This window comes from Psittacula echo (assembly GCF_963264785.1).
Source record: "Psittacula echo genome assembly, chromosome: 25".
Lineage (NCBI taxonomy): Eukaryota > Metazoa > Chordata > Aves > Psittaciformes > Psittacidae > Psittacula > Psittacula echo.
In genome coordinates this window covers 4,469,690-4,591,585 of record NC_137760.1, presented here as the reverse complement: position 1 = coordinate 4,591,585, position 121,896 = coordinate 4,469,690, and the positions used below count along the sequence as shown (strand labels likewise).

General features: G+C 56.1%; 7 protein-coding genes and 1 pseudogene across 21 annotated transcripts; 4 read left to right on the top strand and 4 right to left on the bottom strand.

Annotated features, from left to right (window-relative positions):
• Positions 1-10,362: 10,362 nt before the first annotated feature.
• LOC308230071 (ankyrin-1-like) lies at positions 10,363-44,492 on the top strand. 4 transcript variants are annotated; one of them, XM_080634532.1, is made up of 44 exons: positions 10,363-10,506; positions 18,471-18,572; positions 22,754-22,852; positions 23,707-23,805; positions 24,141-24,239; positions 24,321-24,506; positions 24,642-24,740; positions 25,245-25,343; positions 25,660-25,758; positions 25,954-26,151; positions 26,238-26,336; positions 26,682-26,780; positions 27,000-27,098; positions 27,225-27,422; positions 27,541-27,639; positions 27,718-27,816; positions 28,756-28,953; positions 29,159-29,257; positions 29,626-29,724; positions 30,032-30,130; positions 30,217-30,309; positions 30,407-30,479; positions 30,815-30,838; positions 31,580-31,679; positions 31,943-32,021; positions 32,301-32,398; positions 32,491-32,715; positions 33,073-33,227; positions 33,346-33,557; positions 33,661-33,865; positions 33,976-34,072; positions 34,365-34,593; positions 34,717-34,842; positions 34,977-35,096; positions 35,243-35,327; positions 35,525-35,599; positions 36,165-36,296; positions 36,426-36,572; positions 37,719-38,271; positions 38,761-39,025; positions 40,190-40,273; positions 40,533-40,682; positions 40,931-41,053; positions 42,537-44,492. In XM_080634532.1, the coding sequence occupies exons 1-43, from the start codon at positions 10,483-10,485 to the stop codon at positions 41,027-41,029; spliced, it is 5,718 nt and encodes a 1,905-aa protein (XP_080490658.1). In that variant the 5' UTR covers positions 10,363-10,482; the 3' UTR covers positions 41,030-41,053; positions 42,537-44,492. The 4 variants fall into 4 exon arrangements, with proteins under 4 accessions (XP_080490658.1, XP_080490659.1, XP_080490660.1 ...); XM_080634533.1 differs by lacking the exon at positions 30,815-30,838; XM_080634534.1 differs by lacking the exon at positions 40,931-41,053.
• On the top strand, positions 39,032-40,179 carry LOC308230073 (uncharacterized protein; the record flags this gene model as incomplete). Its single annotated transcript, XM_080634537.1, has 1 exon — positions 39,032-40,179. A coding segment is annotated over exon 1 (357 nt), but the record flags the coding sequence as incomplete, so codon positions are not given.
• Positions 44,493-45,029: 537 nt separating the features above from the next.
• Positions 45,030-47,163, top strand: NKX6-3 (NK6 homeobox 3). Its single transcript, XM_080634722.1, has 3 exons — positions 45,030-45,523; positions 46,433-46,602; positions 46,682-47,163. Exons 1-3 carry the CDS (start codon positions 45,163-45,165, stop codon positions 46,910-46,912), a joined length of 762 nt encoding a protein of 253 aa, XP_080490848.1. The 5' UTR covers positions 45,030-45,162; the 3' UTR covers positions 46,913-47,163.
• Positions 47,164-50,339: 3,176 nt separating this feature from the next.
• GPAT4 (glycerol-3-phosphate acyltransferase 4) lies at positions 50,340-58,290 on the bottom strand. 5 transcript variants are annotated; one of them, XM_080634645.1, is made up of 14 exons: positions 58,259-58,290; positions 56,161-56,803; positions 55,932-56,070; positions 54,017-54,086; positions 53,488-53,785; positions 53,242-53,316; positions 52,979-53,068; positions 52,787-52,880; positions 52,285-52,400; positions 52,057-52,112; positions 51,699-51,784; positions 51,426-51,554; positions 51,265-51,344; positions 50,340-50,710 (listed from the first exon to the last, which is right to left on the bottom strand). In XM_080634645.1, the coding sequence occupies exons 3-14, from the start codon at positions 55,956-55,958 to the stop codon at positions 50,602-50,604; spliced, it is 1,230 nt and encodes a 409-aa protein (XP_080490771.1). In that variant the 5' UTR covers positions 55,959-56,070; positions 56,161-56,803; positions 58,259-58,290; the 3' UTR covers positions 50,340-50,601. The 5 variants fall into 5 exon arrangements, 4 of the variants coding, with proteins under 4 accessions (XP_080490771.1, XP_080490770.1, XP_080490768.1 ...); XR_013958521.1 differs by having other exon boundaries at positions 51,190-51,344; positions 55,932-56,803; XM_080634644.1 differs by having other exon boundaries at positions 55,932-56,803.
• Positions 58,291-58,475: 185 nt separating this feature from the next.
• LOC308229979 (protein phosphatase 1 regulatory subunit 3C-B pseudogene) lies at positions 58,476-64,254 on the bottom strand (annotated as a pseudogene). Its single transcript, XR_013958975.1, has 3 exons — positions 64,236-64,254; positions 60,280-60,399; positions 58,476-59,790 (listed from the first exon to the last, which is right to left on the bottom strand). The product of XR_013958975.1 is annotated as a protein phosphatase 1 regulatory subunit 3C-B pseudogene (transcript).
• On the bottom strand, positions 59,652-66,566 carry GINS4 (GINS complex subunit 4). 3 transcript variants are annotated; one of them, XM_080634405.1, is made up of 8 exons: positions 65,857-66,566; positions 65,657-65,743; positions 65,314-65,427; positions 65,047-65,144; positions 64,647-64,735; positions 64,438-64,528; positions 64,236-64,358; positions 59,652-59,790 (listed from the first exon to the last, which is right to left on the bottom strand). In XM_080634405.1, exons 1-7 carry the CDS (start codon positions 65,953-65,955, stop codon positions 64,262-64,264), a joined length of 675 nt encoding a protein of 224 aa, XP_080490531.1. In that variant the 5' UTR covers positions 65,956-66,566; the 3' UTR covers positions 59,652-59,790; positions 64,236-64,261. The 3 variants fall into 3 exon arrangements, with proteins under 3 accessions (XP_080490531.1, XP_080490530.1, XP_080490532.1); XM_080634404.1 differs by having other exon boundaries at positions 59,666-59,790; positions 64,260-64,358; XM_080634406.1 differs by lacking the exon at positions 59,652-59,790 and adding an exon at positions 59,802-60,399 and having other exon boundaries at positions 64,260-64,358.
• On the bottom strand, positions 65,678-71,647 carry GOLGA7 (golgin A7). Of its 5 annotated transcripts, none has more exons than XM_080634411.1 (5): positions 71,481-71,647; positions 70,320-70,472; positions 69,921-70,022; positions 68,762-68,825; positions 65,678-65,743 (listed from the first exon to the last, which is right to left on the bottom strand). In XM_080634411.1, exons 1-4 carry the CDS (start codon positions 71,589-71,591, stop codon positions 68,778-68,780), a joined length of 414 nt encoding a protein of 137 aa, XP_080490537.1. In that variant the 5' UTR covers positions 71,592-71,647; the 3' UTR covers positions 65,678-65,743; positions 68,762-68,777. The 5 variants fall into 5 exon arrangements, with proteins under 5 accessions (XP_080490537.1, XP_080490535.1, XP_080490536.1 ...); XM_080634409.1 differs by lacking the exon at positions 65,678-65,743 and adding an exon at positions 66,712-68,139; XM_080634410.1 differs by lacking the exon at positions 65,678-65,743 and adding an exon at positions 66,712-68,003.
• Positions 71,648-84,863: 13,216 nt separating this feature from the next.
• SFRP1 (secreted frizzled related protein 1) lies at positions 84,864-95,438 on the top strand (the record flags this gene model as incomplete). Its single annotated transcript, XM_080634617.1, has 3 exons — positions 84,864-85,389; positions 89,189-89,266; positions 95,116-95,438. 3 exons carry the CDS (start codon positions 84,864-84,866, stop codon positions 95,436-95,438), a joined length of 927 nt encoding a protein of 308 aa, XP_080490743.1.
• Positions 95,439-121,896: the final 26,458 nt, after the last annotated feature.

Here is a 121,896-nt window from a genome sequence, read left to right as displayed (position 1 = left end):
TGTGTGTTTGCGTGTGTGTGTCCAGGTCACTGAGAAGGCTCCTGTTTAAGCACAAAGTACTGCAGCAAGGCAACAAGCAGAAATGAAGGCTCTGGTTCTTCACTGTGCTGTGGTGACAGCGCTTTTTAGGGCTTGTAGGGTGCGTTCATGTGCATATGTTGGACCTTTTAAACAGGGAATGCAGAGAACAGTACAGAAACCCTTTGCAGGGTATAAACTGTGTTAGGTTTTTAACTGATGTGATGGTCTCTGCAAAGGAATTGTAAATATTTCCACCTTTGTACATTGTCATCTCTCCAGAAAACTTCCAGATACTCAGCAGGAAATGCATAGTGCATTCAGAGTCCATTTAGTCCTGTCAGGATGCCATGTCTGGAATGGGGAGCACTGTGTTTTCCCCAGGACTTGCTGATTGCAGCACAAAGCAAAGAGTAAGATAAATGCAATGAGAATGTGCTGGTTTGGTGGGCGAGACAGGCAGGTGTGGGGTGAGCTGAGGACATGGCAGCTTTAACAGTGTCATTCCCAGCTTGCACAGAGCATCTCTGAGCACAGGGAAGATGCTGCCCCTTGGTGCGGGTATCCCATGAGCACTGCACAGGTATCGGATGCGGGCCATGGGCAGCCAAGGCACTGACTGCTCCATCTAGGTCTTGTTCCAACGCTACCCTCATGGCATCTGGTGCTTTCATGCACCTCGAGGCAGTGCAGATGCCTGGCACCCTAATGCACTGCTGCAGGAGGGCCTATCCTGGTGTCTCTGACTTAAGAGTTTGCTAAGAAAGAGATGCTTTGGATGGGCATTGAGCATGAATGGCTTTGCCATTAGAGCCATAGAGTCCGTTTCACCTCATTGACCTCTATAATCATTTAAACCCAAAGTTAAGCTGGTGTTGTCAGCATGTGGAAGCATCCAGAACCCACCAACCTCTTTAACACCTCGTATGAGTTGGCTGGGAGAGGCAAAACCTTAACATGCAACATATCAAACCTGTGAAAGCATCGCAACACAAGGCAAATTCTTACCCTTCTGAAGTTGTCCCTCTGTTTGCAAGTGTCACACAAGCTGTAGTGATGGAGCAGAGAGAGGGCTGCTTTGGGCTGTACCTTGCTTCTGCTGCATAACATCTGTCAGAGCTTTAGGCAGGGATGAGATGCAAACCAAGCTCTTCTTTCCATTCATCTAAATGGGGAGGGGAGAGAGTAAAAGGGAGATAGCTTTGGTTTACCCGGGGCTCAGCTGTACTCTGTTGATGACTGAAGTGTGAGCTTTCCTTGAGTGCTGTAATCATACGCACACCTTTGCTAGGCTCTTACTCTGCTATTTGAATCAATAATGTTTGACTGTAATATTTTCCCATGGATTTGCTTATAGGAGTAAATGGTATGTTCTCAAGTAAGATGCTAACTTCAACAATCTGGTGTCCTTGACTTGTGTATCTCTGCATGGAGTTTCTCTTGGCTTGGGGTGTTGGGGCTCCTTTTCTTCCTTTCCTTCCTTCCTTTCTTTCCTTTCCTTCCTTTACTTCCTTCCTTCCTTCCTTTTCCCCCTCCATTCATCTTGTGATGGATGAACGCTCACAAGCTGGCAGTGGGCATGGGGAGCACAGCGTGGGGTGGTGCTGCACTAGAGAGCTCTCAGAAAGGGAAAACTTACCTACTTGGCTTTTGATGTTGGACTTGCTTTCCCTGCGGTGGGGAGTGCTACGGTGCTGCTTCCCATCTGTAATGCTGAAACAGAAGTTTTATCTGTGGGCCATTCTCTTTGGCACGGGGCTGTTTCAGCTCGAGGAGATGCCTGCAGGCTGTAATTTCCTGAGCTTTTTCATTCTTCAGCTCTTTTCCTGGCAGCATCATCTCAGCTCACAGTGACAGGAGCTTTGGTCCAGCACAGATTGCTCAGTGGAGCATGCACAGCAGCTCCGCTGCTTGGACGCGCCACCGCACTGATGCGTAACAACACGCTCCTGTTAAAGAGCAAGAGGCTGGTCCATGAGCTGACCCCTTTCCGTGAGCACTGGCGAGATGCTTCCTCCCAAGCCCCACTGTCAGATGGCTGCGGAGCTGAGGTTGCAGTAAGAGGAGCTGCAGTATCACAGGACACGAGTATAAGATATCTGCTGCCCATCAGTCCTGTATCAGCAAAACTCCTTCTCAGAACTTGTGAGCTCAGCCCTTGCCAATGGTGAGCTGTGCCTCTCAGATGTGCCAAAGGAGTTGTCTAAGGCCAAGCAGCAGCTCACTGAGGCATGGACAACATCACTCGATATCCATCCAAAATGTCGAGGCGGTAGCATTTCCTGTGTCCTGACACTGTTTCAGCGGGGATCAGCAGCACAGCCTATGAGGCACCACCAGCAGCAGCAGAGAGGCCACATGAGGGATGTTTATTCTATGGGTTTTGTCCTGCCACAGCCACTTTGGGTAAATTGCAGATATTTGGGCGTCTTTCACCCATTCGCTCTGCTTTAAAGTCATGCTTCTTGATGCTGCGTGTTACTTGGCTTTTCTGTGGCCTTCCTCATTCCCCACTCACTGCCCTATGGCCAGCGCTCTCGTGGTGCTCAGCTCCCAGTACTTGCTGCTGGCACTGCTAACTTGGAGTAACAGCATCTTATTTTTGAATCACTGGGAGGTTCAGGGGGAGGATTTCTTATTAATAACCCAAATTACCCCTTGAAACAGCAACTTGCCTGATGTTAAATATTAAACTCCACTAAGTGGGTGAACCGGAGCTCGGAAACAACAGCGTGCTGGTAATGACTTGCTATGGCAGGAGGTGGTAGCGTTGCCTGCCAGCACGCATTAATCCTTGCTCCTTGGAGAGATCTTCCAGGGCAGTCAGGTGCTCCTCTGCCGCTCCCCAGCTCCGGAATGGCATTTTGCATGCTTTGAACGGATCAGCACATCAAAGGCTGGCGCATCCTCACTCTGGCGTTGCCATGGCAGCGCCAGCGGAGAGGATTTGGATGCTTCTGGGATGGGATTGTGCTGCTGGGTGTGCTGGGACAGAGCAGGGCTGCTCCCCCTCCGTGCCATGACGGACGTGAGCGCGCCCGGTGGGTCTCCTGCTCTGTAACAGGGTGGTCTGCCCCAGTTTGGGGGTGCTGTGATGCAGACCTGTGCATCTGAACTGCTCACCTCAGCTCTCTCTAGTCTGGAAGAGAAGGAAGGGAGTCCTTCCCATGCTGCACCGCATGTGGAAGTAGGTCAGCTGAATTGTACCCTTAGAAATGCCTGTTTCTCTCCTCTGCTTCTCAAGGGAGCCGAGGCAGCAAGCCCTGCTTCAAGCGTTGACTCTGTAGGTGCCTAACGCTGTTAGGATGTCTGCCTCCGGTGCCTCTGCTGTGCCCTGCACATGCTGGATACAGCGGATTTCCAGGGGTGAGCACAGAGCTCTAAACCCTGTGAAAACCTGACTGTATTTAAGCGGTCGCAGCTCTGACCTGTGCCTGCAGGTACAAGACAGAGGCGCTGGGGTGCACAGGAAGGCAGGCAGGAGCATTGCTGCTGACAGGAGCGGAGCAAAGGCCATGAACGTGATCATAATCAATTCAATTTTCTCTTTCTGCGTTTACCCTGAAGTAACTGGGAGCTGATTTCTCTGCCAGGCTGCAGGAGACCTGTGGGAGCACAAAACCTGATTTGTTCGGTAGCATGGATTCATAGGAGCACATCGGGGTTCTCCACTGCTCCTTGGGTGCTGACTTGCCAGTGCCTGCTCCCTAAACTCTGCCTGGTCCTGCTCTGCAATGCAGAATTGGATGCTGGATTGAGAGCAAGAGCTGTCATCCACTGCTGACATACACAAGTTTTCCAGCTTTTAGCTCAGGGTAAGCTGGTCCAGGAACCATTATTCACTGGTCCTGTTTTTGCTTCCTCTCACTTCCACCTGGGCTTTAGTTCCCTGTCTCTAAAATCTCAGAGCCGTGGAATCACAGAATGGTTGGGGTTGGAAGGAACCTTTAACAATCACCCAGGGATTGCTGGGACCTCTTCCACTAGATCGGGTTGCTCTAAGCCCCATCCAACTTGACTTTGAACTCTTCCAGTGATGTGGCATCCACAGCTTCTCCGGGCAAAACGGGGCAGCTGAATATGTTCAGTCTGTGCTACTCTACTAGCTCAGGAGCAGATTAAAACGTGGCAGTGTGTGATGTCCTCCCTCACCACCCTCCTGTCTTCATTTACAGCTTGATTTACGTGCCTTATGTTATCCCAAAAAGCATTTCAACGAGCCATTGTGAAGCCGCTGCCAATATATCAGGGCTGGTTCATGGCTGCCACATTGCACAGTTGCTGCCTGTGCCTGTGCTGGAGTGATGGTGACTCCTGGCAGCTTTGTCCTGCTGGGACACTGCACCCCATTGCAGAGCTGGAGAATGATTTGCTCAGATCCCATTCGCCAGAGGAGGAGTCCTCAGGCTGTGAAGAGCAGGATGCAGTGAAAACGGATTAGTTTCTTATATACAGAGACATAAAGTAGCTGATCTCCTTCCATTCTAGAACAATAGTGAGGCTGCCGTTAGCTCTGCTGGGTCAGTGGAGCTCTACCCTGACTCCTACTCTGCAGAATTTCTCACTTCCCAAAGTAGTGGATGAGTATTTCTGGGACTCTGCTTCTCTCATCCAGAGGCATCTTATGTAACTGAATCAGACCTTAGGGGAAGCGATGAAATCATCCCGAACGCTGATGGGTGCGAGCAGGGCTGTGGGCACGCAGCGATGTGCACGTCTTCGGTGAATCAGTCATTAATTACCCTTAAATGGAACTCCTGGGTTTCAAGTGGCTTTTCTGCAGCCAAGCATCTTCAGAGCATTGCAGGGTGTGGAGAAGGGTGCAGGCTGTTGTGCTGTAAGCAGGATGCAGAGGCTTGGGCTGCTGTTCTTGCTGTGATCAGGTTGTCCAGGAAGGCCAAGGGTGCTCAATAAGGGAATCAATGGTACCTGGAAAAGCTAACCATGAGGAAAAGTTGCCTGGAGTCATCAGAACATGGATGGATATGCATCCGATAAAGCCTTTGGCTCCTTTGCTTGCTCAGCAAGGGGATGAACAAAGGCACAGGCTGCCAAGCTCTTAGATGCCTGTACAGAATTGAGCCCTGGGAATGAAGTAGGGATGTGCAGTTGCACTCCAGACCTCAGGGCATTAACTTTTAGTTCAGAAGGCTTGGATTAAGCTCTTCAGGAAGAGCAAGGACAGCAGGATTGAGAGGCTGGTGCCTTGCCCACTGAGGCAGCGCTGACACTGCAAGGTGTGCAGTCAGGGGGTGCATGGGCTGAGCATGGGCAATTCTCTGCTGCTTTCATTTGCAACCTCCTGTGGTGGTTTAAAACGTGGCCTCGAGCTCGGAGAGTTCCATATAAAGGGTTTCAATTACAGTAAAAGCCCAATGTTTTTCCACCTTCATCCCTCTCAAAAGTCTCATTAAGTTGGACTTCATTCTGTGCAAGTATTAATTGCCTCCGGGCAAAAGCAACCACACACACAGCACATGCTTCTGCTAAATAGTAAAGCATCGGCAGAGTACTGGAAGGAATGTCATGGGAAATGGGGATCCTGCCCCCATTGCAGGGGCCAAGACAACATCTGCAGCCTTTATTTGCTGTGGCTGTGGCTGTGAAGGGCCTGTCCTTGGGGCTCTCTCTTCCACAGGTAGTATCCAGCTCTTATTGCTGCTCAGGGCCCAATTTCCACTCCTGGAAACTCTTTTCCCTGACACCACCCCAGAGCAATGAGAGAGATGCACAGAATGGAGACTTCCCATGACTTGTTTTCCTTTGGTTTTGCCTTGACCCTGTGCCCACAGATCCCTGCTGAGCTGCAGCACTGCCACTGATGTTGCTTACAAATGGCTGGGCTTAGAATTCCACCAAGTTCCTTGGGGATGCTCCTCATCCTGTTCATCCTGCTGAGCTGCGCACCAGCTTGGTCCAGGGGGAAAAGCCGAACGAATCCCAGCCAAGTGTGGTGTGAGCAGTGACTGGGATTCCTTTCCTTTTGGTGCAAACCCTCCTGCCCTGTTATTGATACTGAGCCCCTCAGCAAACTCCAAGAAAACATCAAATCACAGGCGTGCAGCTCATTTCTTGCTGTGAATATTAAACTGGAGCCTGCCTCCTCTCCTCTCTGAGCTCCATGCAGAGCGCTGGGTATCTGGCAGGTGCAGGGTTGCATACCTGGAAGGTGAAGCCTTTTCTTGCTGGTTTAAGCCCAGAAGATGAAAATATTTAGACAGATCTGAAGAGAAGAGGTTTACACAAATGTTTCCTAAGCTCTCCAACACACCTGAGCAAGAAGATCTTGGTGCAGACCGTAGCATCCAGGTCTGCTGCAGACCTCAGGGACCAGGTGACTGCTGAGAATAAAGGTACAATGAAAGTGTGGGGTGAGATCTGAGTTCCTGGCTCTCCTGCTCGATGCTCAGCAGCAGAGCAGAAGATTCCTTTCCAAGAGGAGCAGTGCATCCTGCCAGTGGGGACTGTGCATTCATCTGCTCTCGCAGGCGGTCAGTCTGCACTGCCTCCAGGCATGCACTGTAGCCAAGTGCTGGGTATCTCTCCATCCTGAGATCCCCAAATAGACATAGCATTCAGGCATCTCAGTATAGCTGTAGTCTTGTGATTACAGCAGGACCAGTGGATCCAATAGGATCAATAGCTGGGGTGCATTAGCTGCAGCCTGATAAGGGTCTTATTACGTCTTTGAGATCGGTATGTACCTGAGTGAAAGCAGAAATCTGCATCAGAAGCAGTAATTAAGAAGTGATTTGCCCTTGGCCCATATTGTGGGCATAACGCCAAAGCCTGAGTTCCCAGAACTGGGATTGTTCAGATCCAGGCTGAGCTAGGTGATGTTTTTTGCTCTCAGATCTCTAACAGGGAGGAAAATCAGTGCATGTTAATCCTGTGGGTGAGATGTCTTCTGGTCGACTGGATGTGAGAGCTGGATTGCTGAACGCTACCTTGGCAGAAATCTTCTTTGCAGCCAGGATAACACAGGACTAGGCCATAGCATGAACAATGGGCCATGAATATCCCTTTCCTTTGGGAGTTTTGCAACTCTTTCATGTCTTCACCCTGTGAATGTGACTTCCTGAGGTTTTGTGCCTGAATGAGTATAAATAAGATAAATCAGTGTGATGAAACTTCAGTTGCATTGCCTGGCTTATCCGAGTGATGAGCAAACACCTAGAGACTCACGTATAAGACACCAGAGAGGCTTGTGCTATGAAGCTGTGTGCTCAGTGTGCGTGCAGGGACGGGCAAAGGCTGGGAACTCTATGCATGGCAAACCTTTGTTCCCTTCCCATCACAGACCTTGGCACAGCTCCTCCGCTATAGGAAGCTGACGAGCAGGTGTCCGTGCGGACCTTTCACATGCTTCCTGTGCTGCTCGTGGCTGATGATTCCAGCTCTTTGGATTTGCCATCTGAGAGGTGAGGCACCGGCAGCTCCAATGGACTTCCTGTGGAATGATGGAGCCCTGTGCCAGGAGCCACGAGTGCCACAGGAAAGCAGGGCTCAGCCTCGCTGTGCTCGGAGGAGCAGCAGTGTCTGAGCACTGCAGAGCATCGCTATCTGTTATGTATGCCCACATCACTGCTGCTCTCTCCGAGCAGCAGGAAGCAGCCTGCCAGCACCAGCAGCGCTGTTTCTCTGAGCACCTTCTGTTATCCATGGCTGGGCAGCAGTGGCACAATCACCAAGGGTTTAAATTATTCAGTTCTGTTGCTGACACAGCTTTAAACCTGCATTCGCGTTCCTAAGAGAACAGCTTGGTGAGCAGAACCAGGGAGCCCGGCGGCCCCTTGGGGCCTCAGGAGGTGACAGGAACACAGGGAGAGAGTTGTCCTCTGTAAGCAGAAAGGGGACAGGCTGGAGCGATGTGAAGCCATCACATACCCTTCAGGGTACAGCGAGTGCCCAATGGAGCTGCTCTCCTTCAGTGGCATCAGCCCCGTGCCCATCCTGGCATCACATCTCAAACTGCACATCGTTCCCTGAGCAAAATGCATTGAAGCCCACTGGTGAAGTTATTTACTCTTCTCCAAGTTAACGTGTTTGAGGTCCTCTGCTGCACACACTGCCCATTCCCTTAAATGAAAGGAAAAGAACAGCTGAGGATAGACCAGCAGAAGCCAGCAAAGAGGGAGATCACTTCTCCAGTTACATGGAAGATAACAACGCAGAGGAAGGAGCCTTTCATTCCTCCACAGCTACATCATAGGGCAGTCGAGCTCCTCCAAAGGTCAGAGGCAAACTCTGTATCCTGAACAACCAAACCTCTGTAGCTGAAGGAGAAGTTTCCTTTAGAGACTTCTTCCTTTGAAATCAGCTGAAATCAGCTGCTCTCCTCCCCATTGACTTCGCCTGCAGTTGCTGCTGGGATTCAATGTCTTTATCTCAGGTGTAAACCTGGGATGCACCAAGGGACGCCGAGTCTCATCCCAGGAACCATCTCAGGACAGCAGAGGGAGAAATTACTGTTCCTGTGGGTATCATAGATATTACAGCATCCAGGGAACAGCACTTAATACTGGAACCCTGGCTTGCAAAATGCCCTGAAGCCCACAGGGAGCACAAGGGCCTTCGTGCGAGCTGACAGCCATTATTTGCTGTAACTCTCAGCTGCTGTTTCTTACAGAGCATTCCTATTGTGTCTGTTGTGAATCAGTTCCCTTTGCAGAGCTCCAGTTTAACTCTGTGTTAGCTTTTGTGGATGCAACACAGTCCTGAAGGCCTTTAAGGGGACATCAGTGTGGATGTCTCTAAGGAGAGGACACGGTATGAGATCTTAGGGAATGAGCAACCCAACCCGTATCAGTTCAGGGTCTGGAAGCACGTAAGTGTTAAGGAACTGCCTGAGACCGTTTGAGGTGTTCTCCTGGAAATGGAGAGATTGAGAGCTGTTCGTTTATTTGAGCTGTATTTGTGTCTGCCAGGCTCTGATGTCTCAGACAGGGTTGTTCCCATACTGCTGGTTTCCCCAGAGCGGCGGGCTGTGTCCGAGGTGTTCCTGTTGGGTGTAACAGGCAAGACAAAGGTGGCAAAGCACCAGTAAAGCAAGCTGCTGAAGGAAGGGTTCAGATGCATCTGATTAGCAGGGGACAGCGATCAACCTGGCAAAGAGACTCCTGAAGTCAGGCACTCATCTCATTCCTTACGGCTGCAGAAAGGCTCTGCCTTAGGGGCAATGAAGACTCGAGGGACCTGGGGCAGCTCCTTATCGCTGCCCACCGCGAGGCCTGGAGACACGTGCCAGAACACCCTGTTTGCCATTATGGTGCCCGCAGTGACCACAGCTATTTCCTGCTCTCTCCCTCAGCCAGGCTGTGAGGGAATCCCAAGCGCCGTGTCCCCTCCTGCACCGCTCACGGGGAGCCTTCCAGCGGGACACTGCTCTATAGGAGTTCCCTAGGGACACACAGCTGGCAGAGCTGTTTTCCCTCCCTCTGGAGTGCCGCAAGCTGTGTTTATGCTGCCCAGCCCTTTCCCAAACCTTACTGGTTTGCCCTGGGATGAAGTGCCTTGTCCCTCCTGCACCTGCAGTCCCAAAGGGGCCGGGTGGACGGTAGCCGGCAATAGGAACCAAGCCACACTCCCAGCACCCCCAGTGCTCCCATTGCCAGGGTGTCCCCAGTGCAGTGTCCGCATCCAAGGGTTCGCTGCCCCACGCGGTGTCACCCCCAGCACAGGAGCGGGTGGGATGGGAGCGATGTCCAGCAGGTCTGTTCCTGGGGACAACTGGTGTGACTGCCTTGCGTGTCTTTCAGAGAGGGCATGCACCAGCCACTGTGGACCCCTTGCCTTCTTGCTGCAAGCAAGGATCTCCTGAAGGGATGCTGGAGCAGGAGTCTGCTGTGCAGGTAGAAGGGGGGAAAGGGGCGCGTTCATTGTATTGCAGTGGGCTCCGGGCCCTACAGAGGACCTGGAGCTGCTGTCACTAGAGCTCATTTGCTACTTCTGTTCCATCTCCGTGTCCTTCATTTGGGACTATGCCCAAGCCAAGGTCTACAGAGACCGGTGACCAACGTGGGGTCTTCTGGCCCAGCCTGCTTGGTGCAGCACAAACCACAACATGGCTCTGGCCACGGAGCTGCTCCCCTGTGGTTTGTACTGGTTTGTGTGGCTGCAGGCTCACCTCCCCATGCGCTGTTCGAAGAGCAGGGCTCACGCTCATGGGCTCCTCCTTGTTTACAGCTCATGGGCACGTTTATGAAGCGTGCTTCAGGCATGACCCTCCCTCAGCACCCTTGTCCGGCCTCGGAGCAGTCCCCAAGCCCCTGACGTGGGATGTGTAATCTCCAGGCTCCAGACAGGACCCCGCCACGGTGCCAGCAGGCACGTGTGAAGGGTGATAGGGCACAGTCCTGCTGCTGATAAACTCCTCCGGTCGAGCTGCTTGCACTTGGTTTGGCTGCAGCATTCGGTGTACGAGGCTCATCGCAGTGTCCAGGCTAGGCTGACCCTCCTGCAGCGATGCCATGCCTGCATTACCTGAGGGTGAGTACTTGGGCATGGTGAGGGACTGGGGGGAGAGGAATCAGGTCAGTTCTCAGGGTGCTGGTTTGCACACAGGAGTTGTCCTGGCCGGTAACATGGACTTAAGGCTGGTCCAGAGAAAATGGCCCTTGTCCCCAAAAGATTGTAGCTAAATGGATCATAAATGGCAGGAAGGGCTTGCTGCCCTTCTGAGGTTGCTGGGGGCTTGCCTAAGGTGATGCTGGGAGCCAGTGGCAGAGCCTGGCATTGAGGCTACATCCCCCCTGGTGCTGTACCTGCCTCATCCTTCTCACCAGCGCTTTGTTGAGGTGCCCCCAGGTGCTGGTTCTTTGCACTGCTGTAATGGTAAATGTTGGGGTTTGTGTTCCCATCGTTGCTGTTTCACCCAGCGAAGCTCTGGACGGGCTCATGGGATGCCATCCCTTTGTCAGCACTGTGCTCTCCAAGGAGCCCATCCTCCCCAGGCAGAGCCATACGGCCAGGCCTGTGCTATAGGTGCTTTCCTGGCAGTGCTTTCATCCCTGCATGGCTTCTGGAGGCTGCACCCCATGCACTGGCCAGGCCAGCCTGGCCGCAGTGCATCTCCTGCAGCCATGGCACTGCGATGCTCACAGCATGCAGCGCTGAGCTCGGTGCGGGCAGGCAATGCACGTGTGGATGAGCCTGCAGGAGCAGAGGTAGGGACAGTGACTCAGAGCAGGCTGCAGAAGTGAGGAGCGGGTTATAAGCATCACTAGGAAAGCGAAGCCAGTTTCTCCATGAGGCACCAGTGCAGACCCTGATGGCATGGGCTGGACTCCAGGGCATCTCCTGAGTGCCCATTGCCCAGGGCAGGCTGGAAGCTGGTGTGTTTGGTGTGCCCCAGTCCCTGACCTGCACCGGGCAGCTCAGAGCATCTCTCTGCTTTTCCGTTTGCACTGGCACCTGCTAGAGCGCTCCCGACTGCCTGGTGTCCATACGGATGTCGTGGTCCGAGGGAAGGAAGTGCATTGGGAAAGTAGGAGACAAAAAGCAGCCACAATGCTGCTGCATCTCCTTCAGCAGCTGTAATCCTTGTTATGGTGTAGTGCCTGAGCAAGGGCGCTGCTGTATTGTCTTCAGTCACAGTCTGGGTGTTTTCTGGTAAGGTAAAAATAGCTTTTCTCTTTCAGGATACGCAGAGAGCAGAGGCTCCTGCTCACATCAAAGGCGAGTGACAGCTTTCCCCTGGATGTGCACGGTCTCAGCTGGCAGGAGCTGTGTTAATTCTTGCCCTGCTTTGGCTCTGTGTGGAAGGAACCCTGTCCTGGGCTCCAGGTCCCTGTCTGGACCTCGGGACCCTGTTCCTCTCTCCACTCACTGCTGCTGGACCCAGCACTGCTCTGCCTTGGGGAAGTGGTGGTTTGCGAATGGCAGAACAAGATCTTAGTGCTACTGCTTAGAGAATTCCTTAGCAGCGGTTGGGAGCTTCCATAGAGGTGGAGGCATTGACACCTTATCAGAAGGATCAGTCTGCTGCACAGGGGCAGCTCCCAAGCCCTTGCTGAGCACCGATTAAGCTGTTTCTGGTATCCCCCCCTCCCAGACCTGAACCTGTTCCAGGTCCAGCCGCCAGCCAAGGGGACCAGGGAGGGGGGAAGGAAGGAGCCAAATGGCTGCACAATGTCTGTATCTGAATGTGGTCGGCAGGGATGGAGTTAACCCTGAGCTGCACGGTCCAGAGCTACCTCTCCTGTTCCGAGTGTTCAAAATGGGCTTTCCAGAGGTAGTTACTCGTGGTTATGTAAAGGAAGAGGACTGAGCATGATGGAGGGGCTGGTCTGAAAGCCTGCCCCTCTTCACTGCTTTCAAGCTGACGAGTTGCCTTCCTTCCCTCCCTTTGCTTTGGGACTTCTCCTCTGCCAGTTGTGCTCTAACAATCCCTTGCTGCAGGAATGAGAGCAGATCCTTCATTTCCTGCATGCTCCCAAGATACTTGGGCTCCCCCTTGCATTCCGGTCTGGGATCTCCAGAGCACAAAAGCCATCAGCCTCTGGTACATGCCCTGGGGCTATTGTGGACTCTCCGCTCAGCAGGCAGGAGCATGGACACAGGGCTCGGGCTGGTGCATGGAATTAGAGCAAAGCGGATGCCTTGCAGAAATGACCTCTTGTGTCTTGACTTCTCCTCAGTCCTATTAAGATATGCAAACCTGCCCTAAATCATGTGGGCAGAGGTGAGGATGCTTGGAGGACAGAACTTGGGCATACGGGTCTATCTGCCTCCAATCCTGTGGGCAGGGATGAGGATGATGAGAGAATAGGATCTGTGTGTATGGATTTATCCTTTTATCGGATGGATTTTTCCCAGTGCTTTTGCTTTTCCCTTTCATCTGGATTTGCAGCCTGTGCCTGGTGGCCTCTGCTCCGCGCTTCGCTGCCTGCCTGCCTGAGGCGTTGCTGCTGTGGGCTCTCTGGAGATGCTCTGTGAATGCTGTCTGTGCCACTTGGAAGGCAGAAACCTGCCAGTAGGTTTTGTTTCCAGCACGGAGAGTGTCAGGTTCCTCTGAATACAGAAAGAGAAGCTTCTGTAAGGCAGACAGTGCGACTGCTGCTTCTGGGCATTCCGAGGTGGATCTTCAGTTCGGTTTTCCTGACCTTCCCTGATCATCTTAGGCAGACCTCAGGTGCCATCTTTGACTGCTCTTAATCTCTGCAGCTGCTTTATTGTGTTTCCAGGACTGGCATATCCTTCTCATCTGATGAGAAGGGATCCAGGTTATCACCTGCAGACCCAGCTCGTGATGTCTGCAAGGCAGGGAGGTCCAAATGAGCTCTGGCTCCAGAGGAATCCCTTGGTTGGGAAAGGAAACCCCTACACTGCTGTAAGGTTTTGCTGTCTCAAGGGTGAGGATCATGCTCATTACTGGACACAAGCCCACATAAGTCAAGAAATGTCAAAGCAGACATCAGGGGTTGTTGCAGGGGCTCTTGCTCTACCTCCCCATCTGGCAGCACTGACCTTAGACGCCAGCACCCTGGCACTAGCAACTGGAAGTGACCGCATGACCTCCTAGGTGTGAGCTGGACCTTTCCCCGCACCTTCTAGGTAGGATGCCCATAGCAAAACCTGGCTTCAGTGCCAGGGTTCAGGTTGGCATCTGGCTGCTGGCCCTGGGGCTCTTTGGTTCTTGGGGTGATGGTGTGCTGCCCAGCCTGCTGGGTGTTGCCTTGCTGGAAAGGCTCTTGGGAGAGATTGTGGCCCTCCTGTTGCTGTTTCTGTGCTGATCACAACAGTTTGCACATCCCACTCCGCAAGATGCCTCGGCTGACTTTGCTCCTCGTACCCAGCTGCAGGGTGGCACATGTGGCTCTCGATAAGGGGGTTTGGAGCAGCAAACAGATGCCTACAGCGTGCAGAGCAGGAGCTGCTAAGCTCCTTGTTGGAAGGAGCACACGGCTTCCAAAGGACACAAAAGAGAAGATGCAGAGTTATCATTCATGGCCGAACTCATGAGACAGCAGGAAGCCTGTGCAGCAGTGTGATTGCTTTCCAGATCTTCGGAACCATAGGGAGCTTTTCACCAGCAAAGCCTGCTGCTCCTCACTGACAATGCTTTCCAATAGCTAGGCCTGGAAGAAACAAAACTGAATGAGTGCCCGGGCTGGCTGCCTGCCCCAAGGATGGCTGCATGGGCCTGGTCTGTATCCTGCTGCCTCTGTCACGCAGGGACTAAGGCAAAGCTGCCACACAGCTCCATGCAGATCTCACTGCCATGTGGCAGGGAGCATCTTGCTCCCCAAGGCATGGGAAGTGATTTGTTATTTGGAAGTCTGCATTGAGATTCCTCTTCGCTGGTGTAAGAGCAGCCACTTTCCACAGTGAGACCAGAGACTCTGAAGGTAGAGACCAGCGAAGAGCAAAGGCAGGGGCTGAATGATGGAACTGGGCATAGAGACTCTGCATGGTTCAGCTGCAGGGCAGCTCTGGCTGTGGGATACCTTTGGGTAGAGAGTGAAGAAAATACAGGCATTTAAAACCCTCACAGTGGCTGCATCTCCCCCGCTCTTCCCTCTCTGTAAGAAGTCCTCGCATCTCTTCCAGTTGAGCAGGGAATCGGCTGTTTTCGACATCAGAGCACTGCTTCTGCAGGCAGTGAGCAGGTCTGATGGGTACCAGCAGCCCCTGAGCGGGTATGCCGCCTGTCTGCTGCCTTGGTGCTATGTGGTGGTGCTGTGGCATGGGTCAGAGACCTCTTGGAAAGGGCACTCAGGCACTTTCTGCTGGCATCTTTGGTCCTGTCCAGAGCAGCACCAGAGGAGCTGTGTGTGAAGGGGTCCCACCTCCTCTTGAGCTCCTCAGCAAGAAGCCAGCTCAGCCCTTCCTCGTGCCGGGTGCTGTATGTGAAGGAGTTGCAGTCCTTGCTCAGGCTGCCTCATTGCTGCTGCAGACAGAAGGGATAAGTGGGCAGATAGGGTACAGAGGGCAGCACAGAAGGATGCGCATGTGCCTTCCAACAGCGCGGAGCAGTGTGGCAGCTTGCTTCCTGCCTGTCTTTGTGTCCCAGAAAACACCGTGAGACCAGCACAAGTCCCCAGACTCTTTTGCGCTGGGGATTCATCCACTTGCAGCATGTTCAGAGTGGGCTCCACACAAGGAGACGATGCACAGACCCTCCCTGCCCTTATCAGTGCTGTGCAGATGGAGCCTGTCCCTAGTGAGCCAGGAGCTGCCACAAGAGATTAGAGCACAGCCAGCAGACAGAGCGGGATGACTGAACCTGTGATGCAGCCCTTGAAATCCAGCCTGAGCCTTTCCTTTGGCACCACTTCCCCTTTGCTCATTGCCTCAGCCACAGATACGATGCGATGGGCTTGATCGGGTCCAGGCTTCTCATGCTGGGGAAGGCATTAGGACATTGGTCCAGCAGCAGGAATGCTTTGCAGGACAAGGCTGTGAGCAGGGCAAGGCTCTTCTACTCCTATTCCTACCTGTGAATAGGAGCAGAGGAGCCACTCATCAGGGCCAGGAGATGGAAAGAGGAAAAGGTAGCAGGCAAAGGGAGCTTTTTCCTGAAGGAAAAGGAAGGGAAAGAGGACAGAAGCACAGCCCGGTGTGCTGTGCTGTGGCTTTCAGCTTAGAAGGTCTTGTAGCACTTGTAATATCCAGATCTGAGGCTTCTTCCTTAGGGAATTGCTGGCAGCAGCCTCCTGACACTTCACATCTTGAATGTCTGAAGCCTGTGTATGGGAGTTAGCTGCCATAAAAGAGAGCAAGAGGCACACGGCAAGTGAGGCAGTTCCTTTTCCCCCCTGGAATAGCTCCTTTTGCTAGGAAGGCAATGGGAAATGGGAAGAAATACTACAAACTCCAAAGGAAGGGGAACCAGTAGAGGCAGTCTGTGCATCTGGAAGCAGTTGCTGTGTATCCTGGGGCACACGGATATACTGGGAGGTGCATATACTATGCCCATGCTGCGCTTGGTGCTTATTAGCGGATGGTACCAGTGCAACGTGTGTGTGCTTGTGTTGAGATACGTTGGTGTTGTGCTGGCTGGGATGTGTGTATCCTTCTGATCCACACATCTACCTGCGCCCACAGGGTCTCTGCATGGGAGATGGCAGTGACCCAATGCCTTCATCTCCCTGGAGAGCGCGAGGTCGGTCCCACCATGCACACTGGCATCAGAAGGGCAGCGTGGCTGCAGATCTGTTTCCTTTGGAGCTGAGCTACCCCTTCTTCTCTGGTTGCATGTGTTTGTCTGACTGCTGCTGTCTGATCCCTGCGTCCCTCTGTGCATCTCCGAGCATGGGGAGCAGAAGGGCAGCACCTCTGGAGCGCTCCAGCCCCAGCGCATCCTTCAAGGCCCCGACCCTCAGCATCCAGAGGGTCTGGAGGGAACCAGGACCTGTCTCCTGGGTGGCAGCTATTACCTGTGAAGTGCCGGCTCCAGGGCACGTCTGTGGGGCTTGCTCCTTCTCTGCTGTTCCCGAGGCAGCCCTGCCCCGTTCCCTGCACTTGGCAGCAGTGATTTGCTTTCCGGAGGCAGCTTGGTATTAAATATCCTGTCTGACACAATAATGGAGAGAAAATGAACAAATTCCATTAGCGGCTGGCGATCCCTGCAGGGTCTGCGCCGGAGCGAGCAGCGAGCCTGTATTTTTAGCTAGAATGCAATGCAACTCACTGGCTCTCTCAAAGCTGGGGAGTAGATAACCAAGGAGGGAGAAGGGGGACGTCAGGCTCAGGTTTCAGCTCAAGTGCCAGACTATGGCAGCACGAAAGGGCTGGTCCGGTCCAGACGTGGCTGTGAGTATCCACCGCTCTTCTTCGTGCCCGCAGAGACCTCTGCTTTGCTTTTCTGCCTGCTTTCTGCCTCTGCTGCTGGGGCTTTGGGAGACCGGAGCCTCCCTAGAGTGTTACCACGTTAATCTTCACAGCTCCATGTCTGTCCCAAGGGTGGGAGAGCCTGGCTGAGCTGCGCTTTGGCTTCCCCAGGGCTTTGCTGTTGGAGGTCTGTGCTGTGGCTGGCATGCGGGCAGCAGAGCGGAGGTGCTGCCTTGTCACTGATCCTGACCCGAGATGCAGAGGCTCCTAGCAGGGTCTGGAGCTGGAAGAGCTCCTTGCGTTCAACCTGTTGCTTGAAGCCTGTCGGTGTTTCCTTGCTATAGACAGCACGCAGGGCTCTGAGGGCAGGCGCCCAGTGCTAAGCACAGCGCTAGTGCTGCCTTCTGTACAATCATCCCCTATGACAGGAGCACTGCTGTGAACCGGGGGGGCACGTCCCCACTGGACCAGGCTATCCCCTGGGCTGCTAGCAATGGAGCCAACTGGCACAGGAGGCTGAGCATCAGCACATGGAGGCCGCGCCAGGGAGTGCATGGAGGTGCTGCCTCCACCACTGTCCCTATGAGCCCCAGGCACTGGCCTTGCTGGAGGCAGCAAGGCAGTGGTCCCAGGATGTGGCTGTTGCTCTGGGGTAGGAGGCTCAGGCAGATGGGCTAAAGGAGGCGGATGGAGGACAGCAGAAGGCTGTTGTGCTGCTTCAAAGCCTGAATTCTAATGGCTGAGGCTGCATCATCCTGCCTATATTTGCTTCCAGTGCTGTCCTCTGTGACCATGCGACTTCAAGCTCCTGTCCAGGAGCTTGCTAAGCTTGGTGCTCCCCTGCAGCCAGGCTGTGGCACTGCAGGATGGGCTGGGATGGCACAATATAGGCTCTTGTAGCACAGGAGGTTTCCTGGTCAGGGTCAGCGTGAGTGGTACAAGAGGGGTTCTGATTTGCTATTGGAGCTTAAGGCAGAAAAGGGTATCCTGTGCTCTTGCTGTGGATGTCTCACGGCTCTTTAGGCTGGACCTAGGAGGCATCCACTGGCGCAAGGTCCCAGCCTCACAGCCCCACATCACTGCATTTTCACCCTGTTGTTCTCCAGCATCTGGTGAACCATCCCATGGTCTTCATTTGCTGCCTTACACGGCTGAATAGCGTTGCTTCAAGTACTGCTGTGCCTTGCCTGGGTTCTAGTGGTGCTGGGGGGCACTGCCTTGCTCCTGATGGAGGAGAACACTGTGACTTCCCTGGCTGGGGGTGCCGGTACCGAGCTCACTGCTGCGGCCACCCGCGATCTCTGGAGGACAGGGATGGGCTCACCACGACTGCAGTCCCTCAGCCAGGACATGGGCATTTCCTGGGCCAAAGGAGGCTGCCAGGGTTGCAGGAGCCACTTAGAGCTTCCCCCCTACCCCATCCGCAGTGCTGGGGTGAGCTACAGCCCTCACTTGGCTCTCCTGCCAATGGATGCTCTAAGTCCAGGTCCCAACCATGCCGCTTCCTCTCTGACTTGGGTCCTATCAGTCTGCTCCACCTTGACCTGCCCAGGCTCTGCCTTGTCTGCCTGGTCTCTGTAGTCACGTTCTCTGCAACTGATGAAGAGCTGGCCCTGTGCTGGTGATGGGGGAGAGCAGAGGGACCCTGAGTCTTATTCTTCGTCTTCTTTTCCCCAAAGGCCGATGCTGCGACCAGTTTCTTGAGAGCTGCAAGATCCGGGAACCTGGACAAAGCCTTGGATCACCTCAGGAATGGGGTAGATATTAACACCTGTAACCAGGTAGGTGCAACCCACAGGGCTTCTGGTACCATCTCTGGTTCATGTGAAAATGTGCCACGGTGGCTCCCCAGGCCCAGCAGCAGTCACTGCACCCCTTCCTTGCGCTGCTCCCATAGGATGGAGGCAGGGATGTTCCCCATGTGCACAGCTGATGGGGAGCACATCCCCTGATCCCAGTGTGCAGTGTGCTAGGGAGGGAATGGATCACCAAAGGCACATCTGGACCTGTTGTCTCTGAGGCAGGGAGGGCAGCAATAGCTTTAAGGACCTGGGAGCCTGGCTGGAGCACAGCAAAGGGTCTTAACAGGTAAGCAGAGAGGGAGGCTTCTGTAATTGGAACAGATGAAAGGGGCTCACGTGCTTATCAAAGGGCAGAGCAAACAGCTGTGAATTGTGTAGCACAGGGGCTGGGATGCTGCAGGAACCACTCCTGCGATGCTCAGGCTTTCAGGTTCCCCTTGACACAAGCAGGGGATGTTTCCAAGGTGCCAATGGAGATGCCTTGGGAGGTGCTGGCTCCTCCTAGCCCGGAGCAGGGTCGGCTCTGCCCCAGGAGGGCAGAGCTGCGGGCGCAGAACGTCTTGTACCTGTGCAGCTGCCAAACGCAAGCGGCTCATCCTGACCCGGGGCTGTGGGGAGAGACCGGGCTGTTGGGATGGGCTGAGGGGGACAGGGAGCCTGCGCCAGGCCGGTGCTGGGGAGGCTGACTCAGCAGGGAGCACAAGCGCCTGTTCTGCTTCGGCATCGAGTCCCCACACGAAGCAGAGCTCGGAGCGGCTGATTTGTGCACTGCAGAGGCCGGTGCCGGTTACTGCAGGCGGGTTCCCCAGGGGATGCTACCAGCTCCTGTTCTGAGGCACGGCACCGTGCAGGGGTCCTGGGCGCACTGAGGCTTGCATCCTCCTGTCTGGGGCGCTCGATGGGGCTTGGGGAAGGCTCGGAGATGCTCGTTTTGCTCATCGCTGCGTTATCTGGGTTATTAGTTCATAATCAGCATCCAGATACTTTCAGAGGGCTTCTACCTCGGGACTGTGTGGGGCCATAAGGGATTTAGAGCAAAGAGGTCTTGTAGTGAGAAGAGGCAGAAAGTTTTCGGTTTCAGAGTCCTTTGAATCCATGGGGTCCTGTTGATGGGTTTAGAGGCTCTGAGCCCACATTTGTTGCACAGGGTTTGAGAGGAGGGGAAATGAGCAGGGACAACGAGGTGTTGAATGCACTCACTGCTCCCTCTGGGAAAGCAGGAGCAGGGAGATCCCTGTGCCACTCTCCTCCCAGGATGGATGCTGCTGGGGATGCTGCCACGTTCCTATATGCCCTGTGTGTGCAAAGCCTGACAGGGAAAACCCACTTTGCCTGGTCACCAATGGCTTGAGCATCCCCTCCTGCCAGTTCTGTGGGTGTCTGTTGGGTGTCACAAGCAGGGCACACCACGGGTGCTCACTCAGGCCTGAAAGCAGAGGGAGGATTTCTACATGTACTGCTCCTGTACCGATCTAGTGCAAAGAAATACATGGTGCTGGGGAGGGCTCTGCAAGGAATTAAACCAAGGACACCCAGCTACAAGCTAGGTGATGGCTTCGAACTGCTTCTTCGCCCCGAGGGATGGTCAGTCATCAGCTGCCTCCACTGACGGGCTCTGAGTCCTGTTTCCAGCCAGATTGTTGGTGTTGATGGGGGGATGTAACACCTTGACGGGCAGCACATGGCTACAACAGTAGGAGACTGTTCTTTCAGTGACATCTTTGCACTGGTTCCTGCCATCTCCCTGAGGTTAGATGGCACTTTGGGGTTTCCTTCTGAGGAATATCAGACCTGTGGGAAAGGTCCAACCTCACATGTCCTGTATCGAATAAAGAGGGATATATGTGGTCAGACCTATCCCACAGGCCCTGTATTCTTACTCAAGTGCAGAGACCTTGACATGCCATCTGATCTTCATCCTGCCGCTTCATCCCCCTCATTGCTGCCATCTGCATCAGTGTCTCCATCATCCACCTCTCCCGTGTCTCGAATTCCTGCATGCTCCCATCGCATCCCTGAGCAGCTGGAGGCCTGAGGATGAGCACGTCTGGCTGCCAGGACCCTCTCCAGCAGGGAACAGCGCTGTGCTAGCACATGGGGACCAGAAGATGTCTCTGCTGGGGTGGTCAATCACAGTCCTGATGGGCAGCCCTGCTTTGATACAGGCAAAGTGCAAAGTCCTGCCTTTTGTGGCTGTCTGCAGCTGTGTTTGTCGCATTGGCAGCCGGCAACTGGGATTCCTGGGAAGTGTTCATGGCACTTAGTGAGGGAATGCAGCACCTTTCAGATGAAGCACATCCTGTGGCGGTTCTGGGTCAGATGAGCTGTCAAGCCAAAAGCGAATGTGCAAAGCAGCCTGTATTGCTCCTGGAGCAGCAATATCCACTGGGAAACAGTGTTCTGCAGACATTGCGCTTATTGCTGTAAGGGAATAATGATTCCTCACAGGTTTGCAGCATTCAAAATGTTATTTGTGAATCCCTCGCTGAGGGGAGCAATGGGGCATCTGTGTCATGAGTTTAACAGAGAAAAAACAGTGTTAGAGGTATGTGTCTGTGGCCATGTACCCAGCTTGTGAGCTCATGAAGGTGTCAGTGACCATCTGTACAGGGTTGTGCAGGGGTGGTGCAGTGAAAGAAGCTGGCCTTGACCGAGGTGATGGGCTGCGTTTCCTTTCAGGGGCTGTGTTCTGCAGAATTCCCACTGAACCTTGCCTTGGAAGCAGCTCTTTTGTGCTCGAGGCTCGGGGGCACAGGGGAAGCCTGCGGGGTTTGGGGGATTTTCCTTTTTGTGCTGTAATCGGAGTTGAGCAAAAGAATCCGTGCCTCTGACTGTGATTCCGCATAGCTGGTGCTGTGAGCGAGAGAAGGTGGAAAACCCTCTTCCAGCGTGATAACGCTCTGGAAGCTGTTCTAACTGAAGTATTAAGGGCTGGAACTGGAGCCTCCAGGCATTTGCTGCTCCCCTACACATATTCAGGTGGGGATGAAGCATTTCTGTGAAGTGATCATCCAGTACAGGAGCTGAAACAGATGGTTGGGAGGTGGAGTGCTTGGGCAGGACTGTGTGCTCCCAGGGAGCTGGCACCTCTCTGCCCCGTGACAGCATTGCATAGGGGTGAGTAAACATAGTGCATCCACCTGGGAGAAGCGAGGGACAAGGGGAGTTTGCCTTATGGGCAGCAGTGCCATCCGAAATTGCCTGCAAGTATGTGACCTCTTTGCCAGAAAATATCCCAGCCCTTTTGTTCCTATCTGGGAAGTGGAAGAAATGGAAATAATGGAGCAGAAGCTGTCTTAGCAGCCTCTAGGGTGCTGACACCTCCTTCTGACAGCCCAGGGATGCTACAAGGACACCGGGCAGCCCTTTGCTCCTATGCTCAGGCTCCTTGTGTAGGATAAAGGGAAGCTAAACTAGGGCACAGGCAGAGATGCTCCTGAGAAGTCACTTCAGTCGTCTGAGAGCTCGCTGGCAGTGGTAGAGCTTACAGCCAGCACTGCATCTGCATCCTTTGCTGCCGCTGCACTGTAAGCATGGGCTGCAAGATGGGGCTGTTGGAGGGCAAAGCCAGGATGAAGCCAGCTGCTGGGCTGAAAGCTTCTGAACTGATGTGGATTAGATCTGGCTGCTGCTTGATAAAATCATTGTCCCAGGCAGAGCTTCTCACTGCGCTTGCATCTGTGTAAATGCTAAAGGTCTGTAGGCACATTTACACAGCAGCTCTGGTGCACACACAGAGCTCGAGGGCTTAGGCTGGAAAAGCAATCGCAGGGAGAGGCACCCCCCCAAGGAAAGTCACTTGAGCAAAGAGTGGAGTTGGTATCAGGGCTGTGTCATGAGTGGGAAGGACTGAAGCAGTGCCTGTGGTGCCAGACACACACACATGAGCTGCGGTGCCACCCATCCATAGGAAATGCATGTTTTGCTCATGGAGAAACCTCCAGCATTACTCAGCAGCTCGGTATTCCAGTGCCCTGGCAGCATGGAACTCACTGTGGCTGTGCTGGGTGCCAGTGCGTGGCTCAGGAGCAAGGCAATGGACCTTCTCCAGCGTAGGCCAAGTGCCCACAGTCGTGTCTGCAAGAGAGCTCAGGGTAGGGTGTTCCTCTGAGAGCCCCATCAGGTCACTGATGCCCCTCTCCCACCTTTGCTCCCTCCAGAATGGGCTGAACGCCTTGCATCTGGCCTCCAAGGAGGGACACGTGAAGATGGTGGTGGAGCTGCTGCACAAGGAGATTGTTTTGGAGACAACGACCAAGGTGAGGACAAGGAAATCCGGTCACATTAATCACAACTCCACACCCTGGGCAGTGAATCAGGCTGTGCTGCTGGAGGAGACGGGGGCTCCTCTGCCCCGTGGGGACCACTGTGAGCTCAGGAGGGGAGTAACGAAGCCACAGCGAGTGCTGTCCTTACATCTCCTGGTGCTGGCAACCAGCTCGGGTCAGCCCCCGTGTGCTGCAGCACGGAGGTGGCCTCGGTACCACTGTCGCAAGCCTGGGGAGCTCTGCTGCTCCGTAAATAACAGAGCATCATTCCCTGCTTGCATCATTCCCTCCTTGCATCATTCCCTCCTGGCGGGGAGCGGTTCTCGCTCCGTGACAAGCGACACAACGGGGCTGACAAACGAGCAGCCTCCAGCACCATCTGAAGGGCTGTGGGAGCCGGAGGGGGGGGGGGGCTCCGCTTGGCACCTCCCCGTGGAGCCTGGAGCTCTGCCGCACCACCCAAAGGCACCGAAGAGCCTGTGTCTGCGGTTCCCATCCCTCGGCTCGGCTGGGATGCACGCTGCAGCTTTGCCTGAAGGCTGCCAGCTCAGCTCCCCCATCCTCCCTCCCCTCCTGGTGCTGGAGGTACACGGAGCCTGACAGCGCATACAGCTTTGGCTGCCAGGAACTCCGTGGGGAAGATGAAATCACTCTCTTCTCAGTCCAGCAAGTGTGCACGGTAGCTGCCTGGGCTATAGCAGGGATGGGGCATGGGCTGCAGAGCCCCATAGCTTTCCCCTGGGCAGCCGCTCTCTTTGCACATACATTAGCACATGTCAGGCCCATCTTGCCCCATCACCGTGGGCTGCTCCAGCCCCTAAGCACTGCTCCGTGGTGTCTTTCAGAAGGGGAACACAGCCCTGCACATCGCTGCCCTGGCTGGACAACAGGATGTGGTCCGGGAGCTGGTGAACTACGGGGCCAATGTCAATGCACAATCACAGGTAGAGTGAGCTGGGATGCGGTGGGGAAAGCACCCAGCATGCACGATGGTGGGAGCTGAGGCAAGGGAGAGCAGTGGCAGTGAGTGGAAGGCAGCGTGTCCTGGGTTGACTGTTGCTGCAGAGCACCCTCTGGGTTTATGTGTGGGGAGCCCGGAGCTGTAGCTCCCTGTGACTGCTCAACCCTTGCCATTTCTTCCCTTTTCACACCCTCACTATGTCTGCTCCTGCCCCAGTTTATGTGCAGGGGGTGTGGGTGTTGATGGGGTGTAGGTCTGCAGAGAGCTTGAGGAACTCGAGGAAGAGCTGTGTTGATGTGCATGGCCTTGTGCTTGCAGAAAGGCTTCACCCCCCTCTACATGGCAGCGCAGGAAAACCACCTGGAAGTTGTCAAGTTCTTGCTGGAAAACGGAGCCAACCAGAATGTAGCCACAGAGGTGAGGCCCTTGGGAGCACCCTAGGGCCGTGGCGGATGTGGTGCCACGGCTCTCCCCTCCCTACCTGCCTCTCCTTGACAGGACGGCTTCACGCCACTGGCCGTGGCTCTGCAGCAAGGGCATGAGAACGTGGTCGCTCACCTCATCAACTATGGGACGAAGGGGAAGGTCCGCCTGCCCGCCCTGCACATCGCAGCCCGCAATGATGACACTCGCACGGCTGCCGTGCTGCTGCAGAACGACCCCAATGCCGACGTCCTCTCCAAGGTGCGTGCCTTCCCCGTCCTGTCCCTGGGAGCTTTCCCATGCCCCTGTGGAGAACAGCAGCTTGGTATGCTGTGTTTGCCCATCCTTTCAGCAGGGAGCATTCTGGCTGGGCTGACCCCTCCTTCTTTCCCCTAGACTGGATTTACCCCCTTGCACATTGCAGCCCATTATGAGAATCTCAGCGTGGCTCAATTACTGCTGAACCGTGGAGCCAGTGTCAACTTCACACCTCAGGTAAGCGCGCGGTGGGAAGCTGCTGGGAGTGGGAATGCTGCAGCACCAGAGGAGGATGCTGAGTTTTATAAAACATATATACACATATATATAAATATATATTTATATAAAAATCTATAAGGTTTTCCTTTATACATCCCATTAGACACAAACTGCTGACAAAGTCTGAGGGTAGCATTAAATCCAGCCACACCTGGGCTCCATCAAGAGTTTAGAAAGCAAGTGGGGGTCTACTCTGAACCTCGTGACTCAGTAGCAGGGTCTCCCTTACCCTTTGTGCCTTTAGTCAGCTCTTTAGCTCAGTTTCACCTTGATTTTTCTCTGTATGCTTCATCTATGTACTAAGTAGTAGATGGAGCTTTGCCATCGAGTTCTGTTCAGGCATAAATCGTGTTACACCTTTATAAATCATATTAAACCCACTGATACTTTTCATGGTCATTCTTTGAGCGACCCTAAACCAGCCATTGAGTGCTCCCCTAACAGACCTCTGCCCTTCTGCAGAATGGGATCACTCCCCTGCACATAGCCTCGCGCCGGGGCAACATCATCATGGTGCGGCTACTGCTGGACCGCGGCGCCCAGATAGAGACAAGGACCAAGGTGAGACTGCTTCTGAATCACCAGCAGGTACATGGGCCGTCCCCTTCGCTGAGCTCCTTGTGCCCAGGGAGCAGTGCCCAGTGCATGTGAACACCTTGCTGGGTGTGCGAGGCAAGGTCCCCGCTGCACTAAGGGGATGGACCAGGTTCATGTGGAGATGCGAGGAGGCTGCATGGCTGCAGAGGGGGGGCCTTCAGGAGAGGAAAAGCTCTGTTTGCTCTATTTTACAAGCCAAGTCCAAAGTCCCTGTTAACTCTCCTGCCTGAGGGGGAGCCTTGCCCTTCCTTGCCCACACTGAGCCCTTCTCTCTCCGCAGGATGAGCTGACCCCTCTCCACTGCGCAGCTCGCAATGGACACGTGCGAATTGCAGAGATCCTGCTGGACCACGGTGCTCCCATTCAAGCCAAAACCAAGGTACCCATGAGATGCTGTGGGGTTGTGCTTGGTGCCAGGTCCCAGGGCAGGATCGGGTGGGTAACAAGGCTTGTGCACCACTGATGCCACCCGTGGCAATGATGGGGTTGAGGTTTCGGCCTGCCCAAAGGGTAAGGGTTGGTGCTGTGGTCAGGCCCTCCTGCCCAGTGCTGATGCCCCTCTCCATGGTCACAGAACGGCTTGTCGCCAATGCACATGGCAGCGCAGGGCGACCACCTGGACTGCGTGCGCCTGCTCCTGCAGTACGGTGCTGAGATTGACGACATCACCCTGGACCACCTCACACCGCTGCACGTGGCCGCGCACTGCGGGCATCACCGCGTGGCCAAGCTGCTGGTGGAGAAGGGGGCCAAGCCCAACTCCCGAGCACTGGTGAGTGAGCTGGGGCAGACACAGGGCTGGGGTGCAGAGAGGGAGGGTTCTCACAGGTGACCCTGCATCCACCCCTCCATCTGCAGAATGGCTTCACACCCCTCCACATCGCCTGCAAGAAGAACCACATCCGGGTAATGGAGCTGCTGCTGAAGACAGGAGCATCCATCGATGCTGTCACCGAGGTAGGTGGGATGCAGCCAGCCCCATCAATCCTGCTGCTGCCTGTGCAGAGCAGGGGGTGATGGCCTTGTTGGCTCTGCTGGTCCCCAGGCACCTTCTTCATCACAGCTCAGAGCTCTTTGCAGCTCAGGACATGCTGAGCTTGGCAGCATCTCTCCACAGCTGCTCCCTGCAGGGCAGGGAACTGCAAGGGGAGGCTGTAGGTCTCCGTATTCCACTCAGGCTGCTGGGATGAGAGGTTTCCCCTGTGCTGGAGCGTGCCGCAGGGACAGGGAGGAAGGGGCAGGAATCGATGTTGGCAAAGCGATCATCCCCCATCCTGGCTCCTGGCCCCTTTCTCTCTGCAGTCCGGCCTGACCCCCCTGCATGTGGCTGCCTTCATGGGGCATCTGCCCATCGTCAAGACCCTGCTGCAGCGTGGAGCCTCTCCTAACGTGTCCAATGTGGTGAGTCCCACCATGGCTCGGGAACTCGGCATGGCAGGGTCCAGCAGCAGATGGGGATCCCTGCTCCCTCTGCAGCCCCTGCTCTGTGCCAGCAGGAGGAACCAGTAGGGAACAGAAAGGGTTGTGGGCGCTGCTCTCCTGTGCTCAGATCAGAGGAATGACTGCAGGAGGGCATTTACCCTCCTGTGGCCTCACCGCTTTATCCTGTCCTTGGTGCAGAAAGTGGAGACACCCCTGCACATGGCAGCCAGAGCTGGGCACACAGATGTGGCAAAGTACCTGCTGCAGAACAAAGCCAAAGCCAACGCCAAGGCCAAGGTAGGTACCGAGAACCTGTGTGATAGTCCACGGGTGCTGGTTTCTTTGCTCTGTGCAATGCCAGGAGCAGGGCTGGGGCCCTTTTGGCATGGCAAAGGGACTGATCCCCATCTGCCTCCCTCACAGGACGACCAGACCCCTCTGCACTGTGCTGCACGCATCGGCCACACCGGAATGGTCCAGCTCCTGCTGGAGAACGGCGCCGACCCCAACCTGGCCACCACGGCGGGGCACACACCTCTGCACATCACCGCCAGGGAAGGGCACGTGGACACGGCCCTGGCCCTGCTGCAGAAAGGAGCCTCACAGACCTGCATGACCAAGGTGGGCTGGGGGCAGCGTCCCCGTCACAGGAGGGGCAGCATCCTCCTGCGCGGCAGCGTCGCGCCGGTGCTGTCCTCCTCGCCCCTGACGCGCTGCCATGGGCTGCCTGTCTCCTCAGAAAGGATTTACCCCTCTCCACGTTGCAGCCAAGTACGGCAAGGTGGACGTGGCAGAGCTGCTGCTGGCGCGTGAGGCTCACCCCAACGCGGCAGGGAAGGTGAGTGATGCTCCTGCGGGTGACGTGGGGCACGGAGAGGCTCTGTGTGACCGGTCTGTGCCCTCTCCTCCTCCCCAGAACGGCCTGACCCCACTGCACGTGGCTGTGCACCACAACAACCTGGAGATCGTCAAGCTGCTGCTTCCCAAAGGGAGCTCCCCACATAGCTCGGCATGGGTAAGGCTGGATAGGGAGATGTGCTGGGTGTCGGAGGCCAGCAATGTCCCTCAACCCACCCTCCGCAGCAGTGCCGGGCAGTTGTCCTGCTCCAGGAGAGGCAGTGGCAGGGATGATCCCTGCTGGCAGCGCTGGGGATGTGTTTCCATGGCAAGCCCTGCCAAGCAGCGCTATGGTCTGGCAGTTTGGGAAGGCACACGCAAATGTTTGCATGCAGCTACGAAGCAGTGAGTCAGAAAACCCAAGGGCTCGTGCGACTCATCCCACTCTGCCTGAGGATGGGGAAACATCTCCCCAGGGAGCAGAGCAGCAGCCTCCCTTTTCCGTAGTGCTTACAGAAGCCGCATCCTGACAACACACAAGCGGCTGCTGGTGCTGGCCCTCCCCATTTGGCACTCGGCTCTTCCTGGCGGGATGTGGGAGCATCGGGAGCAGCCGGTACCGGCGCCAGTCCCCCCTGCTCTGTGTCATTGGGCAGAGCTGTGCTCAGGGCCCTGCAGGCTCTGCCTGAATACTAATGCTGCGTGTTGGAGTCCTGCTCCACACCTCAGCCAGGCACGTTCTAGGAGGGCTCTGTCTGCCCTGGCTTCTCTCAGCTCCATGTGGCTGAATGCTGCTGCTGTAGGAATTAATGTGTGGAGAGCTCCAGCACAGCCAATACCGGTTGAACTGGTACCTAAATGACTGCAGGAGAGGATTTACCTTCCTGCAGCCTCACCCAGTTGAACCTCCTCTTTGCAACCCCTGTGCTGACTGGGCTGGAAGAGTGGGATATGGCCTCGGTGTCAGGGCTGGTTGCTGTCAGGAGATGGTTCAGGTGTGAGCCTGCATCCCTGAGCTCTGGAGGATGGGAAGGATGCGCTGGCCTGGAGGGAGGGCCAAGGTGGCACTTTCTGTCCCTGCTGGTCTGAGCCCTGCCGTGCACCTCTCTCCCTGCAGAACGGGTACACCCCCCTGCACATTGCTGCCAAGCAGAACCAGATGGAGGTGGCCAGGAGCTTGCTGCAGTACGGGGCTTCTGCAAACGCAGAATCCATGCAGGGAGTCACCCCCCTGCATCTGGCATCCCAGGAAGGGCACGCGGACATGGTGGCACTGCTCTTCTCCAAGCAAGCCAACGGCAACCTAGGCAACAAGGTGGGTGGCTGGCATGTCCTGCTTGAGGCAAGCAAGCAGTGAGGAGCAGACAGTGATGCTCCTTGCTGACAGCGTGCTGGGCAAGAACAGGTCGGTCACTTGGCCAGGTTGGAGACCTGAGTTAGAGTCTGGTAGCGCTGCAGCGGTGGCATTGCCACCGTCAGTGATGGCATTGCCACTGTGCCGACACCTCCTCTGTTTGCAGAGTGGCCTCACTCCTCTCCATCTCGTGGCCCAAGAGGGACATGTGCTGGTTGCTGATGTTCTGGTGAAACACGGAGTCACAGTGGATGCAACGACCAGGGTAAAGTAGTGCACTGACTATGGCTGTGCTCCTATAGGCCTGCTATAGGAGGAACAATGCTTGCCTTTTTGTGCTAGAGTCCCCCCTCTCACAGGCATCCTTACCATCTTGTCTGTATCCTGGGAATCCTTCCTCTTCTCCCCCCCTCTTCCCTGAAAGGACAATTCCTGCCTGTTTGCACAGCTCATCCCTGCACTCCTGGGCACAACGTGGTGTTCTCTGCAGTGTGCCCTCTGCTCTGGTCCGGGGTCTCATCCCGAAGCCCCATCCTTCATTCATGGAGGCTTGCCCATGGGATGAGCATACCCAAGACAGAAGGGCAGGAAGCACCACTGATGGGCAGGCTGAGAGCTGATTTCTTCTTTCAGATGGGCTATACTCCGCTGCATGTGGCCAGCCACTATGGGAACATCAAACTGGTGAAGTTTTTGCTGCAGCATCAGGCTGATGTCAATGCCAAGACTAAGGTACAGAGATGTCCTGTGCTCCAAGCACGCTTCTGCTCTGGGTGAGAGCAGGCGGGTTGATGGAGAGGGCTCAGCCTCCCCCCCTGCTTCCACTTCTGTCACACCATCACTCCTCTCCCCTTAAAGCTGCTATAGCCTAGCTACAGCCCTGAGCAAGTGCTGGGCTCTGTAAAGCCCTTTGCTTACCCCAGAAAGGAAGGAGCTGCCCTCAGCTCCGGTCACGAAGCACAATGCGAGGTTTGGGGGGGCATTTCTGGGGCCACAGGCACCCATAGCTGATGGCAGCACCCTCTGTCCTCCCCTGCAGCTGGGCTATACCCCTCTGCACCAGGCAGCGCAGCAGGGCCACACGGACGTGGTGACACTGCTGCTGAAGCACGGCGCCTCTCCCAACGAGATCAGCACCGTGAGTACCACGTTCACCCACATCTCCTGGCCCCATGGCCAGCCCCGGTGACCGCTGCTGCTGACCCACCTTCCCTCCCGGCACAGAACGGCACCACTCCTCTGGCCATCGCAAAGCGCCTGGGCTACATCTCGGTCACAGACGTGCTCAAGATCGTCACGGAGGAAACAGATATCCTGGTGAGCCCCGGGACTGGGACCAGTGTGGGGCTGGGAGCTGGGTGCGAGCGGAGTGTGCCGCAAGCGCTGGTCTCTGACTCCGCTCTGCTCCCTGCAGTCCGTTGGTGACAAGCACCGCATGAGCTTCCCGGAGACTGTAGACGAGATTCTGGATGTGTCAGAGGATGAAGGTGAGGGAAGGAGCTGGGATGCTCCGTCCCGGAGCTCTGCTGGATGGGCACTGGTGTTCTGACGGTCGGGGAAGGGAGGGAGCTGTGTGGTCTCACAGTGGTCTTGCAGAGCACCACCAGGCTTCTGGGGTGGCACCTCCCGGCTCGGGTGCATCCCTGCGCTATGCAGGGTATGCCTGGACCTCTCCGTGGTCCCACACCCCAGTGCAGAGAGCCCTTGGGCATGCAGAGCCGTCACCATGCCCTGCTCTGCAGCGTGGTACCAGCTCCCAGCCCGGCTGCGGCTGGTCCCCTCTCACCGAGACCTCACCTTTTTGCCTCTTCTTACTTTGCAGGCACTGCTCATGTCACAGTAATGGGTATGAAATGTGTCCACCCGCCCCAGCTCAATGGCCCATTTCACCCCATGGCCACTAACCATCCGCACGCCACCTCCATCCGCCGCGCCGCGCTGCCGGGCTGTGCCGTGCCGCGCAGCACCGGCCCCGCCATCCCGCCCTGCCCATCCGTGTCCGTGCTGCTTGCTGTGGTGTGACTGCATGAACGGGGGGAGCCCGGCTCCCTGACCCTCTTGGTCCTATAACCAACCCCAGTGCCCCTCCGCAGCTGCTCCTTGCCAGGGCAGGCATGGACCAGGGGGCTCGGGGGTCTCGGTCCCCTCGCCATCACCCCCCTGCTTTGGGGGGGTGCTGGATTCCCTCCCATAGGGCACAGGCAAGAGCTTGGTGGAGTCCCTAGCGGGTGTTAACGGATCAGCAGGCAGGGGTTGTGGCTCCAGGCAGTGTTGGGGTGTCCTTCCTGCGTCCCCAGCGCTGCCCTTGCTCCTCTAACAGGCACCCAAGGGCAGGGTGTCCCCTGCAGGCTCTGCTCTGTGTGTGGTGCTGTGGGAAAGAGGTGCTGACAGCTACCACAGCCCTGTCCCTGACCCACAGAGACTCCATCTGGCAGAGGGCAAAGCTGCCCTTTGGCTGCCTGAGACTCAAGGGATGAGTGTGTGTGGCCAGCAGAGATGTGCCCTGAGGAGGGATGGGTGCGAGGGCTGGATGTCTGCTCCCCTGTCCTCCTGCCTCTTCGCATGCTGAGCCAGCGCTCTGTTTCAGAGGAGGAGCTGATAGTGCCAAAGCCCAGCACGCTGGATTCCAGGGACCAGGAGGGCAAGAGGGAGATGATGGAGTTTGTGACCACGACGACACTGGAAACGTAAGAGGCATGGGATGGTGGGCAGGGAGCTGGTACAGGGCGCAAGGCCAGTCTGGTGCTGGGCTGGGATCCCAGCAGGGCAGGGACAGGGACAGCTCTTAATAGGGAATGGGCTAGCAGAGCAGGCATGGGGTTTCTGCACCAGCACATGGGCTCACTGCTGGGTTTGCCTCTGTCCAGTGGCCCTGGGAGTCCCTGAGTACAGCCAGGGGCTGAGGGGCCCGAAACTGCCACTTCAGTGCTGTCATTGCCCTCTTCTATAGGATGGAGTTGCCAACCATCCTGCATGTCCCCTGCAGCACACCTGAGACCGTGGTGACCAGAGCGGAGGAGACTGAGCAGGTAGGACCCGTGGAGACAGGAGCTGACTGCGTGCTGCACACACACTCAGTGTCCCCACAGGAGTGGGTCATGAGCAGCACGAGGCACAGCCTGCCACGGCCCCCCAGTGCATCCCCTACCATGGGAGCCCCCATCCCCACAAAGCCAAACCATAGAGCGGGTGGTAGGGATGGACCTGGTGGAACGGGGCTGCACAGGGAGGGTTGTGACACTGTGGAGGAGCGGGCACCCTCAGAGAGGACCCTGTGCCCACGGGGGGCTCTTCCTTGCCTTGCTCAGCCTTCCAAGGAGTTCGATGAGGACTCGCTGATCCCCAGCAGCCCCGCCACCGAGACCTCGGATAACATCAGCCCCGTGGCCAGCCCGGTGCACACAGGGTGAGTGCCCGGCCCCACGCTGCACACACGTGTGCTCTGCGTGAGCTCGGCCGCAGGGTGCCCACCCGCCTGTGCCTCTGTGCCCATTCCAGGTTCCTGGTGAGCTTCATGGTGGATGCCCGCGGCGGGTCCATGCGGGGCAGCCGGCACCACGGGCTGCGCGTGGTCATCCCGCCCCGTGCCTGCGCCGCGCCGACCCGCATCACTTGCCGCCTGGTGAAGCCGCAGAAGCTGCCCGAGCCCCCGCCGCTGGCCGAGGAGGAGGGTCTGGCCAGCAGGATCATCGCCCTGGGGCCCGCCGGTGCCCAGTTCCTCAGGTGAGCGCATGGGAATGCAGCACATGGCCCTCAGGGATGGATCCAGGGGGGGCAAGACCTCTGCCCATCTCTGTGGTGGGGGTCTGGTGCAGGAGAGATCCTGCATCCAGCTGAATGCATCGTATTTGTGGGCTGGGTCATTCCAGCATAGCAGAGCCGTGGCTGTGCTGTGGTAGGAATAGCCGTGACCAGCGCAGTCCTACTGGGCACAGAGCCCCGTGTCCCAGTGCAAGGGGTGTGCACAGTCCTGCCCTCTCCAGTGGCTGTGCAGCATGGGCAGAGCCCAAGGACTGCTTTGCTGCTTGAGTGTCCCGGTGGCAGCAAGTGGATGCAAGCACCTTCCCCTGCTGTCTGCAGCCCTGTCATTGTGGAGATCCCACACTTTGCCTCCTATGGGCGCCGAGACCGGGAGCTGGTGGTGCTGCGCAGCGAGAACGGCTCCGTGTGGAAGGAGCACCGCAACCGCTATGAGGAGAGCTACATGGAGCAGCTGCTCAGTGGCATGGATGAAGGTGAGCTTCATGGTGCTGGGCAGGCAGGGGCTTGGCACTGAGCAGCTCTGCACAGGATGCTCTGGGTGGTGGGATGGAGCTGAGTGTGTGATCACTGATGGCTGTGCTGCCCTTGCAGAGCTGGAGAGCCTGGAGGAGCTGGACAAGAAGAGGGTCTGCCGCATCATCACCACCGACTTCCCCCTCTACTTCGTGGTCATGTCACGGATTTGCCAGGACTGCGATGTCATCGGCCCCGAGGGAGGCTGTTTGAAAAGCACACTGGTACCCATGGTCCAGGCCACCTTCCCGGACACGGCTGTCACCAAGCGCGTGAAGCTGGCCCTGCAGGTGAGCCTGCCCAGCGGCACTGCAGTGTCCTCCTGCAGGCAGGAGCAAGCAGCATCCGCAGCGCAGGGGAAACTGGTCCTGATGCTCTGTGCTTGTGCTGCAGGCGCAGCCCGTGCCCGACGAGCTGGTGACAAAGCTGCTGGGGAACCAAGCAACCTTCAGCCCCATCGTCACGGTGGAGCCGCGCCGGAGGAAGTTCCATCGCCCCATCGGCCTCCGCATCCCGCTGCCACCGTCCTGGAAGGACAATCCCCGGGACAGCGGCGAGGGTGACACCACCAGCCTGCGCCTGCTCTGCAGTGTGATCGGTGAGCACGCAGCCGGGGCTGGGGATGCAGCTTCTGGGAGCCAAGGAGAAAGCAAATGCCTGCGGGATGCAATGGAAAAGCACCGCGCTCAGCCTTGCTTTCTGCTGCAGGAGGGACAGCCCAAGCGCAGTGGGAAGACATCACAGGCACCACAAAGCTGGTCTATGAAAACGAGTGTGCTAACTTTACCACCAATGTGTCTGCGAGGTGAGTCCGGGGTGGGCATGAGCTCATCTGGGGGCATCTCTGGCTCCTCTTGGGGTGCAGCTTGTGCCAAGAGGAGACCCCGTGCCCCAGTCCCACGTGAAGGGCAGTGAGACCCCCACGTTGCCTCATGCCTACTGGCAACAGACAGAAGGGCTCATTCTTTGTGCTGGGGTTGGGTTCTCATTACCGATGTGGCTCCTGTACCCCGAGCTCTATGGGCACCCCTATGGTGCAGGTTGCTGTCAGGGGCAGCATTCTTTGGCACTGGGAGCCTGATCCATCCCTCCCGCAGGTTCTGGCTGGCCGATTGCCCGCGCACAGCCGAGGCCGTGCACTTTGCCACCATGCTGTACAAGGAGCTGACGGCCGTGCCCTACATGGCCAAGTTCGTGGTGTTTGCCAAGATGAACGATGCCCGGGAGGGCCGGCTGCGCTGCTACTGCATGACCGACGACAAGGTGGACAAGACTTTGGAGCAGCATGAGAACTTCACTGAGGTGGCCCGCAGCAGGGACATTGAGGTGTGTTTCCAGCAGCACGGGACAGGGATTGCAATGGAGGGGACTGGCGCAGAGAGGATGCTGTGCAGGGGCAGGAGAAGCAGCTCTTCGAAGGGTCTGAGCCTGTTTTCTGCTCCCTGGCAGGTGGTGGAGGGGATGCCTTTGCATGTAGAGCTCTCAGGGAACCTGGTGCCTGTCAAGAAGGCCACTCAGCCCCGCACCCTGCTCTTCCAGTCCTTCCGGGAGAACTGCCTCGGCATCCCCATCAAGGTACGGGCAGGGTACCCATCAAGGTACGGGCAGGGTACCCATCAAGGTACGGGCAGGGTACCCAGCAGGTCTGGGCTGCCCACCGGGGCCCCTGCGCTCACCCTGTGCCACCTAACCGGGCTCTCGGTGACCAGGTTCGGGACAGCAGCCGGGAAGCCAGCGGCTCCCTGTCTTTCCTGCGCAAAGCCATGAAGTATGAGGACCTCCAGCATGTGCTGTGCCACCTGAACATCAGCATCCCACCCTGCAGCAAGGTCAGCGCTCAGGTGCCGCAGGCTGGCAGCTCTTTGTCCTCACGGCCACGCTCCACACGGCCAGGCCACGCTGTGCTGGGTGCCGGGGCAGAGCCGCTGCCCCCTTGTCGAGCTGCTGACCCCTTGTTTTGTGCCCGCTGTCACAGGGCAGCGGCAGTGAGGAGCGCAGGAGGACGCTGACGCTGCTGTCTCTGCGGGAGCGGTACAGCATGCTGAGTGAGACCAGTTTCGGTACGCAGCCTGCGCTTGGGGTGCCCAAGCCTGGTGGAAAGGCTGGGCTGAGCCTGTTGTGCTGGTGGCAGCTTCCCTTTCCCTGCGGGTTTCCTTGGTCCTGCCTGTATATAAGGCTATGAGACCCCCCCTTTCCCTTCCCCATGCTGGTGCAGGGCCCTGCGCAGCTGAAGCTGTGATTCCTTCTTCTCCTCCAGGCTCCCTGAGCAGCACGGACAAGGCAGACCAGAAGATGGTCGATATAGCAGAGCAGCTGGGTCTCAGCTGGGCTGGTGAGTCCATCCACACCTGATGGCTCTGAAAGCTGACACATAGGAAGGCTGGAAGCAGGCTGCAGCGGGGAGCGAATGTGCTTTACACTGCCCAGTTGATGTGGATGCAGTCTGCACAAGCTCCTCTGGCAGGCTGGATCCCATGAGCACACCATGGCACTGAAATGCACCTCCTTGCCGCTGTACATGCATTCACATACACACACAGAGGCACCAGGCCAGGGTTTTGCTTGAGTCGTGCACATCGCTGCTGTTTGTGGAGCCCGGCGCTGTCACTGCAGCCACACACCCCATGGCAGGACCTGTGCTTGTCCTTAGCACGAGATGCTGCTACCCTGGTGACAGCCAGGCTGGGCAGAGGGGCTTCAACCTCTGCTCCATCCCAGCTCCTGCTCCCGCGTTCTGCCAAGTTCAGTTGTACACGACCAGGACAGGGTTAGGGTTAGGGTTAGGGACCCTGTGCTGGGTCTGGCTGAGCCCTTCACAACGTTCCTCAGCCTTTGTGGCTTGGGAGCTGGCGGTGGGTACCCGAGGGGGTGATGCTGAGATGCGGTGTCTCCCCCAGAGCTGGCCCGCGAGCTGCAGTTTGGGGTGGAGGAGATCAACAGGATACGTGTGGAGAACCCCAACTCCCTGCTGGAGCAGAGCTTAGCCTTACTCAACCTCTGGGTCAGCCGCGAGGGCAAGAGCGTCAACAGTGAGTATCTGCCGTGCCCTGTTATACAGGCAGGGTCCGGGGGTCACTGCCTGGCTCCGCACTGAGCTGGCCTGCCTGGAGGTGGCCGGGCATGGCCGTGCTCCCCCATGATGCTGATTCCCTCTGCAGTGGAGGCTCTGTACACGGCGCTGCGGAACATCGACCGCAGCGAGATAGTCAACACGCTGGAGGGCTCCGGGCGGCAGAGCCGCAGCCTCAAGGGCAGCTGGCGCTACACAGAGAGGGATTATTCCCTGTCGCCATCCCAGATGAATGGTGAGTCCATCCCTGGGAAGACACCGGCTTCCCGCCTGCAGGAGGGCCCCAGGGGCAGAGCCAATGCAGGCAGATCAGGGCTGGTATCTTGTCTAACCAGTGGTCCCCGGGATCGCAGTGGGCACAAGGCATTGCTGACAAGCGCAGCCTCGTCACTGGGGTTTATGGTGTGGAAAGCTTGGCTCTGCCTTCTGGGAAGCTCTCAGGACGGGTGGACACGTTCCTTATCCTGATGTGTCTTGGCTGGTGGTCCCATATGGACCCTTCCTGGGGAGCTGGCACACGGCGCAGGGACAGGGCTTCGTGCTGCTGCGGCTCATGGCTCTGTCCCTCTCCATCTCTCAAACATGCCACCTAACACCATGAGGTGCGGGCACTCCTGAGGCTCACTTCTTGTCACCTCTCTCCTCCGAGCTCATCCTGGCCTCTCCTCTCATCTTGCTCCACTGCCTGTCTCCACTGTGTCCACCTCCGGGAGCCACATCCTGCTCCAGTGACTGCATGTCACCAGGGATGCCCCCCTCACGCTGCCCACCCCTCCTGCACTGCCCTGCTGCGCTCCTTCCCTCGCTGGCCCTGCGCTGCTTGCCCCAGCCAGGCATCCACACAGGCCAGGGGTGCCCTTTCTGTGCTGTGGCTGTGACAGGCATTCCCTGGCTGCCTGGAGCTGAATAGGCTCTCTGCTGATCATGAGGGGTGGAATAGGGGCCAACGGCATGGCTTAGAGCTGGAAAAGGCTGAGCAAAGCCACCTGCGTGTGTTGGAGCGCCTTGCTTGGCTGTAGCCTGTATTGGTGGGCCTGGGCTGTGCATATGGACCAGGGTAGGAAAGAGGGTACTGTGTCCTGCAGTGTGGATTGGGCATCAAGTGAACCCCACGCCAGTGCTCCCCACAGGTTATGGGCAGCCTCAGGACTCAAAGGGAAGCAAGGCAGCACTTAGAAGCATAGAATCACAGAATGGTTTGGGTTGGAAAGGGCCTTAAGCTCATCCAGTTCCAACCCCCTGCCATGGGCAGGGACACCTCACACTAGACTGTGTCACCCAAGGCATGACCATCGCTGTCCTTAGAGCCCTCACCCTGTTTCCCTTCTTGCCCCACTGTGCTTGTGCGTGCTGGAGATGACGCCTCTGTCTGCCCATATAGGTTACGCTTCGCTGCAGGACGAGCTGCTGTCCCCTGCCTCCCTGCATTACACGCTGCCATCCCCGCTGCGCGCCGACCAGTACTGGAATGAGGTGGCCATCATGGATGCTATCCCCGTGGCTGCCACCGAGCAGGACGCCCTGATGGAGATGTCCGACATGCAAGTGTGGTCCTCGGGGCTCACCCCCTCGCTGGTGACTGCTGAGGACTCCTCTCTGGAGTGCAGCAAGGCTGAGGACTCGGATGCCACAAGCGAAGGCCGGTTCCCTGGGCAGCTTCTAGCAGATGCGCATGGCCCAGACCACATGGGCTCTATGGACCTGGTTGAGGATGACACAGTGGACTCAGACGCCATGAACGGCTTGATTGACCTTCTAGAGCAGGAGGAGGGGCAGAGGCCGGAGGGGAAGATGCCAGCCGGTAATCGCCAGCCAGAGACTGGGGAGCAAGAACCGGAGAGTGAAGCCTCTTTTGTTTCAGTTCAGCAGAAGGTGCAAGCCAGGATCACAACATCACCGACTGTCACCCACGTCGTGGAGGCGAGCGAAGACAGGTACCGTGGCTCGGGGTGCCGGGGTGGCTGTGGGAGGGGAGCACAACTGCCTTGCCAGCTATTGCCCTGTGCTGGGCCAGCTGCAACCATCTCCCGTCTTTGCTTGCATCCCTGATGGTGTCAGCATCCCTGGGCATCCCTGGCACAGATGCTCTGAGGTGCCCCTTGCAGAGCACTGGGGAGGGATGGCAGGCAGGCAGACAGCCAGGTCCTGCATGTGGGTCATGTCCCCCCGCATTCCCAGTGGCAGAGCCCAGCGTTGCCTTAGATCCCGGCAGCCAGGCTGTGGGGCGGGCAGGGAAGAGGCTTGTGCCCTTTGTGCGTCTGTGTTCATGCTGCTTCTGCTGGGTGCCCATCAGTGCTGCGAGCGGGGAGCCCAGCGCCGGCCAGGGCTAGGCTGGTGCTCAGGGGGCAGCCCTCCATGGCGAAGCTGACTGCCTCTCTTTCTCTGTCTTTCTCTCCCTGTCCCTGTCCCTCTCCGGTGCCCAGGCTGAGGGACTGGAATGCAGAAGGCTCCTTTATCTCCTGCCTACAGGACGTGACAGAGGGCTCCTGGCAGGAGGGGGTCACCCGAAGTCTGCTCCCAGCGCACACCACGGCCTCCGGGGCACAGGGCCAGGAGCAAGAGCAGGTCCTGGTGCCGGCCGTGGAGCTGATGCGGGTCAGCTCCACAGAGGACAGCGACTGGCAGCCCCAGCACCCCCCAGGCGGCTGGCAGGAGGAGGCAGACAGCCACTTCTTTGGGCAAGTGAGGGTAAGAGCAGGGGGACCCGGCCCCGCAGGCGATGGAGACCCAATGGAAACGCAGACCCTGCGGGCAGCCCTTTGCTGAGCTTGCCATGAGGCCAGCCAGGAGGCACAAGTCTCCTGGCATGCTCCGTGCCCCTCGGGGTGCCTCTCAGCCCAGAATAGCCTGCTGAGCTTGATACCTGAGCTCTAGCTCTGCATTTATAACCCATCCAGCCTCCCTGCCTGCTTCCTTATTGAGTATCTGCCCTGGCTGCCGGCCCAACAGCCTGCTGGAGCCAGAAATAAGGCTGGTCTGGGGGCCAGGCCGGGTGGGGGGCATCCTGATACAGCCACACAGAGCCGGCAGGTACAAGGTTAAGGGCAAGCACCTTTCCCTTGGCCAGGGCACATTCAGCCACCCCGGCAGCGTAGCTACACTTGGACACGGTTGCTCTGCAGTCACATGCAGGTCCAGTGACCCCCAGCTCCATTTATCCCATGACAGAGGACAGCACGCTGTCCTCCCACCATAGCCAGGCTGTTGGCTACCGGTGGAGAAGGAAAGGGGACGGGGTCTGCCCCGGTTCCTGCCTGGCTGGGGATGGGTGTTGCTGTCACAGCCCTGGCCCCATGACTGGAGCTGTGAGCGCAGGGGACGCGCCAGCTGCCCGCTCCCTTCTCGCCGCCCATCACCGGAGCCGCGAGCTAAAGTTACAGCAGCCCCATTGCAGCGCTGGCCCCACAGCAGCCTGCGGCCCCGCGGCGCTGCTGCGGCCCCAGGGGACCCCATAGAGCATGGCCGGGCTGTGAGCAGCGAGCAGGATGTGGGCTTTCCTGGCGCAGCTGCTGATCGCGCTGGTGCTGCTGGCCTTCTTCCTGGTCAGCTGCCAGAACGTCATGCACATCGTCAGGGGCTCTGTCTGCTTCCTGCTCAAACATGCCCACCACGAGCTGGACAAGGAGCTCGGGGAGAGCCAGGGGCTGGCGGACGACGAGGAGGCTCTCTCCACCCGGGTCGTCCGCCGGCGCGTCCTTGTGAAGGTAACGAGAGCCCGGCCAGGGTGGATGCAGCAGAGCAGTGAAGGAGCCGAGCAGGGTGGGAAGAGGCAGAGGCTGCGGGGTGCTCTGCTCGCAGAGCGGCTCCTCTCACCCCCCTGTCATGCCCTGACGTCCCTCCTGTCCCCCGCAGGGGAATGAAGTCCTTCACCTCCCTGGAGAGCAGGTGACGGAGGAGCAGTTCACGGATGACCACGGCAATATCATCACCAAGAAGGTGAGTGACCGCGGGCAGGGTGCGCGCACGGCCGCTCTGCTCTCCCTCCGCCCGGCTCGTCCTGGCAGCCCCGGGGCCGCGCACAGGGCACCCGTACCCGGCCGTCTTCGGTTACGGTCGCGGCACTGCTCCAGCCAGCCCCTGCGCACGGCATGGGGCAGCGGCTGCGCACCACGTGCGGTCCGTGGCCAGGCTGGGCAAGGAGGGAGGTGCGGAGCCGCAGTGCGAGCGGTGACACCCGCTGTGTGGGTCTCCGCAGGTCATCAGGAAGGTGGTGCGGCAGCTCGGCCCCGGGGGCACGCAGGAGCAGGAGGAGCTGGTTCTAGAGGGGGACCCCCAAGACCTGGAGGCTGAGGATGATCACTTTCTGAAGTACTCCATCCTGCACCGGGACGGGCTGGGGGCCAAGGTACAGTGCGGCTCATAGCCCTGCCTTGCAGGCTCTGCGATTCCACCACTCTCTGTCCTTTCTTCTGCCCTGCTCTCCTCTCCTGTTTCCCCTCTAAGGCTTCCGGGGCAGCTCTTGCCCACTGCTCCAGTCGTCTTGCTCGATGTTCTTCTGCCAACTGACTCTGCTTTTCCCTCTCCTGTCCTCTTCTCTATGTGTGTCTGTTCACCCGGGTGATGTCCTGCTTCCTGCCCCTGCGGCTTCCTCAGGAGGAGGTGCGAGCGCGTGTCCCGAAACCAGAGTTCTCCGGGGGCAGGATGGGGGCTCAGATAGTGAAACGAGCCAGCCTGAAAAGGGGGAAGCAGTGACCCCCCCAAATGGCCTCTTTGGAGGTAACCCCACCTTTGCTCTTTCCCTCTGTCCCAGCTCCCCATGCTGCTGCCGCCTGCACTGAGCTGCTGGTCATGCACATCCTCCTGGGGAAACGTGCAGAGAGGGGTTACTGTGCTGCAGCAAAACGCTGCGGGTGGGCAGAGGGGAGCCCCTGATGCTTAAACCAATCCGGGGGTGCAGTAGGTGCAGTCGGTGCAGCAGGTATGGTGGGTGCAGTAGGTGTAGCGGGTGCAGTGGATGCAGTGGGCACAGGGTGCGCTCTACAGCACTGTGCCAGCCTCCATGCTCAGCACTCCACTGTGACCACCGTGCCAGGGCCAGTCACAGCACCGCGGGTACTCGGGGTACTGGTCCCCAGGGGCTGTACTGGTTATACTGGGCTGCAGCAGAAGGATGATCTGTGTCCAAAGCCGCACAAGGGAGCGGGATAGCATCTGCATGGGGTCTGAGCGGTGGTGCCCCCCTCATGTGCAGCCTTGTGGCAGACGATGCCGTTCCTCGCAGCCTGGTGCCCGGCTTCACCCTCGCAGTGCGTGGGGCAGCGGCAGAGCCTAGGGCCGGACGCGCGGTGCCACCTCTGTGCGGGACACGGCCGCTGCCATCCCCGCATCCGGCACCAGAGGGCGGCAGCGAGCTCCGCTGGAGCTCCTACGGACGGCGACGGGGCCCGGGGAGCTGCTGGGCAGCATCAGGGCAGTGGGGATGCAGGAACAGGAGGGCAGGAGCCTGGCTTTGCCTCAGGACATTTCTAGCAGCGATCCCCAGTGTGAGCACTGGATCATCCTTGAGTCCTGTGCATTCCCCCCACCTTGGTCTCCCGGCACAGTGCGCTTGGCCCCCAGTGCAGAATGGTTCTCTTCACTGCCTCAGTCCCCTGGCCCCTGCTGCACACGCATGGCTGTGTCTGTCTGTCCTCCTCTCACTGCTCTTCACTGTGTGTGGGGGCTCCCCGTGGGTGCACGGCAGTCAAGAGGTTTGTGCTTGTGGATGCATGTTCAATGCAGACCACGTCCCATAGCTGCTGCCCACCCCATTCCCCAGGCAGCCCCTGGGGCATGCTCCTGCTGCTCTTGCTGTCACAAGTAGCATGTGGAAGAGCCCAGGCTGCATTGGGAATGTGTGGGGTCTTCCCCACTGCTGTGGGTGAGGTGGTTGGCCTGGCCTCCTCTATCCCAGAGCCTGCAGCAGCTCTCCCAGCTCCTTCCCAGTGCTGCATTGTGCAGCTCAGCTCCCACTTGCTGTGCTCTGCACAGCCGATACCATCCATGCCATTGCTGCTTGTTCCAGGCAGGGCGCTTACCAGTGTTCTGTCGCTGCCTCTCTGACACCCCCCAGTGCTTACCTTGTATTGGGGCAGGATGGGTGCGTGCGACAAGCACGGGGTGCAGAAGGGGCTGGGACTGCCATTGCCTGGCTGCCCCCATGGGTTTCCCTTAGCTGTGCCTGCTAACCTCATCTCTGTCTCTCCCTGTATGTCTCCAGGATCTCACCTCAACACCAAACCACTGAACTCCACACACGTTCTGACACATACCTGAGGAGGGCAGGAGAGGAGAACAGAGTGGAGGGGAGCAGGGCTGGCTGTACATGTTTCTATAGGCTAATGGCATGATTTCTGTATGAGACATACTTACCGTCCTATCCGCATGACTGACTGACTGCAAGACGCATGAGCTACAGTACTTAACAACCGACGGGGGGGCCTCCGTCCCTGCCCCGCTGCTGCCAGGGCCCAGAGGCAGCAGCACGCACCCGGGGCATCCTCTCAGCTCCTCTGGGAGGCAAGAGACAGCAACCGAGAGGTGTGCGAATGCATCCCTGTGCCCGTGCTCCAGCCGCAAGAGGGAGGCTAGGGCAGCACGGAGCTGCTCACCACGAGGAGAGGGGCTTCCCCCCCCCATCGCCCGTGCTGCCTCTGCTGGACTCGCTTCTCATCCCGCTCCGTGAGTGCTGGGTTTGTGGGGGAGCAGAGGGGTGCAGGGAGCACAACTGCCCCGGGCAGAGGGGCCGGTGCAGGGCTGCCCATCCGCTCCCCAGCGCAGGCAACGGCCCCAGCCAGGGCAGGGCTCTGGGCTGAGCACTGAGCTCGTTGCTTGTGTTGGAAGTGTAAACTGTACAGCAATCAATCAGCCTTGTGTATATGAACAATAAATACTATGCAAACCCCTAGGGACACTCTAGCAGTATGTACAAAGCACTAGCAGCTCTGCTCCCAAATACCTCTTCAGGCTGCAGGACAGGCGAAAACCCTTGGAGTACTTGAGCAGCTCTGCTGAATGGAGCGGGGAGGCAGTAGAAGGGCTGCAGGCTGCCCGTGGCCCTCAGCTCAGCCCGGCCCCTTCCTGGCCTGACAGAGGGACCCACTTTGTGCTGGTGAAGCTTTAGGACTGTGCTGAGGTGCTTGGGGCCCAGGGAGGGTGGGTGATGAGACAGAGCAGGGGATGCTTGTGCCACGTAGCTCTGCTCAGCACAATACCTGCTCAGGAGGTGAGCCAGGAGCTGCACTGCGCACCCTGAGCAAGGGCTTTGCAGGGACCCCCGAGCCCCGTGGCCCTGGGGATGGTCCTGGGAGGGTCAGCAAGCCCAGAGGCAATGGGGGCTGCTCCCCTGGGTGCTGCAGCAGCCCCCCCCGAGCCAGGGCAGCATTGGGCAGAGCCCCCCTTGCAGCTCACAGCGGTGCAGTAGGTTGGATCTGCTGCAGTACCCGATCCCAGGAGCGCAGGATGCAGGTAGTGGCAATAGGTCCCATGTCCCCAACTCTGTCCTTTACCAACGGGGGGCCTGGCCCTTGGAGCACAGGGGTGTCGGGAGCCCTTGCTGTTTGCCCTGGAGGTGACCGTGGAGCTCAAGTTTGCTCTCTGTGGCCATGTGCAGAAGGAGCCCACTTTCAGCTCTAGGCCCTGGTAAGGGCAGCCCCGTGTGTGCTGGAGGGAAGCCAAACTGCAGCAAAGCAAACGACCCAGCTTAGCCTTGGAGAGCAAAGCAGCCCCTTCCCCAACCCCGAAGTTGAGCCATAAGGCACAGACTCTCCATCCATCGCCCTCGCTGTGTACAGTGACCTCCCCAGACCCACTGCAGCAGCTGACTCCGTAGCATCACCGTAGCGTTGTGTGTGGGTCCTGTGCTTCGGCCTCGTAGACGCCTTAGGGAATGTGCTGCGCTGCAACCGCGCCAGACCCCTGTGGTGACATCGCTTTGCGCTCAGATTGCTTGTAGGGCTGGTAGGGGGAGGCTGCACCCGACACTGAGCCTAGAGAATGCTGCAGCCTGCACATTAGAAGCTTTTTAGAAGTTTTAACAATTACTTTTTTTCCTTTTTTTAATTGTGATGGAAACGAGCCTTTTGGATCTCCCTGTCGTAGCCCCTGATGTATAGATCATTCCCCTATACACCGGCTATCGGACTATGAATTAATAAAGAAACCAACACACCCCCGGGCTCTCGGCTCTTCCTTTTCCGACCGTGCGGAGGGGGGATCCCTGCGGTGCCCGGTCCAGGCGGGCAGCGGCTGCTGGTGATGGGGGGGCCCGGAGGGTGCCGGCTCCGGGTGTCTGCATGCGGAGCGCGGGTGCGCACCGGGGCCCCTCTCCGGCACCGCGGGTACCGGCGCTGCTCAGCCCCGCTGCGGGGCACCGGGACCGCGCTGGACAGCGCCCGGCCCCGCCCCTCCCGGCCCCTCAGCCAATCGCGCCCCGCCCATCCCCGCCCCGCAGCCAATCCCCAGCCGCTCGGCCCCGCCTGGCCCCGCCCCCGGCGCTGTCCAGCGCCCGCCGCCGCTTTCAAAGCGCAATTTGTCTGGGCCGGGCCAATCGCGGGGTGGCCCAGCGGCGCAGCCAATGGCGGCCGAGACCGCGGAGAGCCGGCCAATGGCAGAGGAAGCGGCTGTCCACGCAGCCAATGGGAGCGCAGTATTCTAATGGACCTCATCCTTATCAGAGAAATGTTGGCGCTCCCCAAGCCCAAGTTGAGTGTCCGGTACCGCCGCCGCCGAGTCCTGCCCGACCCAGCGCGGACCCCGGGGCTGCACCCCCGGTGCGGTGGGGATGGGGCGGCCGCTGCGCCCCCCGAGGGCAGCCGGGTGCTGAGGAGCGCCTCGACGGCAGCGCCATGGATGCCAACCTGCCTGGCACCTTCCTGCTCAACGGCCCCGCGCTGGCTCCCTTCCCCGAGGCCAAGGCGCCCGTCTGCCAGTACTCGGTGCAGAGCTCCTTCTACAAGCTGTGCCCGCCGGCGCTGGGCACCCCGCACGGCATCTCCGACATCCTGAGCCGCCCCGCGGCACCGGGCGGCAGCATCGTCCCCAGCTACCCCCATGCGGGCGCATTGAACGGACTGAGCTCCACCGGTGTCTATTATGGACCGCAGGTGGGGGCTCTTCCCAAGGCCGGCAGCGAGTTCCTGCCGCGGGGCCGGGGCTGCTGGGCTGAGGCAGCCCCTGACTGGAGGGGTGCCCGGCAGTGCGGCGGCCGTAAGTACAGCGGGGCCGGGCGGGCGGTGATGGGTGGGAGACGCAGGTGCCCCATAGAGCCCTGTATGTTGGCAATGGGGGGCACAGCCCAGGATGCACCTTGGCCAGCGTCCCATGTGGCTGCCGTGGGGATGGTCCCAGCACCGGAGCTGCTGGATGGTGGGAATGGTCCAGAGATGCTGGATGGTGGGAATGGTCTCAGCACCAGAGCTGCTGGATGGTGGGAATGGTCCAGAGCTGTGGAGGTGTTGACTCAAGAGCCGCTCCAATGGGAAAGATTAACTCTTTGGTCAGCCTCCAGGCAAGGACAGGCAGAGCCCATGGTCCTGGAGATCATCCCCCATTGCTCCAGCAGCCCCACTGGGGTCAGTGCCTGGCTCGGGGCAGCACTGGGGAGAGCTGGTGGGACCCTGGAGCACATCGCATGGGTGGGATGGGAGCACCCCTTGTCCCATGGGGGGCTCTGGGGCTCAGCACCCACAGCCACGGTCCCTTCCCCTCTCCAGGTGATGCTCTTGGAGCAGACGGGTCGGGCAGCTCGGGCGTCCGCTCCCAGCACAGCTTCGAGCCGACCAGCTCTGCCTGCCTTCCGTCCTGCGTCCTGCAAGGTGCGGGGCAGGGGACGCGGGGTTGGGTGCTGCATGGCTCTGCGGCCATGCGCTGCTGTAGTGACCCCCAGTCAGCACCCGTCAGTGCTGTCCTCGAGCAGGAGCTGAGCCCCCGGCTATGGGGCCCGCACCGAGGGCAGCTCAGCCCTCTTGGGATGGGGCTGACGCCTTGAAGCCAGAAGGTGGGGTTGATGCAGACGGGAGGCAGTGCAGAGGGACTCTGATGGTGCTCAGAGAGCTGCCCGGAGCCGGGCACAGCAGAGAGCCCCGATGCTCACCCTCCTCTTCCTCCTCTCCGCAGCCCCTGCTCACCTCGCCGACAGCATCCACAGGAAGAAGCACACGCGCCCGACCTTCACGGGCCACCAGATCTTCGCCCTGGAGAAGACTTTCGAGCAGACCAAGTACCTGGCGGGGCCGGAGCGAGCCCGGCTGGCCTATTCCCTCGGCATGACCGAGTCCCAGGTGAAGGTGAGTGTGGGTCCCCGCGCGGCACCGAGCGCACGGCGTCGGTGGCCGCTAACCCGGCCGTGCCCCCCGGGGGTGGCAGGTCTGGTTCCAGAACCGACGGACCAAATGGAGGAAGAAGAGCGCGCTGGAGCCTTCCTCGTCCTCGCAGCGGGCGGGGGGCTCTGGCGGGGAGCGGGCGGCCTCTGAGGCTGAGGATGATGAATACAACAAGCCCCTGGACCCCGACTCGGATGATGAGAAGATCCGGCTGCTGCTGAGGAAGCACCGCGCCGCCTTCTCCATGCAGGGCTTGGGCACGCACAGCGGCTGAGCTGCCCCCATCCTGCCCAGGGATCGTGGCTCACGGGGCTGGGAGCAGCACACAAGGGGCAGCCCAAGGCGGTGATGAAATAAAGGTCCCGGCCCCAGCCAAGTCCCAAGCGCTTGCTTCACGGGGCTGGGCTAGCACCTATGGGGCAGGGTCAGCATGCCAGGCAGGGGTAGGGGCTGCGGCTGCGGTGCTGTGTGTGGGGCAGGAAGAGCCCGCAGGAGTGGGACTGTTTCCCAGGGTTTCTCCCCCCCCGGTGCTGGGCGTGCACCAGCAGCAGAGGCGCTGGTTCAAAAGTCACTCGTTGGGGCCTCTTGTTGGAACCTCTTAGCAGCAAATAAATACCATTTATCTTACCGGTGTGCGTGAGAGCCCATTCAGCTGTCGGGGCTGCAGGATTGATGTGGCGTCAATAGCCCTGCTGTGTTTGCTTGCCAAGCTGGTGCCCCCCTGTGCAGGGCTCTGCTTACACACACATGGGGCTGCACCCCCTGCCCGGGCTCCCCATGGCTCAGCCCTTGCACACCCATGGGGGTGCCCCACAGGGCTCTGTGTCCCCCAGCAAGCAGCCAGGTGCCAAAGGGGCTGCTGCGGGCACAGGGCTGGGGCCGGTGTTCAGCTGCGAGCCAAGGGTGAGCAAACACAGCGCTGTGTCTTGGGAGGAAATCGATAGGAGATAAGGTGCTGCCGGCCCGTCACACGCTGCTCCGCACCGGGGCTGCGGGGTGCAGCCGAACGGCCCTTCCCTGCAGCCGTGGCCAGCACCTGAGCTTAAGCTGGTGGTGGCCAAGTCCCGAAGCCCCCAGAATGGGCTTTGCAGTGGCTGCCGGTCCATCCGCATGCACCCCAAGGCCCACATTTGGGGGGCTCAAGTTCTATCATTTCCAGGGCTGGGGACACTTTACAATGGGCCCTGACTGTGGGGCAGCACTCTCGCTTAGAGAACCCTGATTTGCCCCCATAGCTCCCTGTCCAACCCCACAGCGAGCGTGCGGCTCGTAACACTTCCCCTTGCGCTACCTCAATGGGACAAATGGGTGGCAGAGCCGGGGGACCCTTAGCAAAGCCGTGGTGGGAGCGGGTCCTACGGGCAAGCAGGAAGGGGCACGTCACGGCTGCGCGCGGTGGGATGCTGCTGGGGTATTCTTTTGACATTTTCTAAGGTGGCGCGGCGCGGCTGACAATTTTTAATGTACTAACTGCCTGGTCCAGTGAGCTGATGGATTGGTGCTGCGCAGATCAATAGGAAACAGAAAATTAAAACAATTTTAAAGTGATTAAGTACTTTAACACCTGTCTGATGCCACGTCAGGGCCGGGAGACAAATAAAGCAGGTGGCAAAGGGCCTGCTGCAGGCACGCAGAGTGACAAATCACAGCCGCATCCCTGCGGCCGCACCGGCACCGAGTGGGTACCGAAGGGATGCGGATGCGCCGTGCCCCCGCAGCAGCACCGGGTACCAGGCTGTGTCAGCGATGAGCACCAGCTCCCGGTGCCCCGAGCGCAGCCGGTGGCCGTGGCCGCGGGGCGGGTGGGTGCAGCAGGGCCTGGCAGGCAGATGGATGGCAGCTCCGCTTCAATTCCGCATCCCTTTTCTCGCAGACAAACCCCGTCGGATTTCCATAAATCAAAGCGCCACACTGTTTAATAAAAATTTATTGACTTACAAGTGATTATTTATCAAAAGGCCATTAATAGCGGCCGCGGGAATGATGTGCTACTGGGTGGTGTGTGGAGACTAATAGCAAATCAATGCCAGCAGCCGGGCGGAATGCATATGAGGGCCCCCGGCCCCAGCGGGCTGCATGGCTGCTGCAGCCGGAGCCGGCAGCCCCTACCCTGCGGGCCGCCCCGCGTCCCCCCCCCGTTATTTATCGCTTACAAATGAAATGATCGATACTTTTAATCTAGAGCTAAATTTATTAACTTTCTCATCGGAGAGAGACGTTATTGACTGGGGGCGCGGGGAGGGGGTGCTGAGCCAGGATGGATGGATGCGTGCCTCCTAACCTGGCTCCCTGCGCGGCTGATGGGGATGGTCCCGAGCGCAGCGGGACCCGCAGAGCTGGAGATGCTCCAGCACATCCCCATGGATATGTGACAAGGAGCACCCCGGGGGGGGCTGCTGCAGGACCCCCAGCAAAGAGGGAGCAGTGGGGCCAGTGCAGCAAAGCTCAGGCAGGCTGAATCATCGCCCCTGTGATGATCTATAGGTCTACTGTGGAGGGCAGTGGTAGCTCTTAGGGCAAGCACAGGGCTCAAGTAGGAGGTGGAGCACATAGAGCTCCTATAATGTGTGGTGGAACGGTACAGGCAAGTCCTGCAGGTTACACACACTCCAGGTTAACTCCTGTAATGCTACACCCAGCGTTTCGCATGCAGCTGAAAGGTGATGGCCAAAAACCCAACTAAGAGGCCAAGGGCTGCACAACGGCCTCATCTGGTAACAGCCACAGATGGAGGGTGACTGAGCCGGTGGTGGGAGCTGGGTAAAGCCAAAGTGAACCCAAACCCTGGTAAACAGGCCCCTAATGCCATAATAAACGGATGAGGCAACTGAGAGTGTGAGCAATGAGTACAGGAGCATCAGCAGCACACTTCAACCCATTGGTGTTATCACGGTCTAGTGTGAGGCACCCCTGCCCGTGGCAGCGGGTTGGAACTGGATGATCTTCAGGTCCTTTCCAACCCAAAGCATTCTGGTTCTATGATTCTATCACCTCCTGCTTGGTTTTACTGCTCTGGGTTTGGTGTCTTAGGTGGGAAGGAAAACTGAATGCCACGTCTGTGCAGGTAATGCATCCCTCTGTAGTTACCTGAAGAATTGCACTTTGAGCACTGCAAGAAGCAAAAGTGAATCAGTTCAGTATAGAAATATCTCCTCTATGTTAACAGATGCAAGAGTTTGTAGGAACATAAGGAAAACTGGGAAGTCCATGGGATGGATGCTCAAATGCAAGTGGTTTTACTGAGTAACACACACGAGGGGTCCCACCTCCAGCACAAGACTTCAGTTTCCTTGCAACAAGCAGAGATTACGTCTGTGCATGTTGGTGCTCAACAAGATCAGACCCCACTGTGTCCCTCCGGAAGCACTGGGAAAGGGGGGCTCCTGCCCCACCACTTGAGGAACCCCAGCAAAGAGGCTGTTACTCAGATGCTGGAGCAGCAAAGGCCTGGGCCAGGCTACGGCAGGAGGCGGCCAAAGGGAAAAGAAAGGAAAAGGTTTCTCTTGCAAGTCAAGCTGGAAATGGCCTCAGAGGCCACGTCCTGCTCCTAAGGAGCTTCTGCTGCAGGCGTGGGAGGCACAGGCTCATGCAGAGCCCCTTGGTTGTCAAGGCAGCTGACTCCAGTGCAGTGATTGACACTCACGCACATCAACACCAGAGCTCCCCCCAGCCCTGCACACACCACGTGGAAGGGGACGACACCAGAAGTGTTTCATTTAATACTGGCCCCCTCAAGGGGCTTCACTGTAACAGTAACAAGAAGGCATCTTTGCCATGAGCCGCCCAGGGCCCCAGGGCTCCAGGCAGCAGTAATGGTGCCTCTGGGAAAGAGCAGCCGGAGGATGCAGGAGCAAGTCCAAGCAGCCAAAGTCCATAGATCCGGAGCTGCTTCAGGTGAGCCCTGGCTCGTGCTGGAGGCAAAAGGCTCTGGCCAGGCCCAGGAGCAGCGCTGGACAGGAGGGCTCAGGAGCGGCTCCGGTCTTCGTGGTTCCCTACAATCATTTTGCTGTAGAGCTTCTGCTGCTCCTCCTTGAACGTGTCCTTCACCTTCTCCCTCTTCAGGCCTCCATCCCTAGGGAAGAGAGTGATGCCGTGAGAGGAAACCTCAGCCGGGGCTGCTCAGAACAGCTATGCTTGCACCTCCCATTGCCAGGGCCCCTGCGGACCAACTGTCCCCAAGGGCAGTCATGTTCACACCTGGCTGTGCCAGGAGCTCCACCATGGCCCCACACTGTGCCCTCCGGAGTGTGAGCTGCTCTGACACCACTGCAGCAGAGCCCCTCTGCCTCCCAGGCACCCAGCATCTCAGTGCACGGAAAAGCCCAATGCACTTTGCTGAGCAGGATCAAGTCAGAAGCAGGGCATCCCAGTGCAAGCTGGAAGGGCAGAATGAAGCCATGGTGCCCAACGCACACAGCAGAAGCAAAGGCTTTGGTCCCTGCTACAGAAGAGCAGCTTTGAAGGCCACAGGCAAGGTGTATCTCCATTTCTCCATAGGCCTACTCTGCACAACGCAAGACAAACTTGGCTCTGCAGCCCACAAGCACATACCAGGGCCTAGGATCCACCAGGGCCTAGGATCACGGAACCCCGGCACCAGGAAGAGAAACTCCTTCCTGGACTCACCAGAGCAGATCCACGAGGCCCCCCTGCCTGGCAATGGCTGACTTCACTCGGTTGGCAAACTGCACAGCGTCCTCTTCAGGCTGTGGCAAAGAAGAGTGGTTCAGCAGGAGCAAAGAGCAACAGAGGCAGCAGATGAGGGAGCCCAGCATCACCCAACTTACCTGCCTGGTCATTGGAGGCAAGTACCAGACGCTGCAGACGATGGCCCAGCTGGTCATCATCCTCAGGAGGTAGGTCACCATGCCATACTTGCTGCTGTTCCAAAAGGCATCTCCAAACTGCGGGTCGTACTGCAGAGGCAGAAGAGCTCCTGAGAGTCTGGCACCCTCCTGAGGCTCCAGGTTCCCCTCTAAGCCCTCCTGGAGCACTGCACTTCCCCATGGCCTCGGACCAGGCTGTTGAGCCACAGCTTGTGTGTAAGGAGGGATGCTTACCTTGATGGCTACAGGGTAAACTGTGGCTCCAATCTCAAAGCTCCCCTTTTTGAACATCATCACGGATGTGTTGTTGATGCAGGTCCCTGTAAGAGGCAAAGCAGTTCACAAGTCTAAGCTATATACCCACAGGCACTCAGGAACCACCCCCTAACACACCCTCCAAACCCTGCCCTCTCTGTGCATGGATGTGTCACAGGGACATCAGGCATCTGACCTCACATTCTGGGCTCAGTCAGCTCTAAATGCCCCCTTTGCCACAGTGAGGGGTCCCAAGGCCCTTGGCTGCATAAGAAGGAACAGGGATGATGATGGCCCTCTCCACCAGGTGCTTGTCTGGCCTTGCTCCACAACTCACCTTCTGGGAAGATAAGGATGGGCAGCTTGCTCTTGTCCTGGACGTGCTCTGTGAGCCTAAACAGGAGAGTGGCACCTATGAGCACAGGGCACAGAGCCACTGCACCGCATAGGCCTTATCCTGGAGACTGTGGGGCCAGCAGCACAGTGCCCCAGCACCCAGGAGGTGAGGCAGGGGCAGCCCCCTCTTTTCCATCCCTCAGACCCCCCCTGTTTGCAGCTCTCCCACCTTCTTGCGACGAGGTGACGATCTTTGACTTCAGAGCGCTCAAACCAGACGTGGGGACAGGCCTTCACCATGGCTCTCTGTATCACCCCCATGAGCCCCCCGTGGATCTGACCCACCTGAACAGGGCAAGAAGACACAAGTTACATGAAAACACACATGAAAGCCAAGGCAGCTCCTTGGCTTCTACCCCTGCCCTGGAAAGGCTGAGAGGAGAAGTCCCAGGCTTTGATGGAAGTGCAGATGTAGCAAGCCCCAGTGCTTCCCGCACTGCAAGTGATCCAGCTGGGAAGTGCTTTGCACTTCCATGGATAGCAAAGCCCAGAGCTCTACTTGCAAAGCAGTGCCTGGAAACCCCCGGTGCTTTGAGTCCCAGGCTGAAGGTATCTAGGCACAGGAGCTGAGAGCACCCTGCGATGCTCCAAAGCCTCTTGCTGCCTACTCCTTGTCCCATGCAATGCACTTGGTGCTCCCAGTGCAGGCAGGGTTGGGGAGCAGAGCTTACCATGGCATAGTAGCCATCGCTGGCCAGGATGATCACGTCGATGGGAGAGGTGTGATTGGCCACGCAGATGCCTCCGTTTCGGGGTCTGTTTTCTCTACATGCAAAACAAAGGCAGAGGTGAGGAGGCACGAAGGAAGCGTGAGGCCTGGCATGGAGCTGGGAAGGAGCCTGCAGCAGCCAGCGTCTCCTTACCGGTCATGGTAGGTGATGATGGCTGTGAGGGCACGTACACAGATCCGGTAACACATCAGGTGGACGTGCTTGCTCAGGAACTCTTTACACCTGCATTGAGGACAGCGACCATCACCCCCTGTCCTGCAACCTCCCCTGTAACAGTGCCACCCAGCCCCAGGCCACGAGATCCAGCCGAGCCTTCACATCTCTCCCATAGAAACACATCTCCTCCAGGATTATGGATCCCATCCCATCCCCTCCTTCCTCCGAGATGAACTCACCTTCCATTTGGCAAATACCCCACCACTGTAGTACCAGTCACCAACAAGCTGATGCCAGTGAACGCCAGGGCTATCCTGCAGAAAGAGGGAAGCTGCATGCTAGTACAAGGCCATAGGTGCCGCTCATCAAGTAGCCTGTCTCTCCTGGTCACGCTGAACAGGGTCCATGGGGCTTGGGGACCACTTGCACTTGGGGACCAGGCACCAGCCCCATCCCAGCAGGTAGGTTCCTGCAGCACCACTCACCTGAGGGGCAGAAGGAAGCAGTAACGGATCAGCACACCCAGACCCCAGAGCACAGTGAGGCGCAGGCTGATGTACTGGAAGTTGTAGTTGGTCCTGCTGAGTAGATTCCAGGATTCCAGCTCTTCAGCTGAGAACCTTTTGGTCACTTCATCATCCATGATGGTCTCGATGCCTTTGCGGCAGAAGTAGAAGATATCTGACAGCTCAAACTCGGGGGTATCCAAGGATTTGCCGCTGCCGCTCCGGCGGATCTCCTTGATCTCCTCTTCCAGTGATGTTGGCTCCTTTGCAATGATACCTGCAACACAAGCAGCTCTGAGCAAAGTGCTTGAAGACCCTCCATAGGCTCCCTTCCTTTCTCCAGTCCTCCCAGCCATCCAACTACTGAGCACTCGCTGGGTGCTTCCCACCCCTTCCTCAAGAAATGGACCTCTCCATAGCTTCCTCCAAGCCATCTACATGGAAAAGGCTTCCCAGCTCAGAGACACCACATTTACCCCACGTGTAGCCATGCAGAGCAGGATCTTACCATTGACATAGGGCTTGTATAAAGGATGGTTCTTCTCCTTGGCACCACGCTCTATTCTCAGTGTTGCCCACTGCAAGAGACACACAACAAGCAAGATTCACCAGGCCTGTAGCTCCAATTCATACTAACCTGGTTTCACAGTCAACTTCCAGGGAAGACCATGGGTAAGGGGAGACGGTGGGGCTAAAGCAGCTGAGCATGCAACCGGTGCTCCCTTTCAGCCCTCATTCCTTCCAAGCTCAAAGCAGAGACTGTTTTCAGGCTGATGACGGGATGGGATCCTTCCATCCTGATTCAGGCACCAGCTGCTGCTGTTCCTCAGCTCAGCAGTCAGGACACAGACAGCTCGCTGCCAGATCCCGTGCCCCTTATGTGGATAATCCCCTTATCCATAGGAAACTCCCTCAGCCCGTGCTCAAGGGCACCTGCAGGCTGGATTGCTGGCCAGTTTTCCTGCCTGCCCTCCAAGTCTCCTTCTCAGCCTCACACTCTTCTTGGCATTATACAGGATGGGAGAACAAGCTTCTAAAGGAGGACGTGTGTACATCATGCCTATTGCTCCAGGCTACCTGCTCCATCAGGGCTCTCCTGGCATCCCGCATCTCAGCCCACGCCAGGGTTAGATGAGGAGGCAGCCACGTGGGAATGCTAACTGCAGATGGCACGTCCGGCTCATCCAGCAGCCTCCCCTGCCAACAGGAGGAACCGCAGGGGTGCAGGAGCTTGTCTGGATGCGGCCAGCCCAGGAGAATTCAGAATTGGAGCTGGGCAGCCTTGAACACTGCCAGGGATGGGGCAGCCACAGCTTCTCTGGGCACCCTGGGCCAGCGCCTCAGCACCCTCACAGGGAAGAGCTTCTGCCTTATCTCCAGTCTGAACTTGCCCTGTTCCAGTTTGAACCCATCAGCCCTTGTCCTATCATTACACCCCAGAGGATCTATCATTACAGTTTAGTGCCCAGTTTAGTCGTTACATCTGAAGTCAGGACCTGAGGCACCCGTGTTAGCAAAGCACCTTGCCAAGCCCAAGGTCCTCCCGTTCAGACCTCAGGCTATTGGGAGGACTCAGAGCTTAAAGAGCTGAACATTGCAAGCTCCACGGCTGCCTTCCCAGTACAGAGCTACCCCTGGGGCAGCAGCTGTACCATAAATCCTTCATGAATGACTGACGACACATTTAAGAGCCTAAAACCTCCCTATGAAGCACAGGGCACTCCTTTTCCTTTAGCCTGAGCTGCCAGGGTGGTGCAGGCTTTATCTACCAGGAGTTTGGCCCAACTTCTAGCCTCACCAGGAACTTGCTCCAAGGAGAAGTGTTGGCTGGGACAGAGGCCATGAAATCAGCCTGCCAAAGGCAGGCAAGAGACAACGTGAGCCCAGGCCGGAATATTCCACTTGGCCTCTGTGCCAAGAAGGTCTGCAGGGGTCTGCAGGGTCTACAGACGTGAGCAGAAGGATGCTGAGAGCTCTGGGTTCTGCGCACAGACCACTCAGTGCTTGCAGTGCAGCAAGTCCTGCTCTGCTTCCTGCTTCTGCCTCATCCAAACACGTTCTGGAGAGATGGAGCCTTCTCCCTCCCCATCACACCCTACACCCTTTTGGCTTCTTTCCACACAGAACTGCCTTGCCTGGGACATTAACCCACCAAAGCACACCCCTCACTCAGCACCCTCCTGCACTACTGCGTGCTTACGGGCCACACTCTCCTGCCACTTTACTTGAAGGCTTGTGGATTAATTACAGGGAAGCACAAGCCCGTGAATAGTGGGTTAGAAACTGCATTGGGCTGAGATGACCCAAATGGCTCACATGGCACCAGCCCATCACCAACAAGCAACCTCAGCGGGGCGTAAAAGCCTCTCCCCCTCGCATGCCAGACCCTGCAAAGCACAGAAAATGCTGCAAATGGGACTCACCTGAAAGATCTTTAATAACGTTTTCATGTAAACCTTGCGGATGCCAAAGGAGACTCCAAAAATGGCTGGCACAATGATGAACACCAGGAGCAGGGTGAAGAGGACAGTTATGGATATCCCCAAGAGGTTAACAACCAGGCTGTCAAAGGGGAGCAGGAGGAACATGGTGAAGGGCCCAGGCAAGGCTGGTGCCCTGCAGCCAGACACAAGGGCTGCCCGCAGCGCTCACCCAGTCCCCCTGTTAGTCAGCAACAGTCTCACACCCACACCGAGTCCGCAGCCGGCTCCCAGACCCCATTCCAAAGTTCACATCCTTTTGGGGCTCTGTGAGAGACGGAACGCAACCGGAGCCGGGGGAAATGGGAAAGCAAGCAAAGGGTCTGCCAGGAGCGCCGGTGAGTTCAGACAGCGCAGGCTGAGCAGCTCAGAGAACAGGGAACACGCACACCAGTTCCATGGGCACTGCAGGGACACAACTGTGGGAGCCGATGTCCTCCTAAGGCGCCGCGGAGCAAGTCCTGCAGTGCGGGAGCAGCTTGGGAAGGAGCCGGCAGCAGAATTCCCTTGTGGCTGCTGAGGGCATGCAGAGCCTCTTCACAGGGACAAGGTGGAGTCCATCCCTGAGCCGGCATTGGAGGAGATGGAGGGAGTTGGCACTCGCAGGACAGTAACTGGAGCTATTCTTGTTCTTTCCGTGAGGACACAGGCACTACGGCAGGTCCCTGCATGACGCCTTGGAACAAGTTTAATTCCAGAGGCACCCACTCACACCGAAGGGTCGTCAGAGACAGGAATGGCACCCGTGTCCCTGGAAAGCTCTTCAAACAGCGAGCTGGCTTCTTGGCAGACGAGGCGCTCACATGCCAGCAGCACTAGTGGAGGAAAGAGAAACCCAAGTGAGGCAAGTCACACAGCTCAGAGGGACGGCAGCAGTGGGCTCTCAGACCTGGTCACATCACCCAGCGCAGCTCCCGGGACAGCAGACTCAGGCTGGGCACTCCAGCGAGTGCCTGGCACTGGCACTGCCTTGGGAATATCCCTCCCGGTGCCACTCGTGATGGTTTTCATACCATCGGCTCAGGGTGAGCAGAACCACGCCTAGAGCACGGGGTGTTGCAGTCAGGTCCCAGTACAGCCAATGGAGTGCCAGAAAAGCCGTCCTCATGACAAGAATCTTATCACCTCTCTCATCCCAGAGGCATCCAAAGGCACTGAGGAACCAGGTACCCAGATTCCTGGGAAGGCATCACTTCCTCTGCTCCTGGACACGCATCTCACCCCAGTCACTAACAGGAAGTTAGCCCAAGGGGAGGATTACTGCTGATGATGAGCCAAAGTGGAACTTGCTGGGGCACAGGGCCCAGTCAATGCTCTGGCACCCAGCACTGCAGCCCTCCAGGGGAGGATGCGCCCTGCAGCACAGGGGTGGATGAGGCCACCGAGCATCACGCTCAGGATGGGATTTAACAGGGACCCGAAAGCACACACGAGCAGAGGAAAGCCTGGGAACAGCCTCCTGCTCTCCCGTGTGTTCCAGGTGCCGGCTCAGCGCTGCTCTACAGCAGTGCTAACACCATCAGTGCTTCAGAGGAACGCGCATAAACCATGTCCGGGGAGAGGCAGCTCCGCAGCCACGTGTGTCACTGACATTACACCGCGCTGTCACCGTGTCACTGCCTATTACACCGCGCTGTCACCGTGTCCCTGCCCATTACACCGCGCTGTCACCGTGTCCCTGCCCATTACACCGCGCTGTCACCCGTCGGCACCGGGACTCGTGCTCGCAAACCGGTCGGACCGGCCGCTGCATCCCTTGCGGGGTCACCGGCGGAGCCACGCGTGCAGCCCCGCCCGCTGCCACAGCCCCGGGGGCGGGCAGGACCCGCGGCCCGGCACCGGCCGCCTCCGGCCTGCAGCTCCAGGCATTCACCGGGACACGGCCCCCGGGCACAGCAAATCACGGCGGGGCCGGGGCTCGGCCCGGCGACCTTCGGCCTCGGCGGCTCCGCGGGGAGGCTTCCACTGGATTCCCGCTCCGTGACCGCGGGCCAAGCGGAGGCACCGGGGGCGCTGCCCGCAGCCGCCCGGGGGCCGGCCCGGGCTCACGGCCCGGAGGGACGCAGGGCTCCGCACGGCGCGCAGGCCGCGCTCCCCGAGGCGGGCGCCGGTTAACGGTCCCCGGCCGGGCCCTACCCAGGCGCCCCAGCGCCGCCGGTGCGAGCAGGGACCGGGCTCAAGCCCCGCGCAGGGAGCAGAGAGCGGCTGTAAGGGGAAGGGGAGCGCGGCCCCGCGACCGGACGGCCCGAACCGGGCCGGTGAGCACTCACCTGCCGCAACCGCCGCCGGGCCCCGGCCCCGCCCCCGCCCTGTGCCGTGCGCGCTCCCGGCCTGCCGTGCGTGCGCTTGCGTCAGCGCGCCGCCCGCGGGGCCGCGCCCGTAGGAGTGCACCGGCACCATCGCGTCGGCAGGGGGTGTAGGACACCGGCGGCACCGGCAGGGGCACCGGTAGAGGGGGGCACGGGCAGAGAACAGGCAGAGGCGGACTCGCGAGTGCCATCACTTTATTAACCCCCCGGTACAGCACCAACGACCGGAGGCGCTCCCCGCAGCTCGGGGCCTGCCCGCACGGAGCCCCGCAGAGCATTGGTCCCGCTGCCGCCGCTGTCGCGGTCCCGGCCCCTGCCCCAGTGGCTCCACACAAGGCACTTGGGCGGCAGCGGGGGCTCGGCCTCGGGTCACGGCCGTTGCCCGTCGCATCCCTGCCCTGGAGAGCCTGCGGGCAGGAGGCACAGGGGGCAGAGGCTCCAGGCTCCACAGCAGGAGCCAGCAGGGAAGAAGTTCCCATGGAGATCAGCAGAAACCCAGAGCTGACAGAACCCCGAGTGCATCTTGGGCAGCTGCCCCCTCCCCAGAGACCCCCGTGTCACAGTCAGAGGAAGAAGGGACCTGCACCCTCTGCTCTCCTACCAGTAGGGAGCCTGGGTCTCTGCACGCCGCCAGCTCTGCAGGTGGGACAGGACCAGGGCAGCCGCCCCAGGGGCACCAAGGGGCTCCCAGCCCGCACTCTTGACAGCACGGGAAGGTGGGTGGATCACCCCTGCGGGGCAGATCTTGTAGTTCCTCCCGTGGTTGTTGTCCCAGTGCGTCTTCTGTCCACACTGGAAGGAGATGCAGAACTCTGCAGCCCGACGGGAGACAGACGGCTTGGGCAGGGCAAGCTCAAAGGAGAAGATGTCTGTGTCAGCCGAGCCATACGTGCTATGTATGTACTGGCAGGAGATGTCCTGAAAGCTCTTCCAGCCATCGAAGGTGATGCGGACCATGACCTTCTTCTCATACTCGATGTTTCTGACCTTCACCGTCCCGGACAGGGCACGGTCCTGGATCAGGCAGTTCTCCAGGCAGACAAGGTTGCTGTGCAGGCGGCTGCTGAAGGCCAGGTAGTCTGCAGAGGGCTGTGGGAAGTCCAGCACGTACCTGCACACTTCTGCATGTGAGTCCCGCAGCCAAGGTCGGAAGCAGGCGAGGTCACACAGGGCGTGCTGCAGGTCACACAGGTCCTCCTCGATCTTTGAGAAGAAGCGGACGGCCGTCAGCGAGAGCCCCTTTGTGTCAGCAAACACAACCCTCTTCTTCTTCTGGCTCTTGTTGCTCCTGGTGTTCTCCCTCCGCTCAGGCTCAGGTTCCGTGCTCAGCTTCTGGTTGAGGCAGGACCGGAGGGGTTTTCGCCCGCGGCTGCCCCGCAGCTCCTCGTAGGAGTTCAGCAGCTTGCGGATGGGGGGCGAGTGGCCCAGGCAGAGCCGCACGGCCAGGTCCACCGGCATGGCTGCGGGGCGGCGGGCGCTCACCGGGCAGGAGCCTGGAGGCGACGACGGGGTCAGACCGGGTCCCCACAACCCCCGCTCCCTGCGCCCACCGCCTCCCGCCGCCCCGCTCCGCTCTGACAGCGCGGCCCCGAGCGCGCCGCGGGCCAGGACACCCCGCGCCCGCAGAGGGGACCAATCAGCGCCGGAGGCACACCCATGGCGACCAATGGGAGCTTGGCCCCGCCCCCGGGAGGCCCCGCCCACCCCGCGGAGGAACCGGGGGACGCGGCTGTTAATGGGGAACCGGGACCCCGCTGGCCCCACCGGTAACGCCCCGGCTGCGGGCCTCGAAGGAGCAGGGCGGAGAGAGCTCGCAGAGCCGGGCTCCCGGGGTGGGTGCGTGCGGGACCGGGTGCGGGGCAGGCCCCTGAGGAAGCTGCAGGGAACTGGCTTTATAGACCCAGTGCAAGGGCTGCTCCCCGGGTACCCGAGCCCAGGCTCAGCCTCTGCCCCAAAGCGAGTCCGACTCAGTCGTGTCTTACCCCAGATCCCTGCCCTGACAAAGGAATCCACTGGCAGCAGAGCAGGCAGGAGCCACCGCAGTGTCCCTCACTCTCAGTGCTGTCCCGAACCACGGTCACTGTCCGGCTCACATGTGACTCCTTGACAGAAAGGACTATCACCTAAATCAGATCACCCCCGCCCTGCACCACGGCTAATCTCTGCAGAGCCATTTAGGTTAAGCAGCCCTGATTGTTCCTGCTGACAGCACAGATTTCCATCAGCTCACGACACAACCTCCTTCTGGGCATTTACACGTGGCTCCCCATCACCATCACGACCTGAGGCACCTCTCACAGGATGGCTGGAGGAGCAAGCTCCAACCCAATGCTTGTCTGGCAAAACCCCTCCTGCTCTGCCCTGGCCAAGGGAAAGAGCAGCGAGAGTCGAGGGGGACATCCCTCTGGAAGAACGTGTGGCACTTGTGTCACTGTTGGCCCTGGGGTGGAGCAGGACAGTGACCTTTGTGGGTGAGCAAGAGCCAGACCAGCCACTGGTCTGGCTGGGCTGCAGGGCTGGAAGCATCTTTCCTTCCACCAGAGCAGCTTGCTCCAAGCCCCATCCAACCTGGCCTTAAACACTGCCAAGGATGGGGCAGCCACAGCATCTCTGGGCACCCAGTGCCTCAGCACCCTCACAGGAAAGAACTGCCTAAGAGCTCATCTCAATCTCCCCTCTGGCAGGTGAAAGCTGCTCCCTTTGTCCTGTCCTACAGGCCCTTGTTGCCAGCTCTAACGTGGGTCTTGGTGCTAGGCAAGCAGCACTACATCCTTCCCCTTAGCTCCTCCGCTGCAGTGACGTGGGGGAGTCCTCACAGCCAGGAAAGAGCCCCTCCTGCAATGGAAGCACTCACCCTGCCTTGTCCCCTGCGCTCAGGAGAGCAGATCCGGCTCAGGGAAATCACAGCTCACCAGCAGTGCCCTCCTGGCGACCTCTGTCCCCATCCACCTACTTTGTGTTTAGAGCTAATCACTCAATAAACCCAAGCCACCTCCACCTTGAGGGTGCAGAGAACAGGGGATGTATTTGAGCCCTGTGGAAGCTGGAAAAGTGGCTCTCACTCTGCACTTTCTCTCCCAGAGGCACAGATTAAGGTGGATGGACTGCTGGGTTTTCTCCATCTAAAAAGCACAAGCCAACAGCATCACTTCCTTGACAAAGATACTTCCACTTCCCCCAGCACATCAGAAGCACTGTAAGGCAGTATCCACGCACAGAAATGTCCCAGTTTTAGTCATGGAGGGACACAAAAGCAGACAGCAGCATTCTTGGGTATGCCACTAGAGAATCTCACTGTGAACCTGACTGATTCCAGCCTCATGGCCATCCTCAAACCCCTGCACAGGCTGTGATGGCACTGCCATGAGCCAGCCGAGGGGCTCCAGAGAGGAGCTGTACTGACAGCACCCCGGAAACCAGCAGATCCAGTTCGGATTCAGCTCCTAGAAGGGGACAGGCACCCTTTCCACTCCTACTGGCTGCAGCCACAAGAGACGCAGCAGAGGGGCAGGTACCAGTGGTGTGGACAATCGTTCCATCAAGCTTAATAGGGCCAAGGAGAAAGTCCCCCAGCCATGCCACCAGACACTGTCCTCACAGCTCTCCTGCAGCAGGGGATTAGCGATGGCTTCGGCTGGGAGCCTCAGACACGAGCAGGACCTGCAGTCCTTCCTTGGGGCCTGTCCTACTGATTCCTCAGGATTAAACCCAGCCTCCTCTTAACATCTATACTTACAAGAATCTCCTTTACCTAAATGGATTCATTAGGAGCGCTATAAACCGCACATGCAAACGAGATGGAGTGTCACCCCCTGCCTGGCAGAGCAGCACCAGGCTGCTCCTTACAGGCCACCATGCAGGGAAGACATTGCCTCAAAGGAGGAGCTGGCTTCACCTCCAACTAGAACAGGCATGCAACAGGTCAAGAGGAGCTTTTCCTCTGCATGAGTAGCACAAAAGAACTGCTTTCCCCCGTGCTCCAGCAACTGCTAGAGCAGAAGAGATTTCATTCACAATGAGAAGCTGTAGTGGAAGCCCTCACTCCATCACACACAGCAGAAAGCTGCCTTCTCCTGAGCCCATGGTGACAGTTGCTCTGTTTTAGTGAAACTGGCCACCCCCGGTCTTAAACAAGCTTCAAACTGAAGCTTTGCATTTGTGCTATTGATCCAAGTGCCCCTGCACAGGGAGCTGAATGCTCAACTACAGAGCGCTGGCCTGAGAGGAAGCAGCACAAAGCAGAGGAGGTGACACAAAAGAGCCTCATATTCTCATGCTGCAGCAAGAGACCATTCTGGGAAAGCTCTGCCAGCCTCCTCCAGTATCTTTCTGAACAACACGAGGGCATCACAAGCTTACAGAGCTCCTCAGAGCTCTTCCACAGCTCTCAGCTGCTCAAACAGACCACACTGTCTGGAGTTCACTGACCAAGGCAGCCTTCAGCTAAGGATCAGCTACAATAGTGGTGCAACCTCCCAGAAGTCAGCCAGCCCAAAGCAGCAGGTTGGAAAAGGCTGGAAAAGCATCAGGGCCTCATGACCCCCCCTAAACCCATTGAGGTCTGGCTTTGTGCAAAGTCTGCATGTGCAGTAGGACCACAGATGCAAACACCACCTTTACATGGGCAATACAAAGACCCCGTGGCTTTGGCACAAGCAGCCCAAGCATGAACCAGCTGCTCTGGTTAAGAAGAGGTTTGTGACAAACCTGCAAATGCTGCTTTGATGGTGACTGCATCACTCACAATCTGACCAGGAGGTGTCCACTCCTTGGCCCAGGGCAAGGAACCCCACTACAAGCACAAGGGCCAGGCTGTAATTCCAAATCCAGGCCTGCTCTGGAGGCAAACATCAGATACTGGCATGGCAAGGGCTGGTTATTGCCAAAATGCCAGGGAAAAGCTCCTCTCTGGCCCCATTAGACACAACTGTATCCACACTGGGACTGCATGGGTAGAAGAGAGCTCATGCAGCCTCCCTTCCCCGAAGGCAGGGCCTTTCCAAGGAAGCACAGGCATGCTGTTTGGCTACGTAACAATGCTTCAAGGGAAAAACCCTGAATTCCTAAGCTCACGGGCATCTCCCAGCTGATAAACTCTTCACGATCCCTTCCCACTGCAGGTAAGTGGTGCAAACACCCAACCCTTGGCTCTCCCATGATGTTCCCTTTGCTCTGAGCTGCAGTTTCCATCCTTACCATGTTCCAAATCCCTCCTGCTCCTTCTGCAATAACCCAGATCTGCTCTGCCAGCAAATATCTTTATATGTGGTGGCGTTTTTGCTCAATGCACCATGTGTCAAGGATGGTTCAGAGGAATTCCCCCTCCACCCTGCCTCCGGTTCACCTCAGAGCAATCAGCCAGTTGCAAAACAGCCAGGGTTGCACAGACCCTGTGACAAGATCAAAGCCGATGGGGGAAGGTGTAGTTTACACAGCTGGTTGCCACACCATTCGGTCACTGGCTAGCCTCACTTAAAGAACAGTGATAAACTGGAGCAGGGATGAACATACAGCTGAGGGTTTAAAAGAGAGCCCCCTGCTATTTACAAAGGCTGTATCCACCTTTGGGGATAAATGCACTCTGTCCACATCTGCTGCCAAACCAGCCTGGGGTCTGCAGAGGCAGCAGTGACACTCAGCTCTCTCCTGGGACTCTCAAGGGGACAGTGGCAAAGCCTTCTTGGAAGGAGTGCTGTGACACAGGCTGCCCTCGCTCAGGAGCCTGGCTGTACTGCAGGCATGGCACAAGCCATCAGGAGACTGATGAGCTGTGGGGACAATCTGCAGCAGCAGAGGGGAAGATGCCCTGCTGCTTTATTTGCATGCTGGCAATGGTACCCCTTCCAACACTGCTGCTGCCCTGCCCAGACATGCCACATCCAAAGGGAATGTGGATGGGAAGACCCACGGCCCACCCTAGTCCTGGCCTCACGCTTACCCTCAGATGAGCTGCACCGCTTACCCTCAGATGAGCTGCACCGCTCCCGAGGCCACCAGTGGGGCAACGACCTTGTAGCGGATGAGATGCTGGGAGCCCTCCTCCAGGTCAATGGTGTAATCCCTGCCAGGGACAGGCATGTGCTCAGGATAGCTCTTCCACTGGAACCTGCACCACAGCCAGTGGGGAAGCACCCTCCTACCTCTGCTCATCAAACTCCGGCTCCACCAGGATGTTCTCCTGCCGCTCCAGCACCCGCAGGAACACGAAGGAGTCCAGGTTGGGCTTTGGAACTGCAGACAAAGGATTGAAGGGACAAGCTCAGCACTGGTTCACGTTCCCCTGCAGGGCTCGGAGCTTTCCCCACAGCCCCGCTGCCATGAGATGACCCTGGAGTCAGGATGTACTCACCTGATTTTAGCAGAGACACCTTCTGCAGGTTGGGTGGCATGTGTTTTAGGCCCACGTTTTTCAGATAGGTCTCAGTGTTTGCCATGTACCTGAAACAAATGGTTGGAGCACTCACTGGTTTCATCAACTACAACCCCGCAGGGAGAGCATCGATACAAAACGCTAGCAACAGACATCTCCAGGTCCCAGGCATGGACAGAGACAAGCCTCATGGCTTGCCCTGGTCACTGACTCAGTGTTATCAGAGTTGCTTTATTTCCCTCTTTCTTTGCCAGTAAGGAAACCTCCTTGTAAAACCTGTGATTCTCATTGCAATCAGGCTCCAGAACTGTTGAGGGTAACACACCAGTGAGGTCTATAACCTACAAAAGGGAGGGAGATGCATCCGAAACCTACTCACTCTTTAGCAAAAGCAAACTCCTCTGGTGACAGAATGGAAGGTTCCCCTTCGGCTCGAGACTTCTCCTTCTCCAAGACATGGGGGAAGAACTTCTCTATCTGATATTGAGACAAAAGCCAGGACTGAAACAGACTTTTCCCAGTTAAACAGGTATCAACAGTGTGATCCTCAGAGGACACAAGAGAGTGAGTGCCTTATTGAAGCAGGAGTAGAAATGACTCCTGAAGTGATCCTTTCTCCCCCCCCGTGCAGCACAGCAAGCCTTACCTTCACCAGCCTACACCGCAAGTAGCTGCTGAGCACATAGCGGATCCGTTCAATCTCCATCCGATGAACGCTCACCTTCAAGTCTCCTCCTTTAGCTCGTTTCAGGTTTGCCTCCTGTAAGGCAAGGCAAAGAGACATGAAACGGTTGAAACGTCAAAGAAGGACTGCAGAGGACGATGGAGTTTGTGCATAGAGCCCACAAAACCAGGCTGAGCTGCTCCTCCGTACCTCCCAGTCCCCTCTCCAAGACAAGCCCAGAGAAGGCACCCAAAGAGCCTCACCTCAGGGACCCACACAGTAACCGTGCCCCTCTGTACCACCACCTCAGCCCCACAGAACCCACCATATGATCCAGCTGCTCCACAACGCACTCGATGATCTCAGGTTTGCTCTCCAGCAGCTCCGGAGCGAACTTCTCGTTCAGCCAGGCCTAAAAGGGGGCACACTGTAAGCGAGGCACAGGCCTGCTACGTGCCGTGGCCCCCAGCGAGGCCACAACCGCACCGCTCCTCCTGCCCGGGGCCCGGCCCGCAGCCCACAGACCTGCTCCAGGCTGCGGATGAGCTGCGCCGGGGTGAGCTCCAGCTCCTCGCCGCCGCCGTCCGAGTCCCGCTCCGGCCCCTCAGCGCCCGCAGCCGCCATCGCGCCGCGGCCTCCCGCCACTCGATGCGGCCCCTCCGCGCAGGCGCGACCCCGCCCCGCGCAGGCGCACTCCCGCAGGGACAAGATGGCGGCGGCCAGAGCGGAGATAAGGGGTAGCGGGCAAAGCGGTGTTAAAAGTGAACAAAATGGTACCAAAAGTGGACAAAACGATGCCAAAAGTGAACAAAACGGTAGCAAAAGCGAACAAAACGGTGTCAGAAGAGAGCAAAATGGTAACAAAAGGGGACAAAACTGTCAAAAGAGAACAAAACAGTACCAAAGTGAACAGAACTGTGTCAAAAGTGAACAAAACAGTACCAAAAGTGAATAAAACGGTACCAAAAGCGAACAAAATAGTGTTAAGTGAACAAAACTGTACCAAAAGTGAACAAAACCGCACCAAAAGTTAACAAAACCGTACCAAAAGAGCACAAAATGGTGCCAAAAGTGAACAAAACTGCGTCAAAAGGGGACAAACAGTATCAAGTGAACGAAACAGCACCAAATGTGAATAAAACTGTACAAAAAGTGAACAAAACTGTGTCAAAAGGGGACAAACGGTATTAAAATTGAACAAGATGGTGTCAACTGACCAAAACGGTACCAAAAGTGACCAAAACGGTACCAAAAGTGACCAAACTCCAGAACCGATCCCAAAGCCATGCTCTGTGCGTTGACATCCTGCTGCTGCGGGAGCGAGAATGGCCCTGAGAGCGCTCCTTGGCCCGGAGCAGTGCGACCACATAGGACACAAGACACGGTTTAAGAAAAGATTTACTAATCCATTAGTCCTTCTGCCAATATCGCAACAGATGTGAAAGGCAAACACTGTTACAGTTTAGAAAAAACCAAGTTTTATACAATTAAAATATTAAATATCAAAAGAAACAAAAAAATAATCAGTGGCTGAGTAAGAAGCTGGAATTTCAGATCCAGAATTAGCACCTGCAGTGCCACCGACAGCCAGAGCGCTCCTATGCTGCTTTCCTATCTCCTTGGATTCCTTCTACAGCTGGACAGTGACATTCAAACCCCAGACATCCTTGCTTTGATAAGGGAAAAGGATACAAGAGATAGATATTAAGCCAGCTCGGTTTGTAGGTACTTTACTTTGGCAGGTATTGCTGAGGAATGTCGATGCAGGGGGGATACTAATGCACAGTTCTACTTGCCAATAGTGTGCCAGCAGACAGGATTAAGAAACCATCTTACACGATATCTAACAGTTTGTGAAATCAGTGTTTTCCTTATAAATTATAGATAATAAATCCATAAAGAAACAGTTTTACACTTCACATATTAATTGGAGGAAGGGTAGGTGTCGTTATGTTTATTGGTTCAGCATCCATTTTAATGTACTTACTGGCTCCTGAATGAATAGACCCCCTCTTCTGGCGAGCACTGACAGATGCAATAACAGCACGGATACAGTAGTAAAAAAACCACCAGTATTCAAGTCCAGCTATTCCTCCCCTTCCTAGGGACAACCAAAACACCGAAACAAGGAACACTTTGCCTTCGGGTTTCCCATGAGAATCAGCATGCGAAGCGTTAAATGCTCGTTGCCTTGAGTCCCTTCTCACCAGGCAGAGGCACTGTGCATCCCCTCACTCCAACACTGATCTGGAGGGAAGGCCTCGTTTCTGAGAAATTCCCAACTCCAACTTGCAGATTTCCAGAGCTTCTGATGGGCAGAAGGGCTTAAGAACTAGGGAGGAACAGCACTGCGAGTACGTGACTAAAACTAGCCTGCTGCTGGGCAAAGTGCCCCATTTCTTTCAGAAGAGTACATAGCTTTACCACTTCTGCTTTTTCCTGGGGGACACCTCCCCCCTTAAAACCAAAACACACCTAAAACGTGATCTCATTGCTTAAAAGTTGGCCACAAAATGGATGCTGACCAGCTGGGTCACCTCAGGTGGAGCAGTTTGAGGAAGTTAGTCCTTGTAGTAGATGGCACTGTGGATCTGGCAGCAAAGAAAGGAATGATGCTCTAAAGTAGGAGGTAGGGGAACCTTGATACAGCAAGTCCACTGTTGAGCTATCTGCTAGAAAAGAAGTTTCACGTTAGTAGGGAGTTATTGCTAAATAAACCCAACAACCCCCTACACAAACCTTTCCGTGGCTGGATTTTGTTATCTTAGGAAGCAGTGGCAGGAAAGGCAGGGTCTGGATTCCATTTGTCTAACAGGAAATAAACCCTTTACTTCTTTCTGCATAACAGGCAGAAATATTTGCAGCCTTTTTCTGCCCACATTGCCAACAAGCTAGACTGAGACAAGCACCCCAGGCTCTGCAGAGTACCTAAGACAAGGGAGCCAGTTCAGGTTTGAGCTGATTTTAGCACCATCAATGATTTTTCTCATGCTGTTAGTTCAAAAACTGCTTGGGAATCCAAAACAAGCATTTAAATAGTGACCTATTTTAAGTCTAGATTTGTCTTAAGTTAGTCTGCTCGGAACCTTATGATAGACTTCATGACAATAAGAAAGATCCTTTTATCTACACACCAGAGGACAATGTTGGATATAATAGAGCAGAAGTTACGTTTATGCATGTTTATCCACTCAAGACCCAAATGTCTCTAAACGTGAATCTGGTTTTGTCTGATCTGCATAGACATTCAGTGGCATTATGCCAAGTATTGATATTTCCACTCATTCAGAAAAGCTGGTCCACACAAGACTTGGGTGAACAGCCTTTGATTACAGACCGTGGTGCCTCAGTATGACACAATCTACCCCTCTGAGCACAGAAAACAGGTTGAGATGGGTCGAGATTGATCTGGTACAAGGTTAACATGTACCTGAGACTCCACAGTTTTATCTTCCGCTGCTCATACCTCTGTCTTCATAAATGGTAATTTCAATCTGCACAGAAAAGCTGTTAGGGAAACATACTACAAAAAGATTGTGAAAATAGAACCAAAAAGAGGGAATACGATATTAGAACCCTTGATCTTTCAAGGCTCATTTCCAGAGCTACAAAGCAAACAGAACAGCGCACAAGAGATGCCAGGTCAGGTCAGCGTGTCCTGACAACAAGAACACAAGATGCTGCATGTGAAGAGGTTTGAGCCCTGCCACCTTCTCTTAAATTGCAGGAAAAGGCATGCACTAGACAAAACACTTCCACACTCCAGCCACTTCAGTCACTAACCAAATGGAAAATGCTTTTACTGAAGTTGAATGGTTTTAGGGTTTTGCTGTTTGTGCTTTCCCAGGTTTATGCAGAGAACAATGCAGAAAACATCTTGAGGAGAATGAAATCATGTAGGTGATAGCTATTAGCTGCTTAGACAAATATACAATAACCCAACCACAAAGAATTGCCCTTAGCATGCATCTAAGGGGCAAGGCTGTCTTTCAAGCTGCTCCAGTCTCAATGTTCCTCATGCTACCCCTGGATTTGTTCTGTGATTTGTTATCTTTACAACTGCAGAGGCAACAAGGAGATAAAATACCTGCAGCGTGGTTCCAGAGTTGAAAAGGCTCGAAGAAGCCACAGCAGAACAATGTGCCAGGCTGCTGTCAACTTATGGTGGTAACACACAGCAAAACCTTCACCAGAACCTGAGCCCAGGGTTGCAAATGAAACAACAGCCACTGCCTGCTTCCACATCATCAGTTTCTGTCCTACCAAGTTGGCCACTTTTGCCTCCAATCTGACAAATGCCTTTTTAGAGGTCACTGAAATGGAGGAAGTTTATACTCCATTTATACATACGGGGTTTTCAAGGCAGCCTCAAAGGACAGGTTCCAACACTGCATTTTCATTGTCTTTTGATGCAACAAATCTTAATGTACCAAAATCTGACCAGAGAATAGCACATGATGGAGAATAACAAGACTAATCACCTATTCTGCTGTGTCACAGATAAGCATGACCAGAGAGTACCACACTGAGATCAAGCACATCGCAGATGGGCAAACCAGGAGGCAATGGAAGCCACCAGAGAAGGATACAACTCTTAGTCCTCTTTCAATGGGGTCTGTCAGAAGGAGGCCCTGAGGAGCATAGATCTTCTCATTCTGTTCCTGAATGAACTTGGCAATTTTCTTTAGAACCTGGTAACAGAGCAGCACAGAAGTCAGTGGGTTTCCCTACATCAGAGTCCGAGCCCCAGCAATACCAACGTTAGGGGAACCTAGCACACAGCTCGAGACAGGACTTGCAGGATTCCTGATGTACAAGCAATCATTACATGACTCAAACTAAGTCTGATGTATCTATGAAATCACGTTGCAAAAAGGTCCAGAGTCTGCAGGTTACAAACAGAAAACCCACCAAAACACAAGGGTGGCTGCAGCCCATGGGACTCGCTCACACTGCCTTTGCCTATCCGGGCAAAGAAAGCAGCACACCTTTTCATAGTGCGTTTCCATGCACAAGAAGATGGTGTAGGCAGTCAGGCAGGCGAGACAGCCTTCAAGGTAGGATTGGCCCCCAAGCTTTTCAGCTTCTGCATAGAGGTTGTTCAGTGTCCGGACAGTCTCTTCAAACTGCTGCCGATCAATCTGCAAGAGAAGTCACGTTCAGTTGTCACACCTTGCATGTTCAGAACTCACTGATACCTTCAAGCATCTACCTTCATTTAGTGCTTATTTGCACTTCCACACTTTGCAGCCGCTGTTTAGAGCCAAAGTCTGAAGGACACCGAGTTACAGACCCCTACCTCTTTGTTAAGGGTCTGCCCACTGATGAGACCAAGTCTTGATTCCAACACAACATGAACACAAAGCAGTTACGAGTAACAGAACTAAAGCAACATGCAATTCAATTGGGGGGGGGGGGGCTTAACTCACATGCAAGGAGAACAGCCTGGGAGCGGACTGAAAGAGGCAAGTCTTTTGTATTGACATTATACCAATAACACCTTGGTGCTGGTCAAACAAGCTCTCAAAACAAAGCAACGAGGAAGAGGAGCAAAGTGCAGCAAGAAAAGGCATTAGCAAGGAGTGTTTGTCGCTGTCAGCTACATCCGAGAGCATGAAATGAAACACAAGTACTTGAGACAGTACTTGTGGGGCTCAGCACAGAGAGGACAGTGTTAGCAACAGCCACACAACACAGGCTTTGTTCTCACATAATGAACACACTCTGTTTTCCTACCAGAGAAGACAGCTGTGTGCCTGAGGAGTAAAACTAGCTCAAAACACCAGCATTTCACAAACACCGAAGAGAAGCATTTTTAGGCACTTTTCCCGTGGCTTTTCACTGCAAATTCGAAGTATTTCCTTACCATAATTGACCAAAACCGCCATTTAGCCAACAAAAATAACCCCAAACCCGGTTTTCTGCCCTCCGATAACATCCAAAGCAGGATGTGCCTTTGGATCTCGAGATCGTGCCTCTCCCACTGCACGTTCAAAACCTTCGCCACCTCACAGACGGGAGCCGGTGGCACAGCACCCCCGGGACGGGGACAGAGGGAGAAAACGCGTCCTCCCGTACCGCACAGGCCGGGCCTCGGTGGAGGAACGAGCGGCACCGGGCCCTGCCCGCACCGCCGGCACCCGCCTTACCCTGTTCTCCAGCTCGGCCGGGAACTTGCTCTGGAACTGGCAGCGCGTCCCGCCGCTGTAATCGCGCTGGATGAACACTTTGCCCGACACGGGCGCCTGCTGCGGCCTCATGGCTCCGCTCCGCCGCCGCCGCCGCCGCCGCCACCGCCGCCGCCGCTCACCTACGGCTGTCGCGAAAGCGTCGGGAGCGCCTCCGGGAAAGGGCGGAAGAGCCGCCTGGCGCAAGCGCTGCAGCCTCACCGAGCGGCAGTGCGCATGCGCCTCTCCGAGTCCTATTGGCTCCTCCGCGACTCCCACCTCCCATCACACACATAGAGAACACCCCCGCTTGGGACACATGGTACAGCCCCCGCCGTGGCGCTGCCGCGGCATGGGCAGGCACCAAGAGGGGTCTCGGGGGGGGGCACCGGGAGCGCCCGGTCCTGGTGCTTCCCGTGTGGGTGCTCGGCAGCGCCGGTGCCGGTGTCCATCTAACGGTGTCCTGGTGTAACTAACGCGCTGTGGAGCTGCTTTGTCCCTGTGCTGTGTCCCTGCATGGGACAGGGTTGGGCTCCTGAGGATGGGGACCCCATGAGCAACATGAGCTTAAGAGCTGCACCAAGGGGCTTGGAAGGGCTGAATGCTGCAGGTGAATGGCCCCTGCATCTCGGGGTATCGTTTAAGGTGGAGGTGAACCTCTCTGGGAGGTAGAACAGCAAGTGGGGGCCATAGAACCCTTCACACTGCAGGAGCTTGAGGTCCCGCAGCAGCAAAGTCTTCCACATGAGCCACAATTGGGAAGCAAGTTGGATGCTCCCTGTGTAATCCTCGTTCCTAATCCTGTCCCTTGTGCAAACGAAGCTGATCTCTGGCCTTCAGCATTCCTGGGAGTCTTTTTCCTCCTCTGGAAGTTGTGAAATGGTGGATGATGGGATCCTGTTCTGAGGTTCGGAAGTCAGCTAATCGGGGACGTCTTTATTTACACAATAAATGGGAATCATCGCTTTGTGAGCAAAAAGTAACGGGAAGCAAAGGGTTTGGGGCTTTCATTGTTTGCCGAGCGCAGCTGCTTCTCCTCAGCCTCCTGATATAGGGAAGGGCTCCCAGACATGCTAAAGAGGAATGAACTCCAGTGCAGACTCACTGCCCTGGGCCACGCTCCACCTCTGCTGGGTCACAGCGGCTCCCATTGCCACAGCCCCTGCGACATCCCTGTGGGAGCATCACTGAGTGGAGATGCACAATGGGAGCACAATGAGCAAGGTCTGGACCAGCCCTGCCCAGGCCTGGGGTGGGTGTCTGGGAGGTCCTGGCACCCCTTTGGGGCACCCTAATGCGGACCCACGGAGCCCAGCCCCATGGATCCAGTCCTGCAGGTCCCTGGGCACGGCGCTGGGGTGGTTCCATTTCAAGGCAGGATTCCCATAGAGAGAGGCTGCTCTGCACAGTAATTGGGAAATGCTGATGCCCACCCTCCGGGGAATCCCTCTTCAAAGCCCTCAGCACTGACTCCATAGGGAAATCACCCTGCTAAACATCACACAGGGTGGCTTTTAAGTGGAAATGAATGTTTTTTCGCCATTAGATGGAGCAGATATAATCAAGCAGGGCCACAGCCGTTGTTATCTTGTACCTGATGGGCAAGGGATTACTTCATTGTGCTCTGCTGTGGTCTTCATTTCCTCTTGCTAAGAAGCCGATAACCTTTGCTTCCCCCATCCCAAATGTGTTTTCAGAGGAGCTGCTCACTCTATGGAGTTTGGGAGCAAATAAATCCCAGGAGTGGCTGCTAGGCTAAAGAGGGAATATGCAGAAGGGTGGCAGACTGTGCCTATGGCTGCCAGGGGTGTGGAAGAGGCACAACACCTCTTTCTGTTTGCCTTTAAGCTTTGTCTTTATGCCCTTGAAGTGGAAACTGCACTGATTCCTATGGGAGGTCACCGGATGCATCCAGCAAGGGTGGATCTGGCCATCCCTCTCTTGGTCCTATGCTGAGCACGGCTTGGGAGAGCTGGGGCCTAGCTTGGGACTGTCTGAGGCTTCCATGAGCCCCATGGTGTTAGCATTTGCAGTTCCCTTCACTGCTTCATTCACGTCACACCAGAGCCTGGTGCAAGGCATTGTCCTTCCTCCGCAACGGGACTTTGGATGGCCAAAAGGAATTCAATGCCAGTGGAAGCCCCATGGAAACATTAACCCTTACACCTCGGCTTGGGGGGGGCACCGAGCAGTCAGAGTGCCCCGGCTGGGGTGGCAGGGAGAGGTTGCAGCTTCCCCTTTGGATGTCTATGCATGAGGACTACGTGGCTTTGGGACACAGCTTCCAGATCCGCTGCCCCAGCAGTGTCCAGCACAGATTCCATGGTTGATGCAGGGTGATGGAATACCCCTGCCACTAAGCAAGGAAGAAGAGCCCAGGCTTGTCTTGTCTAGCAAAGCAGTTCTGGGTTGGGATTTCCACTCTTGGAAGTTGATTTCAGCCTTCCCCAGGGACGAGGGATGGATTGGGATCTGCCTGGCTAAGAGCAGCGTGGCTGGTTTGGTTCCTTAGGCTGCAGGTCTCCCCTTCCCACCCTGTATTTACAGAGGGAGAAGGTTTCTGATGGAAGCAGGCAAAACCGGATAGACATGCTGGAGGCAGGAGCTGGATGAGCTCATGCAAGGGTGATGAACTGACAAACAGCTTGCTAGTGGCCAGCAAGCATCCTCCATCACCCCGTGTCTCCCTGTTTCCAGGCTGAGAGGCTGTAAGCAGTGGGTTGGTGCAGGAGCCCCTGTGTGGGCTCTCTGATCTGCACGGGTTCAACATCCTCACATCCATCCGGTGCTGAGGTTGAGGATGTTGACCCATGCTACGGTTCAACAAGGAAGGGATAAACATAGGAATGATGTGTTCAGTTTATGCATATAATAAGCAGTCTCCGTGTCATGCTCTGGGCAAAAGAAGCAATTTTGCAACAATATATATTAAATATATGTATAGGATATGAATGGTATAGATGTACATTTATACATATATATTGTATGTATCATATAAATGTTTATCATATATAGAATATATTATAGACAGTGTTGTCCCTGTCCCCAAAAACACGCTCCAAGGACACATCTGCACAGATGTGACACCGACACTCCTGGTGTGCTTATGAAAGAGGGCTATGGGGGGAAAGAGGAACCAGGGGAAGTGAACCTGCCTATTGGGCTGCTGCTGATCTTGCCTCATCCTCCTGCCCACCACCCGCTCCCACAGGAGCAGCCTGAACTAATTAACCCTCTCACACTCCATAATGAAGGCTAGTAAACACCTAATGGCTTTGCTTGAACAAAGAACCAGGCACAGGCCAGAGGAAGCCCCTGGTCCAGTGGTGCAGTGCTGGGGAGCACAGGGCTGGGGCTTCCTGGTTCTTCTCTCTGCACCCTTGAGCCAGATTCCCCTGCCCCAGAATGGGGTCCAGGGCTCAGTGCTGCCGCCCTGTGCTTGCTCCTCTTGCCTGGCCTGGCCATGGGTCACGTCCCTGCAGCCAAGCTCTGATGGAAACACACTCCAAAATCCTCTCCTTAAATCACTGCACCAGATGGACTGCGTTTCCCTAACCTATAGCTGGTTCCAATGTGCAAACAGTTAAGATCATGATGTTAACATTTTCTCAGATGCTTTTATGTGCATATGAAATATGTGCTTTTGAATGCAAGGTTTATCCAAGTGCAGCTTTCCTGGAGTTTATAAAACCATACAAATATGTTTTCAGGGTGTCTGAGATGCTGCTGGCCTCCGGGTAGTAAACTCTGAAGCCCTTGCAGCGGAATGTAACTGCTACTGCATCGGAGATGTCTCTGGAATGCTTCTGATGAGGGAAATGCACTGATTCTTCAGTCCTGTGTCTGGTCACCTCTGAAAGCAGTTATACATGGCCCATGTCTGCACTGAAACCTTCTTTTGCTTTCTGTCATGGGCTAAAGCCTTGGCTTCTGCAGACATGAATGGATCTGAATCAAAGACTAAAATCCAACTCAATAGCTCTTCAATGGACTGAGTTGCTTCGCTTATCTCCCAGCAAGGGTAAGACCAGAGCCCTCTTATCCCTCATGGCAACTTCAGCCTCTTGTAGGTTGGTAAGTGAGAATCTATTTCTTCCCTGGCTTAACTGAAAACCTGGATCAAGAAAGGAGGTCAATGGAATTTAGTGGGTATTCATTTAAAGACATCGACTGTTGTGCTTTTGGAATAGAAAAGATGGCAAACACTGGGAATCTCCTAGGTCTGCTGCGTGAACACGAAGGTGAAGCATGGAAATGTTCATGTGTAACCTGTCTGTTTCCAAGAGATCCATGCGTTGCATTGCAGCATTTTATGAGTCCATAGACAAATAGTTCAGAATTAGAGGCTTATTCAAAGATGGTGAATTCGAATAAGGTTGTTAAAATCCCATAACAAGAGTACATGAAACCATAAAGGAAGGTAGGAAATTCCAAGGCCAGGTTGGACAGAGCCTTGGGTGACATGCTCTAGTGTGAGGTGTCCCTGCCCACGGCAGAGGGTTGCAACCGGACCTTAAGGTCCTTTCCAACCCAAACCAGTCTGTGACTCTGTGTTTCCATGCTCCCAGCAGCTTCCCCAGGGCAGGACCACCTCACCTCGAGTGATTGGATTCCTCCTGCGCTGCTGCTGGGAATCCATTCCACCCTTTCCCCAACGCAAGGAGCCGCTGAGCTTTGGGATGCGTTTTGTGCCCATAGCCGCAAGAAGCCTGTTTGAGCAGCGGGATAAGCCCCTGGCTCCCATTGCTGAGCTCAGCTGCCAGGAAAGTTCCCCGGGAAGTAGCACAATCTTTGTTTGGCCATTAAAGCAGAGAAAGAGCCGAGGAATCTTAGGAAATGCTTGAAACGATTAGGTGATCTTAACTCTAAGGAGCTAAACAGATGCAAAGCAATTCCCCCTCCCGTCCCCCCCGCCCAGCCCCTCGTGCTGCTGTAGAATGTAATCTCATTTCTAAACACACAATTACAGCAAATAAAAAGCAAAGAAAAGAATAATTAATTTCTGCTTCCTCATGCAAATCCTCTGAGCAATCATTTAGGGATCAGGGGCGCTTCAGCTTCTTGTGCAAATTCCAAACTGAAGGCCTGGCACACACAAAAAAAAAGGGGAAAAGCAAGTGAATGGATTTACTTTTCTAAGAACCAGAATTAACAAAGGTTCCATTTTCCATGGTTCTGTGCCTGGCCAGACAGCCCTTGCTGACAAGCTCTCAAAAAACATGTGTTGGACTGTTGAAAAGGCCCCAGTGTTGACTGACAGACAATTGAAGTGACAAATTGTTCCATTGTACTTGGCAGGGAGAGCGCTGTATTAGATAATTACGGCGAGGAGGGAAGCGGCAGGTCACAGGTCAGAAGACACGTCTGACCCTGCCTTCTGAAAGCCCTGAATGGAGCCCGCGCCCGGGAACGCAGCGTGATGCTTCTCCTTCCTTTGCCATGATTAAGAGCTAACGAAGATGGAGCAGGGACCGGCTCCCTGCGCGCCGTGGGATCCGGTGGTACCCAAAGCATCACTCGGCCGTGCAGCACGGGCTGTGGCACAGCGCTGGGCATCCTTTGGCATGGGTGAGGCGGTGAGGATCCCATGGGAAAACACAAGCAAACACTGGAACAGGCTGAGGAACGTGCCGCTCGGCCCAGACCCACTCGCACCGCGCAACCCAGGAGCATCTCGGCAGGTCCGTGGTTTGAATTGGCAGCAAAACGCACAACATCCAGCCTGGAATTCCATCCCAGGGCATGGGCACCTTCCTCATCGAGCCCGTGCGGCTCAGTCTGTGGGCATCAGCACGGCCAAACTGCTGCGGTGTTTTTTGCTGGCTGCAAATAGCACAGCTAATAATTATTGAAGCCTCTCTCCCACCATCGAAATGAAATATGGCATGGAATCACAGCACAGCTACTCCATTGAGAGCGCTGCTCGGCTGAGTAATACCAATAATTCAAAACAGATGAGCCAAAGGCTCGAGCACTGTAGACCCAGTATCCCGATGTGCCCTGACCCCAGGAACTCGCTGAAAGTTACCTTGAGACTCGCCAGAGCTCTTTGTAACTTCTGTGAGGGTTATTTATTGCAAAGGCATAAATATTTGTTATGGATTTTCTCCATCCATCCCCAGAATGAATGAGGTTAGAAGAAATTTATGTCCTCGGATTTTGGGCATGTGTTTCTCAGGCCGCGGAGGAAAAAGTGGGATCTCCATTGTGCAGAAGACGGGCTTCAGGCCCTGTTGCTAATGAATTCCCTTCATCAAATGGTTTAACATGCACAGTACAGTTGAGCAGGGGGGAGGGAGGGACGAGATTCTTGAAGTCTCTCTTAAAGTCCTCCATAAACTCATTTATGGGGGAAGGAAAAGTCTTTTTCCCTGTTGTCCCGCCCGGATGACCTTCGAGCCCATTGAAAACCTGACATTCGGGAGTGCTGATGCCCAGGAAAGAATCTACCTCAGTTCTCTGTGCTGACCTTTCATGGTCCCACATCACCCCATGTCCGTGAGCATGGACTGGGATGGGGAATGGACACTTTGCCTGCACCCTCATTTTAATCCCTGTGAGAGCAGGATCCTGCACCTCCTTTCCAACTGCTGTGAAGCGGTTGCATGGGACGCACTGGCAGCCTGTGTGTCTCTATGGTGATTCACACAGGCCCATGTCCGTCTGTCCAGCCACCCAACAGCTCCTGAAAAGGTTTGCATGAATGAGCTGATCTAGCTTTGTTTCTGCTCCCGTGGCTTGCCCTTTACCCTCTGGCCTTTGCCCAGCTCTGTGGCCAGGGGAGCGAGGGTTTGGCCACAGATCACCGCACATCTGGCCAGATGCTCCCATTGACACAATGAGCCGGGGCAGGGGCAGCACCAAACACGGCACCTTTCTCCTGCTGCCAAAAGACTTCAGTGTGAGTCCAGCATTGAGGAAATGGGTGCTGCTTCCCCCATATCCATCCTGCTTCTCTTCCACTGTGCCTGTGTGATGCAGCAGAGGCCCTGCCAGCGCTGGCTTCCCCTGCACAGTGAGCCCTTGGGTAGACCTGGCAGCTCTCAGCTGGGGCAAGGGGATGCTGCCGCTGCTGCGGGGCTCTGCAGGACCCTGTGTGTGTCGCTTGGCTGAAGAAGAGTGGCCCCTTGGCTTGGCTTCATCTAGGACCTTTCACTTGCCTGCTGGTGAGGCTCCTGGGTCTTGGTCTGTTGCAGTGCATCCAGTCACAGGATGCTTTCACATCCCTCCTACCCCTGAGAGATGCCTAGCACTGACCAGGCCAAGGAGCTGAGTGTGTCCTGCATCCAGCCAGTTGCTGGGAGGCTGGAGAAGGCATTCCCAATTGCCTCCTCTTCTTCCACGTGTATCCCTAGGAAGAAACAGCCTCCTCTTCCACTTCTTGCCCATTGCAATGGGGAAGTCTGTCCCGTGCAGCTGATCGCCGTTTCCCTGCTCACCGGTCATGGATGAGCTGGGAATGCCGGGACCCTGTGTGGATTTCGTGGTGTAGCTGCATGTCCGGTGGCATCCGGATCCCAGTGACAACACATGCAAATCCAGTGTGTGCTCAATGAGTCTGTGCTGGGTAATGTGGTAGTGGGAAACGTTGACAGAGGGAGCATGACACCAGGAGCTATTTGCTCAATCAATGATTTACCAGATGTGTACACTGTACTAAAGGCTTGTAAACATCCTTTAATGGCCAGCTGTAAATCCAGGCAGGAGCAGTGCCAGCTTCATCTCCATTGGACGTGCTTTAGGAACAGCAGCGAGAGGGCTCTGAATCACTGCGTTATGGGCTCTGTCAGCTCTGCAATTGTGTATGTAAATCAATGAACTGAAGTCCTTCGGCCAGCATTATGTGGATGTCAGGAAAGGTTTTATGATCAGCAGCTTTTCCTTCCCTGGGTTCCCTGCAGTTTCTTGTCTTCCACATCTCCAGACCATGGGCTTTGCATCCCAGTGCCCCAAGTGCATGGCTGTGTTTTCACTGACCAAGTTGGAAGTCTCTTTTGTTAACCACTGAAGCAAAGCGTCATTAGCGAGAAGTGCAGAGTGTACACAAAGAGGAACTTGCCAAATTACTAATAAGCAGAAACTCCATCCATCTTAATGAGACAGGGTTAAGAAAATAGCAACCTAGGAGATACACAATGGAGCCTTTCCAGGCTGTGTATTTGTCCATGTTGGAAAGAGGTTCAGACACTCCATCGCTGGTGCTGCTCGGAGACTCTCGCGTGGTTTCCGAACCAAAGGCTGCTTCTGCTCTTGCGAGTCATTCAGCATGAGCAGGTTAAGTAAAGAAGCGGACGGAAGGCTCAAAGGAGTGGTTGGAGGGAAGGTGAGTATCTGGCCTCCAAGCAGATAGAAACGCTGGTTCCAGGCCAAGCTTGTGCTGGGCAGCAGAGGAAGTGCAGTGCTCGTGGTGGGAACCGGAACCGGTGCTGCGGGCTGGGGAGGGGATGCTGCAGGGTGCTGGTTATATAAAATCAGCAGATCCCAGACTGGTTTGGGTTGAAGGGGTCTTAAAGCGCATCCAGTTCCAGCTCCTTGCCACCGGCAGGGACACCTTCCATTAGAGCAGCTTGCTCCAAGCCCCGTCCTTGGACACTGCCAGGGATGGAGCATTCATCACTTCTTTGGGGAACCTGTGCCAGCGCCTCAGCACCCTCACAGGGAAGAACTCCATTATATCCAACCTGGCCTTCCCCTCACTGAAGCAGCCACAGGTCCCTGTCTGCTCCATCACCATGGGCTGAGGCCCCATCTCGCTGTGATTTATGGCTCCCTGGGGACCGGCAGCACTTCCCAGGTTTCTCTGGTTTGCACCATTCCGAGGTGCCTCCGCACCTGTGATCCCAGCCACATACTTCTTTTGTTGGGTAAGGAACGACTCGCAGCCCATTTCGCACGAGCAGCTCGGCTGCTGGCTATTTTGCAGCGCTCGCTGTATGTTATTCAAACTTTATATACGCTACAGAGCCCCTCAGCAGCCTGCACCTGGTCCAGGGCAAAGCTGAGCCTCAGAGAGAAGAATGTGCTGTAATGCAGCAAGTTATTACAGGATAAATATTTATAAGCCCCTGTAAATATTTGCCATCAGTTCCCTCCTGGGACGAGGGGGCAGACGGTCAGAGTTTCAGCCAGGCTGAAGGCATTGGCTGTTGTAGTTCTTTATGTGCTATCTCAGCTAGTAAAGCTTTTGTTGATTGTGCTCAGTTATAGCATTTAATGGTGCTACTTTCACGCTAGCAGGAGATAGCGGCTGCAATTGGTGCGTGCCTTGATCCTGGCCCTGCTTGGTGGCAGCATCCTTTGCTTTGGGATCTAAAGCAAATATCCCCTCGGGAGCCCAGGAGCCATCCTGCTGCAGGAGGAGGTGAGGGAGCCCCATGGTGCTGGGGTGATAGAGGATGTCCCATGTGGGGATGTGGCGGGTGGCTGCATCCCTTCCCTGGAGCAACGTGGGTACCATGAGCCCTGGCTGGTCCCATCTCCACCATCACTGCTGCCTCTGTTGGGGCTGGGACGGTGGGAAACCATGGCAGAAATGCCAGGGCAGGCAAGGCCATGACTCCTCCATGCCCTCAAACGCAGCAGTAAAACAATGGGCCCTGGGCCCTAGCGCTTGTGGATTGTTGCACAGGACTATCTGGGGGCTCCACTTTGCTGCTCATGCACGAAAGGCAGTCATTTGGCAAAAATCAGCTCAGTTAGCAGGCATTGTTCCTAAAGAGCCTGGAGCTGAATGGGCTCGGGGCTAATATATTCTATTATCCCACGCCTGCCTGTTTCCTGGGGTGGCACGGAAGGAAACGCGCATTCCAGGGCCGGACGGCCGGGGCAGAGCAGGGAGGCCGGGAAGGGGCAGGAGGGCACATCCACCCCAAGTGTCCCTTCAATGCTGAGTGCTCACTGATGGGGGATGTGGATATAATGTGGGTGTGGATGTGGATGGATGTGGACGTGGACGTGGATGTGAATGTGGATGTGGATGAGAATGGATGTAGATGTGATGTGGATATGGATAGATGTGGATGTGGATGGATGTGGATGTGGATGGACGTGGATGTAGATGGATGTGGACATGGATGTGAATGTGGATGTGGATGAGAATGGATGTGGGTGTGATGTGGATGTGGATGGATGTGGATGCAGATGGATGTGGACATGGACGTGGGTGTAGAAATGGATGTGGATGTGCATGAGAATGGATGTGGGTGTGATGTGGATGTGGATGTGGATATGGATGTGGATGTGATGTGGATGTGGATGGATGTGGATGCAGATGGATGTGGACATGGACGTGGGTGTAGAAATGGATGTGGATGTGGATGAGAATGGATGTGGATGTGATGTAGGTATGGATGTGGATGTGGATGGATGTGGCTATGGATAGATGCGATGGGGATGTGGATGGATGTGGCTATGGATAGATGCGATGGGGATGTGGATGGATGTGGATGTGGATGAGAATGGATGTGGATATGGATGTTGGACATGGATGAGAATGGATGTGGATGTGGATGGGTGGGGAGCAGAGGGATCTGTGGTGGGGGCAGAGTGCATGGTCCAGCAGGCTGTGGATGAACAATGGAGCCAGGAAGCGGCGCAGTTAATGGGGCTGTTCAAAGGGGAGGGGAGCACTGGGGAGAGCCAAAACGGAGCACATTGCAAAGCCTCTCATTATTCCATAAGAACATGTTCACCCCTGTGGGAGCGGCAGCAATAAACGGCTGTAAAGCAAAGCGAATCGATGACATTAGAGACTATGCAGAGATTTCACAACCAGTGGGCTTCATAACTGTGAATGGGAACGGCTGCACAGGCTTCCCTCTGAAAAGTTAATGCCCAGTTTGGAAGGGGTTTGTTGAACGAGCAGCCCTTTCTGGGCAGCTGCTATTTAAGAGGCCTTGTACTGCGTATTAAGCAATTTAGTGGTCTAGACCAGAGCTGTTGGCTTTTTATTTCCTTTTTTTTCCCTTCTGGCTTTTTTTTGGTTGGTTTTTTTTTGCAGAAAACCCATTTTCTGGGCCGTTGTGTTCCAGCGGACAATTCCTTCCAGGATTCCCACCAAGGCTGCTCCTGGGGATGTGGCATCGGATACAGAAGAGAGAAGAGAGCCAGCAAAAGGCCCTTCCTGGGCTGAGTTCAAGAACTGTCCAGGCTTTGAGCGTGGATGGGTTTTGCAGCCAAACGCTGTCCTGTAGCCTTCCCATTTGGATCAGGAGCACTGGCCTGTGGCCTGGTGAGGGTACAGCCAGCCCCGGGGCAGTGCGGGGTGCTCCAGCAGCACACATCACTGCAGTGCTCATGACAGGATGTTTTCCCTGCTCCGTGGTATTTGCTGAGTCCCCATCCTACCTATGATGTCTCTATCACTGTCATGTTTCTATGGCACTACTCAGCCTGTAGTGTGCTGCTGTCACACAGAGGATGCTGCTGGGGATAACCAGAATCCTGACTGGTTTTATCACAGTATTACTGCTGCCTTTGGAGAGCTTCCCAACTTCCCAACCAGAGTTTCCCCATCCGATCTATGATGTTTCTATCACTATCATGTTTCTGTGCCTGCAGGGACAGTGCTGTGTCTTCTACATTCTCGTGTCTCAGTGTTTCTAAACTGATTTGGGTAAAAGCATCTTCTAGGCTCTCAGAATTTCCCAAGGGATGAGAAGTCCATTCTGCAGCAGTTTCTTGGTGCTTTGCTCCCGTTTCCTGAGCCCAAGCAGCAGGAGAGGGTCTGCTCCATCCAGTTGCCTCTTAAGCTGCTGGCACCTCTGGCGTAGGCTCCTCTGGTTTACTGCTGAATTCTCCACTTCATTAGCAGTGCTAACTGGCCTCTCTCTTCTGCTGGCCTGCAGGTGAAAGTGGCTCTTTCACGCTTTCATGCTGCAGAGCCTCTTCCATTTACCTCTCAATGAGGTGTAGTTCCTGTCTTAAACAGCACAAGCTGATGAAGCAAAAGGCAGCAAGAGTAATGGGAGCGTTGTATGAGTTCAGAGGAGGGAGCTCAGGGGAGCTCCAGGGGCACGTGAGCAACTCAATGGCCAGATCTTGGGCATGTGGGGACTGGAATGGCTCCTTCTGCCCCAGCTTGTGCAGAGGTCCACAGCGTGCCCAGCTCTTGGATTTGGAGGGCAGCAAGGTACTGCAGGCCCTCAGGAGAGCAGCAGCCCATGCCTGCCTGCTGCCATGGGATGCGTGGCTGCAGCTGTGGCCTGAGAAGCTGGCAGGAGCAATCCCCCTGTTGAGCTCTGGACCTGTGGCTGCAATGCTGCTCATCCACTCTACATGTGCCCTTTCCTTGCACAAGGTGGTGAGGGACGGGCACTGCTGCTGCTGGGGAGCAGAGGATGCTGCTGGGGAGCAGAGGATGCTGCTGGGGAGCAGAGGATGTTGCTGGGGAGCAGAGGATACTGCTGGGGAGAAGAGGATGCTGCTGGGGAGCAGAGGATACTGCTGGGGAGTAGAGGATGCTGCTGGGGAGAAGAGGATGTTGCTGGGGAGCAGAGGATGCTGCTGGGGAGAAGAGGATGTTGCTGGGGAGCAGAGGATGCTGCTGGGGAGAAGAGGATGTTGCTGGGGAGCAGAGGATGCTGCTGGGGAGCAGAGGATGCTGCTGGGGAGTAGAGGATGTTGCTGGAGGAGTACAGGATGTTGCTGGGGGAATAGAGAATGCTGCTGGGGAGCAGAGGATGCTGCTGTCGCACAGTGGCTCCTGCTTTCACACAGCTCCCGCTGCCCTGGCAGGCCCGGGGCCCGCTTTCCCAGGTGCGATTCCTCTTTAAGAAACAGACCAACTTCTCTCCTGGTTTTTTTTTTCCCAAATTCCACAGGTTTTGCTGGAATTTGTCCACAGGGAAATCACTGCACGGCCCAGGCCAGCTCCTCGCACACATCTGCAGCCTTGGGAAAGCCACTGCGGAGCGCCTGGGCCTCGGGGCTGCGTGTCCCGGGGGCACCCCCGACCCCGCCGCTCGCACACGGCACCTGCCGGTGAACCGGCACCCGCTGGGGGGGGGACCCGGGGCTCGGAGCTCCCTGCCCAGAGGCGCTCGGCGCCGTCGGGGCCGGGAGGGGCGGGGCGGGGCCTGGCGGAGCCGGCCTCTGATTGGCTCCTGGGGCCATTGATTGACACCCGTGGGAGAGCGCGCGGCGGGCGGCGCCTCTCTGATTGGCTGCCGGGGGCTCACAAACCCGCGGCGCGGCGCGGCGGGGCCAGACCGGGGCCGGGACCGGGGCGGGAGCGGAGGCAGCGGAGGGGTCGGGGCGGCTCCGAGCGGGAACGGGGGGCTGCGGGCAGGGAGCGGGAGGCCCCGGGCAGGGCGCAGCGGAGGGGCCCCGGCAGCGGGCGGCGCCGTCGGGGCTACCGTCGCGGCGATGGGCAGCGTGCGGGGCGCCGCGCTGCGGGCGCTGGTGTCGGTGGCCGCCGGGCTGCTGGCGTGCGGCGGGGCGAGCGAGTACGACTATGTCAGCTACCAGTCCGACCTGGGCCCTTACCCCGGCGGGCGGTTCTATGCCAAGCCCCACCAGTGCGTGGCCATCCCCGCAGACCTGCGGCTGTGCCACAGCGTGGGCTACGATAAGATGGTGCTGCCCAACCTGCTGGACCACGAGACCATGGCCGAGGTGAAGCATCAGGCGAGCAGCTGGGTGCCGCTGCTCAATAAGAACTGCCACATGGGCACCCAGGTCTTCCTCTGCTCCCTGTTTGCCCCCGTCTGCCTGGACCGGCCGGTGTACCCGTGCCGCTGGCTCTGCGAGGCCGTGCGTGACTCCTGCGAGCCCGTCATGCAGTTCTTTGGCTTCTTCTGGCCCGAGATGCTCAAGTGTGACCAGTTTCCCCAGGATGATGTCTGCATTGCCATGACAGCCCCCAATGCCACCGAGGTCTCCAGGCCCAAAGGTAAGGTGTGAGCGGTGCTGCAGCCCTGCTCCTGGTGCTTGTCTCTGGGTGGATGGGGCAAGTGCTGGCCCAGGAGGGGCTGTGTGGGACTAAAAGGGTCTTGGGGCAGGAGGAGACTCACCTGAACTCTGCTCCTGCAGCCCATGAGGAGGGCAGGATCCCTCTATCCCAGAGCCAGGCCCTGGGGCAGATGGTGCAGGGGCACGGGGGGTGTGTGGCTGCTCTGGTCCCCATAATGGACCAGGGTTCTGATCCTCCATCCTCAGGTGCTGCTGTGCCCTGGCTGTGGTTTCTCTCCCAAGTTGGACTCCTGCTGTTGTTGGCAGCACAAGGATGTTGATGTGTCCCCCTTGTCCCGGAAATCACTGCCTGACCAGGGTCAGTAGTGGCAGTAACACCGGCACAGTGTTGAGCCATCCCTGCTTCCTGAGCAGCCCTGGAGTGAGAGAAGAAGGGGCTGGGAAAAGGGGACATGGTTCTTGTTTGCTCCCACGTGTGGGGCAGGGCTGTTGAGTGCCAGCCTGCCTTGTTTGTGCGAGTTGCAATGAGTGTGGCTCTGCTGAAAACTTGCACAGGAACTGATTATCCCGGTGTCGCTCCGGCATTCCGCATCGGAGCGCTCAGGGAGGGATGTTTGCAGAGGGCTGTAAAAGCGCGATGCTTTCCCGTGTCCAGAGCCCCATTGGAAGGGATGGGCATTCCCGGTTTCACTTGCAGACGCTTGGGCATGGGGGGGACCCGCTCATGGTGCTGAGCGACTGCTGTGGCTTCTGTGCTGTGTCCAGAGCTCATGTGGAGGGGAGGTGGCCCTTTGCAGTGGCCACTTGTGTGCAGTTACCATCACAAAGGCTTCACATTGTGCTCACCCAGCCCGCCGGGGTTATCCCGCTCATCCCAGCGGGACTCATCCTTCAGAATCATGGCACAGAAGGGGAGCAACCTGTTGTGTCTCAGCAGGGGCATGTGGAGGCAATGGGGTGAGATGCGTGTGCCCGTGGCGGGGCTGAGGTTTGGCTGCTGCTCCCTTTGGATCCATCCTCTCCCCCTGCGGCACCGATGCTGGCCTCCTTGCCTTGGCTTGTGCGCGCTAACGCTATGGCTGGAGGAAGCTCTTTGTTTTCCAGGAAGGCTCTAAATTCATCTGTCCCATGTGAACCTAGACCCTTGGTCAAGACCACAGCCGCGGCCTGTGCTGGGGGTACAAAGGTCACTTTTATTCCCTGGGGATTGCAGCCAAGCTGCTCCTTGGGCAGCCGGATCTGAGCTTGCTGAAGAGCTGCGCCTTCCAAGGTCCAAAACACTGTTTGAGCTGCTTGCGGGTCGTTCCTTAAGGTCTGCATTAATCCCCCAAGACCTGGGAACAGGCTTCTAAATAAGCAGCATCTGCAAAGCTTTTCCTTGTGTAGTTTAACTTATTGATCACCTGTCTTGATAGCACCGTTGAGGTGGGGCACTCAGGTGGGACCCCTTTGGTCTTGAGCCCTGGGGTGTGTTTCCTGTTGATTCCGAGAGGCTCAGAACCCAGCAGTGTCCCCCCTTTTCTCTGGGCACTCATAAGAACGAGCCCTTTCACTGGGTTTTTTCCCCCCCATTAACACCTCGAAATTGGAATTTGTCCGTGCCTCTCAAAGAGCTGACCTGCAGAATTCCTTTCTCCTTAAGCACGAGGCGGTAAAGCCTGCAGGCCCACAGGATGCATCAGGGGAGCTGCAGATTAATATAGTATTACACATTCCTTCTCCTGCCCCTGGAGTAAGCTGGCTCTGAAGCCAGGCATTAGAAAATGGTCAGCAGGGAAGAAGCAGGCGAAGGCTGTGCTAGGAGTAGAGGTGTGATGGGGTGTCCCATAGCAGAGAAGCATTTCCCTTCCCCTTGGCATGGGACAGTGTCCCCATGAGCCCTGCAGGCGCATCCATGCCATGGCGAGCGCTGGGTACCATGGCGAGCGCTGGGTACCATGGCACCCCCTGGCACAACAGGGATGCAGCAATGGGATGCGCGCGTGGTGGAGGCTGCTGCTGGGGCATCCACAGGGAAGAGGCTTGTCCGTGGGGAGCAGAGCTTTGGCAGGACGTGGCTGGCAGCCGTGTTTGTGGGAAGGGGATGGATGTGCTGCCCTGTGGATGGCTGCTGGCCCTGCTGCAGCATGGTGGGATCCCTCGGTGCCAGAGCCTTCCTGGGGCTGCTGGAGCAAAGCCTGTGTTCCACCAGGGAACAATGACTCCGAGTTTCCAATTTATTCCTATTTCATTCCTTTGGTTGCCTGGAAAGCTCCTAGGGCGGGCGCAGCGCGGGGTCTGTCTGGCCCGTGCAGGCTCAGCCCCTGTCCTAGTGCGCCCTTTGGCTGCTGAGGCACATGGAAGTGCTTTGCACAATGGGATGTGTGGAGATGAACTGATGCTGGCAGGTACCCGTCTGTTCCCAAGGGTGGTCCCCAGCACGGTCACTAACCCCTGGGGCTGTCGCATCCCCTCTCCCTCTCATCCAATGTGCAGCCTGGGGGGAAGCATCCTGATGCTGATGTTAAATATAGAGCATTGGGGACGTCATCGCATCCCCAAAGCCTGGCTCCTGCCTCTGTCTCTCTGGGTTGAGACGGGTGAACGTGACATTAGGGTCGTGGAAAGGCATTTCCCCAGGAGACAGGCGGCTCTTAGGGATGGAGGCACCAGCTTTTGGGGCCTGCAGACACTGGGGCTATTGGAGGGCCGGTTGCTCTGCATGTGTGATTAATAAAGACGTGGTGCATGACCCCAGGAATTAGCATTTGGCACAGGACACATTGGGAGGGAGGCAAGAGGGGAAGAGCAAGCCACAGAAAACAAATGTCTCGCCTGAAACCCCGTGGGGCATCTGTGGCTGGGGAGGCTCTGCTCTGTAGGTGGCATGGGTCGTGGCTCTGCCCCCTCCCTCTGGGAGAGCTCTGCGGGTCTGGTCCAGCAGCGCTGTGGGTTCTGCTGGATGGGGCGAGCGCTCCGTCTGCACGCAGGGACCTGCAGATGTTTCAGCCCCAAGAATAACTCCCTTGTGTGGGAATGAGCCCTCGTCCTGCTGGACCAGGAGCAGCATCTCCTGGCTCAGTCAACTCATCCTCACAAAGCTGTGCCTCTGGGTGGTCTCTGCTCCACTTGGGGATGGGAGCCTGGAAACGGATCTCAGTGTCTGGGTGATGTGATCCCAATGAAACCTCCTGGGCTGGAAACCATCATCCCAAGGGGATGATGTGGAGGCTCTGCTCCGCTGGAGCCATGGGGCTGTGGGGTGTAGCCAGGCTCAAAACCCAAACAGGAAGATGTCTGCTCGTGGGGTTGTGCTGGAGGAGCTTCTGAAGCAGGGTGTGAGAGCCGTGGGTCCATCACCAACCAGTGCTGCTCTATGGGCTTGCCATGCGGCAATCCCCAGCACTAAAGGGGGAGCCAATCCTGACCTCCCTGCCTGGCTCTGGGGCAGCCCCTCAGCACGAGGGCACCATCCTGCTGCCAGGCAGGGCTTGGGCACCGTGTGCCTGCTTGGCACAGTGTGAGTGGGCTGTGGGCCATGCCCCATGGCGAGCGGCTGCCCTCAGCCGAGTGCCTGGCCCTCAGCACCCCTCTGCTTGCCAGCACTGCCCTCGCTCTTGGCACTGCCTGTGCCTGGCCATGGTGATGCTGGAAAGGGGCTGGCAGGAGGCTCTCCTGACCCACAGCAGGGTGCTGCTCTGGGGGGGCACCCCACGGCAGGCTGGAGGGCAGCAGTATGGCAGCACAGGCAGCCGGTCCCTTGAGCCAGCTCCTCACCACCTCTTCTCTCTTCTTGCCAGGAACAACCGTGTGTCCCCCTTGTGACAACGAGATGAAGTCGGAGGCCATCGTGGAGCATCTGTGTGCCAGCGAGTTCGGTAAGGAGGGATGCTGGGGGCACCGGAGGGATGCTGGATGCTGGACCGCTGTGTCCCTGCGTGCTGTGACCAGCGATGTGGCCGTGCCTGCAGGCAGCACCGTCCTTCCCCGAGGCCAGCGTGCCTCTAGATGTCAGTGTCGGCGCGCATCAGTGGCAGATGGGACAGGGCTGGACGCATCCAGGATGTGTCCGGCTCCTGCAGCCCAGTGCGCCCAGGGATGGGGACAGTGGGGTCCCAGTGCTTGTGCTCCTCCATCACCCATCTGCAGTGCTGAGCATCCCACCTTGCCCCAGTGTGGGATCATGTGCTGATGCAGGGATGCTGTGGGGCCCCTGCTGCAAGCAGGGAACCGAGTGGTGTGGGTCTGGGATTGGGGCAGAAGCGGCAGTGCCTGTTCTTTGGTGGGCTCAGCGGGGTTTGTAACTTAACCCTGCTGCTATATGCATGCAGGACTGATGGGTAGCATGGGCTCTCATTCTGCTTGCTTGGAGGAGTAAAGCAGCTTCCACCAGGCTGTTACTGCTGGGTTTGTCTTTCTCCAAGCGCTGATGTCAAACCTGGGTGTAAAACACCCAAAGCCAAGCTTAAAGAATGCAGAGCTACTCAAAAGCTGTGTCTTAGATGTGTTATGAGCGTGAGTCAGACAATTGTAGGTAAGCAGAACTTCATGTAAAAGCATCGCAGGGACAGTGATTGGCTTTCTGAGATCAAACCCAGAATTAACTGGTTTTGACATCCTTTCTGGGGTATGTAACTTTCCCGGAAGGTTATTAAAGGCATCTTGAACAAGGTATGCATTCCTTGGGGATTAGCACTTGAATATGCCCTGCGCCAGAGCGCGCTGTGCAGACCCGAGCCTGCTCTGCGTGCTGGCGCGTCCCCCTTTCTGCTGGAAAGGAAGTCTCTGCTCTCCTGCGGGTTTGGTATGCAGGGAGCCCTCAGTTCAGCCGGGCCTTTTCCTAACGGGGGAAAGCATCGACGGGAGCACCCATGTAAGAGTTCCCAGGAATGTGCTGGGTAATGGATACGTGAGTGAGCTCGGTGGCTGGGAATGGGGTTTGCTCTTCACCCCACCGTGGGGCTGAGCAGGAGATGAGGTGAACAGGAGCTGCCCCGTTGCATCCCTGGGGAGAGATCAGAGGCAGCTCCGTGCTCTTGGATGGGGTCCCCAGCGGACTTGGGGACCTCTGTTGCTGATGGGTCACCGCGGTACCTGGTGCCTCGCCACATGAGGAGAAAGCTGAGGTGGTGCCCCACTGATGGGCAAGTGCAATACAACTTCAACCACACGCTTGTCGTCAGCCTCTGCTGCTAAATACCCTCCCCGAGCTCCGGGCCAGTTACACAACAGGGAGCAGGGGCCAAACCAGAGGAATTCATGGCCTCGGAGATGCTGAATTGCCCACAGAGCGTGTTGGTTATTGGGAAATATTGTGGTGACAGCATCCAGAGGATGGAAACGTTTCTTGGCAAGCAGTGGGCAGATATAGGGTTACTGGGTACCAGGAGCGGCAAATAGAGGGGAGAGCCCTCACTCTGCCTTCACGATGGGAAGCTGGTTGTGGCTTGGATATGCTGTTGTCACCCAGCTCCTCCCTGCCACCAGACCTGCTCGCATGGGTTTTCACTGATGGAGGCTTTGTTGTGTTCCTCCTTCTGTCACTGTGGTTTTCCTCCCATCCAGGAGGGTCCTGGGTGTGGGTAACAGCTGCTTCCAGATGTGCCCAGGCTGAGAAGCTGGAGCAAGGGAAGAGATGTGATGCAGGTCTTCCCTATGAGGGCAGGCAGTGCAGGATGCTCCTGGGGATGCCCCAGCGTTGGCTTCAGGATGCAAAGCACAGCGCGTGGCCCTCGGATCTTTGTTTAGTTGCTGTCGTGGGGTGGTTTCTCATTGAGAGCTGTTTATTTGGCACTAGAATAAACTCCCAGCCCTTGAGACTGAGGTTTCTCCTGCACATCCACCAAGGCAAACGCTGGCAGTTGACAGGTTACAGACCCTCATCAGAGCCAGGCGTGTAAGGTAAATGTTTAAACTAACGTGTGCTGCGCTGGTCCCTGCAGCAACGTTATTGTGGGGTTTCACTTCTATCCCAGTGATTTGATACAGACGGGACACGAGGAGCACTTTGTCCACCGTGGATGTACCAGGGTGAGAGGTGGCTGCGTAACAGCCCTGGGAGTGATGCTGGTCTGGAGGACAGCGAAGGAAGAGAGCATCCAGCTGTGAGCATGGGGAGACTGGGAGGAAAAGGCACCAGGATAGGGCCTTGGATGGGCTGCTCCGGCAGCATCCTCACAGTAAAGATCTCATCTCCAGCCTGAACTGCCCCTGTTTCAGTCTGAACCCATCACCCCTTGTCCTATCGCTCCGGTCCCTGATGAAGAGCCCCTCCCCAGCATCCTTGTAGCCCCCTTCAGGCACTGGAAGGACCAGTTTAGGGGCACTGGGCTAACTGGAGCTGAGCTTTCGGTGCAGCCCTGGGGGATGCAGGCTGAAGATGCGATCGCCCTCCCATGCCCCGCATCCCCCAGCCTCCCTGTGCTGCAGCCGGGGCTTGTCCCTCCCTCCCTGGCCTGGGCTGGCCCTGGCTTCATTCCTCTCTCTGTTTCTCTTCGTGATGTTATTTATTGTTTCTGCCCTTTCTCTGGGGTCCGGGGGGATCCTGCTCCAGGGCTCTCGCTGCACTGGGGACTGCAGTGCAATCAATACGCGCTGTTTATTTTTCCCCCTGACTGACAGCTCCTTGCCTGCAGCCTTCTCCCGTTACAGCCCTAATGTGTCTTCTGGCAGGCTTCCTCCTTCGGAGTGATTTCTAAAGGAAGGAGCAGCGAGGCTGAAGGAGCAGCAGAGCTTTCCCTTCTCTCGTGTTCCCTCCCCTGCCCCTGAGGTGCTGGAATGGGGCCCCTGCCTATGCAGGCAGGAGAGCAGCAGCAGGGATGATCCCAGGCTGCAGCGTGATGATGAGGAGGGGCTGGAGATGCCTGTGGTGGTGCCTCGGTACAGGGCATCCCTTGGGGATGTGGAGAGGGCACCTGAGTGCTGGGCTTGGGGTCGGCAGCACTCCCTCAGTGTTCCCGGTTTGCCTGGCCTTCCTCTTTCCCTGCGCTGGGAAGCGGGAGCTGGAGGGAGATTGATAGGAATTGTTCCAAGTGATGAAACCCGAGTTGTGCTTTGTCAGGCTGGACCCCAACCAAAGCTCTGCGGGGCCTTTGGTGCTGCTGCTGCCGCCAAGAGGAATTTGAGTCCGAGCGAGCAAACACTTTCATACACACAGACTTGTATTAGCAGGGATAAAAAGGGACATTTTTACATCTCCAGTGCTCCCTGTTCTCTCTGCATTAGGGATAGCAGAGCTCTGGTACCATCTCATACGAGCTGTTTCTCACTGGGGCCCCGTTCCTGGCTTGGTCTAAGGGGGTGCATCACTGCCAGCGGGAGCTGTGGCTGGCGATGGGGCAGCCGCCACTGGAATCAGAATCAACCACATTGATGAAGACCTTTAAGGTCATCACCTCCTCTTCTCCAGACCGAACCCCCCAGGTCCCTCAGCTGTTCCCCATCACACTTTGCTCCAGGCCCTGCACCAGCTCCTCGATGTCTTTCAGCTCCCTCTTGGTATCCGTGGCTGAGGATTGAATCTGTGCGAGCAAGCACATCCTGGGCCCCTGGAAGCAATCCCTGCTCTTCTGCTCAGCGCTGATCAGACCCGGTGTGGCGCAGGGGGAGCGGAGAGGCTGGGGCTCCCCAGGAGGAAGCTGTTTGCTTTGGCAGCTCCCTTGCAGCCCGGAGCCAAGTCTGGATCCATCCCGCCTGAGCCTTCCCCACTGCTGGCAGCGGCGTTCCCAGGGCCGGGGGGATGCCAGGCGAGGCGCATGATGCTCCCCATGCCAAACCCTTTATGCCTTAGGGAGCCAAGGGGCTGCCTCCCGCTGCGGTGGTGGATGAGCTCCTGAGCTGGATGTGCAGGGAATGAGTGTGCCCTCAGGCTGATGTGCAGGAGGATGCCAGAGCTGCGGGTCCAGCCCTGCTGCAGTGATTGTTGTGCCCATAAAGCAGGTCTGAGCTTGGGGAATGCGGCCTGAACAGGGGAGCACAGCGGGGCTGGGAGCAAGGTCACTGGCAATGGGTGAAAACTGAGCAGTGGTTATAATGCCCTTGTTCTGGCTTGTGCGAGTGCTTAGTCCATAGCAAAACCTTGAGCCAGGCTGAGTTTTACCTGGATGGTTGTTATCATAGAATGGATTGGGTTGGAAGGACCTTATGGGCATCACTGGCTTGTGCACAGGGAACAGCTCCTGCAGCATAGGCTCGCCAGACCGTCTTTGTCTCCCATAGGCTTGGAGCTGAGCAGTTTCTCCTCTGCCAGATGGTTTTCTTCCCCTGGTACCAAGGATCTAAACTTGCAGCGATCAGAGCAGAGCAATTTGCAAACAAGCCAGTTTGGAAAGGTCTCTTATGACTGGTATTGAACCATCCCTCCTGTTCTGGCAGCCACTGTGCTTGGAGCCAGAAAGGATAAAGCAATGGAGGTTCACATTGCAGGATGCTGCTGCTGCTGCCCAGTTAATGTCACGGAGCTTAGAGCTGCCTGAAAACAGCCTGCTTCGTTTTCCAGCTCTGTTGCAAACTGATCTGGTTCAGTGTCTTTAGCTCCTTAAAGCTGGAGTCCTTTCTGCTCCTTAAACATCCTCAATTTGGGAGACAGATGGAATGAAAGCTTCGCTCAGGTTTCCACTCCTGGATTGCTTTCTTGTACAGGAGCAGCACAACACGAGAGGGCTCTTGGCAAGCACAAGCAGGTGCTTTTGGCACACGGGCAGGTAAATCCCATTGCTCCATGGCTGAGGGCAGGAGGGTGATGCTGCTGCCTTGGGATTGTCACTGTGCTGACGTTCCCGTCTGGAATGGTGAGCCGAGCTGCTGTCCGGAGAGCAATGTGCGTTCATTGCTCCGGGTTCCAGCAGAACAAGACTTCAAGGAGCGATGCTGCAGGGACCAATCTCCCTGCCAGAGCCACAGGATGCTGCGTGTTGTCTGCTGCACAGGCTCTGAGAGGCAAATGAGAGGGGACAGCAGACAATCCATCACCTCTCCGAGCGCTATTCATCCGCAGCTCTGCACTGAACTCCCAACTGATGGAAATATGTTAGTAATTTTTGGCCACATGTGCTTTTCCCTAAACCCGAGGCAGAGCCAAATGGCGCAGGAGCGATGCTTTAATGTACAACACATTGTCATCGTTTTTCCCATGTACACCAAATTCCTCTCCATGGCCATGGCTGAAGGAACAGCGGGATTTGAGAGGAATTAACTGGGGGAAAAGGCTGAAACCCAAAGAGGAAAGTATTTTTCCATGGAGGATGTAGGTGGAAGGGGCAGGCACGTGGCTGCCTCTGCACTGCTCCCATAGGCACAGCTCTTTGCTGGGGCTTCACTGCTCCAACGTGGAGATGTTCACTGCTTGGAAGCCTATTCCACAGCCACCCAAGGGCCAGGAGTGACTGCAAACAGATGCTTGAGAGGCCAGGTTGACCTTTTAAATGGCCCTTTCAAGAGTCTCCATGCGTAAAGAGCAGGGAAATCACCTTGTCTACTCAGCTAACACTTTGATAGCGAAGAGCATATCCCTGCCTGAGCAAGTCTCCCTCTCAAATAAAAAGCCCTTGGCATGCTTTGGGGAAGGGACATCAGTGTTTTACCTGGTCATGGGGATGGCTTCACTTGTGGCCAGCAGGTCGAGCCATCGCTGGGAGAGGGCATCAGGGGGATGCAGGGGCAAAGGCTTTGTGCCAGTGAGCTGCTCAGGAGTCATTGGTTTTCCCCTTCTCTCTGGCTTCTTTTCCAGCTCTGAAGATGACCATAAAGGAAGTGAAGAAGGAGAACGGGGACAAGATGATCGTCCCGCGCAAGAGGAAGGCTCTGAAGCTGGGCCCCATCCGGAAGAAGAACCTGAAGAAGCTGGTGCTGTACCTGAAGAATGGGGCTGACTGTCCCTGCCATCAACTGGACAACCTCGGCCACTACTTCCTCATCATGGGCCGCCAGGTGAAGACCCAGTACCTGCTGACGGCCATCTACAAGTGGGACAAGAAGAACAAGGAGTTCAAGAAGTTCATGAAGAAGATGAAGTCTCCCGATTGCCCGACGTTTCCGTCTGTCTTCAAGTGATGGGCAATGGGGGAGCCGCTGCCTGGACCTGGCCGAGCCCTCCTGCTCCCTCCCTGTGCTCCTCGGAGCTTCCCTTGCTGACCCCAGGCTCCCACCTCCATGAGTGTGACATGCGCCAGGCGCGGTTCACGCCTGCAGCATCCAGCATCCTGCTGCTGTGCGGATGCGTCCGTTCCTTGAAGCAGCAGCTACCAGGTAAAGAGGGCAAGCAGAGCGGGGCCAGGTTATGTCAGGAGGTGACACGCTTGCAGAAAGGACCCTCGTGACTGTCTTTGTGGCTGCAGGACCGCCCTAAAGTAACTCCTGTTCGAACCGGAGCCTCCCGATTACCCTCACAGTAAGAGTTAATAGTGGACAACCTGTTACGGCCTCTGATAAAACCTCCTCATAGCTAATTGTCCTCACTGTACAAAAGCCCCATTGTAGTCTAAGCCTCCTTAGTTTAAGCCTTAACCCTGGGGTCCTTGTGATGCCGTGATAGAGCTGGACTGGGGAGCCCCCCCCGATGAGCATCTCTTGGGATGTGCCACCGGGATGCCCGCGCTGGCCTCTGCACCCGGCCGAGCCTGGCACCGCGCTGGTCCTGCCCGGTGTGATGGAGCAGCAGCCACGTTCAGCTCAGCATCCCCACATCACCTTCCATGGCGGGGTTCCCATGCACGTGTGGCCTTTGCAGCCCAGGGCCGTGGCCAAGGAGAGCTCGTGTCACTCCCTGACTTCACCAGTGATGCTGTCCTAGTTTCTTCAGGCTGCTGGCAAAACACCAGCTTGCAGAAGGACCAGGCCTTGTCCCTATGGAGCGCCATGGGAAGCGCATCGTCTCCGTCTTTACCTCTTTGCAGTTGCTGTGGGAGCTCTCAGTTTCCAGGTTTTTATCTCTTTGATGTGTGACAACTTGGCTTTGTGTCAGTCTGGGTTTGGGCCTTTTTTTTTTCCCCCTAATCAAAATGTCATGTTAGCATGAGGTCAAATAGTTTATGAAAGACAAGGAATATTGGATCCAAATGATTACATTTATCGACCAAGCTGAAATTCATTATTCTGTTAATTGGACGAGTTCTCTTTTCCACAGACCCCTCTTGCTCCACATTAATTTTGCTGTCCTCCTTCCATTCACTGTTCTCATCAATCACAATTGCTCTTTAAGCGGATGAGTCTCTTGCCATCTGAGGTAGCCCTATTGTATTGCAGTTAAGTGAAATAACAAACCCTCGGTTTTGAGGTTTCAGCCCACCCCGCTCAAAGCTGGTGAATCCATTATTCCCGAGCTCGGGAGTGCTCTTTGTTCCCCACGTGGGAATAAACAGAGCCATGGACTCGATGGTAGAAGAATTCCATGAAGGAGCCAAGCGCACTGCGGAGCCACGTTTCGCAGCGAGCAGAGATGGGTTTAGGACCGGAGCTCTGTAGCAGCTCTCACTCGGCTGTCTTAGGCCACCACTTGTAGTAGCGTTGTTTGATGCAAATTAATCATTGTAGATAACGTGCTTTATCAGTGAATTAAAGGAATTAACAAACCACGGGCTTCCACATCACAGATTGATGAGGTGCAGTCGTGGGGAAGGCGGACAGATCCAGCCTGGTCCCACAGCTCAGCTCAGCTGGAAGGATGGTTATCCTGGAGCATCCTTGGCAACAGCACCCGGATCCTCCTCCCATTGGCTTTGCTTCCACAGCTGAAGAGGAACTGGGTGTGAATGAGGGATGCTGAACCCTTCCATAGTGCTGGGGCTTTATGCTGCCACCCAGGCTGCTGGTAGGTGTCCTGCTGGGACCTCTGGCAACCTGCTGTTGATTTACTGCATTGAAAACACACACTTCAGCAGGAAGCAGCCAACCAAAGACCAAACCACGTCCCATGCACGTGGAGCCCCTTCCAGCCTATGCCAGGCCTTGGATGCAGCAAGTGGGTGACGTGATAGTGCAGTGGCCTCTGGCACAGAGCATGGAAGGGTTGGGTGTGAGTTTCTTAATGCCACTGGTGCTTTCCTCTGCACAAGCAGCTCAGAAACAATCAGTTCCTTCAAATGCCCCTCTCACTGTGTGTGTTTGCCTTTGAGAAACCAATTGGAGCTGCTGGGGAGGTTGGGATGTGGTATTCCAGACACAGGGATACCTGGAAAGTGATTTTGCCATTCTCTTGCCAAAGTGCTCCATAACTTGGCATCTGCTTCCATTGGGTCAACCGGGCATTGCTCCCTTTCCCCCTGGGCTCTTTTGGTACATAGAGGCTTTTGGTATCAATAGCAGCACTCAAAGGAAAGCGTTTCATGTACTATTGTGGTGTAAGCCGTTCTGGTGCCTTTACGGTCTGTTCTGATGTACCTTTAAAATAGTTCATTTAGAAAAGTGTGGCAGATGAGCAGGCAAAACCCGGTGGTTATTGAGTTCACAGGAGTCCATAAACCCCATGGTGATGGACAGTGCTGTGGGTACCCTCCTGATGCACAGATAACGGGGTGATACTGCCAAAGCCCCTGAGCCAGAAACAGCATCCTGTGTACCTCGGTGTGTCAGTGCATCTGAGACCTTCTGGTCATGGGGAAGGGAAGATGCTTTCTGTTGTCTGAGCCTCCAGCTCCTCCATGATCCATCCTTGCTGTTAGAGCCATTGCCAGGAGGCATTTGCCATGCAGCATCGTGCCTCTGGAGAGGTCTGGGGGATGCGAGAGGTGTGCGGGCAGCTTGTGCAGGGCTGGGATCAAGGGGGGCCCCATGGCTCAGAGCTGTGTTTCCATGGGGTAACACCGTGTTCTGCCACTGCTGCGTGGCTGTGCAGGGACCGTGGTGCAGGGTGCTTTGCTTTGGTTGCATCCAGAAGGGAGGCAGGGGCTTGGGTGAGGTGATGGGAAGGCAGGTTCCCACTCGCCCTGCCAAGCAGGACCAATGTGTGGGACATCAGTGCAGGCAGCAGGGGAGGAGGCTCATGTGGCCATGGGCAGCATCCCTGCTCCCATAACACAACCGGTCCCTACATACGCACATTGGGAATAAAAGGGGCGAGGGGCTGGATGTGCTTGGCAGAGCTCTGCTCAGATTTAAGGGCTTTGCTTGCCTCATCCATGTCAGAGATGTGAGAACAGCTCAAGGTGCATACAAACTATCTCTTGAAGGGCAAATACTCGAAATGGGATTGTGATGGAGCATGTAGAAGCTGGTAAGGAGCGGACACAAAGTGCCTCAATGCAGGCACAAGCCTGTGAGCAGAGCAAGAAGATCTTGGTGTCTTGGGAACCTCTTGCACGAGCACAACGCCTGCTGCAGCAGAGCACTGCTAGCCTTTCTCACAGTGTATTTAGATGACGAAATCTGTACTTGATTGCTCTACTTTGTTTTAAACTTGTGGTTGATATAAACACATTATGGCTTCTGTTTGCTCTCTCCTGTGATGGGAACAAGAAACCTCTCAATAAAATGCCTTTTTTTCTTTGAAAGTTGTTTTTATTGTTCCCTTTTCGGCATCGAGGGCATTACTCATCCCATGTGGTGCTGACATCCCAGTGCATCGCCTCCTTGTGAGCATCTTGCCACTGCTGCCTAGCAAGGGATGATGTAAAGGTTTAGGTATTAGTTCCACAATGCTGGAGATAGAAAGGTCTGCTCTCAAATTACTACTGCTTGATTACAGCAGTTTATCTATGTAGTTGTTCCCCACTACATATCCCTGTTGTACCCCAACCAGCTGAAGCTCACACTGATGCAAAGATGGGAAAGCAGCAGGCAGTACTGCCTGCAGGGATTGCCTTCCTCCCATCTCCGGGATGCAAGGAGAGGAGCTTCCTGGAGCACTGCCCTCTTTGGCCTGGCTTCAGCTCCCAGGTTATCTTGATCCAAGTCATTTCCCCACCCATCAGGAGTGAATGGCCAAGGGGTGGGAATGGTCCCAGGTGAGGTTTGATAACCAGCAGGCTCTTCCTGCAGTGCTTTTGGCCACAGGCCCTGGCTGCAGCAGTGTCCTCACTGCAGGTAAGGTCAGGGCTGCTGCTCCCAGCTCAGAGCTGGTGTCTGGGGTGGCTTGATGTTGGGGTGAAGGCTGGCTCTTTGCGTTGTGCTTTGGTGTTGGGTGTTGGGTAGTTACTAACCAAAGCATCAGGTAGGGCTGGAGAGATGCAGGGAGCTCCTCCGTGTATGTACTGGAATCTTCCAAGCTCAGTTCCTTTATGGGCTTTTAGTAGCATCTCTCTCGAGCAGGGAACTGGCAATTCTTGATGTGTTTTGAGGCCATGTGAAAAGCAAGACTCGCCGTTAACTGCTGCATGTGGGTGCCTTTGCTGTCCTTGTGTTTGCTGGGTTACTCTCTGGTGAGAAAAGTCCATTGAAGCCTGCACTGTGGGCATTGTGAACTATGGGGAATGCTCGTGCAGGGCTTTGTAGAAGGGCAGGGAGGTATTTACTGAAACCCAAAAGCATCAGAGGCTGCTTGATTCAGAGCTTGGGTGTCTGTGCTTAGCAGAGAGGCTGATGTTTGTGCACTTCATGGCTGTGTTTTACATCCGAAATCAGTTCCAATACTGATGGTTAAAGCGAGTTCTAGTTTAGGTTGCCGGCACTTGCAGAAGTGCTCAGTCTAAGCTCAGAAGCTTGCTTCTTGCTGGGAGATAACCTCCAGTCTTGCCTCACTGGGGACAGTTGGGTGTTCCGAGGGACAGGAACGTGTCAGCAGTGGGATGTGAAGCTCTGACTGAGCAGAGCCAGACGTGCCCACTGCTTTGTGAGGGTCTGCTCTATGGGGGCTGAACATAACGTGTTTGTTGTGCCCTCCCATGTGTGTGAATGCTCACAGGGACGTTGTGGCTGCGCAAAGCACGGTGTGGGCTCGGATCCTGCTCAGCTGCTGGGTGCAGAGAAATGCCTGGAGTTAGGGGAGAGCTGCAGCTCTTTGCTCATCTGCAGCTGAAGCCTGAATGCGCTTTGGTTTAGGCTCCCCTACCGGCAATGGGACTTAGGGATGCTTGGGTGGTGGAACTCCATTATGAGGGCTGCAGCAGCTATTCTGGAGCAATAGGTTGCTGTCAGCCTGGGCTTGTGTGAAGCATGAATCTTGTATGGAATAAAACATCATCCCTTTGCGACTCCATTTACCCTCCCAATAACGTTTATCTTGTTGGCTCCAGCATCCCTGCTGTTGAAAACTGCCTGTTAATAGGGTTCCTGGCCTCTACGTTGTAGTTAAGTTATAAACAAGTGTAGTTTTCTTTCATGCTATGCAAAAGCCATCTCCCATCACTCAATTAATGTCTACGTTGCTCTGCTTTGAGCCCTGCTGGGAAGAGGGTTGAGCAATGAGGGAGGGTTTCTTCTCCTGGGGAAGAGCAGGTACCAGCTTGATGTGTCTGATGGGGAGCTCTATTCATCCTGTGCAGGACAAGGGGGTGATGCATGTCTGGAAGGGAAAAGGCCTCCTGCATTGAACTGCTCCTCTGTTGACCACACAAAACAGAGACTGGGAGAGACGTACAGAGCATCAACAGGGGGTAATGTCCTGAGGTGATGAACGGAGCAGGAGGCGGGAGAGAACAGGGTTCCTTTCCTTTCAGTCCATTGTGGCAAGGAGATCCATCAAGGAGATCCATCAAGGAGAGGTAGATGCAAAGGTCCCAGCTCTGCCTCAGCAAGGTCGGAGGGCACAAGGATGTGGGAAATGGCTCCCTGCTCCCTCTGCTCCATTGCTTGTGACAGGTCATGGATGAGGGGTCCCCATCCCGACCTCAGCCACAACGGAGGTTGGAAACAGCAGGACCTGGGAGCAAGGGCACCCGGCGGTCCTCTTGGCAAGCCTGGGGCTGGAGCTGGCTTCTCATCGGCTCATCAGGCAGACATGCACCGTTCTGGGTGAGTTCCCTGTTTAATCGGCCCTGGTGCACGCAGGTAACCCAATCCTGCAGCAATAACAGGGAAAATACCCGAAATCAAAGCTCCTTCCTTTGGCTGGCAAATGGAGCTGCGTTGATGCTGCGGTGTGCGGGGTACAGTGGGACAGGAGGGGCTGGGGTGGACAACAGGCTCCATGGCTCAAGGGGCTGCTGTGTGAACAGAGCAGAGGAGGCCTCTCGTGTCCTCCAAAGCCCCCCCCCCCAGCACCAGTAGCATCGCAGGGAGAGCGCTCGCCTGTTCCAGTGCCTGTTCCAGTGCCTGTTCCAGTGCCTGCTCCTGCTTTCTCCCTGAATCAAGCTGGGTGACCCTTCGAAAGGACACGTGCACACGTGTAATTAAAGCCAACCTCCAGCCCAAGGCCAGAGCTGTGTTTGGAAACCCTCATTCCCTGACGCAGAGGCTCTTTTTTCCCTTGCCAGCCAAGCAATACTCAGCCAAACCCTGCACATGCCACAGTGGAGAAAGGCCTCCATTAGATCAATGCTTTGGGCGGGGGGGGGGGGGAGTCTTCCAGCATCTTTACAAGTGCTTTTAAAACCTCTGTTTTGCAAAGGAAAGCATTGATTTATCACTTTTTCTTCCCCAGCTCATTCCATCCGAGCCTCTGAGCATGCTATCCCTTGGCTAAGCTTCTCCCCTCTGTCAGTCCATAGGTATCCAAGCTTGAATGTCCAATGGGATGAGCTGAGTGGCTCCTGTGCCCTTGTGATGCTTCTGGTCCATGCCGCAGGCAGAGGACAATGTGTGGGATCCAGGGGCTCTGTAGCATCCCTAAGCCACATCCCGGAGAGCTGCGATGGAGCAACCTGTCAGGGTGGCCGGCAGCTCCGTGGAAGCTTCCCAGCCTCTGGAAAATGAGGGCTTTGTTTCAAGAGCTTCCCATTGGAGGCTGGAATCTCCTCTGGACCAGCAGCCTGCCACAAGAATGCTGCCTGCGTGGCGGGAGCGGGGTCTGCTGCCATGGGATGTGCCAGAGACCACAGCACTGGGGTTGGCCTGGCCCCCGTCTCCTCTCCGGTGATGGATGTGGCTCTGCTCGCAGCCTGCCAGCATCCCTGGAGCTGTGGGCAAACGATCCCGCTTCCTGCAGCCTGGAAAGTCACTGCTGGCTGTAATGGTTCCCCTTTGGAGGGGTTTGCTAAGGCATTGCTCTACAGAGGAGGAGCAGGAGGGAAGCCAGGATGCGGCTGGAAGGAGCCGTACCTGGGAGCAGGAGGACGTTCCCTGCACTGTGGGTGAGCAGTGAAGCGGCCACGTTGTGATCTGCATCCTGAGTGATGCCCTGGTGCGGTGCGGAGCTTTCCTCCGGGCTCTGATGTACACATCCAAGCTGATAGGGTTTTATGTGGCACGTGCAAAAGCAGATATTGAAGGGGCACCTTTGCCATAACACAGGGTGTAAAGAGATGATAAACTGAGAGGCGGATGTGTTTGGATCCAGTGTTGCTGACAAGAGGGTGCTTCCCGCTCCGAATCCATCACCTCAATGTGAAGGTTCCTCAGTGCATTTACTGAAGCTCTTCTGCTTTCCCTTTGGCTGTGTTACGCTGTTGGCAACCTCAGTTCTGTGCCTGCCTCTGACTTTCTCCAACCTCTTGAGTTATTCATGTGGCTGAGGTTAATTCACGTGGATAGATTAATTGCAGCCCCGGAAAGATGGGGCTGTTACTTGAAAAGAAATGAATGGATCAGGGCATTTCTCTTTGGCAGGCTCAGAGGCACCAGCCTCTTGTGTATGATGCTCAGAACTACAGCAAACCCCCTCAAACAATGAGCTACAGCCCCATTAGGTGAATGTGATACCTCAAAATCACTCATCCTTAAGGACGAGTGATCACACCCGGCCCTGGTTATTGTACAGAGAGAGAAAAGAACTGATTTGGAGAAGGCTGAGTTTGTCCGTGGAAGCTCCAAGGCAATTTAATGTGTGATCACACGTGGATATACGTGATACATGTGGATCTGTGTGATATATAGCCTCATGGGGCTGTGTAGCCGTGCTGTCCTTGCCATAGACACCAGACTGGGATCCGAGCATCCTGTTGCTGGGGGGTTTAAAGTTGTGCGTTAAATGGTCTTAATGAAACCTTAGCATCAGGCTAAATGTCTCTAGAAGTCCCTCCCTTTGAATGGATGCTGTGGGAAAGCTGAGGCATAATGATGGGTGATGCTGCTTTAGTTATTAAACGCTGTGCTGCCCAGCTGGATTAGCGGAGCCCCAAAGAGCCTGCTCCAGAGGGTTTAAAGCTTCTTCCCCATTTCATCCTCTTTCACTCCTAAATGTTTATTGGATAATCCTGGGAGACCCTTTCAAGCTTCTTGGGCTTAATGTTTGCTGAACACGCTGTCACTTCCCCTCCTAGTGATGATTCCCGGGCTGCTGCACCACAGCAGGGAGGATGGGACAGCCTCCAGTCACTCACCCCCATTCCCAGCCTTGGGAGACAGGGATCATCCACTGGAACAGAACCAAGGGGGAGGCTTGGAGGAGCCAGACCCACCCAGGATGAGTGGGGCTGGTGACTGAGGACCAAAGGGTGCACACTGGGGCCGTGCATCCCTCATCCGTGTGGGGTGCTCGGGGACCCTGTGAGCATCCTGTCTGCATTGCCCATGTGAACGCAGGCATCCTAAAGGCGATGCTGCGCATGCAGTGTACATGGAGAGCTGATGCGAGGGCTCATCGGCTGCATCATCCCGCCTGCTTGGTGCATTACCTCAGTCTCCCAGCTCTCCTCGGGCTCTGGCAGTATTAGTTTCAGCAAATTCATTTTCCTTCACAAAAGCTTTTGGTTACTTTGGGATTCGGGGCTGTTTAGGCTCATTGTTTCCCTGAGCTGCCTTGTTTTGCTGTAACACTTAGACGCCTGGGCTGCAGGAACTTAATCTCCCTTCTCCTCCAGCAGCCCTGCTCTGCTCAAATCTGTTCTGTGCTCTAGTGCAAATTGTTGATGGGAGATAGCAGCGGGTCTTTCTGCTTCTATTTAACGTGTCAGCAGAGAAAGACATCTGCTTGCAATTACAGGCACGGCCCCGCTGAAGGATTGGCGTGGTAGATGTTGTAAGATAATAGGAAATCTTTATCAATTCATAATTCCTGGTGTCGTGCAAAGGAATAGATTTCATTTAAAACGTCGGTGGGGGTTGTTTTTTCTGTTTTACAAGACCACGAGACAAGCCAGGAGATGGGTATCAAGGGAAAATGCCTGGTGCCCTGCGAAGAGCCCCGGGTTTCCCATACAAAAGGCTCCTTCCAGCCTTCCCATGGTGCGCAGGGAGCTGGGTGGGAGCCTCCTGCCTGGGGCACTGGAAGGGGCTGCTCCCTGCCTTGATCCCCTGTCTCCCCTCAAGGCTGCTCCTGGCAGGGTGTGCTGTCAGCACAGCTATTCTTGGCCTTCCTCAGCCCATTCGTCAGCACGCCGGGAGGCTGCTGTAATCTCCGCCGAGGTTCAGAGCCTCGGAGCATGTTCAACATCATTGAAGAAGCAGGAAAATGGTCATGATAACAATGATAACAATGGTACGTGCTCAGGGATGAAGAGGGGCCGCATCCCCTGGCTCTGAGCTCGCGGGGCTCACCCCCCAGCAGCACCAGCTCCTGTTCTGCACCCCTCTGCTTGGACACGGATCCCCATCTCTGGGGAGAGGGAAAGGCTGCATCTGAGCGCAGAGACCATGGGTCTGTAAGAGAGGCCATAAGGTGCTGGATGAAGTGGGGATGTTCTCCCTGTTCACAGTGGGATCCAAAGCAAAAGGTCCAGTGGGAGCCTGACTGCAGACACCTTCGAGTGCCCTGAGCACTCAAACCCAGGCAAAAGCGTGGCATGGCCAGGGTTAAACTGGCTGCAATCTGTGTGCTGCAGAACTCCTTGTTGTGCCCATCTCCTGCTGCCCTGGGCTTTGTGTCCTTTGCCGTCCTGGCTGCAGAGCTGCAGCTCGGCCCCTTGGCTGCATTAGCGTTGTGTTCCCATCACTATGAAGGGCATCAGATGCTGTGTCTGCAAGCGTGGGCTGCCCTTGATGGCAGCTCAGCGCAGTGCTGGGGACAAGAGATGCCCTAAGAAAGGTACCAGGGATGGGGCAGGTTGGGGTTTTGGGGGGTCTGGTTGAGCCTCATGAGGGCTTGCCCTGGGGATGTGAGGTGCATCCTGGGTTCATGGCACGTGTTCATTTCTCTTCACTGAAGCACATTCAAAGCATCTCTTTTGCCTTGAAGTTCTCAGGCACGAGACGTGGGGAAGTTCATTCCTGTGCCACTTCCAGCCCCTTCTGACTCCGTATCCCTAAGGGGCTGTGAACCAGGTTGAAGCCTGGCCTTGCAGACGGCTTGGCTTGTGAATGGGGGTCTGGCTGTATTTGGGGATGCTCCCAAGTTCCCCCCTTTGTTCCTGTCCTCCGGCAGCACTGGGAATGGGGTGGGATGCTCTCCGGGGTGGCACTGGTGCCCTGCCGTGCTGCTCCAGTGGGAATTCACCATACTATAGAGAAGAGGAACGTGCTGAGAGCTCTGGGCTTTGCATCCCCCTGCAGTGCTGGGATGCTGCTGGTCCTGTGGGACCTGGTGTGCCCAGGTCTGGCTGCTGCAGAGGACAGAATCCTCCTTAATCATTGCAGATTTAAGGCGTGAGAAGCAGCTTCCACATCAGAGCATGAGCTGTGATTTTTGCTTAACTGAGCCTTCCTGAGCGGTTTGATGCTGATACCACCAGCACAGCCCTGCATCGCTTTAGCTGCCTGCTGCTAAGCTGAAAAGTCCCTGACAAGCAGAGCAGGTTTAATGGGGATGGGGCTGCGAGCACCCTCCTGTGTGTGCAGTGGCAAAGCTTCCTTTGGGGCATCACGCAGCCAGGTTTGGGCAGTGTTTTGGGGTTTATCACTTAGAAGACAGCACTAGCACCCATAGACTGGTTTGGGTTGGAAGGGACCTTAAAGCTCATCCAGTTCCACTCGACCAGGTTGCTTCAACCTGGCCTTGGCAGCCTGGAAGCAGACACAGACCATTCCCTGCGGATCCCAGCCTCATGGAGGGGTTGATCAGCAGCTCCTGGCTGATGGAGTTGGTCTGCTTGCCTTGGAAAGGCAGCAAAAGGGGGGGCTGTGTGGTTTGGGGTGCAGGGCCCCCTGAATGGGACAGCAGCATCTCTCTGTCCATCGGGATGAGCGCTGGCAGCGATGCGCTTTGGATGGCGCGTGGTCCCCTGCTGATCCAGAGCAGTCGATTATAGAGGGTTGGGCTTGATTCCTTCCCCCTGCTCGCAGTTTTAGTAGCTGACAGTTGTTACCAGCGTGAGGTACTAACCCTTGATTCTGCATGCATGAGCTGGGGCTCGTTAATCACTTCCAAATGCCCCGTCTAAAGGCTCATATTGTTCCAGCATTCAGGCACCGACTTTTCGGGATCTCTGAAATAGGACTCTGCTCTCGACCGTGTGCTGGAGGAGCCGTGCCTTTCCGCTGTGCTTTGCAAATATACATGTGGTTTAATTCAACCAGAGGGCTGGAGGGGACGTTTTTCCACCCCTTTTTGCTTACCCCCGTCTCTTTCTCTTTAGAGCTGGCTCTGCCAAACCACCCGGCCCTGTGCCAGCGGCAGCCCCTTGGATGATCCCGAATGCATTTTGGGGTTAAAAAGTGTGTTTCCGGGAAAATCCAGCCCGGTGACAGACATCGGGGTGCCCCCCAGGGGCTGTTCATGCTCTGGGGTGTGGGTACCAAAGGGCCTTCAGACAGGGGTAGGGTTTCCAACAGCTTGGATGAGCTCAAGCTGCTGCTGTGCTGATGTGCAGAGACGAAGCTGATGCGAGAAAGACCCAACTCAATGGCTTTGTGCTGTGGAAGCGGCTGGAGAGGCTGCAAGGAAGCGGCAGTGCCTTCCTATGGACACACACAGCTCCGCAGGCACGGGAAATCCACTGATACAGCAAAGGAATGGGATATTATGGTTCAGAAATGAAAAGTAGGGAGGAATCCTGCCAGGTCTGCAACCCTTGTGGGACTTGGTTGTGTCGGGGCTTAGTGGTCCTAAGGAAACATCTATTTGTGCAACTAAACCTGCTATTACGTGCCCTAGCTTGGGTAGGACTCTTGATCCCATCTCAGTGCTCCATAGGGTCTGGTGGCTACGGGAATTGCTTTAATTCCAGCCAGCAGGCAGAGGCTCCAAGCAGAGAATGCCCCTGGACGGACACCGGAGCTGCATCATCACATCCCGATGGAGCTGTGTGTGTGCAGCACAGCCGGGGCTGAGCCAGGTCTCCTGCGCCTCCATCCACAGCCCAAACCACAAACCCCTCTCTCTTCTGCCGCTGCTGGCAACCCTCTTGTGTCTGAAGCTCTTGGAAGCTCTGGAGCGTGTCTGAGGTGGTTATGTCCTGTGGGTTTGTTGCTATTATAAATAGATGTTGTAAGTGAACATGAAAGGATTTGTGCTGACCAAGGGTTGTTCTTATTAGAGGCGATGAATGAGGAGCGGCTGATTCCTGCCGGGCTCTGTGCCTTACATCACGTTGTCCTCCCATGGCCCTGATGTCCCGCAGCATCCCGAGCTCCCTGCGGATGCTGGGATGCTCCCTGCAAGCCGGGTGCAGCAGGACCCTCTCCCTGCCCACCCTGAATTGTCTGTGTTGTCAGAGCCTTAAATCCCCCAGGACTCAGTTGAGAGCAGAGGCTTTAGGATGCTGGGCTGTCTTGTACATAACAACTGCACTGCGTTGCTGTTCATTGGCCATCAGCATCACTGACCTGTTCGCCAGCAAAGGTATTCTAATGCTGTGTTGAGACAAGATATGGGGAGCTTGGCTGGAGCGTTGTTCAGCAGCAGCAGTGGGGGTTTTATCCATGGGATTTCAAGTCAGCTGAAGGGTTAACATGAAAATCTTCCCTATCCATTCCTGCGGGATGACCTCTGCAGGGCCCTCCCGGAGATGCAGCTATCTTTGTCTCCTAGAGCATGGAGACATCCTTATCCTGAGCCTGACAGGGTGCTGCTGTCTCAGCAGCTGGGTTTCGTCACCATCACTATGTGGTACCTGCTCTTGCAAACGTGGCATCGTAAGCTGCTGAGAGATGGGAGATTCACATGGTGTCCCCAACCGGGCTGGACAGGAGCTACTGCATGGGGGTCCCTAACCGAGCAGTGCAGGCATAGCCGGGTCCCTGCTCATGGCCATTCCCACGGGTAGACCTATGGATCAGCCTTTTCCATGCCAGAAGCCTCTCGAGCAGTGGTCACTCAATAACAGCCTCGAAATAAAGCAAAAGCATCCCCAGGAGAGGAAGGGAAGGACCAAGACAGTGAAGTTCACGTTGGAAAAGAAGCAAAGCCCCAAGCCACAGCCAGTGCGCTCGGTGACAGAATCCAGACCACACTGGTTTGGGAGCATGAAAACACAGTGACAGGTTAAAACAAATATTACAAGCAGGAAACTTCCCATCGCAGGCTCTCGGACTGCTGGAGCTTTCTTCCCACTGCCAAAAGCATCTTTTCTGGAGCCTTAGGCTGGACCAAGCACCTCTTCCCATGCTCTGCAGGGCCTGCATGGGCTGAGTGTTTCCAAGCTGTGTAAGATGCTCTGAGTTGCATCATCTGAGCTCTGTCCCAGGACTGCTTCTCTGGTCTTCCTCACGAGCAGCTCCATGCAAAAGATGGGTCCTTGGTGCCTGTCTCCAGCCAAACTTGGCTTTGTAGCTGCAGAGAGCAGCAAGGGAAGTGACTTCCCCACCCGCATGCCCGGGGGCTGTAGCTGGAAAGGGCTCTGCTGTCCAAGTGAAAGCTGGATGCAAGCTGAGGGAGAACAGATGGTTTCAAGATCGAGCCCATCATATGAATAAGAAGCCAAACTGCTGATGGATGGGGCAGCGTTCGGCCCGGGCACGGGGCCAGATGTAATGTCCTTCCCAAACTGCAGGGCTGCTGATGCCCAAGAACACAGACGCTTGTTCAGGTCCGGAGGAGCCTGGCTATACCCACAGCATGACCCTGCTGCACCGTGTGCTGTGGCTTTGTATTCCATCTGTGCTGCAGCGCTGTTTCACTGTGTATTTACATTGCAGCCAGGGGATTCCTGCTGGTGCTGGCCCATCTAAGGGTGGTTTTAGCTGCCCGCTTATGGCACGGTGACTCTCTGCAGGCAGCTACGCTCTGTGGCTGCTGTGTTGCTGCATCAAGGCTCTGGCTTATCCTGTGGCCTTTAGGAACAGGGGAACTGGCTCTGCTCTGATGAACACCAGACCTTGCACTTGGGATATGCCGTGCAGCGATGAATCCTTCGCGCGTTGCTGCAGAAAGGCTACTGTGAAGGCACAGAGGCAGGAGAGTGCTTCCAAGGGGAGAAGAGTGATGGTTTAATTCAATGCAGAGCCTGGCTGTTCTCCCACTGCCCACATGCCAAAGCAATTAGTGGGCACAAGGCTGTTTTCAGCACGTCCCCGGCTGTGGCAGAGCATGCGAGAGACACGCGGCGTTGATGGGGAGGGAGGTGCCTGGACCATCTCCTTTGCAAGGAGATGTGATGGGATGCGGCAGGTTGTGATGGGTTACGGTAGGGGAAGCCTTGGGCTGAATTGGAGCTGTAGGGAAGCAGGGATGGACTGAACCTGGGTAGCAGAGGACAGAGAGCCCCAGTCCCTGGTGCCTCACCCCATGTTTGCTCTGCAGCATGGCTATGGAGGCGCAGGACTCCCTCCTTTCCCATGCATCAGCCAACAGCAGGGGATGCTCCTTGCCCTATGCCCAGAGCCATCCCTGCTCTTGAGCAAAGAGCCCGATGCCATGGGACAACACAAGCCCTGTGACACTTTTCATGTATAACTCAGTATGTGAGTCTAATGCAGAGCTTTGTGCTGGAGGCTGTGCATGGCCTGGGGAGGGATAAGAGTGGCTGTGGCCTGGATGGGATAAGAGCAGGACAGGCAGAGGAGATGGAGCCATTTGCAGCTCTTCTCCCAACCTTGCTTCCCATTTCCCCACTTTCCCGCTGGGCACATGGATGCTCTCCCTTTGTGGGGTGAATGTGGAGAAGCCACATTTGCACTTGAATATCCAGATCCCATATGGGCAAGCGGTTGATGTCTCAATCTCTTTGCGAGGCTCGCTACTATAAGCGCTTAACTTCGCCCTTGCCCAGATGTGTGTGTGTTTTATGTGCTGTGCATAAAAAGGCAGAAATTGCACGGGGTGGAATGTGTCGGAATTGGCACTTTGGAAAACGCACACTCTGCTGGAATGTGCTAACATCCAGCTCGCACAGAAGGGCAATTAACTCTATTTATGTTCATGAGACTGAGTCTAAAACTGGCTTCAGAAAGCAGCTCACTCACATTAAAGGGCTTTATAATCATTATGCTAAAGTATTTCTTTTGAAAACATTTTCAGTTTCTTCAACAGTTGGGATATTTATAAAATATGGCATCAATTACTACATATTTCTTTATTCACACTGATTATACAACCTATAATTATACTTAAGCCTCTTATTTGTATATCATGGCAGCATTAAGAAAAGCTCTGTGATTTGTCTGCGTGCTGCTCTTTCCAGATAGCAGAGGGCTGCAGTCTCTCCCCTCCTTTAGAGAAGGGACGGGGTTGTGTTGCCCAAACAGCAGCACTTCAGGTGCTCCCAGCATGAGCAGGCTGAGGCTGGCAACAGCTCGTGACAGCTAACGTGGAGCTGTTTGGGCTCCAGACGCTGATGTTTGCAGCCAGCTCCTCACAGCCATTTACCCACAGGAAAGCATTTCCCTGGAGCCCTTTTCCTCACTGCGCAACACTCACTAAGTGCTGGAATAACTCAGGTCTGTCACGGATGAAGGCAGCGGCTCCCATTGCCGTTAGTGCCGCAGGCTGGGATCTGCTCCCTTAGACCCACACAGGGATGCGAGGGGCCAGGGATGGTAAAAGCGTCCTGGATGCTGAAGTGTTGCTTTGAACCTCCTCGTTGTAAAGGCCCTGCTGGAAGTGGGAAACCTGCCTGTGCCCTTTGGGAAGCTGCGCTGCCCGGGTTTGAAGTCACTTGGCTCTGGTTAACTTCTATTGGGGTTTCACTCGGGGTTGCAGTCTTGCTGCTTGTACCTAATTCCCCCTCGAAAACCTCTTACTATAGGAGAGGCAGATCCCCATGGCTCCTCCTGAGCCGGAGCAGTGATTGTGCAAGCGCATCTCTGGTGTCGCAGTGACCCCACAGGGGCTTGGGGATGCGGTGGTTGAGCTCAAGGGAACTCTCTGCAGTGGGAAACATGGGAAAACCCTGTTTCCCTGCGCTCTGGTGTTTCCTGGCAAGCATTCCCCAGGTCTCCTTGCAGGCTTTTCTTTGTGTTCCCTCCCTTTTGGGCAGCACAGGGGGGCACGGAGCTGGTCTGTGGCCTCTGAATGCACAACAGGGTGAGCTGTAGTGACTGAACTCATGGTTTCCTTTGGACAAGGGAGCTGGGAGGAGGAAATGAACACTTTGGAAAGGGGAAGCAGTTGGGTTTGGAGCATCTTTTGGGACAAGGCGAATGCTCTGGGCAGGTCTCAGATCGATTCTGTGCAAAGATAGGAGGTGGGTTGCCCTGTGAGGGATGGTCACTTCCCATGCACTGGCGTCGGCAGCAGGAGAAAGTACTCACTGAGCCTGTTTTCAGCTCCTGAAATACAGCATCTTCTTTCCAGCAAGCAGCCAGATACCCATGTTTTGAGAGTGAGATGAGCTGCACGCTGTCACCTTATTGTGATTAAGCTTGTACCGTGGCATATGAGCATGTTAATGTTAAAGGGCTTTGGAAAGGAGGCAAAGGAATGTCTGCTTGTCCTGCTTAGGTCCTCACCAGCTTTTCCTGCATGGCATCGTAGGGGTTAAGGGAGCAGAGCACTGATATTTCAGTGCATAAGGACGCTCCCTTGCAGTGGAGGAGGCATGCACACAGCTTTCCTTGTTACGCTCCACAGCTGTGCAACAATAGACAATGGGTCCAAGCGGGGAGCCAGAGAAGAGCACAGGGAAAAGCTGCTGGGAATTACTGGGGTGGCTGGGAGAGCGAAGCCCTCCTATAACAGAACGTATTGTCCCCCTGGATATAAATCTGAACTGAAAGCCGAACGCCAGGCTTCCGACGGCTTCCCAAAGCTGGAATGTGCAGCATCAGTAACCGAACCAAATGTGTCCTGCACACAATCCTATTCATCACCTTTATGCTCAGGTGCGGGCATCCCCACCCACAAGGCTTGGGATGACAAGCTGGCTTCCAGGTGGTAAGATCAGGATCAAGCAGCAGGGATGGAGAAGGAGGAGGAGGAACTGTGCTTTCCTTGGTAGAAGCAGTGGCTGGGGCTGTTCTTGCTGCTCTAAGTGCATCCAATGCGAAGCGGATGCAGCGATGCTGAGTGGTTTGGGACAGGATTGTCTCATATCTGGAAGCACAGAGCAGCAGCACCCCTGGACCTTCGGTGGCAACCGTGCCCTTTATCCTGGATGCAAACAGGAGCTTGTGCCCAGCTCTGTTTGTGTAAGCTCTGTTGCTGTTCACAGTTGGCAGCACAGGGACCATTCCCAGGTGGCAATCTGGAATTCACACTGCCCTGGCAAGCCATAAGCTATTGTTTCTCTCCTCAGAGAAAGGCTCTGTGAGTCCCAGCACAGCACGGGCCACGGCTTCTCTTGTTCTGTTCATGGCTGTAAAGTTCCGCATTGTTTCTGCTGACCTCTGTGCTCAAAATGCTTTCCCACCCTTGCGAAACTGGGGCTTGCCTTAGCAGATGTGCAAGGTCGAGAAGGTCCTGCAATGGGAGAACTGAAACCTGGCCTCTTACTTTGCTTCACTAAGTCTCATAGCGGATATGCCCTTCCCTATCTGCTCCTTCAGGCAGGATAGCTGAGCTCCAGCCAGGCACCGAGGTCTTGCTCCTTGATAAGCATCTCTTAATACCTGAACTGTTTCCTCGGAGTAAAAGGAACTTAATGACAGGATACTTGTGTTGCTTCTGTGCAAATATCAGATTGCGGTCCAGAAACCAGAGTCTCTGCAATTACAAGGCTGAATTAAACGGGAGACACATAAAACATGAACAAGGCTCATTGTTCGCTGCAGATAGTGAAATGTCTTTGGTTCGGTCTCAGAAAATCACTGCTGCGGCTTCCCGAGTGGCGCGGAACTCGATCTGCTCCCGCTTTCCGCTTTGGGATGGAGGCCAGGATTAACTCCCTGCGGATCACCGTACTTCATGAATAAGAGGAGCTCCTCCTGCAGTGTCTGTGCTGAGGGAAAACAGGTGGGAATGCTGCTGGAGCAGCACCCCGGGACTGAGCAGGACCCCGGACCTCAGGATGGCTGCGGACTGGCTTCGCTATGGGAGTGATGGGACACCGGCATGGGTTGAACGGAGCAGCTGTGGCTGCCCCATCCCTGGCAGTGCTCAAGGGTGGTGGGGAGGAGGTGATGGGGGGGGGGGCACCCGCGTTGCTCAAAACCGGGTTTTTCTCCCCAAAACCGCCCTCGCGCGCCGCGGGGTGGCGCGTTCGGCTCGGAAACGCGCCTCGCGCAGGGGGCGTGTCCTGCCCCGCCTCCCCCCCTGTTCCTTCCCCCCCTCCCCCCCCCCTTTGTTATTTTGGGGACCCAGCGCCAAGCGCAGCCCCGCATTGGGGGGGGGGGGGGGGTGTGCGTTTTGTTCTCGCCTCCTCTCCGCATCCTGCGGCGCTTCGGTTCTTACCGGTTATTTCTATTCTTTGAACTCTTTTCCTATAGTTACCGGTAATTGCAGCCCCCGGGAGCGCCTGGGCCGGCTCCGTGCGTGCCCTCAGCAGCGCGGGGTTTCGGGTCTGGAAGCGGCTCCTTGCGCATCCTCTGCCCGGCTCACCCCGTGCGAAGCGGTTCGTGCCGTGTCCGAATGCCGCGGAGGAGCCGGCTCCGAGCCCTGCGCATCTCCGGTGCCGCAGTGCCAGGGGCAGCCGTCAGGAGCTGCCATTCCAGGTCCAATTAGGATGGTGCCTCTTGATGGCAGACCCAATCTGGACGCGCAAGCTGCTGCTTTATTCATTTCACTAATTGCCTGCGGCTGCTGAAGCTTCTCAGACTTAAAAAAACCCCGAAGATTCAGGAATTGCAGCGGTCTCAATGCTGGAGGGAATGGAGGGGAGAAGACTTTTGATTTGTAATTTGTGCTCTAATGAAGTAGTTAGGAATGAGCAAAAAATAACGGGAGCTTTGCTGGTTTTATTGAACACGGAAGAGAAAACCTGAGGGCCCTTGGGAAAAGGGGGATGCTGCAGCCAGGACACACAGTGCCCACGGCCTGGCATAGGATCAGGGAAAGGTTTGGGTTGGAAGGGACCTTAAAGCTCCTCCAGCTCCAACCCCTGCCACGGGCAAGGACCCCTTCCACTGGAGCAGCTTGCTCCAAGCCCCTGTGTCCAACCTGGCCTTGAACACTGCCAGGGATGGGGCAGCCACAGCTTCTCTGGGCACCCTGGGCCAGCGCCTCAGCACCCTCACAGGGAAGAGCTTCTGCCTAAGAGCTCATCTCAGTCTCCCCTCTGGCAGGTTAAAACCATTCCCCTTGGCCTGTCCCTACAGGCCCTTGTCCAAAGCCCCTCTCCAGGTTTCTTGTAGCCCCTTTAGGCACTGGAAGATGCTCTAAGATCTCCCTGGAGCCTTCTCCAGGTCGTGGCTGGGTGTTTGCTGGGACCCATGGGAAGGAGCTGCAGTCCATGTGCTGCTTCATGGCTCAGCCTCCCCTGAAAGTATGAGGATGACTGGTGTCGTGTTTGAGTCTGTGGCTTCTTTTCTCCACCAGTACAAAACCAGGCTGCGATGCGAGCCCTGTGCTGGGAGTGGGGCTCCCCGCGCATCTCTTGCCTCTTCCTATGGCATGAGGGCAAATCAGGGTTATGCCCAAGGTGGCCGCAGTGCCATGGTACCACCCCACTGCAGCAAGGCCCTTTGGCACCATCTCCAGCACCTCCCCAAAGCCGCTCAGGATCAGCCCATCATCCCTGTAAAGCCTGACATGTAGCTGGGGTAACGTGCCAGAGCATCCGTGCTCTTCCAGCATCCCTCAGGGCAGGCACCAGCACAGGCAGAAAACAGCTTGCCGTGTGGGTACAGCACGTTGAATTCAGACCCTGTGAAGAAGGGAGAGCAGCCCCAGCGACGTGTTGTGATTCGGATCCTTATTTTAGCTCCGTGTGTTGTTCCTCCTCGCCCCGTCTCTGCATCTCCTTAGTGGAGAACAGGCTCTCATAACCAAAATCATTAATTTATGGGGCCTGCGGCAGGGCTTAATGATGATTTAAATGAGGAACCCGAGTTGTGGCGTGGTGGCACTGGAGGCAATGCTGTGATTAAGAAGGCAGTGATTTCCCTGTGACCTTTTATTGTCAAGTGGTTTAAGTGGCCTGCGGAGCTCCTGCTCGCAGATGGCACCGCTCAGGGTCTGTATCTTGTTTTCCTCAAAGTTAAAGTGTCTTTGAAGCCTGATTTTGCATCTAACGCAGGATGCAATGAAAAGGCTTTAAAGAGCTGCTGACGCCTCGTGGAAAACTGAACACATTCTGTTGAGAAACAATTCTGCTGGGCTGCCTCATCTGCTGTTCCCTTTGCTCGGGTTTGGTAGCAAGGGGCACTATAAATATACATAGTTCTACATAAAAATGAGAAACCTTGGCAACCGAGGGGAAGGTTGGGTGTTTTCTCCTGTTCATGGACTACGGGCAGGTGGGTGAGGGGGATTCATGGGTTGGCGTTTTCATCTTCACACCTATGGGCTGATGCTGCGGCCGTTTGGTGAGCGCTGGGATGGGAGGGAGCCAGGTACCAGGGTGTTATTTCCTCTTCAAGGTGTCTGTTAACCTCCAGAAATAGAGGTGGTTTCTGGGGCAGTGACAGGGCTCGTGGTGATGGAACAGAAGCAAAGCGATGCCTCGGAGCGGGAGGACTGGGGCTGCCGTATGGTGATGGGCTCAGCCTCTGTCTGCACAGTGAGTCCTGCTCTTGGACATGGGCAGTGGGGGGAAGCCAGGCTTTGGCACCAAAACACTGTGCTCCCCCCAGAAACCTGCATCTTCTTCATGGCATCATAAAATGGGGACCCTTGAACCACAGGAGAAGGGCTGGAACTGCAGGATGGTGCTTCCCTGCCCATGTGTGCACCGTGAGCAAGTCATGTGGAAGAGGAATGTCTGGGCAAAGGGAACTGGGTTTGCAGCTTGGGTCTGCGTGAGGGTGCAGGGATGGGGCTCGCTGAGCCTGCTTAGGGCAGGCACATGAAAAATGCTCCTTTTCCCTAGGCCAAAGCAAGCAGCTGCCTAGTAAATAAGGCAAACCAGTTTAAAACCAAGGCTTAGTGGGGATGCTGGCAGGAAACAGGTCTTGTGTGTGCTCAGGAGAGGCGCTTTGAGGCGGTACAAATCACAGATCACATTTGCATGGAAATGCAGCTCTGTGATAGGATTCCTTACAGTTGCCAGCAGTAGCTAATGCTTTGCAGATGTGTCTTATTTAATATCAAGCAACACCTTTCCTTTTCTTGCCTTGCTGCACTCGTGACTTGCTATTCCTTGGAATTAATCAATGGGTACGTTCTGCTGGAGCCACCCAGCGATGCGCGGGGTGAGTGGGCTCAGACAGCTGCACACTATCCTTCCTCCGTCACCAAGTGCTGGTGGTATAATTAGAGAAGTCATTAATCCTTGCTCAGCAGTGCTAGGGGCTATTTATAGTAAGGCAGACAAACAGCACCCTGCAGAGTGGGCTAGGCCGGGTGTGGAAATTACTCCTGGTGCCATTGGGTTGCATGGCTCAAATCAGAGTCTTTTGCTTCTGGGAGGGAAATTCCCTTTCTGGCCGTGCACAGACCAAAGCAGAGCAAAGTGTCTGCTCTGACCGAGGCATCACCCACTGGGCTTGCCATGGGGGTCACTTTGGACGTCCCCCATAAGCTGTCACCATCCCATGTTCTGGGATCCCCGCCTGTGTCTGCAGGATGCTCTGCTCTTGGGGACCAATGCAGAGCACGGGGATGGAGCAGGAATGAATCGACTCGGCTCTCCTTTTCCCTCAGTGTCCCTGGGGAAAGGCATTGGAACCAAAGTGGCCTTTCTGATAAACTAGCAGTGAAAAGCAGTACCTGCAGCCTGGTGTTAATGCTTCTGCCTTGGGACCAGGCTGGCCGTTTGCTGATGTGTGTTCACTCGTGGCTGTGGGGCTGTGGAGCCTTGGTCACTGGTTTAAATAGTGCCAGACAGCAGCAAGCATCCTTAGCAACTGAGGCTCAGATGACAAAGTAAATGCTTGAGCCTGCCTGGGGAGGATAATGGGGCGAGTGTGTGGCTGCTTGTAAACCAAACTACATGTGCTCTGTGTGCCAGGGTGATGAGGGTCCAGACAAGCTTTGTTCAGTGTCAGGAACACACCAAGAGTGATAACCTGGTGGCAGAAGGTGATTTCTATACCCAGGTTCTGCACAGGAGGATGTGTGGGCAGTGCTTGCTGCAATGTGCTCCCTTCCGAACCAGGTTACCCCATCACCAGCTTTGAATGGCAGTCCATGTAGGGTAACAAGCTGCAGGGTAAATGGAAGCAATTTAAGTAATTAGCATCCGGGTTTAATGAGGATGACCAGCACAGGTCTGGGGAGGGGAGAAGGGAGAAGGGAGAAGGGAGAAGGGAGAAGGGAGAAGGGAGAAGGGAGAAGGGAGAAGGGAGAAGGGAGAAGGGAGAAGGGAGAAGGGAGAAGGGAGAAGGGAGAAGGGAGAGGTTCCTCTGTGTGTCTGCAGCTGCTCTGCATCTCTCATCACCATGGGCTGTCCTGGCAGACCATAAGAGCCCCTGGCCTGATTCCCCTCATCCCCATCTGCTGCTTGTGCTGCAGCAGGGATCTCACCTTTACGTCTGTGCTCAGGCTGGTACCTTGTGCCCAGCTTCCATCCGCTGTCTGCTCATGCCTGGTCTCTGCCATCAGGGGATTCGGGATGCTTTGGCAGGTAAGGGTTTGTTGCTCACCTCTTTTTGCCACCCAGGGGCTCAGCTGTGTCTGTTCCGCTCCGTGTGTTGTCCCTCTCTAACTCCAGATTCATTGGTCTCTGTGTCTCTAAGCCAGAGGGAAAACTGGGGCGTTAGCAATGCTGAGCGAGCTAGAGGCCAGGCAAGGCTGTTGTGTGCAAGCTTCCAAGATGCAGCTCAGCCTGGGCTAAGGTCCATGTTTTCCCTGTGCTGGAGCCAATCTCCCTGCCAGGCTTTCCACTTGAAGGGGTCCATCCCAGCGCTTTGCCCTTGGTGCCACGGCTCCCCGTGCAAGGGCAGCGTTGGTGCTGGGGGGTAAGAGGGGATGGGAGGAACTCCAGACTTTGGGAAGCAGCCGACGAAGGATGGGAGGGAGGTGAAACAGCGCGCGAGGAGCCTGCAGACCTGGCGTGGAGACGGGGATTGCTGGGCAGCGCAGTGCTGCAGGAATGGGTGCTGGGGTCAGCCGAGGCGGCATTGCTCGGAGGAGCGCTCCTGTTGTCGAGTTAAACACTTCACTGGCTTCAGTCTAGTGAGGCACACAGCTTGTCTGCGTGCTGGCAGCCGGCATCAGGGAGCCACAGGGGAAATACGGCTCGGTCCGGGCTTCACTGCATCTTCCAGGCTTTACCAGGCAGATTTGCGTGGAATTCTTTCAGCCTCTGAGATTAATGGACCCAAACCTTCCCCTGCATGGGGACGGGACTGAATTCCCTTGCCAAGAATCCCGGTGGGCTCCCCTCAGCCTGGGATGCGCAGTGGGAAAAGACCTGTTGAAACGTGGGGACCGCTGCCTTGTAGCTGCAGGGAGTCCCCAGTGCCGGCTTTGGCAGACAAAAGCAGCTCCCGGGCTCTGCACTGTGCCTATGGATGATAAAAGGTGACCTCGGAAAATGCATTTCCAAACGTTTCCCCTCTCTCTGTGCAGGCTGGCGTTGTTCCCAGTGTTTCAGGCTGGGACTGCCTGGGGCTCTTTGTTTAAGCTCCCTGGGCACTGCAATTCTTATGCACGGAGCTAAAGATGCTCTGCCAGAGTCTGGGATCCTGGAAGGCGGCTGCAGTTTGGCCTTTTGTTATCCCCAGGGTTCCAAACTGCGGTTGAGGATGAGCTGGGGAAATCAAAGTCACCTCTCTAGGGACATCCCGTGTGTTAACAGTGGGATGGAGGCAGGGTCAGCCCCTGGTTCAGGCTGTTTCAAGCAGCGAGAGCTGGCAGAAGGGCCCGCAGACCTCAATGAAGAAGCATTTAGTGCTTTAACCACGTTCAGCAAACTTTGGTTTGCAATAACCCACTGCTTCCTGCTCTGATTTCACTGCTGAATGTCAGCGAAGGAGAAATCTAAAGGGCATCATGCATCAGAAGAGAACCTGAGCTGCGCTGTCTCAAAGGAGCAGGGACCACCTGGGCACAAGGAGGGTTATTGCTGCTCTGTGAGCCAGGGCTGGTTTGTGCTCTGCATCAACCTGGCCTCTGCTCAATAGGAAGTGGGATTTGGGGGAGCAGCAGACCTCGCTGCATTGCACAGTAGAGCATCATCTCTCCTCTCTCCCCTACCCACAGGCTGATGTGTGATGAGTGGTGGTTTGGGAAGGCTGGGGATGACGATGCCCTTCGCTGTCCATCCCATGTCAATGGAATGGGATAGAAAATGGGTTTTAAAGTGCAAAATGCAGGCACTTCCAGCGCTCCCCGCTGTGTGTGACAAGGTGACCTCCACCTCCCTGCTCCTGGTCTGACATGCTCGGGCTGGTTTTGCAGTGTCCTTTGACATGCTCTGATGCACAGCACTCTGATGCAGGAGCTGGGCCTGCCTGTGAGAAACCCAATGCTAATTCCACTTTGCTTATCTCTGGTCACATCATGCCACAGGTTGCGCTTCCACTCTTGCCACAATGCTGATGCACAAAGGAGAACCAAAGTAATGCTGTGTTCTCCAAGGCAGCAAAGCAACACGGAGCCGAGCCAAAATCTTGTCTATCTCTGGAGGTTTTAATGGTTATTCACTTATTTAATGAGCTGTGTAGTGCCTTTGAGAAGGAAGGTGAAGGCTTTATTCACACCTTCAGGCCGTACCTCTCCCTTCTCTGGCGCTTCTGCTCGTGCTTGTCTTTCCAGCCTGCATCAGCACTGCAAAGGCTGCTGCAGGGCTCCGGGTCACTGCACCAGTCTGGAAGCATGAAATGCCAAGTGTTCATTAGGAATGCTTTAGGCTCGGGGTAGGGGAGCATTGCAGGGGGCTCGCAGCCTGCACAACGTGCATGTGTACCCCTCCAACCCAGCCCAAGGTGTTGGGTCCTTCCCAGCTCGCTCGTCTCTCTTGGTCTCCTGTTTCCCAGCCTGTCCACAGCCTTTGCGGGGAGGAAACATCTCCAGTCTGTGCTCTGCTTTGTTCGAGGCTGCTGTAACCTCTCCTTCTTTGGAGAATAAGATGTTAAAGAGCCTTTGAAAATGATCAAACCCGTCAGCTTCACTACTGTGATTAATCAATCACAGCCGCTGCTTTACAGCTCCTTGTTTTGATGTGCTTTGGGTTGTTCCAAAGTTAGCCCAGCTCAGGGCCAGATAAACACATTCCTGAGCCCTGGCAGCGTGCTGGGATGGAGCAGGAGCTCAATCTTCACCATTACTTTCTGCAGAAGAGAGTTCTGATGGGGGTGTTTTGTATGGGGAGCCTCATGTGTGTGCCCCAGGGCTGGCACATGAGGGGATGCTGCAGGGATGGAGTCCTCGGGGAGCATTGGGAGCTTTGCAGCCCCGGTCCCTCTGTGTCAGGAGCAGCCTCCACGTGTGCTTGATGGGGAGAGGGTGCATTCTGTAAAGGCGTTATTAACTTGTTATTCCCATCATTTCTTGTGCTTATGCTGCCATTAAAAGGGAGCACAGGATGCTCCTGGGAAAGCTATGATCCTAAAAAGAAAGCAAGGAAGAGATTTAAGAGATCTCTTATCCCCAGATGGTAACTGCACCCTTGCAAACACTGCCTGCTCTGCCCTTTTTCGCATTGAAGCATCTGAGGCTCCAGGTGGCAGCTCCAAGAAGTTTGTGTCAATTCTGGAGGCTTAAATGCTCCCTATCGGTTGTGGCATTGGGTTTTATTACAGCTAAAGAGCCAAGCAGGATCATGCAGCATCACGGCTCGGGTAGTTTGCAGTCGAACGGATTAAGCTGGGGATGGAGAAATTGCTGGTGAAGTCTTTTCTTTCTAATGGTTGTGTGGTAGAGGCTGATTTAAAGCCCATTTCAGCCCTGGGGTGATGCTCCAAACACTGGCAGTGCGAGTGCAGCCGCTGATGTGGCACAGCATCCCCAAGGCTGTCTGCAAAGTACATTGGATGGAAGCAAATCAACCTAAACAGGCTCACTCCTTAAAGGTGCTGCAGAGTGATGATCTTTAGCCTATGGGTGCCTGGAGATATCCCACCCAGGGGACAGGTCAGGTTTGCTATTGCTCTGCCGTGGATGCAGCACACACTTTCCAATGAGGTGTATTGCATAAGATAGAGCACTGTTATCTAGGTTATACCTAGAGAGCAGAGCTCTTTCATGAGGGAAGGGGGAGGCCTCTCATCACTTTGCTTAGCCGGATGTTCAGAAGGGGAATGAAGGATGCTT

Excerpts from the sequence above, each read along its gene's own strand:
- LOC308230071 (XM_080634532.1), top strand. The coding sequence starts at position 10,483 with ATGCCATGCCTGCATTACCTGAGG. Across the intron at positions 26,152-26,237 it reads AGCCCAACTCCCGAGCACTG|AATGGCTTCACACCCCTCCA; the intron begins GTGAGTGAGCTG and ends CTCCATCTGCAG. Across the intron at positions 27,099-27,224 it reads AAGCCAACGCCAAGGCCAAG|GACGACCAGACCCCTCTGCA; the intron begins GTAGGTACCGAG and ends CCTCCCTCACAG.
- GINS4 (XM_080634405.1), bottom strand. The coding sequence starts at position 65,955 with ATGGCGGCTGCGGGCGCTGAGGGGCCGGAGCGGGACTCGGACGGCGGC. Across the intron at positions 65,428-65,656 it reads TGGAGCAGCTGGATCATATG|GAGGCAAACCTGAAACGAGC; the intron begins GTGGGTTCTGTG and ends CTTGCCTTACAG. Across the intron at positions 64,529-64,646 it reads GGTGTCTCTGCTAAAATCAG|TTCCAAAGCCCAACCTGGAC; the intron begins GTGAGTACATCC and ends CTTTGTCTGCAG.
- NKX6-3 (XM_080634722.1), top strand. The coding sequence starts at position 45,163 with ATGGATGCCAACCTGCCTGGCACCTTCCTGCTCAACGGCCCCGCGCTG. Across the intron at positions 45,524-46,432 it reads TGCCCGGCAGTGCGGCGGCC|CCCCTGCTCACCTCGCCGAC; the intron begins GTAAGTACAGCG and ends TCCTCTCCGCAG. Across the intron at positions 46,603-46,681 it reads TGACCGAGTCCCAGGTGAAG|GTCTGGTTCCAGAACCGACG; the intron begins GTGAGTGTGGGT and ends CGGGGGTGGCAG.
- GPAT4 (XM_080634642.1), bottom strand. The coding sequence starts at position 56,096 with ATGTTCCTCCTGCTCCCCTTTGACAGCCTGGTTGTTAACCTCTTGGGG. Across the intron at positions 52,401-52,786 it reads GCGATGGCTACTATGCCATG|GTGGGTCAGATCCACGGGGG; the intron begins GTAAGCTCTGCT and ends TGCCCTGTTCAG. Across the intron at positions 50,711-51,264 it reads GGCCTCGTGGATCTGCTCTG|GGATGGAGGCCTGAAGAGGG; the intron begins GTGAGTCCAGGA and ends TCTCTTCCCTAG.
- GOLGA7 (XM_080634411.1), bottom strand. The coding sequence starts at position 71,591 with ATGAGGCCGCAGCAGGCGCCCGTGTCGGGCAAAGTGTTCATCCAGCGC. Across the intron at positions 70,473-71,480 it reads CGGCCGAGCTGGAGAACAGG|ATTGATCGGCAGCAGTTTGA; the intron begins GTAAGGCGGGTG and ends CTTCTCTTGCAG. Across the intron at positions 68,826-69,920 it reads TTGAAAGAGGACTAAGAGTT|ATTGAAATTACCATTTATGA; the intron begins GTATCCTTCTCT and ends TTTTCTGTGCAG.